The sequence below is a fragment of the Epinephelus fuscoguttatus genome, linkage group LG11, assembly GCF_011397635.1.
Source record: "Epinephelus fuscoguttatus linkage group LG11, E.fuscoguttatus.final_Chr_v1".
Lineage (NCBI taxonomy): Eukaryota > Metazoa > Chordata > Actinopteri > Perciformes > Serranidae > Epinephelus > Epinephelus fuscoguttatus.
In genome coordinates this window covers 24,734,466-24,878,644 of record NC_064762.1, presented here as the reverse complement: position 1 = coordinate 24,878,644, position 144,179 = coordinate 24,734,466, and the positions used below count along the sequence as shown (strand labels likewise).

At 41.7% G+C, this 144,179-nt stretch overlaps 5 protein-coding genes and 1 pseudogene across 11 annotated transcripts; 2 read left to right on the top strand and 4 right to left on the bottom strand.

Moving 5' to 3' along the window:
- Positions 1-29,078: 29,078 nt before the first annotated feature.
- gpr176 (G protein-coupled receptor 176) lies at positions 29,079-53,433 on the bottom strand. The gene is made up of 3 exons (XM_049589544.1): positions 52,528-53,433; positions 38,221-38,473; positions 29,079-31,025 (listed from the first exon to the last, which is right to left on the bottom strand). Exons 1-3 carry the CDS (start codon positions 52,766-52,768, stop codon positions 29,792-29,794), a joined length of 1,728 nt encoding a protein of 575 aa, XP_049445501.1. The 5' UTR covers positions 52,769-53,433; the 3' UTR covers positions 29,079-29,791.
- Positions 53,434-54,317: 884 nt separating this feature from the next.
- acot20 (acyl-CoA thioesterase 20) lies at positions 54,318-60,993 on the bottom strand. Its single transcript, XM_049589550.1, has 4 exons — positions 60,904-60,993; positions 58,346-58,912; positions 58,046-58,248; positions 54,318-56,759 (listed from the first exon to the last, which is right to left on the bottom strand). Exons 2-4 carry the CDS (start codon positions 58,800-58,802, stop codon positions 56,181-56,183), a joined length of 1,239 nt encoding a protein of 412 aa, XP_049445507.1. The 5' UTR covers positions 58,803-58,912; positions 60,904-60,993; the 3' UTR covers positions 54,318-56,180.
- Positions 60,994-64,663: 3,670 nt separating this feature from the next.
- On the top strand, positions 64,664-100,847 carry susd6 (sushi domain containing 6). Its single transcript, XM_049589551.1, has 7 exons — positions 64,664-64,919; positions 70,615-70,797; positions 94,436-94,630; positions 95,265-95,459; positions 95,582-95,720; positions 97,594-98,069; positions 98,467-100,847. The coding sequence occupies exons 2-7, from the start codon at positions 70,656-70,658 to the stop codon at positions 98,490-98,492; spliced, it is 1,173 nt and encodes a 390-aa protein (XP_049445508.1). The 5' UTR covers positions 64,664-64,919; positions 70,615-70,655; the 3' UTR covers positions 98,493-100,847.
- Positions 100,848-103,155: 2,308 nt separating this feature from the next.
- Positions 103,156-110,187, top strand: srsf5b (serine and arginine rich splicing factor 5b). Its single transcript, XM_049589561.1, has 8 exons — positions 103,156-103,312; positions 103,596-103,746; positions 105,917-105,987; positions 106,087-106,200; positions 106,589-106,661; positions 108,063-108,136; positions 108,250-108,357; positions 108,708-110,187. Exons 2-8 carry the CDS (start codon positions 103,621-103,623, stop codon positions 109,024-109,026), a joined length of 885 nt encoding a protein of 294 aa, XP_049445518.1. The 5' UTR covers positions 103,156-103,312; positions 103,596-103,620; the 3' UTR covers positions 109,027-110,187.
- A 93-nt stretch (positions 110,188-110,280) lies between these two features.
- On the bottom strand, positions 110,281-129,216 carry slc10a1 (solute carrier family 10 member 1). Of its 7 annotated transcripts, none has more exons than XM_049589556.1 (12): positions 129,194-129,216; positions 124,668-124,736; positions 124,472-124,555; positions 124,054-124,272; positions 123,699-123,893; positions 121,638-121,877; positions 121,469-121,555; positions 118,497-118,609; positions 116,339-116,540; positions 115,434-115,612; positions 115,128-115,333; positions 110,281-110,482 (listed from the first exon to the last, which is right to left on the bottom strand). In XM_049589556.1, exons 6-12 carry the CDS (start codon positions 121,842-121,844, stop codon positions 110,421-110,423), a joined length of 1,056 nt encoding a protein of 351 aa, XP_049445513.1. In that variant the 5' UTR covers positions 121,845-121,877; positions 123,699-123,893; positions 124,054-124,272; positions 124,472-124,555; positions 124,668-124,736; positions 129,194-129,216; the 3' UTR covers positions 110,281-110,420. The 7 variants fall into 7 exon arrangements, with proteins under 7 accessions (XP_049445513.1, XP_049445512.1, XP_049445509.1 ...); XM_049589555.1 differs by lacking the exon at positions 129,194-129,216 and adding an exon at positions 126,091-126,239 and having other exon boundaries at positions 124,049-124,272; XM_049589552.1 differs by lacking the exon at positions 129,194-129,216 and adding an exon at positions 126,091-126,239.
- A 12,713-nt stretch (positions 129,217-141,929) lies between these two features.
- Positions 141,930-143,916, bottom strand: LOC125897578 (voltage-dependent L-type calcium channel subunit alpha-1D-like; annotated as a pseudogene).
- Positions 143,917-144,179: the final 263 nt, after the last annotated feature.

The following is a 144,179-nucleotide window of genomic DNA, read 5'->3' as shown; positions in this document are numbered from 1 at the left end:
CATTAGAGCCTTATGTGTGTGCATGTTACAGGTAGGTATGCTGGTAGGTATGTAAATGTAATCAGTCACCAGCTGTAAATGTAGATATTCAGTCCGTGACACCAAAATCTGTGGGATAAAGTTAAGCTGCCTCATCTTAGACCTGCATTAATGGAGTTTTGGGTCATTTGGGGGGCAGCAGAAACAAGCTATGAGCACAACAGTGACATGTTAACACCTTTTAGGCTGATATATGTTTGCAACGGTTGCTGAATCACACATCTAGCAGACATGGAGCAACACTGTCATTCATTTGGAGTTTCATTTCTGGTCACCCAGAGAATTTGAGTCCAATATTTACTTTTGTTAGTTTTGATTTGATCTCTATGAATGCCTGAGAAAAGAAATTCCATCTCATTAGCTTCTAAATGCACCACTTTGTTCACAAGCTAGTCGTTTGGCTATCTGCTGTTTGCTGCTGGGCAGGTAGCTCGGTTTTTAGAGCTGATGAGAGCCATGAGCGTGCACCAAAACCATCCATCCATCCATCCATCCATCGATTTTCATCCGCTTATGCGGAGCCAGGTCATTGAGGCAGCAGACTGAGCAAAGCACCTCAGATGTCCCTCTATCCAGCAACGATTTCCAGCTCCTCATGGGGGATCTAGAGGCGATCCCAGGCCAGATGAGATATGTAATCCCTCCAGCATGTTCTGGATCTGCCCCAGGACCTACTACCAGTGGTACGTACCTGGAACACCTCTAACTGGAGGCGCCCAGGAGACATCCTGATCAGTTGCCCGAACCACCTCAACTGACCTCTTTTGATGCGAAGGAGCAGTGGCTCTACTCCGAGCTCCAGAACCAATACAGTTGGCTAAAATATGACGTACAGCTCCATAGAGCTGAAGGAAGAATCAAATGACATTTATTTATGCCATATTTCCACTGTAAGGTACGGCACCACTCGACGAGTCTCACTTTGATCCATTCTTTCCATTGGAAAAATTTGTGCATAGTACCTGGTATGTTTTTGATACCACCTCGGTCGAGGTTCAAAGCGAGCCCACCCAATACTGGAGGATGACTGGTCAGAGAATCGTCACTGGCACAATATAGGACATCTGCACAAACCCATCATTTGTAGATAGCCAAGCTACAATCAATAGAGATTTTTTTCTTTTCTTTTCTTTTTAAACTACAGCTTTCAAAACTACACTGTGGTCAATTGATGAAGTACAGATTAAGGCTGTACCCACTGGTACCATAGACATAATCATTTGATCCTTTGCCAGTATAAAAATATTGAGTGTAGCAGCTTTAAGGGATCCAACTGACTCAAAAACCAACTCAGAAAAGTAAATAAAAAGCTGGGGGCCTCAAAGGGCTTTTAAATCTATACATCATCCAACATTCTATCCTTAGACCCTCTGTTCTAAAGAAGAGTGGTTGTGTCTCATTACTCTGCAACCTGCGTCCATACCTGCATCAGTTATATTGGATGATAAGTAGGAGAGATGATAGACGAGCCCTCCCTCCCCTCCTCTTCTTCATAAACAGCTGCAGCACTCTAACCTCATGCGTGGCTTCACTACAAGAGAAAGATGACTCAGAAACACACAGCTGGTCATCGGTGGGCACACACACACACACACACACACACACACACACACACACACACACACACATGCAGATCAGACAACCTGAGCGGTGAGTTCTGTCACTACAGGTCAGTACTTGTTAACCTATTCTGAAGAAGACAGAGGTTTACTGGCATGTGAATGTATTTTCAATCACCAGGTGAGGCTCTGATTCATGTGCATTTCATCTGGTTTGTGAAAATAGTTACACTCCAGTGACAGGTGGCAACATATCCTCACACAACAGTTTGTATAGTTTCCTATGAATTAGCACCCCACGAATGATGTTACATTCTTCAGCTTAAGTTATGTAACCAACGTTAAAGTTACAGAGGTTAGCTTTAGGCCTTAAAATGACTCATACTCAAAGTGCGAACACCAGACCTCTCGGGAAAAGTCCTGGGGGAAAGTCCTATGTTTTGTGACCCATCCCCCACCCCAACCTGTTTCTTAACTGGAGTGCTCAGGAGCACTTTCTTCTTTTCTCCCATCAGTGCATTGGTCAAGTCATACATACATGGGTTATGTATTATGTACTGGCTAATCGTCCATAGCTACACAGATGATACACCGCTTTACCTGTCTTTTAAGCCCTCTGACACCAGTACTCTTCATAGTTGCCTATATGATATAAAAAACTGGATATCCCAAAACTTCTCAAGATTAAACACTGAAACGACAGAAGTTCTCATCAATGGCCCAGAACATGACTCAAGACAAATTCAGCCACTCGTCAGCCCCATCAGTCCGAACATAAAATCAGGTGTAAAAAATCTGGGTGTTTTCTGGATGGAAATTTCACCCTGGAGCAACATGTAAAGAGTGTTGTCTAGTCTTGTGTTTACCAGCTGAGAAATATCTCCAAATGTAGATCACTTCTGTCCTTAAATAACACAGAGAAAGTCATACATGCTCTTATATCTTCCTGCCATGATTACCGTAATGCCTTGTTCACCTGCCTAAACACTCAAGGTGATCTGGCACCTGAGTATAAAACTGAGCTTCTCACACTGTACCGTCCAAACAGGCCCCTCAGGTCTGCTAGTCTGGGTCTTCTATCAGTGCGCTATGTATGAATTTTGTTGCTTTACTTTTCATAGAAAATGTAGGAATGGTTCATGAGAACAGCCTGAGTAAAGATTGAAAAACTTTATTGGCGAGGTAACCGGTGATGTTAGCCCTGTGTTGACTCAAGCAGCTGGCCCGATGCAGACACACCAGGCAGATTTGTGTAGGATCCAAACACAACGTCCCTGACCTCTGTTGGTTGCAACCTGATGTAACCCCATCCCCTGTTTTTAAAGGCTGTCCAAAAAAACTCTCTGACCTTGAAGATACATATTGAAACAGTTTCTGCGCTGCAAGGTATTTTTCCTGAAACATAATCTCCCAGAGAGCCTGGTGCACACGGAGGGCGCTGTGAGGTGCTGTGTGGCACCAGTGGCACAAATGAGTCTTTGTGTTGCCTTGTGGTTCCTACATTATCTCCAGCACCGACCGCCGGAGGGTCTGCTGGGACATCCCCATGGTACACTTGACCCTACGCTGAACCCGTCTGATTTTTACCTTTCTCACAGGAGCTGCTGTTAACTACATCACAACCTTATAGTGTTCCCATGTAAGGTTTTCCAGGTTCTGTCAGGCCTGTTGGCTGCAGATTCACCTCTCCGTCCTGTGTCGGCCTCCGAGCCTTGCTGCTTTGGATCAGGAGCTGCAGGGAGTGCTCGCTGGCAGGTAAATGGCCTCAGTGTTGCTGCACGACAGTATGGCTGCTTCTGCTTCTGCCTCTGCTGCTGCTGCTCCATCTCACCCTGCCTGCCTGAGCTCAGCTTTTCCAGACGTAATTCATTCCCACTAATTAGGACGAGGGCTCTTGCCGCGAGGGAACCACTTTCACATGGGAAGCCCTTCGTTTGTTTCCACCTCGCAGACGAGTATAATCCTCTCGGCTCTTCCCTGAGGTCACCTTCACTTGGCGGATAAAAAAGTTCCCCTCACGTGAGCTCTGCTCAGCCAAATTCATATACATAAACAATCGATGGAAACACTTATGAGCTGCTCATCCTTCATTCAGCGGACATCTTTTTAAATGATCTGAGTTGACACAGTTAAACTACTATGTGGGTTATTTTCCTAAACCACACAAGCTTCAAAACAAGGTTCTATTGATCAGAACCAAACATGCTACAACCCACTGACATGCTGGCTGTGACTTTAATGACTCCTCAATTCCAAATCTATATTTTGTTTGTCATTACTGAGAGATCAAATGGATGGGCCAAGTACCTGTTTGTGGCACAGGTAACTCTTACTCCAGCTCTCGCGCAACTTAACCAGTTTGAATGTGGCCAACAACACAATGTGATCTCATCCCTGCTCAACATACTGTATTTTTGCATTTTGTTGCTCAGGCAGAAGCCCCGAGCATCAATGACACCAGGAGGATCTGTCCAAGCGCCAAACCTTTGGCATTGTATCTTGATGCAGGGGGTCTGTTGTTAGATTTAACAACAAAATAGCTCAACGTTGACTTTTAGTTTCACACAGGACACAATCATCGGTCTCCCAAGGCAAAGTCCTATGCTTGTTATTCCACCCATGGGCGAATTACGAGGCAATGAGACTCTGGGCTGACATGCAGAAACCCCCACCACCTCAGCCATATAGACATCCCTCTGTGGTATTGCGTCTCTTTGTAGTTGTTATGTGTCTCTTTGTGGTTGTTTTGCATCTCTTTGTAGACACTTTGCATGTCTTTGTAGTCATTTTGTGTCTCTTTGTGGTTGTTTTGTATCTCTTTGTAGTCACTTTACATCTCTTCGTAGTTGTTTTGTGTCTCTTTGTAGGTGTTATGTGTCTCTGTGGTTGTTTTGCATCTTTTTGTCATCATTTTGTGTCTCTGTGTAGTTGTTATGTGTCTCTGTGGTCGTTTTGCATCTTTACAGTTACTTGGCATCTCCTTCCAGTCATTATATGTCGCTTTGTAGCTGTTCTGTGTCTCTTTGTGGTTACTTTGCATCTCTTTGTAGTTACTTTGCATCTCTTTGTAGTCATTTTGTGTCTCTTTGAAGCTGTTATGTGTCTCTGTGGTCGTTTTGCATCTCTTTGTTGTTATATCGCATCTCCTTGTAGTCATTTTATGTCTCTTTGTAGTTGTTTTGTCTCTTTGTAGTTGTTCTGTGTCTCTTTGTAGTTGTTCTGCATGTCGTTTTAGTTACTGTGGATCTCTTTGTGATCATTTTGTGTCTCTTTGTATTTGGGTTGTGTCTTTTGTGGTCAATTTGTGTATCTTAGCATGTCTCTTTGAGTGACATTTTGCAGGTGAAGGTCAGAGGAGGCCCTGACACTTTGGGCCCCTGGGCCTGTGCCCAGTAGGCCCATGCAGTAATTCATCCATGCATCCACCTAAGCTGACATTTTCTTGCTCTGTAAACTGTGTCTGTTGCTCCAAACGTCTAATAATGATGTGGCTGGGTTTAGACAAGAGTTGGATTAAAGCCTAATGTGTCTTATACAGATGCTAAAGGGTGAGTTGTGCATCTGTATCTGACACTGAGGGCCACTGACCAAGCAGCATTTTTGACACCCTGGGAGCGAGACCAGGCTAAAAAATAAATCCCGTCACCCCGCAGGCTTCCCTCTTCTTTCCTTTTTTGAGTTTTTGAGTTTCCCAGATGATAAAATTGCACCGTGGTAGCAGCACCACTCAGCCCCGAGAGTGAGCCTCTGAGAGCTATTGTGCACGTTTTTTTATATGAGACTCAGTAAAGTTGGTATGTGGCACAGAGTGAAGTGACTGGATTGGAAATAACAAGAGGAACACACAGCCTGAGCCACTGTGGGGAACGGAGAATGCTGGTAAACCATGAAAATCTCCCTTTAAATTACAAGAGGCCAAAAGAACAAGGACTGGGAGCCAGCATGGGAGAAACAGAAAAAGAAAGGGAAAGTAAGAAAAAAATACAAGAGGGAGGCAGCGGTAGTAGAGAGAGACCATAAAAACTGGAATACACCCTCAGAACAGTAAATGCCTTTAATTGGGACACTCTTCTGAGCTGTTAGAAACCTATATAGCTCTACAGACTCCATAAGGTTTGAATAAAGCTCACAGAATTATATCATAGTTGTATGAAAATAGCCAAGGCTTCATCTTGCTATAATGGCTGGTATTTTTATGGTTACGATGATTTTATTACATAATAATAAACACATGTGCACGCACACATACACTCATCCTAAACAGTTACGTACAAAGAAATAGGAAGGAAGTTTACATTTTAAGGGTCCTCTAAAAGCAGACTTCTGGGTTTATGTTTCTGACACTGAACCAACGGCTTGTCAGAAGTCGTGCTTGTTTTCGTGGGACTCCCTTCCTAAAAAACAAATCCATTTGGCACCCAGGAGGTGTTTCTGGCACTGGGGTGAGACCTTATTCTACGCTAGCTGCAACTGTCCACTCTGCTCTCTGCCACAGAATAACACGTTTTCTTAAAAAAGACTTCTCTCCAAAGCAAAGCACTAATAAATCCTTCGTCAGGTTCATGCAACAACATCATAAATCAGCATCATGCAGCTTCTGAGCCAGGGTATGTACCAGAACAGTATCAGATTGTTATATTTTCATCGTCCACTTTCATGTTTGTCCTTTTCTCAACCCGTATTCAGTGACACAGTGGCTTTCTCGCATCACATTTGGCCTGCAGAATTTGTCATATTTGGCCAGTGTGTCAGATATCCTGATTGCTGGCACATAAAGACATAAAGCACAGTTTAAATACTTTTGTGAATCACCCTCTCTCTGCAATATGTAAACAGTGTTTCAATGTTTTACCCCATTTTATCCAGCAGATGGGGTCAGAACTCCAACCAAACTGATTGGAGTCTTTGATTAGGGATAATTATGATAATTATGATTATTTCGGGGATATCCTATCTCATGCAGTCATATGAATATAAGCTTGATTCTGAAAAGACCCAAAACATTGACAGGAATTTCATGCCAAATCCAACAAAGCCCACAAATCCTAATTAAAATCTGATGATGAATTCCTTTCAGCAGCACTACTTCCAACAACATTTTTGAACCAGAGCCCGTCCACAAACCTGATCAATTTACCGAGGCCTGTAAGACCAAAGCTCATCCGGTCTCTCACCGGACTCTGATGGAGTAAAGCCAGCGTCTCAGGAGAGAGGAGAATCAGTGTGTTGGTGTGCTCCCGCAGGAAAGCAGCTGATGGAAGATGAAGTCACGTAAGACAGCTACACATATACATGTGGGCCTTGACCGCATGACCAAAGTCCTGCTTTAAATTAATTACACATCCTGGCTTGGATGTGCATGGGCTTCTGTTAGTTATTGCATTTCATTAACAATGTGGTATCAGTCATTTTACAGTTGTGGCTCAAAACTGTCCTTATTGTGAGAAATGATCATTAACTCACTTTCAAACTATTCACATTGTATTCAAAATGAATATTATGTTCATAGCATTATAGCTGATTGCTTAACCCTTTATGACCTACCATAGAACAAGTCTGCCAGAGCATGTCTTTACATTTTTGGAGTAGTTTAATATGCTATATATCAATATATCCCAAATTCCAATAATATGTATGAACTTATGTCTATACTAATGAAAAAATTTAATTGCTGAAACGTGCAATAAACTACAAAAAAATGAAAAACAAACAAACAATTTTTTCTTTCTTTTTTTTTACACATATTTTTCTAAATACACACAAGAAAATCAGTTCATGCTCACAACTTGATAACTCTTATTCAAGTGAAGGAAGTGATGTGAGTACCTGCGGTCTGGATTACAATGTTTTTGTTGTGAGTGCTTTTTACTGGATTTCTACAAACCCATTAGTGCAAGGAAGCAGCGTTCTAGGACACGATGAATGCATGATATGTTCGTGTAGCTCCTCCAGTTTTCTATGCAAAAAGAATTATTGCTCTGTCTTATTTGGTTGCAGTTCTACAGGCATTTAAAAATAGATATGCAAAGGGGACATTTTGCACTTTTCCTTATTTTCTGTCATAAATAAAATGCAACAATGAATGTCAAATGTTCATATAACATGTGGCCAAAGTTTCAAGTAATGAGACAAAAATGTGTAAAAGTAATCCCTCTGAACAAAAACCTCAGGCTTCAGACTTGTGATTGTGATCAGCTTGTGACAGATTTCATAATATGGTCATCTGCTCCAGGCATGCTACCGTAAGTGTTTACATTACACGCACTGCTACATGTAGCTACATGCTAACATCGGGGAAACGTAATCATGGCCGCTGATGTTGTTAATTTCTGTTAATTTTGTTTTTTAAAATCTTTTATTGGTGATTTTTCTCGGTAAAACGTGGCACTATACTCTGTTACAGGCTTCAGTGACGGTGCAGAGACGTAGAGAGCATGGATGTATAAAGAGAACTGAATACAGCATTTGTTCCTATGGAAGTTGATTGGCTACCTGACGCCAAAAAAGTTTGACTTCCCAGGTGTAAAATTAACCAGATCCTACACATTTTGGGGCCCATAAAACAAGCGCACTAGATGCTTCCGTCAGCAGAGAAGCTAACTTCCAGTTTAGCATTCCACTAACTTAAATGAGGATAAAATAATTTGATCATGTGGATCTTCTACACTTTCTAAATGTCATTGGACCAAATGGATTACATCCTGACAGTTATACAAGTCACTTTGCAGGGGTTGTGACACTCAAAAAGTTGGAACGCAATGTGTCATGTGACAGACCTGGAGGTCGTTGGCCACTATGTCACATTGGCTTCAAATTCCTGTGCACTTCCTGGAGGCCTGGTCAAGGGCAAAGGTACACGAAGGGTCTAGATGAAGTCTTGCAGACTACTCACTTTACTGCATGACAACCACTCCCACCCACATCTCTTGTTTTCCTAACCCTAACCTTGGCGTGTCTGCAGCCACAGCTAAACTTGATACAAAGACCCTAGGAGCACTGATCAGGGGACGGGGCTTAAAGAGATAGGTGCTAAAAGTGAGACATATCAGACAGAGGGTGAATACAAGAGGAAGAAGATATACTTTATTAATCCCCGAGGGCAAATTAGATTCTTATCACTCTGTTGTCATATACTTGACATAAACTGGACTTAGGACTCTCATCTTGGCTCACCATCACGCCATGACCTTGACGGACACGCACTAGTGTCATCTATAGTGTGAGTACGTCTTGGTTGTAGATGACCAAGTGGGGACGCTGGAGGGCGCTAGGTGCTTTTCTTTTTTGCAGTGTAGTTTTGCTAAGCCACAAAGAAGACAGTTGCTAAGACGGATCAGGTTTTGGGAAAACAAAACAAAACATTTCCTGACTGTATTGGCCCGTAGCTACATCACCTAAGCGACAGCAGATGGAGTTTAAGCAAGGGACTGTTAGACTACAACTTGACCAAACAACTGAACGGTATAGGAAACATGCAACCATCTTCTACAGTGGAGTCACACGCTGTCAGGCAGCTAAATGTTTTACAACTACAGTACTTGGATGCAAATATGGAAGATGAGCTAAAGAGAACATTTGAAGAGCTACATGATGATGTCGAGTCTGCCGACCACCGCAGACACTGTCTGTCCACCACAAAAGCTTCCTTGGTATAACATTGGATATCACATCACTGGATATAACGTTAGTGGGACTAAAAATCTACAGAAGCGCGACCGCTTAATGTAACGTCACAGCACTGTGGTGAGGCCAGCAGGCCGACAGTGACTTCAGAGATGGTGAGAGACGTGTTTCATTAAGATACTCTGTTAAGAATTGTTCATATACCTCTATCTGACTTGACTATCTTTTATTGTTTAGGGCTAAAATGTTTCAATGAAATGGGAACTTGTGAAGGAATACTGCATGCTGCGAGCTGTTTTAAAACCTGGCCAAAAATAACAGAGTAACGCACCATTTGGTAACGGTAACTGAGTTACTGAATTTAAAAACTAACATGTTAGAGTATTAATTACTGCCAAAACTAACAGCATTACTGTAACGCGTTACTAATAACACGTTACTGCCCAACACTGTATACACAGGTCTGAAATACACACACATGCACAAACAGGACCTATACATGCGGTAAATGGAGAGATGTCAGAGCAATGGGGCTGCCTTGGACAGGAACCCTGAGCAGTTAGGGGTTTGGTGCTTTCAAGGGCACCTCTCCAGCTACCAATTCACACTCCATAATTGGTCCATTATGGGGACTTGAACCACTGGACTCCAACTGCCGCCCCGAAAAGGTATCCACTTTCGCTACCGAATCCCACGATTGAGCCAGGGACCTTTAGATCTTCCATCCAACGCTCTCCTAACTGAGCTATCTTGCCGCAAGTGTTGTGATACAGACAGTATGTGGAAAATAAACTGTATTTTTGTAACATTAAAGCTTGTAAACATCCCCTTTACACAGACCTGTAGGGTTAATGTGTCCAAAATGTGCTCATTAACAGTATCGCTCTTTGTTTTTTGTTTCATTTTTTAGGTTTATATTGCATTGCTGTTTTGCTGCTGACTGTTGCTTTGAATGGCTAATGCATCAAAGCACTGATTTTGCTGCTATAGTTGTCAGTACCGCTTCTTACTGCCTTGTATTTGTATTTCTCAAACAAAAGAGGGCACAGAAATTTACAGGTAATATTCTGTCTTCCACTGAAGTTTGAAGTTTTGGGGTTGCAAGCCCTGAAGTTCTTTTTGTTGTTTAATTACACCAGAAATATCACACAACATTTAGCTTTAAACAGCTGATGCTGTCACATTACGGTGCATAATGTGATACTGTGAATATTTAATGCTTGACCAATTAATCATGTTACCAACACAGCAAAGAGCCCGAGCACAGCCATCCATCAAACGCCTGTTAGTTTGTCTGCAATCATCTGACTTTTAACAGAAATCGATGGGCGTCTGTCAGCACTTCACGCCGCCGCCGCTGCTCACATTCCACGTGTAAATCTGCTTTAAATCCTCCAAAACACTGAAGCTTTGATGGCCGCTGTCATAAGCAGAGAAACACATGAAAGTGTGCCAGTGTGTGAAAGCTGTTCAGCAATGTGTGTTTAACTTGTCAGGAATGGAGAAAGTGCCTGAAGGATGGGACGGCCTGTTATCTTGACGAGTCATCACAGCCAGACGTCTCTCGCTCCAAACAACATGACCTGGGAATATCTCTGGTTTTATCTGACCCCGTTCACATTCCTCAACATTTTATAGTTTTGTTACCTCGACTCAGCACCTCTGTTACTCACTCAGTAAATCAGATGTGTGTGTGTGTGTGTGTGTGTGTGTGTGTGTGTGTGTGTTAATGTCCAGTGTTGTTAAGAGAATATCTGAATGTGGTGCATGGTTTCTTCTGTGTGCTGAGAATATGTAGAACATGTCCATGCCTCTGGAGGCTCCTGTCAATAAAGGAAAGAAAGTAAGTGGTCAAAACATGTTTCCTATGGGGCACTACTGCCCCCTATTGGCAGAGCTGGTGTGGTTTTTGCCTACAGTTGTGTGTGCAGCTGCCTTTCTTGTAAGATCTCTCTGATATTGCACTTAAAATCCTTCATTTTATACATTCTTTACAGCAGTCCAGTGCTGTATCCGTTTGTGTTTAAGGTATGCGTCAAGGTATATGCAATATGAGTGATACATAATAGAGTAGTAGTTATTTTTGATCATCCTGTTTCTGCTGAACCTCCCTGCAGGGATAATAAAGTCTACTCAGTGCCTCCTAACAGGCTGAGCTGTTCCAATATAAGTCAGGTAAATTAAATTTGAAACACGCAATCATGTCATCTAATGGATCTGCTCAAGTAGACAAATTCAGAAAATAAAATGTCACACTAGATCAGCGCCGTGTGTGCTAAATGTCTGAGGAGCGAGCTCGCAGCAGAATTAGAAATTGCAGTCATGTTCGGGACAAAATGTCAGCCGTCTGGGTCGGCAAATAATGAGAAAGTAAAAATGTTAAGCCTTTTAAATCACAGTCAGATGAAGCTGTATGGTAATTGTGAAACTGGGAGATGCAGTGATGTAACTGAAAGTTAGTTTACAGGAGTGTTTTGGACTCTTTTCAACACTTCTTAACGCTGGTATGGAACAACAGTGCATGTCTGAATTTAAGCATGTATATGAAGCATGGATAATCAGCTTTCTGGGGGTCTGAGATCAGCACGTCAAGCCACAGATCACCATTTGTGTATCAATAACTCATGTTGAATTCACAAAGAAAACGTTCATGCCTCTGGGGAGAATCCAAGAACAGAAAGTTCTTGATGAATTGAGGTCGTGTTGGATCACATTTAACAACAGCAAACTTATAGCGAAACATCTGTTTACAAACTCTCACACAGCTTGGACAGTACAATCCAAGAATCCGTCCTCTCGTGTTATGGTTTCCCTTTTTGAATGATGAATACAGAATACCTCCGCCTGCTGGTGTGGAGTTATTTCCTCTATACAGTATGTGCCCATTGCGGTGTGGTCAGTGCAACTTTTTGGCCGAGACACAGGCAACGTGAAGCAATGTAACAGTCGGCCTTTGTCGCCACTAGTTCTTTGATATCAGTTTGGTGGGTCTGAGCCTTCAGGGTTTCTTTGTTTGTTTATGATTAGCTTTTGGCTGTTGGCCTTTATTTGATAGGACAGCTTCAGCATGAAAGGGGGAGAGAGATGGGATGATGCACAGTGAAGGGCCACAGTTGGAATCAAACCTGCAGCCGCTGCAGCAAGGACATAGCCTCAGTGCATGGCATGCTCTACCAGGTGAGCTACTGTGCACCCAGAGTTTCCACGTTTTGATAAGTTTTTGCTGTTGTTAGATGCGGACGTTTTTTTTAACCTCAAGAAGTCAAGGGTCTTCTCCATTTTTTGATTCTTCATTCACCTTGGAGCTATCATGCACATAGCATCTCCTCACATGATCACAGACTTGACACTGGATAACATCATCAGACATGTTACCCAGCAATCACGACTGTACATATCTGTATGTAACAAAAAATACCAAAGGAAATTAAAAAAAAATATTGATTCAATTTAACAATTTTAATAGCTGATTTATACAAAAGCTGACTTATAGTAATAGAATGAGCATAGCATTTTGTTACAGATGTGACTATTTCACAAAAATAAATGAATAAACATGACAGAGATGGGTTTGCCTTTACAAGGGCAAACACAGCAAAATGTTTTCAGTTTAATGAGAAAGTGATTGTCACCTTGAAGCGTATTTTCAAGGTGGCTATCACTCATAAGGGCCCATTCTCCACCCAGTGCATTGTTGGAGGGTCCATTCTCTGTATAGGCCCCATTGCAATCTGCATATATATTTTTGTATAAATGATAACATGGGGGGTGATGTATTCCTTTAAAAAAACAAAAAAATAAATAAAAAAATAAAACAAGGAAACTGTATAATCATAACTTTTACATTAGTAAGAGACATGCTTCCACATCTGTCATTTTCAGGACATTTTCCAAAAGGTTTGTTCACACTCCTTCTGTTTTTCCCCTCTGTCCACACTAAGGTGTTTTTGACACTTAAATGTGTGCTTTTCAAAAGACGTCTGCAGAGTGGATGAATCTGGAAAACGCTGGCTTCACTGTATGTTTCAGTGTGAACAGGTACACCTGAGATTTTGGAAAATGGGTACAATAATGTAAACCTGACTTCTTGTCCAGTACTCATATTTTATTTTTTGTTGTTTGTCCTTTTTAAACATACAAAATGTAGATTGTAGCAGCTTTAAAGACAACAAAGACAGCAATAAAGTTTAATATGGATATGATGAGACTCTAAAATGTTCTGAGACGTTAAAGGCAACCATTTTGTACTGTCACTCTTAAATACCTGTCTACTGATATTTTCAAAGATGGCTATTTTCCCAGACCATTAAAAAAAAAATCTCTCCACACAACCTGTCTTTTATAAAATATATCTGTCCTCCACAGTCTCCCTTCATCACAAAGGCAGTAAAGTCTACAGGCTGACGTTACCTTGGGTCTGAATGCAGGTTGGAGATGTCATCACTGTTGATTCCTGTTTGATATAAAGGATGAAAGAGCTCTCTCAGAGATACTCTAGATATGCAAAACTCTTCCTTCCACTCTTCACTGACAGTAATCCCACTCTCAAAATTGTCCCTCCATCTGATGATATGACCAGTCCTGAGGATCCAAAAAGTCAGTATAAATTGTGAACGCTGAACTTAGGGTGCAGCAGATGCCTCTGTTGGTCCGTGAAGTGGTGCAGCAATACTGCAAATAATTCAGAGCAGCTGTTTTTTCTTTGTTTTCTAGTGTGTCACTTTTGATGTCACAGTCTTGCCAGAAAACAGGTTAGTAAACAGCAGAAAGCTCTCTCTCGCTCTCTCTCTCTAACTTTGGTGACGACAAAATTTTGAACGATGTTCGAGCGCCGCTTGGGTGGAGACGTACGGTAATTTGTGGCGGCCTGTCACTGTATCGTATTGGCAAAGGGGCTCAAATTAGTGCATCAACCCAGATGTTGTATTTCCATCATACTCAGCAGAACCAAGAATGAATGCTGATTGTAAACTCTCCTAATAAATAGATAAGCCAGATGTTAGTGAGTGTTAGTCCAGCAGGAAAGGGGCGTTCAAAAAAGTCATCATTTCAGTGACCTAAATCTGTTTGCTTGTGGACGAGAGGACAAAATGCAGAGGGAAATATCCATTAACAAAATGTCTGCATATGTGCAGACGAGGCCTTTGAGTTTTAAGAAATGTGGGTCAGTCTGATCTCTGAGAAAAGCTGTGATGACTGCTGTTGATTGTCACGTGACCTTAAGGAACTGCAGGGCAGATATTCTAAATTTAGCCTCAAAGGTCAGCCTCACCTGACATTAATCTGGTGACATGATTTATTATTGATTCCGTCGCCCTCTAATTAATGCATTCATCACCTGAGGTAGGCAGGTTGTCATGCAGCGAGACCTCCAGACCTCCCGTAGACTCCTGGGACGCGTTTCGCTATCATCGTTCCTTGAATCACCATCTGACACGATCGCCGCGTGACTCCCAGAGATCAGCAGATACCTCGGGCGAACACCGAACTCCCAGAGGGATGATGCTCTGTCACTTAAATGTCTCTGACAGGCCGGGAACAGTTTGGGTTAGGTCCTGCCCTGCGCTCTCTGTCTGTCTGTCTCTAACAGTTAGATATTTGGTGACAATGTGATCATCAGTATCAGCGTTACTCTTGCAAATCAAAATCTGATTTCCTGAGACTATGAGAGACTGGAAAGAAAACATCCATGCCTCCTGTATGATCTTACAGTTCACATTGTACAGATTATATAACAGGTCATTTGGTCTATTTTTGCTTTCACCATCAGCACCATTATTCTTAGAATTGGGGGAGAGGTTGCCATGGGGATGTTTGCTGGCCGCCATTCACCAGCAGAGATAATTGTTCCTCTTCACTGTCTTTCTCTCTCTATCATGTCCTCCTCCCCACACTCACTCACCACTTTACCGCCAGTCGAGGGTGTTCTTCCAAAACACACAACAAAGGGCAATTCAGTTTGAACAGCATCAGCTAATAAAAGATGAGTTTGTATGTACTTTACCTGCGCTTACTGTCATATTTGTACATTAATTTTACACCTGATATTGAAGTTGAGTGCAAAACAAGACACGACATATGTCTTAATGACGTTTCTTCAATCAAAAACTTTACTTTTAGGCAGCAAACTCCATAGTGTAAAGTGTACACACGCACATTAACGTAGCAGGAGGTGAAGTTCTTCAAAAATATTCCTGCTTGCATATCCATTAACAGAAAAAACATATTGTACCCTTGACAAAAAGCAACAACTGTAGATGTTCCCTGTGGCGGATTGGCCGTTCAAAGCAGATGTAAAGCCCTGTGCACATGGGCTGCATTTCATAGTAAATGGATTGCATTTATACAGGACCTTTATACATTCGCCCACACACACCGTAAACACACTTACTGTTGGTCGCAGAGCTGCCATGCGAGGTGCTGACCTGCTCATGGAAGGAGGTCGAGGTTCAGTGTCTTGCTCGAGGAAGCGTCATAATGCTGCTAGAAAGAGCTGAAATACAAGCCACCAGCTGTTTGATTAAAATGACCGCAAGACACTTTTACTTTGTCTCGATTTTAATGGCTCCTGTGAACAAAAGTAGTGTTGCCATGACCACCACCATGTGTCGTAACGATCTTGACCTGGTGAGCATTTGTTTTGGAGGTGAAAGAAGTAACGTATCTATTTGTGGCTATGTAAGATTAATAACTGTAATTGCCACTCCTGTCAGCTAACAAAACTGGACAATAGAAGATTGGAAAAACGTTGCCTGGTCTGATGAGTCTGGATTTCTGCTGCAACATTCAGATGGTAGGGTCAGAGTTTGGTATAAACAACGTGAAAGCATGGATCCATCCTGCCTTGTATCAACGGTTCAGGCTGCTGGTGGTGGTGGTGTAATGGTGTGGGGGATATTTTCTTGGCACACTTTGGGCCCCTTAGTACCAACTGAGCATGGTTCAAACACCACAGCCTACCTGAGTATTGTTGCTGACTGTGTCCATCCCTTTATGACCACAGTGTACCCATCTTCTGGTGGCTACTTCCAGCAGGATAACGCACCATGTCACAAAGCTCAAATCATCTCAAACTGGTTTCTTGAACATGACAATGAGTTCACTGTACTCCAATGGCCTCCACAGTCAACAGATCTCAATCCAATGTGGTTGAACGGGAGACTCACATCATGGATGTGCAGCTGACAAATCTGCAGCAACTGTGTGATGCTGTCATGTCAATATGGACCAAAATCTCTGAGGAACGTTTCCAGCACCTTGTTGAATCTATGCCACAAAGAATTAAGGCAGTTCTGAAGGTAAAAGGGGTCCCACCTGGTACTAACAAGGTGTCCCTAATAAAGTGGTCAATTAATATATATTTCTTTTTGCTGATCCTGCCCCAGTATCAGACATAACCATGAATTACAGCATCAAAAATGAATTCTCTAAGGATAAACCTCCTCATGCTTCCTTTTAACCGCCTAATGTCGTCCTCACTGTGAAACTCAGACTGAGGAAATGTAATAAGATCTTCTGTTCTCCAGGCTGTAAATCATTTCATCTGATTTTGCAGATAATCAGACCCAGGGACGGACATTAGGAATAATTACAGGCCTATAGAAATAGCCGGTCTTCTGTCTGATGGTCTCCTTTGCATGGGGAGGTTATATAGAGGCCTCAGCATTAAACTGAGGCTGGTTCATAATGAGGCCAGAACGTCCTGCAGCTGCTGTAATAGATCAGTGGAGTTTCTTTTACAATAACTGAATTGATATTGGGTTTTATTTAGTTCACTGACACCTCCACAGTTCATTCTGCTAAGTGGGAGATATTGTAGCCATGGCAAATGTCTGATAATCATATGGAGCTTTGTTCCATGTCTCTTTATTCATATTTCCTCTCTCTGCACTGTCGTCCGTCTAATAAAGGCAGAATACTAGATTATATCACCTGCAGAAAACAGAAACCAAAAATAAAAGACATGAAATATGAATTTTTCCCTTGATTTTCTCTCACATGAGAACACAGAGCATGTAATTCAGTGAGCAGATGTGTGTGCTGTAACAGAAAATACATGCTGTTTCATTTCAGTCTGTCTCATCATCGCACTTTTGGAAAGAAAATAAATCATTTTCCTTAAATGGGCCGAAAAATATGAAAAAAAAACCCCCACCAATATGGTTTAAATGGTGCAAAGAAAAGCAGAGCACAAGAATAGACACTAACATTTTTAATGTTATGTATATGATATGTAATATTCATATGTACATTTGTTGTGCATTTGTGCTGCATCCAAAACAAAAGCTGATTGTTCCTGTAACTAGAATACAGTTTTCATCACCTACCTACAGAGAGGAAGAGTTTGCCAATCGCTCTGTACAATCTTGATACTGGATCATCCGAATTGAAAAATAAAATGCACTTTCCCTTCTGAACCTTACTGCCACTGGGGAGTACTGTTGCCGTGAGGGGGGCGTACTTGGTCTGCAATTGTGGTTGAGTAGGTGGAACATGTCAGGTGGTATCCACATTAATGTCAGAACCAGGTTTCCCAGCAGAACAATGTATTGGAACAAAATAATCAAAGTTATTCACTTCACCTGTCAGTGGTCTTAATGTTTCCCAGAATTCAAAACGTTGTTGGACGAAAGTCTTTCCGATACAAAGCTCCATCTGACTGGAATAATCTTCCTCTTTTCTTGAGATCTGTCACCTCTTGCCGCTGCTTCATGACTTCCTTATATTCACATCTCAAAACAACCTGTTAATGTTTTTAAAATGTCGTACTAAAAACTGCTGTGTAACTATTCGAGGTCATGGTTTCCAATTCATATTTTCTAGTACAACAGCTGAGGGCAGTGGGTGTGGGTGGGACGGGTTATATCTCAAGGGGCTATCCTTTCAATAAATTTGCTTGAAACTCACTTGAAGTATTAAAAGAATAAAAAGCATGAACGTGTTGATTCACAGTTGCACACGTTCAGTATATCTGTCACCAGCACCAGCCTGAGGTGAATCATCGTGACAGGCTTATGTATCTGATGAAAGAGGACAGGCAGAGCTGGGTGTGGGGGAGTGCCAGCTGAGCTCCGAGGCCACGTCCAGACTATAATCTGAAGATAAGTCTAATGTGTATCTTCTTCTCTCATTTTAGGGGTTTTGTCCATATCCTGTGTCGAGCGCACGGCTGTGTGAGTGTGAAGCTTTCACAGGTGTGGTCGAGTGCCGGAGTCAAGATGACCTGACACTGACTGTGATCACACCTGTCACACACACAGTCACACCTACACATTTGCTCACACACACACAAGCAGAGGACCCATTCCATTTTTTTTAAATTCATTGACTACATACATTTGCTGTCTTTACTCATCTTTCAGAAATTCTGTCCTCCTGAGCGTAATAATAGAGCCGAGTGACGTGCTGCTGCTGCTGCTGCTGCTGAGTTTCAGGGCACTTTGACTCACTCAGACTCAGGCAGAAGTGCAAAAAAGTCTGCAGGAGCACTCGACTGTGACTCACTACATTTTCTTTTACGGGCTGTCGGACAACCTGAATCGAGCTGAAAGGAAGAGCTGTGTCTCTCTGCCCTCCGGCACTCACACAGCTTCCTTCCACCTGTCCTAAAGGGCTGTATTTATTTATCAAGGACACACAATCAGACAGATGTCTTACACCTTTATGTGTGAATATATACAGAGAGAGATAGAGAGAGAAAGCTAAAGGTTCGTGTTGTGTTGTGTTGTGTTGCAATGGTGTCCCATACTGGTTCAACATTTTACAGGGTTTCCCAAAGCCCCGCCCCTTTGTGATGGTCCAGCAAGCTGTCGCAGCAATCATGGAGCCCACATCGTAACTAACTCTCTCCCTGAAGACATATTATCATATTTTTGGAAAACTGAAACAGTGATTCCAGAGAGAAGCAGACAGAGGTTTGAGCAAAAAGCGAACTTTAATACAGCCGATCAAAAACACCCAGATGCAGCAGGTAACTGAAAGTCCGAATGAAGCAGAGCAAAAAATATACTGACAACCAACAGGAAACACACAGTTAGAGGCCGTTTACACGTTTAAACGGACATTTCACCGTCTCCGTTTTCAAAAAGATCTTCGTTTACACTTACCCGTGTATATATACACAAGAGCATGCCAAACCTGTAGGTGGCAGTGTAATGCGAGACTCAAGCCTTCCATGTATCCATTGTCACCATAGCAACATAGGTCGCACTTTTGACACAGGTGCAAGTTCCGGCGCATACTGTGACGTGGGCTGCCTATATATAAAACTCTGTTTATCTCCGTTTACCTTAGTTTACATGCAAACGCGCAACCGGAGTTTTCCAAAATCCCCACTCTGGCCGGAGTTTTTAGAAAGACTTGTTTTCAGAGGAGAAATCTCCGTTTGCGTGTAAACTAAGGGCACAAACGAAGGAGGATGTCTCCGTTTATCAAAATAACCGTGTACATGTAAATGGCCTCTCATACACAGAAAACTAATCACAAGAATGAGACACAGCTGGATCAGGAAGGCATGGGCGAAAGGAGGGAAAAGGAGACAAGGGTGGAGCAAACAAGACTAATTGTGCGTTCACACCAGACGCGAGTGAAGCGAATTGCACGCGCATGACGCGAGTAACGCGCCGCCCGTAACGCCCGAGTTTGGACGCCTGACCATTTTGTTCATTCGCGTCATTGTGTCATTTGTACGAGTAGCGGGGAAGCCGGCTGTGCTAACCGGAGCTAAGCTAGTGCTAACGTTCATAGTACGACCATTCTGCAAACTAATTAAAGACACATATTTACAGAACTTACCAAGTAGACCAGTCTCCTCGGCAACTTTCACCCAAGCCTGCTCCTTTTTGTTGCGGTCTCTGCAGAGTAGACACGTAGTATCATATAGCTCCGGGTAGCCGCACACCGCAATGATAAGTTTCTCCTTCATCTCGGCATCAACAACTGGATGTCGGGGCGTCAAGACGTCACTGACGACCATGGCGGAGATAACCACCATCGCTGCTTTGTTGTTTACCTCCTCTGGAAGTCCCAGATGCGTCGGAGGGCCAAACGCCGTTGTTTTTGGGTTCACCCTATCCTGCAGAAGTGCATCCAGCTCGGCGAGTTTCACCACCTCCTCCAGGAACTCCGTCTGGATGATAGCCGCTTTCAGCAGTACTTCAGGCTGACTGGGGCCCAGTTTGAGGACCTGTTGGCGAGGGTTGGCGTCAGGATCTCCCGGCAGGACACCAACTACAGCCGCTGCGGAGCACCTGTCCATCTGTCTCCGGTGAGTAGCAGTTTATTGTTGTTGACACACGCCAGTGACGTCGGGAGAATCTCAACACTGATTGGCTTTCGTGGCACAGCGTCACGCGAATTCGCCTCAAAAGTTCAATATTTTCAACTCAAGCGATGAGGCATTGGACGCGAAATTTCGCGTCTATCGCGCCACGCTGAACGCCTCTATCGCGTCCATCGTGTCACGCTAGACGCGTCCATCGCGCCACCCGGCGCGAATTCGCATCTAATCGCATCTTTGCATTGACTTTGTATGTAATCTTGACGCGCAAATTTGTGAATTCGCGTTTGGTGTGAACGCAGCTTCATACAGAACAGGTGTGAGGGGAAGACTCAGGGAACAGGGAAGGACTAACGAGACAGGTGTGACAGAAAACAGGTGGGAAAACACACAAAGACAGGAAGTAAAACCAGACATGACACATGAGGAGAGAACCTACAAAATAAACATGAAACAAGGAACACAAACAGAAAACTTCAAAACAAAGTCCATAGGATGACAGATTATAAACAAACCCAGGATCATGACAGTTTGAAGGATATATCCAGGATGTCAAACTGACTCAGCAGCAACAACAGGTTAAAAAGACAAAGACAGTTAGAAGCTAAAGCCGAACTATATGCTACAGATCACAGCGTAAAAGTGAACCACCACATCACTGCTGATCGACACACAAGACAATGAATATAAAGGGAAACTTTGCTGATATTGAACCAGCTGTGTGGCATCACAGTGTGTGCAGATGAACAGTGTTCACCTAGACCCAGACCGCTGCTGCCAGACGGGCAGGGATCTCCAGGAGAAGTCAAACAGCGTTCATCAGCACACACTGCGATGACACACAGCTGGTTGAATATCAGCAGAGTTTCCCTGCTTCCCTTCACTGGTTCCTGTACAGCAGGGTCGGTCTTTGTTTCACTGTTATAATCACTAAAAAGCAAAAGCAGCATGTGCATATATTCAGTAGGCTATATCTTCAGCAGCTAGCTAGCTAACCCTACGCTTTCCAGGGTTTGATTTTGGTTTTGGAACAGGGAAGAAACATATATCTTTTTCCAACCTCTCCAGGTAACGAGTATCATTAATACACAACGTGCCCCAGGCAGTATGAAAAAGGTGTGTATTTCATTTGAGTAGCCTATATGTGTACATCACTCTCCTGACATGTTCATGTTCTGTTTTGTTGTTTCAAAAGAGAAAAAAGATGTTGATACTTGAATTTGATCCGTAGCATCAAGCGTGATATTGTGAAATTACACTGAAGGTCAGTTTAATCATACTAGGAGGAAATAAAGCTGTAAAAAATAAAGCATTCAGTAAGTACTGGAGGGGAGAAGGACTCACATAACAGAGAGGGTGAGATAGTTTCTCAGAAGCTGAATTGAATCATAAGAAAGCAGACACAATGTCACGCTGATTTGAAAAGGAGTTTGAGGAGAAACTGTCTGGAATAAGATTACAGCTTTGTAATTTCCCTTCCCTCTGGGGTGCTCTTGAACTGAACTGAAACTCTTTGCTCACACTGAGTCATTGCACATTAACGCCACCTTTCTATATCATGTCCTTCGCCTCGGCTCTGTGTTTGAAGCCAGCGGTGAGGAAAAACACTGACGCTGCTATATAGAACCTGTGCTAAAGCATCTGGGTTACCTGTTGCCAAGCAACCATGCTAATTAAATCAGTCTGGGCTTCCAGTTATTACAAGTAATGACTACTAAAAATAATCAAGTTGTTAAAAACTCTTTGATGCTGCGTGTGTTTGTTAGTCCAGTAAGTGGACATGTTGTTAATGAATATATGCATAATGGCTCTCTGGCAACCGTTTAGTGATTGATTTTCTCTAATGAAAATAAGCTTTGACTGCTGCATAATAAGAGGGAGCATATTAAATTATCATTACTGTTGTGCATTAATATGAACCAGTCACATGTAATGCTGTGCTGCTGTTTTCTATCACTGTTAGCATACAGCCTTCAGCAGCTGCAGCATGGAAGCAACATTTGAATTTGTTTCAGTGAATGCATGATATACTCTTATCATGTGGGATGTGCAAATATTGTTCCTGTAAATCTGTAAAACTACTTAATTTCAAGTAGATGCTCTTAAAATTTCAGAGGGAAATATTGTACGTTTTGCTCCACTATGACTATTTGACAGCTGTAAATTTACAAATTGAGATTAAAAGGTGTAAATTTGGTGTTTTTCAACCTGGACCCTTTTTCTACTTATCTATTCTAAGTGACAAATAGGAACTACACTTTCTGAAATTGGTCTACCATTGAGTGAGAGCACTGCAGGCAGCAGCAGTGAAACAGGCTGAAATGAAAAAACTCAGGACATGTTTGTATTGTCGGTGTGCGTCCACTAAAAGTGTTTGTTTTCGCCACTGACAGGCTCAGATTGTTACTCTAAGTACCTGCCAACATTTTGGAAATGATCCCTACAGAGGTAGACCTTTTTGTAAAAGAGTAAGATCCTTTTTGATCAAGCAGAAACAGCCTTGATATTGCTATCAGCAAAGCCACCAGACTCCATTTAAATAAACAGTAATTTTAGCATCATAAAACAGACTTCATTCAAAGTCGACAGAAACAAAGTAAATCTCACAAAAACCTTTGTGGTTGATCTTTCCACTGTTCAGCAATCACAGACTGTGGTTTGGTTGAAATGAACCCATAATTCTCCCAGTTAGATGTGGAAACATGCTGACTCTATACAAGCTTCAATTACTATTTATTTAATGGAGTCTGGTGCATTTAGTGATGGTGATTTTGGGCTGTTTCTGCTTGATCAAAATGGATCTTACTCTTTGACAAAGAGGTCTATCTCTGTAAGGATCCTTTCCATAATGTTGTCAGACTTAGAGTAATAATCTGAACCTGTCAGTGGCAAAAACACTGTTAGTGAATGTAAAATGACAGTGCATATGTCCATATATTTGTTACTTTCCAGTCTGTTTCACGCTGTCGGCTTTAGCCCTCTCACTCAATTCTGGACCAACTTCAAAAATCCGTGTTCCTATTAGATGCTTAGACACAAAAACATGGGAATACAGAGTCAAGGTTGAAAAATACTATTTTGATAATTGCTGAGTCAGTTGTTCTAGCTCCACAAATCCCAGACCAAAACCATTTGCATGGCTGGATACAATTAGAGGTAAGTGAGAAAATAAGTGTCTATTGTAAATTGGGTAAACTGCCCCTTTAAACTACCCTTTGATGTCTCTTTGGTGTTATCACAGCATGTGCCCCTTCGCCTCTTCACCTGCAGACTGCCATCTGTGTCAGATCCAATGTGGCCTCTCAGTGGGCTATTTGACTCTACACACTTAACTTCACTTACGGGGACTATACCAAAGCTTTTTTTAAACATCCTCCTGAGACCCTGTGTCCTCATATAAGAATATTACATTTTGGGTTTACTGCACCTACTTCCTTCTGCTTAACTTAGATCTGTTGTCCTCGTTCACGGACACTTGTTTTGTCCCATAGTGGTAGCAAGAACACAATACACTAATCCATATAAAAACAAGATGGCAGCCATCTCTGCCAAGTCCGTTTTTATACTTATCAGGTCCTACTGATCCCAAATAGCTAGGAGAAATTAAAAATGCATACCAAACAAACGTTCAGGTCTCAGGAGGATATAAAAACAACATTTCACTCATCTTTGGTGTTTTCACTGACTAAACTTTACTGAGTGAAGTCATCTCAGCTCAAATGTGGACTGCATGGATATGCATTATGTTTTAGCATTACAAAACAGTTACAAAGAAATCCTGTGTGATGTATTTCCACAAGTTCGTCTGAAAGGGCCTGGAAAAAAAGAATATTTAATTTAACAGCTCAGTTAAAATAATGTTTTCATGAAAATTCATCAAAATAAAATATAAATATGAATTTAATCATGTTGTTATTTCAGATCAAAGGACAATGTGTTCATGTGTGTGTTTGTTGACTATTCCTTGATAACACCACTGAAGTGATGGCTTAAAACTGCACCAGTAACACAATACCAGTTTCCATGGTGGACGTGCCATGAAGATGAAGACTGGGGGGGATAAAAAAAATCGATGACGACACCAGTGACGTCATGAATAATACCACTGATGACAATTCCTGCTTAGATTACAATAAACCAAAGCTAACAACAAACAGAGACTTTGTTCTCCTGCCTCTGTTGCTCAAAAGCCCCTCATGTGCTCCATCTTACACCGACTGCAAAGAAGATTAAACTCTACTTCTACAGTCTAGATCGCAGCTGCTAGAATTTGCTCTAATTTAAAATGTTGCAACCATGATTTCTTCTAAAGAGAGCCCATTTCCAGCTAATAAAAGATTGTTTTAAAGCAACTCTGACATCCTGAATTGGACCTGTGCTGCAGAACTTTATTGTTGACATGCTGTTGGATGTCCAAAGCCAGTGGTTGTGCTGCTGACAGAATACATTAGAGCCTTTGCGTAGGCAGTAAGCCTCTGATCTCTTATTAATACGTCTAGACATTCCCTACCCCATCAGTCAGAGATCTGTGAAAACATGATGAAAACCACGGCTTTCTCTGAAAAGTCACTGGAGGAAAAAAATAACTACTTGAGTTTTACTGCTCGTGTACAGCGGTTGTGTAAGGACTCAGAGTCTTTTATACGTATGGTGCATTATATACTGCTGTAAACGTGGCACATATGTGACCATGGAGAATATAAATGTAGAACATACTGCACATTTTCATGTATGCATCAAGGTATATTTGAAAAATAATGACATTAAGATCGCAAGGTCAATATCTGTTCTGGAGCTTTCAGTCATATCACATGGTCTTCCTCAGCTCAGATGGGATTTGCCCAGTTGTCATTGAATTGTAGATGTTTAAATTTTCCCCTTTTTCTGAGATTTTTAATGATTTCTTGTACACGTTGGCTCAAAGGCTCATGTTCAAGGCTAATTTTTGCAACCTGAGGCTGTTTCCAAAGTCAAGAAGGAACTTTGAACCTCAGTAATGAAGCTCTGGTGAAAGTTCAGACAGGAAGACAATACTTTTCTCTAAGTTTCTTTCTCACAATGCCATTCACTCCTTGCACATGCACTCACTCAATATCTCTAGGTGTCATTGTCTGGGTCTGTCTGTCATCGGCTGATTCACAACCTTCTCTGTCAGCCGATCATCTTACTGCTCCTCATTTTAAATATGGTTCTTTCTTGCTGCAGTCATGCGCACCCTCCACCTACCTAGTTACAGCCTCATCAGCCATCAGCCTCAGAGTCATCAGCCACTACCACCAGCGTCTGCAAAATACTATATACTAAATATCTCCCTCTGATGTCCAAGTGCCAAAGACTTCAAGGACGTCACGGCGCCACTGGCTGTGCACATGTGAGTTGTAGACAGTGACAAAGTGTATGTCGGCTTTGTCGAGCGTACCAAGTGCAGCACAATGCTGGTATATGACGACAAAAAGATGGGGACCTCGACACTTAAGAGGCACATGACAAAGGGTTTAAACCGGGGTCGGGCTCGTAATTACAGTTAAAGGGATGGGCCGGGCCGGGCTTCGACAGAACATTCACGGGCGGGGTTGGGCTGGATGTTTTGGGCCCAATCTAAGCTCTACTGCTAAGCCATACTTTCAATTTTTCCCAGTGGCCATTTGCGGTATTACACACACACACAAAAAAAAAACAAACGATAGACTGCAGATATGGAATACCTGAAAATGCTTACCACTCTGAGCAGACTGAACTTTATCGGGGATTTCTTTATAATATTTAATATCTATGACTATAAGAAACAAAGTAGAAATAGAATGTGATGATAGAGACGTGCTTATTTTTCTTGAGAGGCCACTATGTTTGAATAGTTGTTGTATTATTGTGGAATTTTGTATTATATGTTATATTTGTTGCATTTTAAATGTGTTTTGATTGGCTGCTACCTCGGCCAGGTCTCTCTTCTAAATGAGATTTTCGATAATGAACAAAATCAGCTACTACTTTTCAAGAGTTTATCACTTAAAAACTGAGGTAATTTGTCTGTGGCAACATAAGCGAACAACCCACCAGCTGTCACATCACAGTTTCATTCAACTGGTGCTAAATCCTGATTGGTACGCAGTGCATTGGTGTAATACATGACATGGAATGACCCAAGCTGTTTTAACGCTGGCATAAAATTTAGTGTTCATGTAGAATCATATCCGTCATGATCCTTTTAGACCTAAGTGCAGCCTTTGACACTGTTGATCATGCCATTTTAATTGACCATCTTGAAACCTGGGTTGGCATCAAGGACACTGCACTTAGCGGGCTTTATTCCTACCTTTTAGATAGAACTTTTGCGGTCACCATAGGTAATTACACATCCTCAAAAACTCAGATTACCTGTGGTGCACCACAAGGTTCAATTTTAGGTCCAATTTTATTTTCTATTTATATGCTTCCGCTCGGTCAGATCATCCGCCGCCACAATGTGTCTTTCCATTGCTATGTGGACGACACACAGATATACCTCCCGCTGAGACCAGATGACCCAAGAAGCCTAGCTGCTGTGATAGACTGTCTCAACGATATCAACTGTTGGATGGCTCAAAACTTTCTTCAACTCAATAACTCCAAATCTGAAATCATACTGTTCACTCCCCCAAACTCCACCAGTCCCATTGAAAATAGCCTTGGTCCCCTGTCTGTTAACATCAAATCCGCAGCCAGAAACTTAGGAGTAATATTCGATCCAGACCTCAACTTCCAACCTCATATCAATAAAGTTGTCCAGTCCTGCTTCCATCAGTTAAGAACTATCTCCAAAATCAAAATCACTCTCCCGCCTCCAACTGGTCCAGAACGCAGCAGCTAGGCTTCTTACTGGTTTTAACAGACAGCATCACATCACCCCAATCCTGGCTTCCCTCCATTGGCTCCTTGTGCATTTTAGAATTGATTTTAAGATTTTACTGATCACTTTTAAAGCCCGTCTGGGTCTGGCCCCAAGTTACATAGCAGAAATGTTGACCCCATATGAGCCTTAGATCCTCGGGCAGGGCCCTCCTGGCCGTTCCAAAGTTGAGACTTAAATCTAGCTTTTTCCATCAGGGCCCCTCGACTTTGGAACGTCCTGCCTGAGGAGATAAGGCTTGCAGAATCAGTAACATCTTTTAAATCTCTTCTTAAAGCCCATTTTTATAGACTTGCCTTTATGTGATGTCGTCTTTTTATTTATTCTTTTTGTTTATTCTTCTTTTTATTTATTTTATTCTATTCCTTCTTAATTGTTTATTCTTTGTTATTCTATTGTCATTATGCAATGTTGTCTTTTTATCCTTCTATTCGTTTGTTTCTAGTATTTAGAAAAAATAGTTTTATTGCCTTTATTGTTCTTATCTCTTTTAACATTCTGTCTTTATCATTCTGTCTGTGTTTTGCTTAACTTTACCTCAGTGTTAGCTTAATTTTGTCCTGCTTTTGTTTGCCCTCACTGTTTTGACTCTCTGTTGCTGTAGATATCCTGCGTTTGCTTTGTTTGTCAAAGCACTTTGTAAACTTTTGTTTTTAAAGGTGCTATATAAATAAAGTTATTATTATAGTAAGACTCTGATTGAGAAAAATGAGTCAATGAAGGCCTTTCACCCTAGAAATGTCAGGTCTTTTGTGCAAATCAAAGTTCAATTATTTTTAAACTCACTCACTGTATATGTCTATGTTATATTACTGCACTGTATCTCTGTTGTCAAGGTCTTAATGGTTCTGGGCGGAAATGATTGTTTGAGTAAGCCTTGAATCAAACCAGGTGGAAAATGAGAGCCAAGGCCGGAGTATTCTTTAACACCAGAGAAATCAATGGACTTCCTGTTTTCTTTCTGTGTGACACATTGCATTAGCAACAGCACTCTGGGCTCAGTGCTGTATATGTACCATAACAGCTACTGTATCAATAACCATCCTGACACAGTCATCACCAAAGTAGACACAAGAATAAACATATTACTCATCTCTTTCCTGCTTGTAAGTAGTAGCAATGGATACTGTTTCCACTCAGGCATGGCTGCACAATTTTGCCTGATAACGGCATAGATTCAGGTTCTCTGTAGACATAGCAGGGGATTGTGGGTAGCCCCCGAAGGGAGTTACGGCTTGACAAATATTTGAAGTGCAGCCCGGCTCTGTTTACCTCAGCCAGAGCTTCAGGTTGAGGCTGCTACTATTGAATAATGCATCACAAAGGAGACAGAGCCGACAGTATCAGAGTAGGAGAAATTTAAAATTGAAAACCATGTCAGAGAGTTTCTGATGACATAAAAAAAATATGGTTGTTTCTTGTATTTGCTTCATTTTGCAGTAATTTGATTGAGCAATTGATTTTCAGGAAACCTGGGAGAAATCCATAAAACTGATCGAAGGGGGCTGCCCAACCTGGATTTTCCTCTCTTTCTTAATTGTGTTAAAACACACTGGTAATATTCTTCCTTTTTCTGTCTGTTTGATTGACATTGTGCTCCAGAAAAACAAGTCTAAACACGGTTAAACTCTGAAAATTTCACATTTTTATGACATGTATTTGCATACAGTACATCTGTATTTTTCATCTTTATCAAATCCACTCACATTTAAAGTACAAATGACAACATCTACCACATTAGAAGAAATATTCCAGAAGTCAGACAAAAAGGCCCGCAAAGGGCGAGTTAATCCCAAAAAGTGAAGTAAAACATGGTTACAAAAAACAGCCCCCCAAAGGGTTACGTAAAAGTACCGACACTGAGATGTTTTCATTTACAGAGTGCAATCACAGCATAACCATTTTACAAAATGTTAGAGGTTCAATATCCTTGCTTGATTACTTGCTATGGAAATATTATTCAGTATCAGTGCATCTTTCGGGGTAATTGGATTTGTACAGTGTGTTCATTTAACTACCAATGCCGGCTCTAATCAAAACAGGGAGACTCAAATAGCCTTCTCAATAATCATGCAGCCTTTGCAGGAGTCTTTAATCAAGGAATCAGTCCGAGTCGTGAAGTTGGACTGAGCAGACACATTTCTCACAGTATTGTAAATATTTAATATCAAATTGATTCTCATTCGGTAAGAAAACTGCAGCGCCTCAGGCATTTACTTCTGTGCAGTAAAGTAAAAAAACTGGACTTCTACAATAAGAAATTTGGAGAAAAGGGTTTAAATTAACTAAAAGAAACCAGGCGTCTCACTGAGAAGCTCCACACATCAATATCCTGCCATGGCATGCTCGACCTGCTCTGTACTGAGCCGTGTCCGGTGTCACAGATCAGAGGCCAGCAGGAGTAATTCACGGGTCCACAGTAGGGATGGTGCTGACCTTGTTGTTCCTGCTGATTCTCCGCTCAGGCCGCGGCCGTGGCAGTTTGGTCTGGATCAGCTCCTCGGGTGTGTTGCCCAGCGGAGGCAGCAGCCTCTTCTTGCTGTTCCTGGTCTCTGGTAGCCACTGAGGCGGCAGCTCAAAGGGTCCAAAACCAAACTGCGTGGAGTCCTCAGCTTCTGTAGGTGTAGCCGGTGCCACCTGAGATGAAGAGGCGTAAACACATGTGTGCACCGGAGAGGCCCGGGGTGCTATGATTGAAGGAGGGCAGTCCTTGGTGATGACCAGCCCTCCTGTCCCCTGAACAGAGTCCTTTTTGGTGACCACCTCCCCTCTGAAGCTCCCCATTCTCGATCCACCCTTGTGTTCCTCTTTAGGCCCAGAGCAGCCTCCTGATACTTGAGAAGGGATTTCATTCTCTAAGTCCTCTTCCTCTCCTTCCTCCTCAGAGGGCCTGAAGATCTGTTGCTGGCCTATGTTAAACATCTCCAGGAGCTGGCTCCCAGAACGGCCGGCTGTCTCCAGTCCCACCGGCTCCCCGATCACACCCTCTGCTCCTAACGAGGCCAGCCCCCCGGTGCTGACCACGTTACGGCGGCTGTAACGTCTGTGAATCCTGGCCAGCAGTTCCAGCCAGCTGTGACGCGCTGAGCGGTTAACAGTCAGAAACAAAAGAGGGTTTGTGAGCAGGGACACCTTTGGGAGCCAGAGTGCTGTCAGATACAGTGACACAGGGAGCTCTTTAGTGTCTGCCAGAATGGTGCGATACACCACCAATGCTCCATAGGGGGCGCTGCAGGCTGAGAAAGCCAGCACCACAGCCAGCAGAGTGGCATGCAGCTCAGCCTCTCTCTGGGACACATACGGGATGGAGATGCTGTTCTGGGGAGTCCGCAGCGCTGCGATTATGACCTTCTTCTTCTGGCTGGCACTGAGTGCTCTGCGGATCAGCAGCATGAAGAGGAAAACCAGCGCGAGGGGGAGGATCACCGTGGTGACATTGTAGATCAACACGTACACCATGTGGCCCAGGGAGCGGGCGTGGTCGTCGGAGCAGGACGAGGTGACGTACACATCCGTCACATTGGTCACAGCGAACACAGGAAGGCTCACTACCGTCGCGTGGACCCAGATGTAGATGACCAGATCGCGGGATCTTGCATCAGAGATTTTCCTCTCTAACGGGTACAGCACAGAGTAATATCTAGACACACAAAGACAAATTATTAGCAGAAAGACTCACATGTGGGCCTTTTTTAGGAAGACATTGAGCCTGAGGTATTAACATGCATCTTGAGCAATCCAATTACAAGAGTACAGCGCTACATTCAAGAGTAAAACCACCAAGACGCATTGTGCTCTGATCATTCAAACCACTTGCTGAGGTGGTCTGAGACACATTTGACTACATATCTTTTGTAGTGTAAATGCTAATGCATCCTGTTGCATGGACTATATCATCGGTGCAGGACATGATGCTTGTTTTGATGACAGCACACTAATGCTCTATCCCATTTTAGAATGAGCTTGGTAAAGTGTTGGGCAACCATCCATCATTTTGTCCTATGGAAGGAGACGTGTTGAATTCTGCTGGACCAACACAATCACTAACATGACTAGTGAGCACGCTAGCTGAGGCACATTATCAGGGGAGGCAAATCATGCAAATGTTTGGGGCGCCCCAAAAAAACGTGGAAAAAGGAGCCCTTGATGGCCACTCTCGTTGGCACATTTTACAATGACAGCTATAAACCCTCTTGAACGTCTCATAAAGGCACCCCCACTGCCCCAAAAACCTCTAAGTGGGGACCCTAAAGAGTGTGTGTAAACTGTGTGAAAGTGAAGGTGTGGCGACCGGAGCAGAGAGGAGTTAAACGTATCATTGCAGTGTGTGAACAGTTTAGAGTTTTTGTCAGTGAATAAATGCTATAACTCCTCAAGACCTGAGTCAAGCTTCCATGTCTTTGGTGAGGGGCTTTGATGAGCCTCCTTGCCTTGGGCCCCCCAGAATCTGGAGTCGCCACTGCATGCTAGCAAGCAGCTAGCAAGTGTGTGGACGTAAAAACTGTGTGACCCTCTACTGCGAGTGACAGGCAGTAACGAAATCTGACCACAAGCAGTCAGCTGGAGACGCATAATAGACACAGGCGTGAACCGCAATGTGTCTCTACTGTCCGCTTCTGTTTGGATCACAGAAACATGCTAATACCAGGTGTACAATAAACTTAAAGAAGGCTGAATTCCATTTCACTGCTTCAGTGTCAGAATCCTGGTATTGTACTTGCTGGCTCCTTGTTAACACTCCCATGGCTCACTGGGACATGTGAATACATCTGAGCTATCGTTAATATAATTAATAACGCCTGTGCTTTTCTCTCTGTGTCTGCAGTTAAAAATGCCTGTTGTCTGACTGCAGTGTTGTCTGAATGCAGTCCTGCTGACACGCCTGACTAAAATCCCTCATTAAATGACTCACATGGAAATACAAATAAACAGAGTGGAAATTAGAAGTGGATGCTCCTAAAATACCCACATCCATAACAGAAGCTACAGCATCCTGTTCTGAAAATACATTTCTGCTATTTTTAGCGGACGTGTAGTTAATCATGTAAGTTAAGTGAAATGATGACCCTCTTACCGAAAGTAGAGCTTCGAGCGGTTTTACTGGAAAGACTATTATATAAGCTGAAATGCTGACTAAAAGGAACAAAGTGCAGTAGTTTCTTTAGTCTAATCTGTAGACCCCAAATCTTTCCTGCAGCCTCTTAATATATTTTCATTGCATTACAGGGGGCTTATTAAAGCTGCGGTAGGCAGTTTTATTTTGGAATCAGTGAATAAAAATCCCATAATAAATTTTGAGCATATTGTAATTTACCAGTCTGAAAGAAAACCAGACTTCTGCACTTTCTCTTGGCTCTGTTTTCAGGCTTAGACTTTGGCCAATCACAGGTCATTTCGGAGAGAGGATGTTCCTACTGGCTGTTTCACAAATGCAGATGCACATGCACATCCCTTCAGTGAAAGTGTGATTCATTAGAGAAGAATCCTGCAGATAAAGTTGCTGTTCCAACATCGGCAATAAGTGCCTACACTGCAAGCAACCCAAAAATGGAAGACAAAAAGTGAGTCTTAAAGAAAGTCTGACGATAAACGACGAAAAAAACATGAGTCAACAGAAAATGGAGAACCATACAGGGGTGGTGAGGGGTGATGCTGAACAACTTCCTGTTTTTCTTTCCCAACTTTGATAATTTCCGATCTATCTGTGAGGTCATTAACATATATATGTATAAATTTAAGGAATAGTATCCTTACATTTAATCTGATTAATTTTTCTTGCTGTTTTGATTTTTGTTTGTTGCCTCTTTAATTATGTTTTTGGAAAAGCATCTTTGTCCCTTTACTTTTTCTTTTTAAAATAATATTTTCAAATGCATGACTGGAGACCTGACACATTTTTGGAACTGCTCCTGCACTGTAATTTGAGCATCTGTAAATAAAAGCAAATCTTTGCACAAAAAACCCCAACATATTAATGTTAGCGAAGCATTTCTGAGATGCTCTGAAAATTAGCCTTTAGCCTTATGCTAACTGTAGCCAAAGGCTCACAGCTGCAGCTTTGCAGCTTCAAGTTGACGTTTATGTAGCTAACGTTAGCTAGAGCCTGAAATCACAGTGTGTCCTCCAACTCTCCCCCCGCTGCTACAGACCACCTCGCTGTGAGAAGAGTGGGCAGCAGCTCTAGAGATGGACCCCCAGTCAGCGGCCACAGCTACATGAATCCAGCCAGCACATACTCAAGCTTTAACTCCCCAACAGATCAGCAAACTTTCTGTTGTTGCCATTACACAGATATGACCAGACGCTACCGCCAGCCACCAGCTAGCTGTAACACCCGGTACTGGGGTTTGCACAAGCAACTAAAGCTGCTGTCTGAGGGTGAGTCTCCTGAGCTGCTGCCTGTCTTCTCCAGGCGAAGCAGTCACCACCAGCAGGGAGTAAGATGGAGGAACCATGTGGTGGCTAGCTGGTTAATTTGCATCTCATTTGTGAGACATTCGTGATTCCAGATTTCTGCATTCTCCAGCTTTAATGCAATTTGACAGTGCTAGTTTGTTAGGTATTTTTTCTTGACTGAATTGGACCTCTGAAATAATGCTATAAACCAAAATAAATGGCTGCAAAATAAAGTCCTGTAAACTGGTTTAAAGAAGGACCCTGGGCGCTGTGTTCTGTGGTGTATTAACTGAAGTTGAAGATGATTTTAATGCACACCCACAAACACATCAGAAGATCTCTTCATATCCCCCTTACAGATAATAGTATGTAGATCGTCTCTCATGTTGTTGTCCTTAAATAAAAAAACAAAACAAAACAAATGGCGTGAAGGACTTGCTTATTTCCCTGGATTGCCTCCTCATCATTACACGCTGTACATATGAGTGTGTGTGTGTACATGAGCCGATAACTGCTGCAGTTCTCAGCCCTCCTGTATATACACAGCCTTGACTGCCCTCCTTGAGAATAAATAATTCATCCGTTTGATAGCATTCTGACTGTATTAGTTGCTATGGAGGCAAAATAATCTTTGTAGCAGTGAAACCAAGGCTGAGGTGAGGCTGCAACAATACACGATCTGACTCCAATCTCCATGAAAAATAAATGAAACCCACACTTAAATGTGTTACTGCTGAGGAAGTCCTGCGTGTTTTTTTTTTTATGGAGAATGAGGCTTAATGGTGTTGTAGCCTGAATATACTGCTGTAATCTAATATACAGTACGTGTTTGGCACATACATAATTTCTAGACTGATACAGTTTGAGGAAACTGCAGGATTTAATTACATGCTAATGTTATGAATTAAAGATCCAGAATGAGGGGGCTTCTGTGCTTCTAACTCACAACAGCAGGGAGTTCACATATGCTAATGTGATGGGTTAGAGCGAACTTTGTGTGTTCTCAGTTAGTGGTATCACTGCTATCAGCAGCCAGAGCTGACAGATATTAATTTAAGTGTAGCATGTGGTTAAAACAAACAATAAAACACGGAATGCTGGTCAGGGCTAATGGAATGAAGATGAGGATTGGACAGTGTGACGTACAAGTACAAGAATAGTAACTGTTATTTACAAAGATCGAGTTGACAGGGGAAAAAAAAGGGAAAGGACTTTTAAAGAACCTTAAGTTAGTATAACCGAATATAATATACATCTCCTCTATGTTTGTTGAGTTGTGTTTGTATGTACGTATATGTCAAATAAAAAATCAGTTCCAAAAAAAAACAAACAATAAACAAAAACATTTTGGTAATGCAGGGATGGTTTAAAGTAAGTTTCCTTCTAAATACTGAACATGTCCATATGTAGGCTACGCTAGGCCTATACAATATATATTATTTATCCTCCTTTGCAGAATGGACTGCTCTGGAAAAGAGGAATAGTTTACAGATGGTTGTTGGTTAGGAGGAGGAGTTGACAGCGATAGAAAGAACAACTCACTCTCCGAAAAAAACCCACATAGGTCAACTGTTTCAGCAGCTTACAACATCTACTTACATTTATTGTAAGGAGACACCCATTAATTACCTGTATTCATTTTTACAGGAGCAGAGAAGGAAGTGATGTAAGGTAGCATGAAAAGTAACGAAGTCCATGTAATATCAAAGAAGTCCCTATGGGGTGGGTGGGAATGTGTCAAACAAACAAAGGACTTTCACACAAGAGACCAGTGCTCACATCCCAAAGTCGACTTTGTTTCCTTTTAATAACGTAGCTTTGTATACAAGTATGTGTAGCATGCTATGCTAGTGACCTGAGTAACAGAAGTTCTAACTTAATGGTAAACCATAAGGTTTTTCTGAAACTTTACCCCGCAGTTTTATTGCCTAAACCTAATTGGGTAGTTTGGAGCAGAACTGGGTCCATTTCATGACATCAGGACATGTTAGAAGTTGCGCCCATGAGAACAATAATATATGTTGTTTGGGGCTGGTTATATAAGTTGTTTTGTCAGTCAGTGGAAATTGACCTGTCCTGTGGTTTAGGTATGAGGGAGCGTAGGTAGACTGTGAACTTATTTTCCCATAGTGCACTTTTAACAGCATGTCGTCAATCCAGAAGTCTGCCATTTTGGAGATACTGGACGCAACTGTTCCTTTTTAGATTTCATTTCAATTTTTTTGGCTTTTACTGCCTTTATTACAGTGCAGCTAAAGAATGACAGGAAAGGGGGAAAGAGAATGGGGATGACACGTAGCAAAGAACCACAGGTTGAAGCTGAACTCGGGCCGCTGCAAGGGACATAGCCCACATGGGGCGGACACTCTACTTGCTGAGCTAGAAGCCGCCCCTCTGTTCCTGATTATTGTTGCTCAAAAGGTCAATTTTTGCTTTGGCTGTACTTATTGGTCATACAGAGAAAAGCACTTGGAGTATGATAGACTGCCAAATGTTATTACAGCTCAGGGAGAATACTACAAAAAAACTGTCTGGGGAAAAAAGGCATTTGTGGTTAGCCAATCTAAGGGGCCATACACATGCCGCATTTTTTGCACCCTCAGATTCATTGTTTTCAATGAAGACGCATGGCAGGTATGCTCAAACGCCAGAGTGACGTCATTGCACGTCGCTGCTGTCCACCAGCACCTATTTTTCAGGGCATGACTGCTGCACCCTGAGATAAACCTGGTTAAACTTTTGGAACTCAGCGGCATGCATTGAATGTCATGTGACGACGACCAACCAATCACAGCAGACAGATAACTTTCCCTTCTTCCGTAAATATCAGTCTGTGGTCAATATGGAAAAGCTGATCATGTTAGTGCAGGGCAACGCAGAGCTTTATGTCTGTCCCATGGAGGATAGGCCCACACACTTATAAACAGCACCTGGAAGAAGATCAGCTCTGCACTCAGGATTTCAGGTAAATGTGCTATGATACGGTGCTTGTTAAAGTTGCTTAGTAACCTCAGACACAACCTTGAAAGCTGGCTAGAAAAAGGCACAAAAGTAGCACCCAGCACCGACCTCGCATTTTCCAAACAGTTAAAGACGCGGCATGTCTACGGCCCCTAAACCAGGAGTTCAGGGCAAGAATCTTGATAACATTCAGTTTTTTCGGCGCATTTTTATCCAGTAAGTAAAATATTAATAATAACAACTCTCTCAGCTATTCTGATCTCATTTCATAGGATACTAAAGTCATAGCCTACAAGACTTAAAGAGTTTGTTATTGAGTAGTGCTAGCTTGTTAGTAGTTAGCCAGCTGCAGCTAATATTTCTGTGTTGGTGCTTTGAATAACGTCTGATGTAGTTTTGACTTAATATTCTTAGGTGTAAGGCGAGAATTTAAATCTATTCAATTTAATTTAATTAGGGTTTAGTATTCTCCCATTAGAAAGCTGCAGTGTCGAGAAGGCTCTGAATACTTAGACAATATCCTTAAGAGATATAATTACAGAAAATTTAAAAGAACAGTTAAATGAATAAACAAAATATGAAAATGTGATTTTTTTTTAAAAAAAATATTTGGTTAGTGGCTAAACTGTGTTTCTAAACTTACAGCTCTCTGAGTGGGGGCTATTGAAGTAGTAACAGTGCTAGTAGAATTACTATTTCAGTTATTGATAGTAATACAAATATACTGTTTAAGAAAAGTTTAATTTGATAGAGAAAGCTACGAATAAAATGCAAGATGTTTAGTCGAGGTAAATCTATAGCTTCCAGATCCATAAGAGCATCATTAGCATTAACTTAGATTGTGAAAAGTGGTGTGTGTGTGTGTGTGTGTGTGTGTGTGGGCAGCAGCAGCCGTCTCAGGCTGCTTTTGGCTGCAGCTTTTAGCGCTGCAGGGGGCCTGGGACACGGCCGCTCAGCGTGGCGTACACATGCTCCATCAATTGCAGCCCCCCCAATTCCCTCTCATCCACGCCACAGGGTGCCGATGGAGATTGAAAAACAAAAGAAGACTTTTTTCCCTTCAACAAAACAATCTTTCAGAGTTAAGTCACAGTGTGATGTTGATGTGCAGCGTGGATGTTTGTACTTCTGTCAGGAAGAGAAAAAACTCTGCCAAGCAATGTATTGGTAAACTGATCAGAGAATCAATCCGAACCATCCACTTCTCTCAAGTGACGCTTCCAAAAAAAAAAGTGAGTGGGACGTACCCACTAGCCTTTTTCAAACACATATTTCAAAGTCAGTGGTTCTGGCTGCTGAAGTGAGCAAAAAACAAAACATGGCTCTCGTCCTACTCAGGGACAGAGTGCTCTTTATACTGGTTCTGTAAGAGGTGGATTTTAATTCCAGTTGCTAGCCACAATGATCTATGACCAAAACATGTATCATCTCCATCTACTTTACCTAAATTGGAAATGCTTTTTGTTTTCTGAACTGACCTGTCTAGTGCGATGGCACTGAAACTGAGCACAGTGACGGAGCAGAAGAGCTTGTGGAGGAACTTGATGGTCTTGCAGAGCAGCAGAGTGTGAAGCCACCAGCAGCAGCGAGGGCTGGCTCCCAGGGCCACGTCGAAGGGGACGCACAGCAGGCTGGCACAGATACCCGAGCACGCCAGGTTCTTGATAAATCGGTTGGTCACGGATTTGAAGACGTTTGTGCAGCAGGTGCACCACAACACCGTGGCATTTCCTGTGGGGAGGAGTGTTGAGTTTTAATATGTTTTTAACTTGAAACCAACTGTGAAAAAGGAGCAAAATCAGTATTGCTGCTGTAACTTTTGCCACCTTTATTCTACTGGCATTGTCTTCACCTGTCTAACTGAATATAACTAAAGGTAGAAACCCCTCAAAGTTGGAGGAAACTTCTCTGAACCCTCGTGGGAATGTAACTTTTAACTAAAATATTTATAAGGTCGAGTCTCTGGGTTTTTCTGCATCCTCTTGTCATGCTTGTTTACGTTTAGGTTTCTCTGAGCACTTCATTTTCCTCCCACAGTCCAGAATAAAAATAGTAGGGTCGTCTGGAGACTCTAAATTACCCATTGGTATGTGAGACGGGTGACAGTCTGTTTGAACTATGTGAGTTAGCACAGATGGTTAGATAATTTATCCATCATATCTACCTCACGTCCACCCAGCACAGAGACTGGGACTGAATAAAACGAGGAGTAAAAGGATTGCATGGACTGAGGAGTAAGAAGTAAAGCTTTAACCATGCCTATACATAATATAGACATTAGATCCAAGCTCTGTCACATATCAACGTTTGGTCATGGACTTTCCAAGTTCAAATACGAATAGAAAGGTACCCTGGGTGCACTGGTTATCGAAGTTCTGGGATAATGTGTCAACACAGTAACATGGTTAATATGGTTCATATTTTATCATGCTTCATAGTTTTATCATTTACTGACCATTTCCCCTTCTACTTTTCTTCAGCCTCCACTTTCACAATACAGAAAATAGCATGACACCCATTTCCTGTTTACAAATTTTTGCATCACACAGAAATAGAATCTTGGTTTATTTTTGACCAGCATTTTGGGAGAAAGAGAGACAGAGGGGGGCAGGTCTCTATCTGCTTCTACACTCTTTGCGTCATAAATGGGGAAGTACAGTCTGTAGTTCAAGTTAAAGTTCTGGAGCCAGCGAAAATCTGCCAAATGACGCATTTCGATTAGAGCTGAGAGGTGAGCAGGAAGATCTGGCCCTGGGCAAGTTGGAGGGAAGTTTAGCAAAGTTCATTTACATGTACTACCCATTTTGTTGTGATACAAAGCTTGTTAGAAATCAGTTAAGTATTAGTTTAAGGCCAAAACTGCCAAATAATTTTAAATTTTGGCACCACATAGCAAGACAACAATAATGCACGTTCACTGTTGTTTAACAATCAAAGATGCACAAATTCAGAGGAAAAGACATTTGGAAATTACAGTTTTTGCTGCTTCAGTTTTTGGAATCTGAGAAGCTCCAAACATTTGATATGTGTCTGAAGCAATTAGGTCATGTTTTACATTCAGAGGAAAATCAGATTCATCCTGTGAAACAGAGAGGGACTCTTCAAGTTGTTTATGATGCAAACTGCAGAGATCAGTGTCTTCTTGCAGGGAGAAACACGACATATTTTGGACCCATGGACATAAAATTCAGAGTCACAGTTTCAATGTGGTTTTGTTTTGGGTTTTTTTGTTAAAAAAAAAAAGAAGAAGAAGAAAAGAAGCAGAGGGACAGTGTGTACTCCTGCATCCTGCATAGACCTGATGGCACAGAGACCATCCAGGTATCTCGTCATGGAAAAGCCTTCCACTCTGTGTCACCAAGTCCCATCTATAATATGTTTTTATCAATGCAAATAAGGATTATTCTTCAAGGGGATCTACGCCAATTTACTAAATTCATAAATGTTATTCCTATGGAGTGCTAAAACTCAAATTTATGATGTCATTGAGTTCAAAGTCTGGAGCTGCTCTAAAGTGGGAAGGATGTCCTAGTTGACACTGAGAGCACCTTGGGGAGCATTCTGGGTGTATGGGAATATTTTCTGTTTCAGCACTGCGAACACTATAATAGAGTAAAGCTCATTTGGGTAGAAAAAAGGAAATGACGAGCCTGATGGGAGCCTGATTTTGGGAGGGTTCACAAGATCAGGCTCCCATACATTGTCTAGGGAGCAGCTCCAGACTTTATACTTGATGACATCACAAGTTTGAGACTTAAGGCCAAAATACAGCCCCACACTGACTTTACGCCAGTGTCCTATTTCCAGCATTAAATGCATTTTCCCCCACTCACTCTCTGCTTGTACATACCGGCTCCCATAGCAGCTCTTTTTCTCTGCTCCTATGGCAGCTTGACTCCTCTCCTCACCATGGATGCAAAGAGAACACTGTAGCTGTTGCTGTGTCTTATGTGCAACAAAGACGGGATGAAGAGAGACTCTTTGTTGAGGTCAAGAAATATCCTGAGCTAAACGACCCACAGTCCCTTCATTATAAAAACAATGGCCAAAAAGATATTGCCTGGCGAGTCATAGCTCTGGAGATCGACTCTTCAGGTGAGAAACCAAGTATAATTAGGGGTTGTCCACAAACGATTTTAAGTTAACGCAGAGGTGAAGGAAGTACAGATCTGTCAGTAAAAAAATATTGATTGCACTTTCTTCAGCAGTGGAAATAACATACTGGAATTCTTAATTTAGGTGGTGCTCCTATTTAAGTCTTAAATTGTGAAGACTGATTTGTAACAATCCAAAGAAATATTTGATTATGCGTTGCATCTTTGCACACAAATAATCAAACCAGATTTTTACCCTGAGCAGCAGATAAATGTCAGAGCTCTTCACAGGGCAGAGAAATCAATTAAACCTAAACCGCTCACAATCAGGTCAAAGCAACTGTGGCATTTATATGTTAAGATCCCTCCAGAATTCGGAGCAACGAGCCGGCAATGAATGTTAATTAGGTTTAAAAAGGTGAACCGAAATACTCCCCGTTGAGCGCTGTATGATGTCAGGTCACACAGGGATATGTGTGATACCAGCCTCTCCAAATGTAATTACCCACAGAGTGTTAGTTGTGCGCTCGTTGTCGGAGACAGAGCAAGATGTTCTCTGGCGAGGGAAACTGTGTTATTTTATCCCGAGGTTATTTGTTTCTGATGTCTGTAAATGTTCAGGACACAGTCGGTCTGAGAGAGACACACGCGCTCGCTGTCGATTCAAAGCAAAATATCTACGGCTCGCAAAGAAAAATATAAAAGCTATCAGAGCAGGGTTAAATATAAAAACAATTATTTTGGATTAGGTTGTTGAAATGTGGCCTGAGAGGTTTTAGATGGAGCTGGAGGAAGCTGTTCTGAGGGGAACATTGTGTGCTTTGCTGCTGGTGGTGTGACTGTGCAGGATTCAGAGCAGCATGCTGGAGTATTTTGGGGAAACCCTAATGTGGCTGTGATTAATGCTCAGCCTCTGCATTCTGTGAAGCTGACTCACACAGGATAATGAAATTAGCACAGATGATGCATCATTACGTAGAGGAGCAGAAAATATTTGTGCAGATTCTGACGTGTACAGACGTCATTGATATTTAAAATTCTGTTTCTTGTGGCTAATGATGAAGCTAATGATAGGCTGTCACCTCTTCAAAAGAAGGAGAGAAACAGGAATGATGCAACACACTGCAATCTAAATGGCAAATAAATTGTCCTTTGTTACTGCCTTCAAAAACAACCCATTAGTGTTCTCTGATCTGTACCGCTGTTAGATGCACAACATTATTAGCAAGGGCTGGCCTTTCAAAACTGGTAGTACGTTGTTAGGGACGTACTGTGGTCATTGTTATAAGAAAACAATACTGACTGTTGATGGGAAACGAGATGCAAACAGCAGGCATCTGTATCAAACATGTTTTGCATCCACCCTGACCTCCTTTCTACAGGTTTATACGACAAAGTCACGCTGCTTCCATCTTTACTTCTGAGCGCCAAAAGTCATAATTTGCATGGTCAATAGAGGTCCTGTAGGTAAACATCAGTCATTTCAGTCCTATTACCCCCCCTGGAATGTCAATATCAGAAGATTCTGCAAAGCCCCAGATAATGTTCAGTGCCATTGTTATGGAAATTCTTGCTTTCTACAATATCTTCGGCCCGGCAACCTGATGGCAACTGAGGTATGGTTTGGGTTAAGGACAAATTGTGGCTATGGCAAAAGATTTGTGTCACAGAAAGGCACCTAAAACACTTGTGGTCGGGAAACGATAATGGATGCCAGGGGCGTTAATATACAGTGCAGGCAGTTTGGGTGCACTGGGGTCCGTGGGGTTTGGGGGGCATTGTGAATGATTCAGATTGCCACCTTGGAACTACATCTGTGTTCAAGGAAGAACTCACATTTAATTAAAATCGCCATCATGATTGTCTGTCCTTCTTTTCTTGAATTAATCCATGAATTAACTATACACACACACACACACACACACACACACACACATATATCTAAAACTGACTTTTCCACGAATGTTGGGCCATTTTGCCGGCAAGCTGAGAGCATTTATATACACAGAGCCAGATTGGCGAGTTGATCCGAGGCGCCCAATTTTCCGCCTCGTAGGGTAGTCATATTGCTGGAACCTTTTTAGTTTAAACAGACCGAGGCAGCCTTCCGCAACAGGAGGGGCTGTTGATGACGCCACATGTGCGAGCCACTGGTGGTGGATAAACAAGAAACAGCTGATAGCAGGAATTAGCGAGCAGCTAGTAGCAAGAGGGAAACACAAACCTGACAGACACTGTAAAGATGAGCAACTGGGGAGACAAGGAATTGTGCGCCCTCCTTGTCCTCGCAAATGAAGAGGCCATAACCGTCAGATTACAGGAACGGTGAAGAACCGGCTGACTTATGAGAGAATCGCCGAAGGACTGACCAGCCACGGCTTCCCTCCCATGTCACTGTTTACGTCACACACTGAGCTACATGTTTTGTTATTCGCTCACGCCCCCCATTGCCCCGAAAAAGGCACATTCTGTATGAACAAAAGTAGGCAGGCGGCATTTTGCTGCACGCCCTGATTTTGTTTTTATACTGACAATGCTGAAAAAAGACGGATTGGGCTTTCCTGCAAATTTGTACAATTCCTGTTTAAAAAGGGCTAATGATTCCAATGATGAATCTGCCTAATATCAAGTCTCTATTTGATCATGTGGCAGGATGATACCATACAGTAGCTAGTTTAGGTGCAAAATTTGTCAAGACTGTTAAGCTGAGCAGATCTGTCGGGCGAGTAGTCATGCCTTTTAAACATAAAAGCGGCAGTAAGGATAAGAGAGACATGAACAGAAGAAAAAAGTCGCAAAGCTCCCTAAATTAGATGCCTTTAGCTTTTTATAAACAGTTGCCAGTGGTGTTTGTGTGTTTTATAACTAGTAACTAGCGAGCATAAAGACCAGTCACAATAGTGTGCACTAGGCCCATGGTAACGCCACTGATGGATACAGTATATAAACACAACTAAGAGTCTGCAGCCCAGTTACTAGAGTAAAATGTTGGCATTGCACATTCTGTAAACTGCAGATATTTCATCCCGTTCTCATTCTGAACTCGTCAAATACTGCCACTTTGTCAGTGATATGGCCATTAGATACTGACGCACAAAGGCACCTTTCGCAGCATTATGAAACGCAACGTTATGAAATGTAGCATTATGAAACGCAGTGTTATGTAACGCAGCATTATTAAACACATTGGCTGGCAGCTGTTTGTAACGCCACCGATAATAAAGTAATATAAGGAGCTGGAAAGTCCCTAGAGGCGGGTGTTTTTAAATGTGTACGTAAACGTGATTTGATTTAAATGAAAAGTGATGGATTATAGGATAAATAGGGTTCATCATCTGGGAATGTTTATACAAAATTTCATGTCACAATTGAATCAAAAAATAACTAATTTTTAATTTAATAATTTCAGACATGGCAAATTAAAACTGGATTTTTCTTTTTTATGGCATCTTCACCTTTATTTGCAAGGCAAAGTGGTAAAGGGGGAAAGAAAGAGGGATGTGACCTGCAACAAACATCCCAAGGATGGAGCCAAATCTGGGATGTTCAGTTATGTGGCATGTGCTGTTACCACTCAGCCACCAAGGCTCTCCAGTCCCTGATCATTTCCAGGGTTTACAGATCACAGGAGGTAGTAGTATACTTGAGAACAGCTGCAATGGTGTGATGTCACACCCTCCCAGTGGTTGCAGTTAAAGTGATATATACAGTGGTGGAAAAAAAGTTTTCGGACACCCCATGCATTTGTGAAATATTGCATTAAGAATCACTCTTAGGTCTTCAAGTGCAATTTCTTTTAGTACAGTCACAGCCAAAATACTAAATAAATCCTAAAAAAAGCCATTAAAAACTTAAAATTGATTGGTTCCATAAAAATACATAAGAAATTTTGAGTATTGGGTCATTTTGGTACCGGTGATGAAGGTCGTTCTTCAATTTTTGTTGCCAAGCTTCATATCTACATAAAGCCAGCACATTTGAAAGTTCTTCAGACACAAAAATGGCTAAAACAAGGAACCTAACTCAGGAAACACGCCTGAAGATAAAGATTCTCAGCCAGGGAGGGTACAGCTGCTGCCAGACAGCCAGGAAGTGCAGATGCAGTCCTTCAGCAGTTGGATACACTCTGCAGAAATACAGACGAACCAACAGCTTGGAAGACAAACCAAGATCTGGGCGTCCAAGAGTTTCTTCAGCAAGAAATGGCCGCATTCTGATCCACATGTGCAGGCAAAACCGCCGAATGACATCACAGGAGCTTCAGCAGCAGTGGTCAAACCAAACTGGTGTCCAGTGTTCCACCCGCACTGTACGTGGCCGACTTTTAGATCATGGCCTAAGGTCCTACAAGGCTATCAAGAAGCCCCTGATCAATGAGAGACAGAGGTTAGCCCGGCGTCGTTGGGCCCAGGCACACAAGAACTGGACAGCCAGGAACTGGAAGAAGATTTCGTGGTCAGATGAGTCCAGTTTCCAGCTTTATCTTCCTCCCACTAATGTGAGGGTACGCAGAAGGCCAGGCGAAGCATTATCTCCAGCATGTACAGTACCTACTGTCAAGCATGGTGGAGGCAGTATCATGGTTTGGGGATGCATGAGTGCTGCTGGTGTTGGTCATCTCACTGTCTGTGATGGCACATTGAACTCTACCAAGTATTGTACCATTCTCAAAACCCACATGCTCCCTTCTGCGCGTGCACTGTTCCGTCGAGGTAAAAACTGGATGTTTCAACAAGATAATGCCCCTTGCCAAGGCCAGTAGAACTTGGCTGCAGGAGCACAGTATCCAGGTCTTAGAGTGGCCAGCTCAATCCCCGGACATGAGCCCCATTGAAAATCTGTGGTGGATTATCAAAAGGTCTGTTTCAAAGCATAAACCAAAGAATTTAGAAGAATTAAAAGCAGTAATTCAAGAAGAATGGGACAAGATTACCCCTCAACAGTGTGAAAGGCTCGTGGGGAACATGCCAGCCAGGATTAGAGCTCTACTACGTGCCAGTGGCAGGACTACTAAATATTAATTTGATGATGTGATGGTTTATTTATTTTTTGTTCAGTTTTGAACACATTCTCTGTTATTTGTTGACTTTGATACCGACAATGTTGAGAACTGACATATTGAAACTGTCAAGAATTTAGTTTTGTTGGTTTTTCTTGTAAACAATAAACAAAAAAATATAATTTGTATTTGTTTGTATCTGTCTAATGCAGCCACACCTTTTGAAACACAAAAAATATTTTTCCACAAATATTTCATGATAATATTTGAGATTGTGTAAAATTTTAAGGGTGTCCGAAAACTTTTTTCCACCACTGTAGTATGTGGGATCACAGTTCCAACACAATATTTAGTTTGAGAAAAACACGTTCTGTTATGCACATTTAAAATCATTTCCCACCTAAACAAAAAAAACAAACACGACCAAAGAGGGCTTTCATTCATTTCTTTCAGATGCTAATTAACGAGTTTTTTTATATGTGAGTCATTTCATTGTTATTAAGTGACAAGTATAGACGAACATTACATAAGTGAGACATTAAGTGCTTATTGAGAACATCTATAATAATAAATGAATAGTGCAGCAGATTTTAAACCCAGGGTTACAGGTGCTTCACATAACTGTAACTACCTAATAAAATTGTTATCTTTACTCTTTTTTACTCTGAGCTTTTCGTCATTGTCTGTAAAATCACTTTGTCCTTTGTGCCTGAAATACTCACCTGCCACTCGAGGAACACCTTGGCAACCGTACTCACGGCAGCCAATTGGGAGAAAGAGCAAACACTAAACATGATTGCTTTTTCCTCCTCACAAATGGCAGCCCAACTACAGGTAGCAGCATCACAACCCCCCCCCCCCCAAAATACAAAATGCTTTGTTTGTCTGCTTCACACACGTGAAGGTGAGTTGTGTCGTCATCTCTGCGCTGGTGTTAATAATCTGCTGTTAGCTGTGAAGGTGTCTAAACATAGTAGCTGTACAAATTCAGAGTGTGAAACATCTTTAACACCCTTAACACCCTCTTAGTTTCATCTCTGTGGTGTTATAAGTCCTTTAGTTTCGAAGGGAGATTTATTTATGAATGGCAAACAACAAAGGAGGGTACTGTAAATCCTCACAGACGGTAATATTAGCTGGTGCCATGCACACTGTGGCACATTAATCAGATTTACAGCCAGACTCTGATCTGAGCTTTATCTGTAAAAAGCAATGACTATCTGCTAATTAATACGAACATTATACACTTGAAAGAATTATTAATTTTGGGAAAGACAGATAGATGAGGAAATCAATATGTTGCTCTTGTCTGTGCCTTAAAGGTACACTGTACAGGATTGAAAATAAAAAAAAAAAACAATGTATAGAATGAATCACAACCCTGCACATAAAATGAAATGCTACTGAGCAAACGCTGCCTCAATTTAACCACCTAAAAAAAAACCATCATCAGTTTAAGCGGACTCTATATATAGAATATTTTCACTGCTTTACCTTGCTGTCAGACTGCTCTTAACGCCAGGGAACTGAAGCTGTTATCTCAAAGCCACCAGACTCCACTGACAATAACAGTATTTTTAACTAGGACCACTGTGTTTAAATATATGATTTTTAAATGATAGAGCTGAAAACGCCAATAGAAATAAACAAATTTGACGATTTTACATATCTACACAATTGTAATCAAGTGCCAGTTGTCTGCCAGTAAATGACTGTTATTAGCACAGTGTCACAGTGCTTCAGTCTATGGACTCATACAAAGGTAATCCCTCTCAATCATCACTTATAATCCACTTCATCCTTCCAAGAAATGGCTGAAAAACTATTTTAAAGATAAGATTGGCCACATTCATAGGCGTCTCCTCGACGGTGGTGTTGTAGAATGTCTCAGTGTCCCTCAGGGTTCACTTGTTGTCTTCGATATTCATGTTGAACTACTCCCTTTCTGCTGAAGGCGGTGTATTTATCTGCAGAAACTGACTATGTCCATTTTTTTCTACAGTCTATAGCAGAGACTGCCCTCCTATTTTCTTTTTCTTATTTCTCTCTGTCTGGGATGTTCCTCAGCGCTGAGAGCATGTGAGGTCATGACTTTCTTAAAAAGAAGCGACCAGGTATCAGACTGTAAACACCATGCATCTAAAGCCCCTTTTACACTGACAGATTTTCAGCTAATGTTGGGCCGTTTTGCCGGCAAGCTGCGAGCGTTTAGACACACAGAGCCGGATTGGCGAGTTGATCCAAGGTGCCCAATTTTCCGCCAAGGAGGGTAATCATATTGGCGGAACGTTTTTGGTTTAAAAAGAACGAGGCGGCCTTCCGCCACCAGGAGGAGCTGTTGATGACTTGTGGGAGGAGCTGTTGATGACGTCGCACGTGCGAGCCACTGACAGTGGATAAACAGAAAACAGCTGATAGCAGGAATTAGCGAGCAGCTAGTAGCAAGAGGGAAACGCAAACCTGACAGACACTGTAAAGATGAGTAACTGAGGAGACAAGGAATTGTGCACCCTCCTTGTCCTCACAAACGAAGAGGCCTTTAACCAACAGATGACGGGGACGGTGAAGAACGGGCCAACTTACAAGAGAATCGCCAAAGGACTGACCAGCCGCGGCTTCCCTCCCACGTCACCGTTTACGTCACACGCTGAGCCACATGTTTTGTTACTCGCTCACGCCCCCCATTGCCCCGAAAAAGGCGCATTCTGTATAAACAAAAGTAGGCAGGCGGCATTTTGCTGCACTCCCTGATTTTGTATTTATACTGCCAATGCTGAAAGAAGACTGATTGGGCTTTCCTGTAAATTTGCACAATTCCTGTTTAAAAAGGGCTTAAGAGAAAGCTACCAATTTGTAGATACAGTGTCAAATAAAAAACAATGCAAATAAAGCCAACAAGACTGAATCTGGGATTGGATTTCACTTTCACTTTCACTGGCGATACTGTTTACAATCAGTAACCGACAATTCCTCCATAGTATACCTTTAAGTACAGAGGAGACTGTTGGCCTGTCTCAGCTCCAAGACTGGAAGCAGGGGGACACAGCTAACCTATAGCACCCAGTCAATACTCCCAAACCTCACTAATTACTTATTAAACCTTTTATCAGTACACACACAAGAAGATAAAAATAATAATATCCATAGTTAGTGTATTACCTACAGTACAGGTCTGTCAGAACGAGAAACAGCAGGAGTGATGAAACAGACGCTAAGCAACCTCCTGCTGTTGACAGAGTTAAGTGTATGCTATATCAAGAGTATTAACCCTGTTACTTTTCTGTCAGATGGCCTGTTGCAAGGAGAAAGCCATTTATGGCTTTAGAATTCTATCCAGTCTATTCTCTCTTCAAAGCCACCAAACTCCATTGACAAAAACAGTGATTTTGGCTCACTGAACACAGAGGCTACCAAAGCCTACCACTGCTTTGATCAGTTAGTTCCTTTGTGTTACTGTGCCACTTCAGTGATTCTGAACTCACCACTTTAAACACCAAAGTCACATGATAACAAATAAAAAATAAAATAAATAAAAATAACTGATCGAGGCAGCGGTAGACCAGCAGCTCCTGTGTTCTGCAATGTTAAATCACTGTTTTTCTCAATGAGGTCTGGCATTGAAGAAAGCAATATCACGGTTTCTGTTTCCCATCTGACATCTCTGTCTGAGGGAAAGGTAAAGCAGTGAAAATACTCTTAATACAGCATACACTTTTTTCGGTGGCTAAAATATGTTTTAATACTGACCCCATCGACCGCAGTACATTGCTTAGCTTTTGTGTCAGTAGTCCAGCCTGCTTCTCAATACACTGACTATACATAAGTACATCATACAATCTACCTTAAAAAAAAACTTGAACTATCCATTTAAAGGATAGTTACATTATGTAACTATTGTGGTGTAAAAGAGGGAAAACTTATAAATAATAATAATGTGAGGTTAACACCAACACAAAGTGCACATACTAACAGCACTGCCAACCATCCACATCAGTGCTACAATCTAATGAGCCCTAGTTGTTGCTGAGTCCTTTTATGTGTAGTTAATGTAACATAAGGTCACATTTTCTTTTCTCTCCTACACATCTCTGTGTGTGTCACAGACAAGGAAAATTAGCAATCACCTGTAGCCTATTATTTCTTTTTCATGCCCATGCGTCATTTATCAAAGATGCAACATGAACTGATACGACACTTGCAAGAAAATTGCTGGCATCTTTTAGTCACTCACGCAGATTTCTTTCTAGAGATGGAAAGAAATTAAACCACCCCACACATCAGGGCAACATAAATGCCTACTTGTGTGTCCCTGATAATAAGTGCTGTCTGATGACGTGTCCTGGCTTCTATCACAGTACAAAACCTTTTTAAAAATGTCTTAAAAAGCGGCTTGAGAGTCGTGAACACACATTCTCTCTGGGGTTAATTTGTGTATTCACAGTCATGCCGAAAGTTGCCTGCCGAGGAAATGACATTTTCCCCCTTTGTTTTTGCTGTACAGGTGGAATGAAACGACTCTCCAGCTTTTCAATGGGTGTTAAAATGGCGACTCTCCCTAAAATTGATTCTGCCATTTGATGCAATTCATATTTTGTGTATTCAGCGACAATACTTTTGCGTCACAGACTCTGTGTGAAAAGGGCCAACCCTTATTATTATCATTATCATTATTTCTGTTCATATTTTACATATACTTGCAGACCAAATCAGTCTGTCTGCGAGTGTTCTTCTTGATGCTACCACCTGGGGGCGCCAACGTCAGACATCTTTATATTCTACTCATGAGTTTAACATTTGCTACAAAATACTGCATTTTTTAATGCTTTATGTATTTCTTGTGCTCCAGTGGTGTGTTCAAACATTGTGGGAGCTTCTGCCTTTAAGACAGCAGCCTCTTTTAAGCCTCTTATAGTACATTTTTTGGGTGCATGTAGATGGGGCTGTTTGAAAAAACAGATGTAGCCTATGACATGTTTTCTTAGCCATAAACACACAGACATAAAAACAGCAGGCAGTTTGAGCCGTGCTGCTGAGAGTCAATTTTTGTGCGGCCATTCATGTCATGCTTCCCTGACCCTGCCACTTTGCACTGCACAGCAGGAGGTGGTACTGAGTCAGAGCACTAGCCATTTGGTCATTTTCTGCTGTTTCTGGGGTCAGTTTCGCTGTAGTCACCCTGCCATTGAGTCTGTACTTTTCCAAACAGCACTATCAATCATGGCTGAGTGTGTTTTTGTGCAGCAAGGAGACTAGGAGGATGCTACAGTAGCATTTGTGACAAATAACACATTCATACACGACACTCATTTTAAGCAGGAGGATTCTGGTTTTTTAGCTGCCAGTAAGATGGAGGGGATGTCAAATTTTGTGATGCGCTGGTGCGGTCCATCACTTCACACGGCTCCTTCCTCACTCCCATCAGCAGCAGCAGCAGCAGCAGCAGCAGCAGCAGGCTGCTCTTCTATTGGCACAAACATGGATATTTGTCACAGAGCCAGCACAGATTCAGCTTAAAGGAAGCTCAGAATGTGTACGGTATGTTGTTGCTGCTAATATTTGCCAATTTCATGGTGAAATAGGTAGCTAACACCTGTCAGGGTTACTGGCAGTGCCAGCATCTCCTTGGGCTGCCAACAAACAGTCACTGTGATACAACAAGGCACCAGACACACACTATAAGATCTGCTTAAGTCTGTGTTTGCTTCTTCTATGTTTTCTGTTTCACATCCTGTACTCACAAATCTGACCCATAGTCAGACACCTCTCAGTCTTGGGATGTCACACAGCATTTTACTCTCAAGTGCATCGTCCCCTACAGCACTTTAAGAGCATGGTTGCTGACAGTAATCTTTTCAAATGACCAAAGAACTGGCATGTGTCTTCACACTGAGTCTGAGTGGGTACAGCCTGAACCATGTAAGCATTATCAAAAAGGAGTGTTGCCACCTGTCAAAGGCAAAGTGGGGTAAAACTGAACACACCCCACCCTGCAACATCAGGAAACATACTTGCATCCTACACCACGATGTGCAGTGAAGTCTGAAAATTCTTTTTTGGAGTTGAAGTGGCTGTCGGGTTACAGTGTTTGCAATTTAACAAAGAAATAGTAACATTAGTATTGTAACACTGTAGTAAAACTCTAGGATGTGGCTACAAGAGATTAATTTCTAGCAGTATGTACTGAGCAATGGTTTAAATGGGGAATGCTAGGAAATCTGAGGAGGGAAAACAGACTGCTCTTTTTAGCACTTTGACACCATCTTATTCTTGAAATTGGTTTCTTTTTAATGTTTTTGTTCATGTTTTTAGTATCTATGTACAGTATGTGTAAGACATGTATGCATTAGGCTGTAAAGATGACTGAAAGTGAATGGAATCCAATTCTAGCTCTATTATGATTTCACATTTTGGTTTAGAAGACACCAAACTGCTTCAGATTCAAGTCTTTAAGGCTGATTTTTGGAAGAAATTTCCTCTGATATTTTAATTATTTTTGCATACATGGTGTCCCCATAAGGTTCCCTTGACCCAGATTTGGGAATCAAACTGTTAAAGCTCATGAAAAACATGAAATCATCAGTGTTTCAATGGAGTATTTGCATACAATATTTGGAGGGTTTCATGTCTGCAAGAGGTATTTTGGGGTCCATTTTTTGTCAAGCATGCACAATATGTACATTTGCATGACTTACCGAGCAGCGAACCTATGAGGATGAGAACCTGGAGGGTGGTGGTGAAGTCCCGGTAAGCTTGCTCTCGGATGAGGCGCTGCTGCTGCTGCTCACCCAGCCCGGTCCCCTCGGCAGCCGGGCTGCTGTCCCACCGGGTCGGCGGGCTGGAAGCGTTCAGGAGATCCAGCCAGAGGTTGGCTGCTGCTGCTGTGAAATTGGCTGCACCGTCTCCGACCGTCGCAGCCCGGCTCCCACTATCCATGTCGGCTCAGCCCGCGATGCTGACGCTTTTTGAAGACGGCTGGCGGGATGTCAGCAGCCAGCATTGGAGAAGCTTCTCTGTTGGGATGATGGTGATGATGCCTTAAAAATAGTGGGGATGAATAGCCTATCTAAAAAACACAGCTTGCATGCAGGGATATCAGTGAAGATGTGACACAGGCAGGTAATGCGCGCAGCTGCCAGCAGTGAGAGGATGTTTTGTCAGTGAATATGTCTGGAAAAAACATGGTGAGATGATCATACATCAAAAATAGCAGGCTGGATGACCCAGAATCCCCCAATGCGGATGCATGGCAGAAATCAGTCAGTGAAATCCGTGCGCAGTGAGGTCGGTTGGATGCGCCTCTCTGACACCAAGTGCTCCTAAAACCACAGCGGGTGGCGAAGTGTCCGCCCCGGGGAGGAAGCCTGCAGCGCCGGGAACACACTGGCATCACCTCCGGGAAAAATATTGTGTCTGTCAGGTCTGGTACTCAGGCTGCTGCCGCTGCCAATCGCACGGTCAGAGGCTGTTAATTGGTAGACTGACTGGTGTGGGGAGCCTGCGAGTGAATATCTCACAGCGTGAGGTGTAAGACTGGAGAGGAAGAGCCCCTCCTCTTCATCTAGCACCAAGAAACTCCACTGAATCTTATGAATGACAAGCAGGTGATGAAGGGGAGTGTGGCCGAATTACATACTGATCAGATGGGTAAACATCCTGTCACCCAAACACACTTAAATCTGCCATACTTTAAAAAACATAAGTTATCCTCAAACACTTGTGTATACATTTTTATAATAATAAAGCAAACTATCAATCTGTTGACAACCCCAAAAGGTTTTCAGATATTCAAAGGTAACCACAGGGTTTAACCTCAACAACAACCCTGCTGTTGTTTTGCCAAGGCTGTTCTCTCACAGGAGCTTGTGACATTCCTCTTTGGTTTGCTGAAAATACCAAAATAGGAGAACGCATGCTCCAGTAGGACAAAACAGTTTTCTGTAATTTGCTTTATGTGTTAATTAGTAACAGTGAATCTATTTGTGTTCTCTTTTGTGTGAGGCGGCGAGGGATCCCCGAGGAGGTGCTCATTTGTGGACTCACTGTGGAGAAAAGCTCAGGATCAATGCATGAATATTACTTATTCATACATTTCAATGAAAACACTGTAAAGTAAACCTCTGTGGAGAAACACTAGGAGTCCTCCTGGAAACAAAAGGAAGCAGAGGATAAAAAAAAACCTTCACTCCGAGCATTTATATTTGTTGAATGAGAGCACATTACAGATGCCTGACATTCTGTGCTTTAGTAAGATGTCATGCGTGTCCACACCAGCTTCTGTAAAGACACGCTTCACACAGGCTGAGAGAGATGTCAGTGTCAGAGACGCCCTTCTCTGATGCAGACTACATTGTTAATAAAATCCCTGAGAGGCAACCTTACATCATCAAAGTAAATCCACTTCCCTTTGAAACAGAACAACGGCCCTTCATGTAAAAAATTCCAAGGTTCTGAACTTTAACATGGGAATTAAAAACAGTAACTGTGGGATTAACGTTGATTTAATGCCTTTGTTTCACAATCTTTCATCACAGTCTGTTTCACATTATATAGTGTGTAACCAAACATGGCTCACATGATGTGTAAAGAGACATCAAAGATAAATGTAGGAAGGCTGAGCTGCCACTAGATGCCAACATTTACACAAATGAGGATTCACATTCATGGAGTTTATTTCTGGGAGACTAATGAACCTCATTGCTGTACTTAACTTTATTATAATAACACCCATTAGTGTAAGAGGAGGACTTGTTACAGTTTGAAACAATGCTGTGATGCAACTGCTGATCATCTTAGTGTAAGACTGATTCTTGTAGAACACCACAATTACTTACAGTGTTATTAAAATATCAAAAGAACAGTGAGAATAGTATTTTCTACAATCTTTTGCTCTCAAACCTTGAGCTAGATAATATGGTTGCAGAATGAGGTGTAAAACAATCATTACTGTTCAATGCAAAATGTTAACACAAAACCTCACCACTCAAAAGAAAATCCTTTTCGAACCACAAACAAAATAATCAAAGTGTTAGCGTCTACACCGATCAGCCAAAACTGTAAAACCACTGACAGGTGAAGTGAATAACATTGATCGTTTCATTACAGTGCAATGTTCTGCTGAAAAACCTTTGGTCCTAGCATTCATGTGGATGCCCCTTTACGGACTCCATCCACCTAAACATTGTTACAGACCAAGTAACCCCACTCATTGCAAAACTACCCCTGATGACAGTAGCCCCCCAGCAAGGCAATGCACCATGCCACACTGCAAAAACCTCTCAAGCATCGACCTAGCTTTCAAATTTCACAGATCCCAATATGATCACGCATCTGTGGGACAAAGTGGTGCCCAGGAGGTCCTTTGTCCATGCCTCGACAGGTCAGAGTCAAGTCCAATCTACGATCAGGCCTCTAACCTGTCGAGGCATGGAAACAGGACCTCTGTGGGTACCCTGTGTTGTCTGGCACCAAGGCGTTGTGGACAGATCCTTTGAGTCCTGTGGGTTGCAAGGTAAGGTGCCGGCATGCCCAACGGATGTTCAATTGGATTTGGATCTGGGGAATATTGGAGGCCAGGTCAAGGCCTTGAGCTTAGTCACACCTGCCGAGCCACTCCTGAGCAGTTTTTGTGGTGTGCCTGGTGCACTGTCCTGCCTGGGGGGCACACTTCAATCAGGGAATGTAGTTGAAAATAGAGGGGTGTACTTGGTCTGTCATGTCGTTTGGGTGGGTGTAGCGTGTCAAGTAGCATCTACATGAATGGCAGGAACCAAGGTTCCTCAGAAGAGCATTGCACTGTAACAAAATGATCAATGTTATTCACTTCACTTGTCAGTGGTTTTATTGTTTTGGCTGATCAGTACATACTGGAAATTAATAATCATAACACTGCGTTTGACACTGACACAAGGAGTGCTGCTGATTGTTTTCAAGGCAGACATTTTGTGGTGTCATTGTAGGAGAAGCACATGATTGCTACATTACCTTACAATGCATCAGGTCCAGGGTCCTGGTATTGAGCATGCTCGCTCAGTGCCTTGCCTTAGCTGAATACTTAAACAAAACAGAGGTGTCATTATTATCGGTGTTAGCGCCACCTGTTATTTTCCTGGTCAAAATATCTGCTGTGAATATTAAATATATCTGAATGCATAATTTTGTGTTGTGTGGCTCATTGAAGCTTAGGAGAAAAAAACTCAGTTGGAACAAAATATGCTGAATTTGTTCATGGTCCAGAAAAGTCAGAAACCCACAGCTTCAACATGAGAACACCCAGACAGCATAATTTAATATCCCTCATTCATTAGACTCTAAAGACAAGGTTAAGCACTGCTCGCTAACAATCACTCTAAGTGTCCAAGTGGTTCTTGAAGAACTCCTGGACCCTTTCCCACAGGTCCAGCTGAGCCTCAATGTGGGCTTTTGGCTCACCACCAAACACCACTTCCCTTCCAACTGCCGCATGGAACGCAGACGGACAATAAGGCATGTAAGGGACTTCCAAAAAGTGTCCGGCTTTCGGGTATGTCACCACTTCAAAAGACTCTTTGCCGTGTTTTCTCAGTGTTGCGGCAGCCTGCTCGGCATATAACGGACTGTTCCAATTGCAGTCATCTTCAGAAACAGCAAATAGGAACTGGCAGTTGGCACGTTCGATCGGAATCAATGACGCCTTGTTCTTTTCCAAGGAAGGGTCAGATATGGCATTGCGTATATTTAAAAGCCAAGAGGTTGTGATTCTGATCTTCCAGATGACAGAGGGAAGTGGAGGCATCACGATGTCTTTGTAGTGTAAAGGAATCACAGTATTTGCATTGCAGGTGTTAATACAGACAGTTGCTGAGATCCCAGAGAGGAAAGATGACATGGCCAAAGCCAAACCGCCACTGTGGGAGATTGAGATGATGCCAATCCCAGGACCTTTAACCTGCACACAGAGGTAACTGTGTTAATAATCATGTTTAAAAGATTGTAACCCACTAATATGTCCTAGGATCGATAAATAACAACCATGCCTTAATTATATCCAAAACCATTTAAAAAGGCAAAAATTCCTCGACCCGTCAGTGGCATCGTTACATGTCTTGCATTGCCTGGTCCAAAACTTAAAGATATTCAGCTTCTTATCACATAAATAAATAAATTCTCATAATAATAAGCCAGAACTGGAGAATTCTAAGAAATAATTCAGATCAATTTCCTGCCTACTGATCAACTAGATCTGGAGTTATCTTAAAGGTATACTATGCAGGATTTTGGAGCAATAGTGTATAAGCAGGAGAGACGTGTGTTTTGTATCTGCATGGCTCCAAATCATGCCAATTTTGACACATGTTGTGACCATGGAGCACCAGCGCGACTTGCAATTATTCTTAAGATATAATCTGGAGAGGTGTTAGTTTGTTTCCTGCTCACTTTAGGTAAATCCTCACATTTAACAGCACTGCGGTAACAGTTTACCTTTCTGCCAACTGCAAACAACTGCTGACTGGATGTTCCATATTCACACTAATACACTTTTTACACCACAGTGGCCTCGGTTTGGCCAGTCAGCCTCCACTATAGAGCTTTTTATTTCCATTACAACAAATGGTACAATAAGTGGTAATGGGAAAAGGGTAGAAAAACATCCACACTTCCAGCCCAAGAACAAGGAAACTATAAAACCTATAAAACCTTTATAATTTACTTGCCTGAAACAAGCAGGGTGCTTAGGAATAAAATCACCAGTGGTTCCGCTTTAATTTATTTTATTATAACAAAACTTAAACGTTATTTTAACTGTACTATATTTAACTGTATAATATAACAGTAGCTACTTTATTTAAGAGTACTGTATCTATAGTATATTTAGTAGTTTAATGTTTTTGAGACCAAATCTGGGGTTGACTTTTGTTTTTAGTTTTTAGCGCATTTACAAACAGAATCTGACAATCTGCACAGTATACCTTTAAATTTGTATAGTTTGCAAAGAAGGATCTTAATAAAGTCTTGAGTTTGCGTCACATTCACAGATTTGTGTCATCACAAGTGGCCAGCAGATGGCAACATTGACACAGTAAATACAAATATGGACCTAAATATCTAATATAATCTCACAATATTCAATCAGTACAAAATATTTACAACACACAGGGGGGATAAAATTAAGATTATATGATTATAAATGTCTATCTTATATCTATCCTTACTGTTTTAATCTTCAATACTAACCTCTGGCTGTCTCCTCAGATATGTTACAGCTTCTTCAAAGTACTCCAATTCCAACTTTTTAGGTTTTTTTGGCAAACCCTCGTAGCCAAAATAAGCCAAAGCCAGAACAACAAAACCTTTACTGGCCAAGAGGCTGGCTCTGGCCTCTGTAAGACGACCACCAAATGTGTACAAATCCACTATTCCTGGGAATGGACCCTTTCCTGGAGATGACAAGAAAATAAAAAGGGAGGGGTAAAGGTAAGTAGAGCACTGACATCTCTCTGATTTCTCAGCTATCATCAAGAGTGCACAGCTAACCTGGTGGTACGAAGAGGACTCCTCGTATTCTTCCCTCTTGCACAGGTATTCTCTTCATCCCCTCTGTCATGTAGTCTCTCTCGTTGGTTTCAGACGCTAAGACCTCACCAGTCTCTCCACACAGTGCTTCTATGTCCACCAATGTTGGGCTGACGACGTTCTTCTTCAAGAATTTACTGTGCGGCGTCTCCGGTGCCATGGACCAAAACAAACCCATGGGCTCCACACCGGTGTAACTTCCTCCCAGAGAAGGTGTGCGGCACACATCCACCTGGCCAGTTTCATCTGCTTTGTACAGGGCAGAAGCCTTGAAAATCACCCCTCTGTCATCAACTAGTTTGGACCTCAGCTGAACTTGTTTGTAAGGAGCAAGTCCCTCAACTTTTACCTGTACCATTTTATCGAAGAGACAGCGAACACTGGGGAGAATTTTCAGGCGGATCTGTGAAAAAGCCATTTCAGCTCTTCAAGATGGAGACAGTGACTCACTCTAATGGTCTTAATGTCCTTTCCCTTTACTCAAGCCTTTATTCCAATCTTGTAGGTACAGCTAAGTTGTCACTGCATCTGTTAAAGCAATGATGAATCAAATTAATATCTTTCACCACACAAAAAAACCCCCACCTCTATGTCTATAAATGTCATCTGCTTCTTTAAAACCCCTCACCAAACAGTATCAAAATAGTTTTACTGAGAAACTTTGCTGTGAATTTTCTCTAATCTTCAATAACATTCTTCAAAATAAAAATTATCCGATGTTGCACAGAGATATTTTTTGTCTGCAATTTACTGATTTATTTATACCAAGGGGTTTTACACTTTATCTTGGGACCCAAACTATATATTTTAAGTATCCTGGGCACCTAACCTCATGAATGTGTATTAGGGCTGGGCAATATATCGGTATTATATTAACATAATGATATATTAACATATGATATGATATGAGACTAGATATTGGATTGGATTTTGGATAAAGTAATATTATAAGTGTTGTGTTGTCCTGGTTTTAAAGGCTGTATTACAGACTGTTCCAGCTGTTCTATTATTTGCATTTTCCCCAATTTGTCAATATATCTATATTCCTGATGATTAATTATTAAAAAAATCTCTCTTTTGTGAAAGCACTTATAGTCAACATTACAATATCGTCGCAATTGTATCCTACTCCTCGCCTTTAGGGCCATCCACAACCTAGCTCGGTACCTCTCCCAACTCTAACACATCCACACCCCCACCTGCACTCTGAGGTCTTCCTCTTCCATCCACCTCACTGTCCCGCCAGCCTGTCTGACCACTATGGGGTCTAGAGCCTTCAGCTCTCGCCTCTGGAGCTCCCTCCCACCGGACATTCGCAACATCAACCCTCTCTCCACTTTCAAATCCCGCCTCAGAACTCACCTCTTTCAACTAGCCTGTTCAGTTTGACTATCTACCTAGCCACACATCCGCTATTTACACAGAATTTTATTAACTGTAAACTTGTTTGCTGAATATTTATTTGTTGTTATTTTATTAGTCATTTATTTATTTAATGTTACTTTATTCCTTGCCTCAACAACTTTTTTAATCTGCTGTCATTTGCTCTATCTTTGTCTGTAAGGTGACCTTGAGTGCCATGAAAAGCATCTATAAAAAATGTACTATTATCATTATCAAAAATATTGTTATTTTTGTTCTGTCCATATCATCCAGCCCTAGTGCAATTAATCACCATAATGTCAACATTAACCTGTTATCAGTTGGGACTTTAAAGAAACTTTAATTAAAATACTGACATTTATAGACCTTCAATAGATCATTTCACATGCCACCACCAACCTTGTTTTACATTTTTACAATCACACTGTGAGAAGTGCCTTGAACCTGGGCACAAAGTATTCAATCACAAGATGGAGGCACTGATCCAGCTGTTTGGTTCTGTGACTGTGAATGATATGTATATGATATATATACATGATATATTTAATATAGTCTGCATAGATGAATGCATTAACAAGGCCCTGCACAGACATTTGGGGGCAGGTAAAACGTTTTACAAGGCCATGAGTAAACTGCATGAAGACATTTATCACCTTTCACCCACATGCTTATAACTCCTTGACACAGTCACATGAGCAGCACCTGTGTGTGTAGATAAACATGTGTCAAGCTATGGCCTGTGACTGGAGATGTTTTAACTGAGAAATGCTGGGAGTCTTCATCTGAGGGAGAGCAGGTCATTCAGGGACACAGTGATGGCTAACTGGGTGAAAGGTCAAGACAACGCATTTCACTATTCTACAAATTCTACAAAAAGAACCAGTGAGGAGTAGTTAGCAACCAAAACATGAAAGCTAATTTTCCATTGTGGATGAACTCCTCTTGTGGATGTAAGTTAGCTAAATTAGCTGACAAAGTTAGCCTGTTAGCAAAATAAGTGTGCATGTCTGTGTGTTCTGGTCTGTTTACCGCCTTTGTTTTGAACCAACTGGTTTTCCGTAAAGCCTCCTAAGTCATACTGCCAATAATAATCGAAACATGGTCTCCAAACAGTCATAAAATAACCGAAAACATACCTGTACACACAAGTAGCATTGATGTGCACGAAGATATGTAAAATAAGTGTAACGTTAAATGCAGGAAGCACCCAACAGGAGGCAACCGGGCGCAACCACTTTGCCAGTGTAGGGGGGAGCCGGTTTTTGGATCAGCTTCCTTTGGTGTGTGTTTCTTTTGTAAATGTATGGCTTTGTGTACTAATCGTATGCCAAAATACTCCTTTAAAAAATTGAATTAAAATAAAAATCTGAGAAGTATGCTGTATGGCAGCGCGACGAGGACAGCATGTGTCCATCTCCCCCTGTGTGGAATGTAACTGTCCATATCTCTGACAGTTGTACCTGCCTTCTTGTACCAGCAAGAAGTTAAAGTTAGCTTCTTTAAAATATGAGATAAAAAGAAAATAAGATGTTACTTTAATACATTATAACTTTTTTTCCAAGAAATATGACTCGACTCATGAACCTTCACATGTGTGTAGGAAGCTGTAGCAGCCACTAGATGTCAGCATTAGCACAGAAAATTAACACTTAAGCAAGCTGGAAAGGTTAAGATGCCCTTCCTGTACAAGAGTAACATTTAATTTCCATCTCCTAACACGATATATGGCATTTGGGTGTAGCTATGCCCTTGTGCTATCAGCAAGAACACAGTAAGACAAGACCAGTACATGATGGGAAACTCATTTACATCACATGCTCCCCCTATGGAATAGATTATCTGATTAGCTGGACCACCTTGCTGCATATATTTTCATATTAATGAGCAAAATGGCAGGACACTGGGCTCAGCTGCTTCATGTTTATCTCAAGGGTAGGCCCTTGCATGTGTTGTCAGAGGTTTTCTACAGGACTCAATGACATGTCAAGGTGTTTAGCTGGAGTTTTATCCAATTAATCACTGGTTGGCCTGTGCCAGGACTTCAAACCATCTGGGATCCTGAAGGGAGAGGAATCTTTCATGGATCAAAATAAAAAGGGACATTAAGACAGGAGGGGGTGCAAGTAGAGACCAGGGAGGGAGCCAGCTGACACTGGAGAAAGTGAAAGTAAAAGTGGATTTAATAATAGCTATGTAAACACACTTGTAAACATCTGGCAATCGTGTTTGTGCTATTTGAATAACATGTTTGGATTCTACCTGATAGTGATCTGTGTTTGGACTTTGAGGCACTTTAAAACACATTTTTTTCTATATTTAGAGTAGCACCTCTTTAGTCATTGGTGGAGTTTGAATTTCCTTCCTATCAACAGCTGTTGCATGAAATGATTCATATGACTTGAGTTGACCTTTGCACCATTTTCCAAGTGCAATAACATCGTAACAAGCACAAAGACAGGTTATTTAGACATTTGGAGAACAGAGGAAATATTTCAAAGTAGAAGAAAAACAGGGACAAAATGTAAAATACGAATTTATTAACCATAAAAATATGAGGAATACCTCCACAAAATACTATGAGCCATTAACATAAATTCTTGTCTAAAGAATATTACAATATAAAATATTTATCTCACCTTGCTAAACCGTGAAATGAATGCAGTTTCTTAAAGGCACCTACTTTCTATGTAAAGTGAAAATGACTACGAGGATAAAGGATAGATTATTATATGATATGGATGAAATTATCCTGACATTTAACTCACACTATATCTTTCTAGTCAACATTTTTGGCTGCCCTATATATAGCCTATTTTATGGGTCCAGAAAACCAGTAACTCATTAATTTTCTTTAGAACAATTACTCCATATATGTGGAAGAGGTGACTTATACAAATACTGTGTATAGGTTTAAGCTGGGGATTTCAAAACCAAGTGACTGCCTGTTTTGATGTTTCTTTGCAGTGACGCATTATGTTTCGCAGGGTTACAGTGCAGAAGAGTGAACTGCAGTTAGGTGAGATGAGAGATCTCACTTCCTTCACCCGCTCAGTGAATGAAAGTAGAAATTCCACCCACTCATTCTCTTCTATCTTCTATGTGCAGGCACATTGTGTAAATACAGCGCAGCACTTAATGGAATATACTCATGGGCTTACCGTACAAGCAGGTTGTGTAAATACAGTGCAGTGCTGGACATCATATAGCGAAATATACTCGTACCGTACAAGCACCTTTAGATCACATGTGTGTTTATTCATGACCTGTACACCTCTCATCTAGGTGCACTTCTAATACATATGCAGGCTGTGATGATGTGCTCTCTGCAGCAGCAACAGCTATAAAGAAAACCCATCTCAGATGATCTAATCAAACAGCCTTGCAAAAGCAAAAGCAACAGCTAAGACTGTGTGAACTGATAGAGATGGCTGTGACACTGCAGTCACAGAAACGTTCGTTCAGATGGCACAGCTATAGGTACTCAGATAAGTGATGTAGATGATGCAAAAGCAGGCAATACACATCATAAAAGCTCAGGGTGCAAACATCAGTGTGTGAAAACATGAACCTATAGTCCATTCTTTAATGTCTTTTTCACCTTTACCTCTCTGGAATTGAATTTGTTTACATTGCATGTTAAATGATAATTAAATATGGTGACAAAATTATTAAAATAGCCATGTTTTGGAAGAAACTCAACCACCAAGCTGGACTCAGTGGTTGAGGGAAGTGTCAGTCTCAACCTTGAGAAACTAGGACTCACATTAAATGACTCTTCTGTTTTTGGAATTAATAAAAGCTAGACTCTAAACCCCCACTTAATTAATAACTCCATGTGAATTAAGTCATATTCACTTTATAAAAATGGTTTTATTTTTTTATTACATCTTGTAGCCAGTCATAATAGTTTGGGCCCTGATTAGGCCATTATCTGCTGCAGCTGCCTGTTCTTTTGAAGGTTTTATGTGTACTTTTTATACGTTGTTAAAACCCAATAAAAAAGTGTTAAAAAATAGCCATGTTTTTATCATATCAGCTACATTAAAATTGTCTTTGTGCAGCCAGTTCACAGGAGGTCAAAGAAAGTAACTCTAAGATTATTTGGCTGCCATTCGTGGTTCTTTGCAAATTGTTTTGCTCATATAAATGGTTGTTTGCCTCATTAAGATCTTCAAGTGGAGGTCGTTTGCCTACTTATTAAATATTCTATTATTACAGCTGAGCATATGAGCCACTCTGCGGATAATCACAACATATAATTGTACATTTCTTAATTAATCAGTCAATCAAACTTTATTTATATAGCAGTTTTCATACATAAAGAATGCAACACAAAGTGCTTCACACAATAAAACACACACACACACACACACACACACACACACACGCACACACACACACACGCAGATATAAATTCAGAGACTGTGATGCTAAAGACTAAAATTCTAACATTTCTTATAAAAACAGGAACTGACGAAACTGAGGAAACGAAGTGGGGAAACACCAGAGACCATTTTAGATCCGTCGATAAATAAGTAAATAAATACGTTTAAAAAAAAAAAATAAAAAAGTAACGAAATAGAAGAACATGTCAGCTAAAAAGACAGACTATTGAAGTAAATAAATACACAATAATCGTAAGTACAAAATTAAAAAATAAATTAATTAAACAATAATTAAATAAAAATAATTATGACATTTCCTATAATGACGCATGTACCATAATACATGCAAATTTTAGCCTCTAGTGGCGACACATAAATTTTGGCGTATTTTCCTATTTTTGTCCATTTCTTTTGTCTCCGAACCAAACTCCGTGCTTTTATTTTGAAGGCGAGCCCCACGGTTGGCTTGACAGATTAGGATCCGCCCTTCTAATGAGGTCGCCATGGAGACCGCGCGAGAGCGAGGCAGCTGGTAGAGTTCTCACAGCGAGTGTTTCCGCTCACCTAAAATAAAGAGCTGGCGAGCCGAGCGGACCGGGAACAACAGAGAGGCGCTGACGGAACTAGACGACGAGAACATTATTATTTATATATTTGGTGTTAATTCGCCATTTTCTGGTTTTGGGGAGTCTCCATTTTTCACGAGCGTTAATGCCTCGACTGTGAAGCAGTGAGAGGAGGGCTCGCCGCTGGTAACCTATACGTTGGTGAGTCTTGTCTGTTTTTCGCAAGCTAAGCACACACAGGCCACTACGAGCTTTCTTGCGCTTGTCTTTCCTCTCGTCGACGACAGCATTAAAAATATAAAAACACGTTTCTCACGCTAGCGTAACATTCACAACTGCCTCAAGGAGAGTAGTGAGTTGGCAATTTTGCGTTAAACTAACTAGCTAAAGTGTTAATCAAGCTAGCCGCGTCAGCTGACAAACGTTAATAAGCTATCTGTTAACGTTAATTTGCGCTTTTTGACAAGTCTGCTGTATTAATTTGGCTGAAATATTTTATTAGACGCCATAAATTAGCTTGACAAAGTGCTTAAAGGTACAATAAAAGCGGAAAACCGGCTGTAGTAGCTAGTTAGTCCTGTCTCTAACAGTTAACAGCTGTAGCGTTACTGTAGTGTTACATTCAAGTACAGTAAAAAAAAAACATGTCGCACTATATACAAATTATACATGGTGTTTTAACGTAAGCCTAAGTGAAACAACGATCTAACAACTGTGTGTGTAGCTACATTGTTAGAATGGGTTTGCTTTGGTTGTGTCTTTGTTTTTGTCCTGTGTGTGTGTGTGTGTGTGTGTGTGTGTGTGTGTAGTCCTGGCAGCCCACCACACTCTTTGTTTAAATAGCTCGCAGTACAGTTGCACGTGTCGAAGCGTGTGACTCTGCTTTAGAGCTGCCATAAAGGCAGTTGACCACGTTTCATGCAGTCGCAGGGATGTGTTATTGAGCTCTGAGGGTCTGCCTTGCTCGGATATCCCCAACACTGCAATTTCCCACACCCTCGCTTTATTCCAGTAAGAGTTTCTCGTTAGGTTGGCAGGGGAGGATATGACACTTAACCACAGCAAAGGGCAGAGAAGTCCAAAGGTGGGCTGTTGTATATTATCATAATGGAGACAAGGATTAAATACATTTTGAGGGTTTATGAAGTCAAGTATCTGGGACTAATGTTCCCTCTGAGCAAATAGTTTGGTGGGCTGTGTCTAATATAAGGCTAACCAATGTTTTGATCACGTTGTTGTGCACCACATGTTGTTGTGAGAGTTGAGGTGGTAGTGATCCCTACTTTACATTAAGGTTGGATTTTAGTTTACTTTTTGCACCAATGTGATGATCTAGCCCTAGATGACTGTTATTTGATGCTATATAGTCATAACATATAAAAGTACTTTTCCATAATGCTGGATTTTATCCACGTAACCCACCCCTAGAGGTGTTCTTTCTTCTCTAACAGAATTTATTGCCATTGCTGTAAATGTATTCTGCCCCCACGCATATAAAACCCACTGTCATTTAGCATTGTCCAGACAGTGGGCTACTTTGTCAAGAAGAACAGTGCTCTCCGAACAAATCTAGAAACTGACCAAACATTATGATGTTTGCACTCAGCCATCACTCCACTTTGTCCTCAGAAATTCAGCCAATAAAATTTCTGATGGCAACAGTACACAATGTTTGCTTTCATATTTAGAGATAGTTTATTTTGCTGGGCAGTTTGAGTTCTACTTTTTATGGCTTGAAACCTCAAGATGTTTGAGTTAATTTTTTCTAGGTGTCACAATCACTCATTTGACCGCCATTGTTCAGATTGACTTGTTTTGTCTTGACACATTGTACACACTCCGGTCTTTCACGCAGAAACGAGCAGAAATACAATGGGCAGCTTTAATGGTTCTCAATTTAAAACCCATTGTGTGACTGCGGTGAGATTTTTATAACTCCCGGTCCAGCATTCAGAGGCTTTTTCTGTTTGACAACATAGCTTAGAGAAAACATCTTGTGAGCAAAGATAAGAACACTGTGCTTGGCTTCAATCCCATTCTCAGATTTCCCCACCTTTCACCACTGTCAACAAAACATACGACAGTGTTTCCCTTGTTTCATCGTACCTCTCTCTCCTTATGTTCTTTCTTTACACTCTTTTTTTTCTCCATCTTTCTGTGTGTTTGTGTCCCCTTCCTTGCGGCAGTACAGAGGGATGCTCGGGCGCTGTGGGGCTTAACACTACAGAATACTTCATAACAAAGGGTCCTTTCTGTGCTGCCATGCAGAGCCCCATCTCTGGGCTCCCTCCGCTGGCCCAGGCAGGCTCTACCAGAAGCAGTAGCATTGGGGCCTATCGGGTGGAAATCTCCTCCCGGCTGTTTCTTTGGCACACTGAGTGCTCTCTGTTCCCGGACACATGCCTGTGCTGCTGCTCTCCTTGGCTCCCTTTGCATTCCAGGAGCCTCGGGCAGCTGAAAAACTGCAGTAGCAGCCTGCTGGCTGGCTGGTTGTCTCACTGGTGTCTGAAGTGGAGGGTTGCATAGTTTTTTTCCCCAGTGGAGCACCAAACAGACAGTGTATTTATGCTGGAAAAAACTCAAATTTCTTAATGAAATGGGCCAAAACACTGCTATTTTTAGCAATGTCATTTGGGCCTGCAGCTAATGATGATTCGCATTATTGATATTTTTTTTTGAGTAGGTAACATCTTCAGTTTGCATGTTTGTTTAACCAACTGTTAGAAACCCCAAAATATTAAGATTATAATGATATAAAATGGAGAAAATGGCAAATCCATTTCCTGTGTGTATGAAGCCAGGTAACTTTTGCCTTTCTTGCAACATCTGTGTGTATGGGCTGTCATGTTTCGTGTCATTGCATGTTTTTTAGTCTGTTAAATCAGCCTTAATGATTTTTGCTTTCTGCATGTATTTGTATTCCTGTCAGTAGCCCTCTGATGGTGCTTCAAGTGTGATTAGATTTATCCCATTCCAGTGACACTAATATAACTATGAGTAGTCATACTGCAATGATGGCTCTAATGTCAGCCATTAAGAATGACATTGTAATGATACTGATAGATATTTAACCTGCATTGTTTGACTGTTCTTATAGAAATGGCACTACAAGCCCTGAATTGTGATCTGTGCAAGCTGATGTTACCTGGCTGCATGCAGCTGCCAGCAGGAAGTGTTTGTTTACGTGGTTTGACACCAAATTTTGTTCCAGGAAACGCAGACGCAAAATCTCTTGAAGTTCAGAATAGCAGCACGCCCTTTAATGTGATCTGTCAAGCCTGACATCTTTGGCAGTATCTGACAGGAGGCCCACACAGTTGCAAGTTAGAAAGTTGACATCCAAACTTGAAGTATTTCTGTGCTTTTGCTGTCAAACTGCCTGATGTGTTATTAATCAGTTAAATGCTCAAGCTTACAGTCAGCGCATTAAAAGCCCTGCTAAAACTTCATTTCAGGCTCCAAGCTATGTTGTTGCAGCTAATTGGAATGCTGTATTTTGTGGGATACCTTAGCACAGAGTTAATGACTTTGTCCTTTCTCAGACACTCCTGAGTGAAAGCAATTAAGCTAATTCTGCTTAAGTTTTCACTTTGGAAACGCACGGGCCGGTCAATACTTTGCCCTTGGCTTTCTCAGGAGGTCAGCCCTGCATTATAAATGCCATCCCAAGTGGTTATTTACATCCCAAAAAGTGCCTTTGAGCCAAACATGTCATTTTTTTGTCCTGCCTGTGACTTTTGTTTGTCCTTGATATTTCTAAGATGTTCATAGTGAGGACATCATATGAGTTAGCATAGGGCCTCTCTGTAACCTAGGCCTTAACAGCAGCGCGCTGATCCCAACATGGACAAATGAGTAAGTGTCTATGGATCAAATGGCTGGCACACGTTCCCTGCATGTGGTTTTGACTGTCTGCCCTTTGGCTCAATGCAGTACCCAGACTGTCCTGCCAAATCTGGCTTACGTCACTCTCTCCCACTGGCATGCGCCACATGCAGGTATCTGTCTCCATCCTACTCTAGGGGACATTAGAAAGGTGGCAGGCAGTAGGGGGCCCTGCTGTTTGTTTGTTTGTTTGTGTGTGTGTGTGTGTGTGTGTGTGTGTGTGTGTGTTGGAAATGTTTTGCCAATAATGGTCATATAAAATGCAGCCCAGTGCAGGACACTCTGATGTGAAAGCACAGGCAGTGTGTTACAAAAACAACCACATATGTGCACGTGTGTTTACAGTTCCTTCCCTCATCACTGTAGTTCTGGCTCGTCTGTGGCAGTGCCAGTGGCCACGCAGCAGATCTGCAATCACATTCGCAGCTCTCTAAGTGCAACCATGCCATTACTGTAGCCATTAGCTCAGCAGCCTTGTGTAACTGTAATGGGCCCTCTGCCCTCTCTTGAGGATATGCTGGCTGCCAGCAAGCTAGTTCTGCACAAAATGCAACTACTGCTACATCATCCCAATCTATCTGTAGAAACACGACCAGGACTGCGTGCACCTGCATCTCATTTATGTAATGACAGTGCGCATCTCGTTGTATCTACCCCCCAATCAACCTTCAGTGCTTTAAGGAAGTTACTTAAGTTGGCATCATGGAAAGAGATATGCGAAGAGAGGATGGGGGTGTTGTTGTCTGTGTTTTTCCTCCCATTGATTTAAAGGTGTCTCACAGAAACTCTTCATCACCTCCCCTGCTTTTCTCTGCTGTCATCCAGCTGTTTTGGGAGTGCAGTGTTTGATTTATCGTTAACCTTTTAAGGTTTTTTGCAGACATTTACAACAGATACCACTTTTTGTAGGTAAAACATAGAGAAATGGAACAGCAACATTTGGTGCAAGGTACAAAACAAAAGCTTATTAGGCTGCTTTTTTTGGCCGATATAAAAAATACTTTACAATCAATGTGTTGGCCATATGAGTGGCTAAAAAGTACAGGAGACATTTCAGAAAGTAGCATCTGATGAAGTTGTCTTTACATAATGTATCCATCAAACTCTGCTGCTAATAACCGTGTGCAGCATATGGCAGAGTAGGATCACAGCTGAGCAGACGGCGGTATGGCATCTGTTTATCATTCAACTGTAAAGTACTGTACCCTCTTTTTTTGCAACACTTTAATAGCTGCATTTGAGGAATCCCTGCTACAGAGCTTTAGTGTATGTGCATTTAAGAATACATAAAAAACTAATATTGACCAGATAGCAAATGTGCTAACAACTACTGCTGCCCAAACACAAGGGAGCAGCCTGAAACTTATTGAACTTCTACTTATTTAATTATAAAGCTGCGGTAAAACGCAGGCTCCTCTCCGTACCGTCACGAGTTTTTGCAGAAGTTGCAGTTGTAATCACTGTTTTGTTTTGCGCTGACTCTCTCACACACACTTTTAGCCTCTCTCCCCCTAATGCTCCTACCTCATCAGCAGCAGGGATCTGTTTCCCTGTTACATCATCTACAGCAGAGTGTAATGGCTGGTTTATTTAGTTAGATCTTGTGTCAGAGCCAAAAGTGGGGATCGAGGGGAGATCAGAGGATCTCTCCTGCTGCTGCTGCCACTGGTGGTTTTTAAAAAAAGAGCGCTGGGAATTGCCGTCTGTCTGCCCGGGGGGTGGTTTAAATAGCAGGATGCTGTTTAAGGATCTGCGCGAGAAGAGGAAATACACAGAGTCGTTCTTGACGTTGTTATTATCAGTAAACCAACTGCTATTTGATGATGTGCAGAGAGGGCCTTTTCTCTGTCACTTTCTCTTTCCCATACAGTCATTAGAGCACTCTCACTCTATTCCCTCCTGTCTCTCTGTGTTGCTTTTGGTTACATAATCCTCGCTGAATGTTGATAGTAATCCGCGTCCTCCCTCCCCCCTCCCTCTCTATCCCTCCCTCTCTATGTGGCCTGGACAGGTTAAGCCGTAGAGGACTCTCTCTGGTCGCCGGAGGAAAAGATGTGCGATGGAATGGTAGCGTTTCAGACGAGAGCCCTGTCCTCCTCCTCCTCTTCCTCCACCTCCTCCTCTCGAGCCCACAGGCTGGCTGCCTCCGCGCTTCTCCTCCTCTTCACCCTGCTCCCTCATGGTCACGCATCAGGTAAGACGCAGACACACAAACACACACATCTTTTTTTCTCCCCCTCTCTGTCTCCGCTCCCACATGATACACATCGACTAAACCGCCATCTTCGCCCGTCTCTCGTGAATTGATTGAGCTTATTTTCCCCTCTGTCTTGCAGGTCAGTTTGATTAAATTGGCTCGCTTTACCCTTGGGTCGGTCAGGTTGCTCTGCTTCAATCCCACCCACTCTGTAAATCTATTCACTCCCCTAATGAGTCACAACCGTTTTCGTCTGCTGTATCGAGTGAAACAGAGAGATAATGTTGTCTGCGGTCACATTGCTGTCATAAGGTTTTTATCAGCCGTGACATTTAGTGTCCTCTGAGAGCTTTTAGCACAGCTAGCGAGCTTTGGTTAATGCCCCAAAATAACCTTCAGATCAGGTTATGATCTTAGGTTAGTCATTTTGAATGTAAGGTATCAGGTTTTTTGATTGTGGTCTTGTGCAGGGAAATCTGGTTCACACGTGGAGGTTAAAGTGAACATAGGTAACCACAGGACCTATAAAGCTTGTGCTCTTTTTGTTCCCTGCAAAATAATACAATGTTAATGGAATGTACTCACTGAACTCCGTCACTTGTGCCAGCTTTCCTTTCACTTTAGCCGTTCAATGTTCCAGTCCCCCTCCCCCCCCACGCAAACACACACACACACACACACACACACACACACACACGCCTTCCCACACACACACTACCCTCACATAGCCAGCTTGTGAAATGTGCCAGATGTCCTTGCCACAGAGAGGAGGCAGGCAGACTGTGTATGTGTGAATAAGGAAATGTGTGTGTGTGAGGGGAGGTTTAAGGCCCCGAGATGCTTTAAAGCTTTAATTGATTAACTTTCGTGAATGCCTTTTAAATAAATGAATCTGTGTGAGAAACAGTAACAGAAGGAATAGAGGGAGAGAGATGGGTGGATGGGCAGGGGGAGGGCACTGCTGATCCCAATGGTATCATCTCTCTCTCTGTCTTATGTAATACACATGATTCATGTGGAGCCCAGAGGGGCTGGTATCACGCTCACGTTCTGCATCCAACACACTCACACACATACACTGCCTACCAATACCAAGGAGATGTGTCCTCAAATCCCCGGCCCACGTGCTCTGTGTACTGTATTTGTGTGTGTATGTGTTATTTTTTTGTGTGTGCGCCGCATACTCGCGCTATCCGTGCATGTTATGCATTTAACGCACAGGAAAAGGCTGTACCTTAAAGTTCTGTGACTCCATGCACTAAAAGACAGACCCTCTATTGACCATGTTCGTGACAGTTGGCACATTACAAGGAACAAATGTGCACTCGAGTGCTTCTCTTCAGTTCCCATGATGCACCTGCGCCTTTAAGACTGCCAGTCAACTGATGGAAAAGGACAGATAGTTCTCTAGACTATTTTCAACTGGCTTGTTTAAAGATGATTCATGAACTGCTTGGTCTCAATCTCAATAGATGCTTTAAAAAATCCTCATGGACAACACGCCCATTCAAATGTTACATTCATGTTTTTAAACATAGTCTCTTTTCTTTTCATACAGACACTTGCATTAATTTTATGTTGTAGTTATGTTAGTTTTCAAGAATATAATGGAAAATTCTATGAGTGAGCTGACAATGATACAGGGGTTATTTTTAGTCGTTGTCATAGCAGTGTATTTGTAGCACAATTACTTCCTTATTGTACACAGGGCAGTATTCATGCTGACTCATGGTTCAACAGTTCGGGCTCTTCAATGTGGTGTTAAGCACTTGATAATTGCTCTCCTGCATTAAATGAATGCAGGATAATGCTTCTAGCTAATCTGTATTGAAGTAAACCTCCTCACTAACCTGTTAATGATGATTGAGTACAGAATTTTGTGATTTCTGATGAGGGCGTTCTCAATTCAGGCAGTGTAGCATGAATATTTAAACACACATCACAAGCCAGTTATACTGAGGAATGAAAGATTTAGAGTTGTAGCTCCATGATAACAGAAGTAACAGAATGAAATGCAAGAGGATTTTACCGATCTAAGTCCTGATCATACAAGACAAGATGACACTTTAATGCTTATTGATAAGGAAAGGGTTCTCTTCATTGCAGCAGAAGGCAGAGGACACAGCCGGGAAGTGAATATAAATCACAGCAGACACAGCAGTCACAATACCAAAACAACCAAGACAGGCATTGCAGCATTTACAGCATGGAAGTATGAAAATAAATCTATAATTAGACAAATTATCATAAAGGTGAGGCATATTTAAGGTCCTCATGTTATTAGTTCTCCTGTTCACCGTCCTGCTTCTCTCTCCTGCTCAGCATACATAATTCACATAGGTAATCCCTTAACGTGTTCCAGGGATGGAGATTGCTCTGGAAATTTACATGAATATGAAATTTCATCACTGCTGACAGGCTTATTCCAGACTCATACAAATAGCAGCGTGCAATATGAATAGAAATGGATACCAAAAAAAAGAAATACTGTACAGCATTTGCATATTAGAGCAAAATCTCTGAACATCAGAGACAACACAGAGCTGCATCAAACCTCTATTTTTAGTCCATGGAGGTTTGTGTGTCACTTTTGGTGTTTTGTGGATGTTGCTCTTTTAAGAAATTTGGCCTTCAAGTGATGTGAATTAAGACGGAGAGACAGGGTGATAGACAGTAAAGGTCGGGGCACTCTTTGCTCCCGTTTGTGGTTCTTTTAACAGTGAAAGGAAAAGCTATAAGCTTCCTCATTGGTGGCTTCGTGGTCTCTGTAGAAAGGTCACAACAACAATTTCTTGTACCTGTTAATACGTTCTTTTAGGAAGTAGTCACAAAGCCTTCTGTGGCCAGGGTATTTTTAGAACCAATCAAAGTCCAAGCTATGTCTTTTTATCTGTTGTTCGGCTGCTCATTGTAAACAGGATTACCAGTGGGGTGTCTGCTGCGCTAATGTAAATGGCTGAATCAAATTTGAGTTTGTGATTACTGCATATGATTACATTTGTGTTAATGATTCAGGACGTTTTACTAAAAGTAGCAACGTGCTAAAAAAAAAAAAAAAAAACATCTTCTGCATTCAAGCAGGGTGCCAGTAAACAAACAGAGCAACAAAGCGGCACTCTGGGTTTTGTGTATGCACAAGATAAATGGCATCAGTCTGGAGGATTTTCAGGGCACGGTGCAAATATCGCTTGTTTCAAGTCTTTTCTGAGTCTATCTGACATCCCACTAATGTTGGCTGCATGGAGCTCAGTTCCTAATATGGTGTCAGTTCTTTACAGTGAGCCTTTGTGGTTTGTTTTAGAGGAAGTGGACCCAGACAGTGAGTCAGGACTGACAGAGTAAAGATGGGAACTCTGAGTGCCAGAGGGTCTATTCACACAATCACATGGCGTGTTTTCTGCTGTATCGGTGTTGTCAGGAGGCAAAGAGACTCGGACCATCCTTGTGGGTCCACTTAAACAGATAAACGATGCTCTCTAAAAACCCATTGTCTTCTGAAGTTGAGTTAAAGCTGTACAGGAAAGTGCCAGCAAGGACCAGAAGTCTCCCACAAACAAGCCTGCTGTGTGCTCTGTGTGGCGGTGACGTTTATGTATGTTGGTGTGTGAGAACGGGAAATGGCCTTCTCCCGGCCTGGAAGAAAAGTGGAGTCATAGGGTAAAGTCAAGAGCAGGGGGAGGAGAGCAAGAGAAGCAGCAGAGAGCTGCCTCACTAATTTCCTCTGGGATTCGTGTTTGTTTTTGACAATCGATTGTTGTCCGTTCTTGGCTTGAGTTGAATACATTTTTGCTCCACCTGATGAAGGCCTATTGCACAAACAGATCCCTTTGTTTTGGCAGGTCTTGCATCACTGTGCAGGACCAACCCAAGGATGTGAGGATGTTTTTTTTCTCGAAAGTCGAGCTCAAGGAAAGAGACTCGACAACTCCCTCGTTCTTTTTAATAACAGAGTAGACTCCAGTGGCTAGCATAGCGTCATTGCTCCGACCACAGAGGAAAATATCTGAATGAGCCATGCCCTACTTCAGGCGTCTTCAAACAGCTGTAGTCTTTGAAACTTGTTGCCCTCTGAAGCCAAACAAAAGTGTGTGTGTTTGTGTCTGCATGCACATTGTTGGTTTCCAGCCCTCACAGAAAGTTTGCTAGATAGGCTGGATATACAAACAGCGCAGCCCGAGGGGGGGAAGCAATGGGTCCTGTGCAATTAACTCTTCAGAATAGTCCCCTAAAGTCCTGTTAGCATGGCAGTTTGCAGGTAGGAAGGAGTAAAGCAATACTCTGGCTACTGGCTCCTTTCTGAAATGTGAGAACAAAGAGGGCTTTTAGGGGGGTGTTGGAAGCCATGGGCCAAACCACAGCAAGCTGAATCTACGCTAGATCACCAGTCTGCAATTAGGACTGCTAACTCACTCAGTGTGTGTATGTGTGTGTCTGAGAGAGAGTATGTGGGGCACAGCACAGCCACTCTTCTATGATGTCTCTGTTCTTCTCTCCCTTTCTCTCTTTAAGGCTCCAGCCATTAGCCAGGTGAGACCAGAGCCCATTAGCAGCAGTCTGGTCGAATCCATCAGCCTTTCTCTTTCATTACCTGTGTGTTTATCACTTGAGCCATCACTCTCTGCTCTCACCCTGTGCCACTTAACAGCTCTCCCACCCAATCAAGCCCTAAAGGGAAACTTTAACCGCCTCACCAGACAAAGAAATGCCCCACAGAAACGGATAACTGCAGTGCGGACAGGCGACACAAGACCGTTTCATTCACTGTTAACAGTTGACCAGACAGTTGCATTACTTGGTGAAGATCCCAGGTGGCTAGGATTATTGTTGGCTACACAGCAGTGCCACTTCACCTGGCATCAGCGTAACCTGCTTGGACAGTGTCCACCAGTTCAGTATGGTATAGTCCAACAAATGCAAGACTTTAACCCAGGGGACTAGTGTCTGTGTATAACAAACAACAATATCGGTTGTAGCATTTGTGCCACTTTAAGTTGGGTGCATTTTAGTGACACAGCGCTGTCTTTCCAGCCTTGTTTGTGCTACTGAAAGCAGGGTGCGACACACAGCTGCCTTTCTAGCCCAATTTGTGCTGCTGAAATCCGGTTGTTTGTTAGCGATACATTGCCATCTTTCCAGCACCGTCTTTGCTACTCTAAGCTGTGTGCATTTTAGTGACACACCGCTGCCTTTCCAGCTGCGTATGTGCTACTCAAAGCAGGGTGCTTTTTTAGCAACGCACAGCTGCCTTTCTAGCCCCATTTGTGCCACTCAAAGCTGGTTGTTTGTTAGCAACACACTGCCGTCTTTCCAGCACCGTTTGTGCTACTCAAAGCAGGGGGCTTTTTAGCTACACACCGCCTCTTTTTCCAGCACTGTTTGTGCCACTCTAAGCTGTGTGCATAGTGACATCTGTAATCTTTTTCCGGCCATAATGAAATAGTTTTGTTGTTTAAACCTAACACTGCTGACCCTTTTTGCTGCCGGCCTCCTCCACATCAAGATACTCAGTGTTTCACATTTTTCTCCTGATATTTTTCAGTGTGTGTGTGTGTGTGTGTGCTGTGTGTTGGCCACCATCTTGTTATCTGTCCGCATGTGACAGGTGCTGTGTAGTAAAGGTTAATGAATGTCAAAACAGGAAGTGGTAGCACTAGCAGCACCAGACACACCAACATTCAAATCTGATAACACACAAAATAAGTTGAGATGTACGGAGCGTTTATAACCAAGCTGTTACTGGTTATTTGTTATGCTAATGCGATGGATGTGATGTTACAACATCTGCAGTTATTACTAAAAACACCATGTTACTTTGCATTGTTCAAAGCTTTGTTTTTGGGCCTCTCTCCAGAACTTGAGAATTATTTGGAAGCTACATTAACGCTGGGGAGAAGCAAGGCAGTTCGTAAATTGTTTTCCAGTGAAATGTGTGTGGTTGTCTGAAGCAGCAGGCAGTCATAATGATTTCCAAAGGGCCTCATCTGAGGGACCAGCCTGCTGAGTAGAGGACATCTCTGACTAATGAGCTGCTAAATATATCCCCCAGCCTCCTGTCTTCTGTTGCTTTTGCTTCTGTTCACTCATTCAGTCTTTTATTCATTCTTTTGCTTTAGTTTTTTCTTTGCTTACATTCTGTGTTTTTGACCATCTTTGTACTTTCTTGTTTGTGTTTTGTGTTTTTGTGGATGTGCATTGTCAAGCTGTCTCCTTAAAATCTTGCCAAAGTACATATTCATGTTAATCGCTCTCTTTTAAAAAAAAAAAAAAAAAAAACAACAACTCTGTTCTGTCTCCCATTTTCTCATTCCTCCTTCGTCTGTCTTGTCTTTTTTTCCCTCCTCTTTGATGTGTGTTTTTCAGGCCCACTGAAATGGTGTGGGCTGATTTTTTTCGTTACACCGTTAGTCAACAGCAGCATCCTGTTCAAACAAGTTCATCAGCTTACACATAAAGGCACAGAGCATCCTACACGCATGCTGAATTTGCCAATGGTTGAGACATCCACGCTGTGTCAGACTGCGAGCATCCATGTCAGAGCTCGTGACGCATGAACAGCATGAATGGTTTTCTGTGGGACAGTACGGGAGGTCAGAAGGTGATATCTCGATGACAAGTTAAAGGTTTATTCATCTATCCAGTTTGGCTTTTTACCATTTTCTCTTCATCACTGGGACATTTTTTAACTGTACACTGATTGAAAGTGAAGAACAACATCCCCAGTTTGGTTACAGACCAAAGAGATAGCAATTGTTGGCTAACCTTGGTACTGTAGCTGCGTCACAATAAAACTTTCCACAGGGCTTCAGACTAGCTTTTTACAGTGGTTTCACCTAACTTTTTCATTTAGGTGCACCTTAAATTTTGCACTGTGCCTAACATTTTAGGTGTTACCCTTCATATCAGTTATGTAGATAAAAAAAAGGAGAGACTGTATCAGGATTAGCCATCTTATCGAGGACAGGGGAGACAGGTGGTGGCACAGTTATCTCCACTGGTCATGTTGGGTCTGGGCTGGGTCTTTCAGGCCCTGTAACACGGGATTCATAGTGGACGTGGAGCGCTGCACTGATTTTTCGTGGAGTGCTTCCTTTCGGTGCCGATGTTATCAATGGGGTTATTCTCACAGGACGCGCCGTGATGCCGAGCTGTGCGGCCAACTTGCAATCTGCAGCGATAGTTTAGGCTTCTGGTCTGTTTTTTTCCGTGGGTTGTGAGTGAGAAAACACATTGATAATCTACAATGAAATATATTAAGGATATAACATATATGATATGTAATGATATGTGCACCCCAGGCTTCTAAATATTTGGAAGTTGTGTCTCAACAGAGAGCGAGAGAGTACTGACGGATGTACAGAGTAGGGGTGCTATCACACAATGAGCATGGGGTAAAATGTAACACCCCACACACAGACCTGCTATAAAATGTTTAGCCCCACTTGACAGACTGTTGGTCTCACTCTTGAGTCCTGTTCTAGCAGTTTCTGTGCTCTTAATGCGAAGCAGCAGCAGTAAATGTTTGGCTTGCATTAGCACTATCTTAAAAATGGCAATTACAACTCCAACCCACAGAAATTCTTAGGTTCGACAGCAGCTACTAAAGTACTGACAGCTGGATATAACAAGAGTTTTACTGTTTTTTTAAAACAGTGCTTAAAATGATGACCGTCAGTTTAGCACAACAACAGCTCAGTCGAGGGTGGCAGCTGTCATGTTTGGACTGAAATATCACTGGCCTTTTAGAAGAAATGCACATTGAAGTTCAGTGTGGAAATACATACGGTCATGTCCCAACATGCCACAGCTGTAGAGACAGTAGCAATGGGGCAATACTGTTCTGCATCATGCACAAACCCTCAATTTGTTGACGCAGCTTTTTACCTTTAGTCATCTGTAGCTGTCATGAAAACTTTTACAAGTTTACTTGATTAATAACTCATCCAACGTGTGAGTAGGTTAATCAAACACAGTCAGTCTTAGGCTGCAGATAAAATAAACCACTTGATGTGACAGACTTGAGCTGAGGGGAAGGGCTGGGCTGTACATGTGCTATCCTGCTGCATATGTGTTGCTTGTTGTCATGGGGTGGAGGTGGCGTACAGCTGTTTCTCTTTAGCGGACTGCATTTCAGCAGAAACGGCTTCATCACTGCTGTCTCATTTTCGGCCGTTACTGCTTCAGTACATGTTTAATGGAGATTGTAAATAAGGGGAGGAGAGGAGATGACACTTCACAACCCATGATTCTTAGCTGATCTCACTCCAGAGGGGAGTCGGAGCATAGTTTGGTTCAGAACAGCACCCCTGGAGCTGTTAGAGATTAAATGCCTTTCTTAAAGACACTTCAGTACGGAGCACAGTTGCTGACTCGTAGGCCTGACCCTGGGTCCTCACTTAAAGTATGGCCTCTCTAGTTTCTGCACCACCCTCCTGACACAGCTAGAATACAGTTAGTCTCATTTTAGCCAGCAGTATGTTGTAATTAACATTCACTGTTCTCTGTCTACCTCTCATTAGTCCCTGTTTTTTGCTTTGCTCTGTCCAGTCTCATCCCTCTAACTGTAGACAGTCCATTAGATGGAGCATTGAGATGTTTAGTGGCCAGTTGGCGTGGCTCCACTCTAATGCCCTCTGTCCTTATTACATCATCTGTAAACAGCTCTCTGCAATAAGCAGCAGCCACGAAGCAAAGGTCTTTGTACAGGCTACACAGGAGTCCATTTGGATAATTGTGTCGGGATTTATGGGAAGCGTGCATTGCTTCGTATGTCATATCTATATTTATTTGCATATGTATTTGTATAAGCCTATAGATGTATAAATTAATCTTTGAGTTTATATTTAATTTGAAAGTAATAACTAGGGATGCACCGAAATGAAAATTTGTGGCCGAAGCCAAAGCCGAATAATATTAAAAGCTTGGCCGAATACCGAGTACCGAATACCGAATATCGTTGTTTAGTTTTTCATTCGTTTTTGCAGATGAACCCCCTCCAGATTAGTGTTGTCACGGTACCAAAATTGGATCCCACTGTACGATACCAATGAAAATATCATGGTTCTGAGTAGTATCACGATACCACAGCGAAAATGAGACAGATGTGCCTTTTGTCATTTATGAAAAGATAAATTACTTTTCTATTATAGGCTACATCAATGATATTTCAATGGAATAAATTACTTATTGACTTATTCATACTTCAAAAACAGCATCAATAAGTGATTAACATAGGGGGGATCAAAATAAAATAAATAAATAAAATAAGAATCAACCAGCCACCCTCCTCCCCTTCATAAGTAAAGAACGGTGAGGTTTGTGGGCCGTGAACGGCTCGTTTCTCCTCTGACACGTCACATACCTGTGTTCGGCTGGCTCGGCTGTTCAGGTACTTCTGGGCAGTCCACACGCCGGTAAGCTGATGGCCGCCGTATTTGACAGGAATACATTACTGTCTGTGTCTCTGACCCCTGTTCAACCCACAATCGGTGGGATTCGCCTTTCGTTTCTGCTGGTGGTTGAAATCTGTAGGCTGCTAGCACAGCGTGCTGAATGATTTAAGCCTGTTTTGCTCGCTCAAAACTATTTTTAGTCGCAAATGTGCAGTGAGGGACGGATTGCCACACTACCGACTTTTTACTCCACGCGTCACGGCACGCTGTTTGATTGCGTTATCAAAACACGCCGCTATTATTCGGCCTTGCTTTTAACTTATTCCACCGAATACCAAATGTGTGGTTTTTTTGCAATATTCGGCCGAATATATTCAGTTACTGAATATTTGGTGCATCCTTAGTAATAACAAATGGACATCACAAGCTATCAGGGTCTAAAGGAATCTTTGCCAGGAAGGTCAAATAATCAATTCATAATGGGTAGTGTGAGCAACCTTCGCATTTGTGAAGCTGCAGCCTGCAAATATTTTTTTAATAGATAAATAACTGGAGATCTGGTTAATTTTCTGTTATGCTAATCCTTTCAGCTGCATAAGTCATGTTATTTTTAACAGCTTGTGTTTATGTGTGTGGGCTGGAGCCATTGTTATTAACTGTAGATGGCAGTTGGGAATGAGTCAGGCAGGATGACTTCTAAGTTACAGCCAGCGTTGTCCAAAATGTCAATTTATCGATACTTATCGAATCTGAATATTTGAAATGGTTTAACAATTATTTTCCATAGTAATAATTATACACTGGTACCAGCTGCTTTTTCTTGCTCTCTCTTATCGTCAGTGTTAGCCACAGTCATTTGGCTCATCTCTGCTTCTAACCAAGAAATAGTCGAAAAAATATCAATATTTTTCAAGGTTTTGTATTGAAATTAGAAATGCCAGTGTCATGACAACACTACATCATTAATTTCAGTACGTGTAAGTAACTATATTGTTTATTGTGCTGTGCTTCCTTTCACACTCTCAGTCACTCACTGCAAGTTACAAGGTAGTGTAGGTGATGTTGCCGTGCTTTTCTTACTGGCAGTAGGCCCATCTAGGCTTTGGATGATGGAATTTAATTTCTGTGTATCCATCCACAAACTGTTCGCAGTGCTGTGAGTCTAGTCTACAATATAAACAGTACTTTGTGTCTTCTTCGTGATGATAAACAGTATTTTGTTGGTAACTCTCACTGGACTTCCTTACTGACAAGGAAATCCCCCAAAATCAAGTAGTTCTGGCTCAAGTTAAATTTGTCTTCCAGAATTTCTGCACTTCCTCAACTTAACTTTTTACTGTACACCATGTTAGGTTTCAGTATGACAGTATATTCACAGGTATCAGTTTAAGTTCAGTTTAATCCAGCAGCAGTTTTGTCCAACTCGTCTTGACGTGGCTTGCTTGGCTTTTACTTGAGGCCAATGGATAGTTTCCCAGGAGCTTAATATTTTTTCTTGGGAATGTTTTGCTGTTCCTGCCAAATAAAGGTGGAGGCCATTGCTAATCCTGGCTTTTCTACTCTGCTCAGTTGGACTGATGTAGAGATACCAGGGAGTGGAGATATTCTCATCAAGCTTTTCTTTTGTGTCCATTCCAGATCCAAGTCCTTTAAATATTCAGCATCTAACACTCTTGCTAATGCACATTTATGTGTGAATTGAAATTGCTGGCTGCGTTCTTGTGTGGTTGTATGCTCACTACTGTGTTTATAGAAACAGCAGTTGCTCTGCAAGGAACAAACAGAGATTCAGAAAAGGATCAGGCTTTGAAATATACAGCCGATAAGATCTATCAAAAAATGCCTGGATTATACCTAAGGCAGCCTTAACAGCAACACTTAAAGTATCTGCACTTGCTTGTGACAAGTACGTCCTTTGATCAGCTTCCCTTTGTGATTGGTAGCAGTGTCAGTTTTTAGTACTCTGTGTTGTGTTTTGAGGTGACAGAAAACTGCACTAGCCTATATGGTTTTTTTTTGAACATAAGCTCCTTTCACACATGCACTGCAAAACTAGACTTATCTAGACATTACACAGAGGAGCTGTACATGAGAATACACATGTCCGAATCAGCTGAATCAGTCATTAAACAGACTTTATCCTTCCAGCTCTCTAGTGCAACACCTGTGTCCTGTCTGATTGAGCGCACGTGTGAATAGAGCAGGTAATTGTCCCTAGAATTCACAACATGTGAGTGGGTGAGTTTATGATAATCCTATCTTGTGGCCCTCTTGAAACTGGAAAAAGCAAACATGTGACAGTGAATATGAACAGTCATGTACACTAAGATGGGAACAAAAATGTCTAACTGGAGAGATCACATGATTGGGGAACCTCTGTTGATAAGGGCCAAGCTGAAATCGTCAGACAAATTAAAGAAACAGCAAGAAACTCTGTTGTTGATGACAAAATTAAGAACCAGCCACAGGACCGCAGTGCAGTCCGCATGATGTCCTGCCCCTCGACTAAACCAAGACATTGTCTAGAGTTTTTGTTAGAAGACCACTGCACGGTATGACAGCGTGTAGGAACTGAGCGGCAATTCTGGCTCCAAAAATCCAAGATAATGACGGCCAAAATGGCAAACTCGAATCTTTAAAATGGGAGCTCACAAACCAGTGGGTGACGTTCATTATTTCAATACAGTCTATGGTAAGAAACCACTGTTAACAACAAACAGCATATCACTTCTCTCAGCAGAGTGGTCTGCATGTGTTCAGAGGTTACACACTTGCTGCCATTTGTTTTTTCCCTCGGTGACTAGCAAGAGCAGTTGCTTTATCAAAGTTCATTTGGAGTGTATCAGGGTGATGATGGCTGTAACAGTGACCGCATTGTTGAATCATTGGAGTTGTAATGCAAAGTGCGGGACACCCGTTTTTTTCTCCCTGCCTCTTTGTGTCTAATATAAACCACCATAATCATACATCCTAAATCCTGCTGTAAGTCTCCCTGCTCTCTGGTGTATGACTGCTCCATTTAAAATAGCTTTCCTCCTCGCTGTTGTGTTGTCTGTAGTACAGAGTGTGCTGTGCTATTGCAGTGAACCTGTTCACCAAACAGTCTGAGCATGCAGGTTAAGATCAGTTCACCAGAACAGATACACCAGCTGCAGACTAAGCTTTGTCTCGCTGCAGTTTTAAAAAATTTCCATACTATTACAGCTCTCAATGGACCTGAGCTGCCCTCCCCTCAGTGGTACTACCAACATATCAGCGTGCCAGCCCTGGTAAGCAGGGTTGGGATTATCTCCCTGACTTTCACCTTCAACAAATGTCCCAGGCTCAGCACTCATACCTCCGCTGGCTAGCAAGCCCAGGCTGCTGAAATATGATCAGCCCACAGTTGCATTGACAGTTTTTTGGGGGGGGTTGTCTGAACACATGCACGTGTGTGTGGGAGGGGTCCCACACACTCTTTTGTTTTGCTCTGAAAGCTGAGAAGAAGGAATGTCTGCCTCCCAGCTGTCCTCAGCAGTGCGGGTGAAGAAAAGAGAAGGGGGAGCTCACTGTTCGCCTTCGCTAACATCCTCCCATCTGTTACCCGAGGGCAGTGTGTGTGTATGCTTGTATCTTTGGGGTTGGAAAGAGGGTCACACAATGGTGATACCCCCCACCTCCTGCTTTCACCCATTGTGGTCTCACATGCATATTTAACCCTTCAAATGCAAAGTTGTCTGTTGTCCTGTTCGGAGGCACGCTGCTTAAATCTGTCGCCGTGCCCCGTCCCTCAGCGAGCAGGGACAATGGGGTGTAATGGCAGCACACGTGGCTTGCTAAATGCATTGCAACAGCAGGGGAGGAACGGGTGGGGAGAGGGAGGATGTTTCTGTCTGTTCAGAGACTTCCTTCACCCTGGGTGTATGCAGCAGCGTGTGTGTTTGTTTCTGTGTGTTGCAGCTGTGAGAAAAGATGTGACAAGCGGACGGTGAAGTTCTCTGGAAAGGCTCTTTTGGGAGCCCACAGCTGCTTGACTCTCGTGTTTTCTGGCAAGCTTCCTGTTTACTGTAGAAATGACACTGTTGGCTTTGACACCAGTGTACAATACGGACACTGGTTGGCCTTTTTTAGGAGTGTGGGGTGATGATATGAGTGCCCACCGCTCCGCCTGACACTCCTACCCCTAACCATCCACACACACGCATTCTCAACACAGATAGGATGTCAGTGAGTAACACAAACCCGTTGTTTACAAAGGCGCCTTGGGACACTTGCAACCTACACTTGCATAGTGAGTAAACTGTCCGCCTGTATCTGTGTGTACTCAGGATTTTGTATAAATGTGCCGGCACCACCCTCACACTGCCTCCCTGCTCTTCATCCTCCTCCGCCTCCTCCCCCCTTCCTCCACGTTTAGGTCCCTCCACCTTCCCTCAGAAGCCCTGGAGATGGAACAACGGCGCTTTTTGAAAAAATGGGTTTCATGCTTTGAGGTTTCAGCTTTGTTCTGCATTCTTTCTGCCCTACAGTATTACAAGTCCACCTTCATAAGCTGTTTTTTTTTTCCTCCGAATTTTCTTTCCCATAACCTTTCCCCCTGTTTAACAAAATCTGCTGTTCTCTTTGAGTCAGTTCTCAGCTGTTGTGAGAGGGCAGGATATGAAAGCAGAAACGAGCTGTGTGTCAGTGTTACAGCATGACGACTTCTCACTCGCTCGCTGTCGAATATGACACTGCTAGTATCGCTCAACCTGACATTAAGCATCCTATGTTACAGTCCCGTGTCACCCACCCAGGTCAGCACGCAGCCAGTCGTGTCACCTCATACTCTGTGAAGTGTCTGTCACTGAAAGCTCATCTGTGATGTTTGTGTATATGTGAAAGAAGGAGGCTCACTCATATACACCTTGTATCACATTTTGCAGTTACACTATTACTCGCCTAATAATTTAGTGTTTATAGCTTCACTGTCAATTGGTTTAAAGCAAGATGTATGTATGATACCTGAAGTTTATTTAACTTAAACGTTCTAATTTTGTATCTCGTGATGGACCAATCTAGTCACTTTGAATTTAAGGACTTAGGAGACCTATCTCAGATGTGTCATTTTAACCAACCTACAAACACAATTCTTTGTAGTTTATGATCCAGCAGATGAAGCAAGGACATAAAGGGTTCCTCATTTTTCAGAACACAAAATGCGTGTTAAAAAGTTTGATAAGGATTGGTGGCATTAATCTTGTGAATGGTGGCGTTCAGCAGCCCATCAGTGGGTGTGTCAGCTCCCGCAGCCATCACCTCATTATGTCCTTGAGCTGTGCTCTTGTGTTGCTTCGAGCTCTGGCGCTTGTCTAGCCTTGTGGTCCTGTAGTATGTGCTACCTTGAGCTAGTAGAGTTGATGCGTCACTTATCGAGGTGTAAGTTGTACTTGCTTTGTAGTATAAATTTCCATCACTCAGTGATGCTTGGACTCATTTAAATCAATTTGCACACATGTGGTTTTTATGATATTGACAGTTCAGTTGAACTTTTCACCCCGCAGTCAGACAAGTTAATTTGCATCGCCATTGTCTCAAAAACAGATGCCTGTGCACATGTGAGTAAACACACTGCAGCGTTGTCTGCTTCCTGTTCTGACTGTAACAGCAGTGTTCAAATATCACTAATGCAACAAATATTACAAATGTATTTATTCGGGGTGCACGTTTACCTGTTTTAAGGTAAAAGTGGTTGCCACTGGGAGCAACCAAAGGCCAAGAACTGGTTGCCAAATTCTCAAATTGTTTGCTAATGACAACCTGGCAACCATTACTGTCGAGCCCTGTTAATAATAATCAGTGAATTGTTTCAGTCATTTACTGGTTCCAGCTTTTCAAATGTCATTAAACTCTTAATTAAATATATTTAGGGTTTGGCCTGTTGTTGAAATGCGTAATCCAGCAAGTAATTTAATCAATTCTGAACATACAGCAGTCTTGCAATAAATCCTGCCTTCAAGATGGTTCAGTTTTTGTTGGATCTGTTTTGGAGAAGTGTTGATTCAGTTGTTTGTTTCACTTTGGAGGCTGCCATTGGTGCTGCTGTCAAACTGTATTGCATTATACTGACAGGTGTTTATATTACTCAGTCTACACCATTTATCCCAATTATTTACTTGAATATTTAAAGTCATAAAATGATGAAAAATGCCCATTAGAAGTTTCTAGAGCCCACAGTGATGTCTTTAAATATCTTGATTCATCTGCCCAATTGTGCAAAACCCAAATATTGTCAGTTTAATATCATAAAATTGAAAATATTACATACATCAAAACTGTAGACTCAGTTGCTACTGTACTTTGTTGCATGTCACCCCCCCCCTCTTCCCACCTCCTCATTTCCTGTCCTCAGCTATACCGTGAGCTGTCCATTAAAGACAAAAAATCCCAAAAAAGTAATACAGAATAAAAAGATATTTGAGCAACTACTATCCACCGATGGCGTGAATGAGCCCACCTTTCTCCAACACTACCCCGCCATGGGCTCTGCTGCACTGTACTGCGCTCTAATAACAACAGCTTGGCTAAAAATCCCGTGGATTATCAGGGGAGACGGGGGAACGTGGCAAAAAACAAAAACACCCGTAGCTCAAAAATGACAGCGACATCATCAAAAACAACACAGGACTTGGCAAGGGGCCAGCAAAGGAACAAAAACATATTTACCAGGCCAAAGAGAGCATCATCATCCTCTTGGTCTTTACCCTAATCCAGCACACAACCCCCCCCTGTAGCATACATTCACACACACAAATTCCCCTGCTCCTTGATACACTTGAACAGACACACACACTGGAATACACACCCTGTTTTTTTATGGCCTATTGTTCTATGGAGCAGCCAAACAGCTGGCTGCAGAAGTCATCAGTATCTGATCTGCTTTAGAGCGCTCCCAGCTTGTAATAGAGGATAATTAGAATTTTAATTTGCCTGAGCAAAGAGGGGCTAAAACCCTTGTCTCCCCTTCTCCGCCACCCGTGTTTTCCTCAATCCACCCCCCTCGCAGCTCTGCGATGGCGAGTGCCATCGGTAACAGATGGGGAAAGGAAGATATTCACAGCCAGGCGGGCACTTCAGAGCGAGGCAGGGGATTTTAACGCCCCCCATGGCCTGAGTCTCCTCTAGCACGGCCTTAAGGCACTGGATGTTGAGATTAGCGATCAGCGTCATCGGCGCTCCATCCTGGCCCAGTCCTCCCACTGCATGAAGTGCTCCTCCAACCTTTTAGCAATTAAGCTCTGTGATCAGCTTACAGTTGTGTGCCCAGACGATTTCTAATAGTTTAACCTTTTTATATGTCCACTTTATTTAACTCAGTATGGCAAATGCCACAGCTCAGGCTCTGTTCAAGTCATCAGTGGACATTGGAAGCAGCATGCAATGATCCCTCTCACATCTCTAAACAGAAACGTACTTGTCATTTCTGTAATTTCTGAAATTATGCAAGAATGTTTTTCCTTCTCTCCTCTTCCACCAGCTCTCACGAGGCACTTGTGACTCTGTTTTAGTCGTTATTGTTTTTTGACATTTCTCAAGAACCTTTTCTCTTGAGCAAACTCTTAACATCAGACCAGTGGGAGAACAGCTTGTGTTTAACTGTGACTCATTCCCTTCCTCATAAGCACAAAACATGGCGTGCTGAAATCCACTCTGGCATTGCTTAGTGCTTTAATCAGTTTTTTTCCCTGTGTGTGTGTTTTCAAAGCCAATATTCAATCTGGACTGAGAGGGCGATGGAAAAGGGAGAGACAGCAAGGTTATTAATCTTAACCACTCTACCATCTCTGGATACTGAACCAGCTTTCATTCTTTCCTTCAGCAGAGTCTCTTCGTTTGTACTAGCCCAACCCACAGTGTGGTATGTACTGTAGCTGTCGGCTGCCTCCTCTTCCCATTGTTGCCGCACAGAGCCTCTCCCTCACACACAGAACTATCGGTCGACCTGCCACGACATGTCTCCTTTTAGCTTGTAATTGCTCAGGGCCACAGTGCTCCATGATGCTGACGTTTCTTCCCCTCCCCCCTCTCTTTCTGCCCGTGTATCCAATGATGACTACCTTTTCCCTGTCAGTAGTTTTCCCTTTTTTTTTCTGTGAGTTTCTCGATTACTCTTTCTGCTACTTTCTAACCTCACCTCTCTGTTTCCTGGTAATTTGTAAAAGTAGTGTCAGGGTTTTGATGTTGAATATATTTATATATTTGTCTAACATTTCCTGTTCTGACTTCTTCTGACAGGTATAATCTCAGGGGAGAGTGATTTTAAGAGAAAATTCTTCACTGCTCCAACTTTAAGAAGCACTTTTTTGACATTTCTTTATCTTTCTGTATTTTGTCTTCATCTCCTTTTTAAGCTGACACAGGTATGAGTTGCTCTATTCTCAGGGGATGTAGTGTGCAAGGCAAGTGTGTGTGCATTAATGTGTATCTAGTCTATATTTGGGCTCTTTGTTGTAAGCTGCTACTAATATGCAATATACAGTTGAGGGCTAGCAGTTATTCTGCTGACTAGTTTCTTGGCATAGGTTAATCATTTTGTCTATTAAATGCTAAAAAATAATGCCCAGCATAGCCTCTCAGAGTCCAAGGTGATGTATTAAATTGCATTTTCATATTTGGTACAATTGATTCGCAACGTGTCTGAGTACAATTTCTTCCCCACCACTCAGCTTTCACATAAGTAATGTTGTCCCGTCCCCAAGTACACTTGGGTCATCATCTACTTGACATTTTTGTCGTGCTACTGTGTAGAAAAGGGTGTTTTAAGATGGCACTGCTGCTCCAGGGGCCCATCGTCAATGGCGACAGGCGGAGCAACGAGGCAAAGCTCTGCTTATTTTTGCACGCTGAGCTCTCTGCCTCCCGCCAGAGCTCCTACTCTTGGTCGAAGGTGGCAGCAAAGCCAGATCTGGGTCTTTCCACGGCAGGCTGCACTGCTGTCTGACGTAGAGGCATCTGTGTTAAATTGAGGTTGTTTTATAACCAGTTAAAAAATCCTAGCAGTTCACTTCCTTGTTTTGGTACAGTTTGTCTCCATACCTGATGCTCCACTGGAGCACACATAAACAGTGCTTTAGACCATCTTTTTAAGTGGACTAGAGTATGGATCAGCATACCATGCCCAGGTATGGTACACAGTGTTCACACTAATCTAACAAACTGGAATTAAGGGCCAAGTCCACTGTGATCCAGGCCTGGTACCCTGATGTGAAAGCCCCCTGAGTTTACTAACATGTTGCACAAAGGAGAGCAGCAAGTTCTCACATATGAAAAGCTCTAGTCAGACAATGTTTGCCAGTTTTGCCTGGAAGATGACTGAAATGAATAATTGATTCGCAAAATGCTTGCTGATTACGTTTCTGTTGATTGAGGCACTGGGTAATTGCTCCAATACAGTGAAGCATGACATTAGGACCTGCATAGTAACATAACCTAGAGATGCACAGAAATATATTAGAGTCCTACCTATCATTGTTATTATCACTGCTGCGAGTTTGAAATGGATACTACAGTTTTCTGGTAATACAGTCCCATTTGAGAACTTATGTTGGTCTAAAAGCCTCATGTTGAAGATACAATGTCCCTAGTTTATGTTGCATTGCACAATCTTGGAGTAAAAATATCATACTGGTACATTTTGTTCTTGCATGTATTGTAGTTATGTACATGGCAGGTAAAGGCTTGTAGCAGATATTCCTTTAATGCCATCTAACCACTAATACTTGTGCAAGTGTGGTAGATGCAGACGACACTTGGATGGTGAAACTGGCTGGCTTGTGCAGGCAGCTCAAGGTTTTCCTGGCATGTGAGGGAGAGCCTGGTTTGTTGTGTCTCTGAGAGGACTGCAAGTTTCAAAATGGACATTTTACTGGCTTCATGGTTCGTTTAGACTGACCTGACTTCAATGACCTCTGTGACCTGATCTCTCTGTAAGAATTAACCCTCGAGTGGGCTAAGCTTCTCACTGTAACCAGTCTTAATGCTAATGCAGGGAGGTTCCTTGGAGATTTAACAACAATATAAACAACAGTGGATGTGCTTAAAGCTACAAGAAAAACTTGCTAGTCCTATTCTGTATTTAGCTTGTCCCTCTTTGAGTTAAAGCCAAATTATGTTGTATGTTCGTCATACTGGAGCTCATTCCCTGGTCTCTTCAATGTTTCCCTTCTCATTATTTTTTTATTAAGCAGTTAGTGTTTACTTGGATCTGTTCCTTGCATGTTGTACCCACATGCAAGGTGTTTGGTATTTAAGACTCCTACTGTATATCTTTTTAATATGAAAAAGAATGAAAGCACTAGGTATGCACATGCCTTTATTCCAGAGACAATTCTGCAGATAACAAAGCTATTCAGAGTCAGATAATGAATGCTGTTAATGCTCATCTGTCTTCTGCAGCTGCATTGACTGCCTCCAGTGCACCACAAAAGATCATAACAGTGGCTTTTGGCCAGAGGCTATTGTCCTAAACTGCCCCCTAAGGCCTTTTTGTCCCCTGCTGCCCCCCATCCCGGGGTCATCAATTCATCATCTTTACCACCTCCATTAACACCATCTCCTCCTCAGAGGGCCTTTAGTCGCCCTGAAGCAGCTCAGCGAAACAACTGCTCAGGTCACGGTGTCAAATGGCATCCTGAAACGTGGGTGTGCAGATAGAGTTTCTACATGTGAGAGAAGGAGCATGGATGTGTTTGAGTGGGAGAGATTAATACTGCGTTAATACACAAACTGTGTGTGTGTGTCGCATCATATTAAACAAACATTCAGCTTGTGTTTGAGACATTAAACCAGACTGTAAGCAATATCAGTGTGGTACCTTAGCCTGTGTATTTTGCTCTCTACATACCACAGCTAAGCCACTAAATTACACAAATTGTAATTATTTACAGAGCTGTTGCATCATTATTTTAATCAGAATACAATAGCTGTTATACTGTTGTTTGAAAATGGGTGACTTAATGTGTGTTTTAATGTCAGGGGAAGTTTATTCATTCTCCGCTTAATCATGCAAATGCTAGCCGAAACTGACACGATAAGTTGATGAACTGATTAGTTGATCAACAAAACATTAATCTTGCAGCTATTATAATAATTGTTTGTTTGTGTAAGTAATTTAAAAAGCAACAATACATTGTGTATGTTGAGCTATAGAGACAGAGCAATTATAAATATATGAACAGAAGCTTTCAATTACCCATGTCTATTATTGTCTGTATTCAAACACTTTCAAGACCTAGATTTTTTTTATCCCATCAAATTCACAAACATTTAAGTAGGTATGCACCTGATTATCAGTCGAACATTGGTATCAGCCGATATTCACTTTGTTGACTACCATCAGTTTGCTGGCATATAAGATTACCTTCACCACTGGCAGTGGCCTATGATTTTCTGTTGTGTCACATCAATTTTGTGAAGCTAAAAAGCAGGGCTCGAAACTAACGAACTCTCACAATCCCTGGGACAATAGAAATCATGTCTTAGACAAACGGAGATCTTCCCTTGGACACTGTTGGGATGCAAGGACAGAGTAAACTCACTAGTAACATGCCAGGGGACACACCCTATTGTTTCCCTGATAGTGCTACGTTGTGAACAACAAATCTGTGTTGACACTGGCAGGAGGAGTGCTAGTTAGCATTAGCTGTTAGCAGCCAGAGCTAACTGCTGACGGAGTTGCATTGAGTTGCGCTATGATGCATTCAGGCTTGTAAAATGTAGGTTTTGGTGAGGAACTTGAATAAATACAGCTGTTTGAGGGAGAGATCTGTTGATGTTTTCACAGCAATATGAATATATAATATACTAAAATATAATATATATATAGTAAAAAGGCTTTTGAAGCAGCTCTCTATTTTTGGAAATGGTTATTATGTGAAAGACGGTTGTATTAAAGGCTGTTTCATTAATGTGTATGATTGAATTTGTGCTCATTCAGAGACAGTTTAATGAAGGGCTGACTGACTTTAATACGCTTCAGTTGGTTTTTTTCTATGGTTGTTTCTTTGTTTCCCCAGCACAAAAGGGGGAATAAATAACAAAGACAAAATAAGTAACAACAAAAACAGCAGCACATTGCCCAGCCCTAATAAATCAATGAATCAAAAACATAATCAGCAGATCATTTAATAATGAAAACAACAGGCTGGAGCCGACCTCTGTTGTAGTTAGTAGTAGTTGTATCATGACTTTGATTTTATAATACGGCAGTGCTAGCTCTTCTGGAGCACACACACCAAATCTGTCCCCAGCTAAATTCAATAACACACCCTTTGGTATCACACGACTTAGTCCTGGGAGTGTCTTTGTTTGTGGGTGTTGAATGCGTCTGTGTATGTGTGTGTGTATGTATGTGTGTGCGTGGGTGAGTAGGCGCTTGCACATTTGAGTGTTTGCTTTTAATCTTGTGCTGCCAGCTTAGAGCGACGTTTCTTCCCGGAGATTAGAGGATGTTAGAGGCACTGCTGTGGAAATAGTCTCTCTTTCAATCTCTAAACACACACAGAGGCAAGACAAAGTGGCTGTTTGCGATGTTGGTGTGTTTGTTTACGTCAACCGAGTGATAAGTCCCCGCAATAGACCATGGCTAATATGATTTTATAAATACTCAGACCAAGGATTAAATAATGAGCCATATGGTCATTAGTGTTTATGGCGTTATTAATGTTCTCCCTCGTGGGGGTGTTTTAAATGTACTTATGTCTGGGCCTTGTTACTGAGAGAAGTCACTGCACATTGTATAATTCCATTTAATAACTCAATCAGATAAGATGCGGAAATAAAACACTGAGAATCCTTTGCTTATTATGACAGACTTAATTTATGTATCATTGCCCAGACGGGTTTACGGTGTTGAGAGTCAGTACATGGAAAAATGTCCACTGAAGCCCAGATTCGAACCACTTCACAGATGATCCAGCTCAGCGGTAATAAAACTGGTATGTCTGTTGGCCATTCTTGAAGATCAGTAATACTGAGAGTAAAGTTGGCCTCCTGCTGTCCTGTCTCAGTTTACACAGGTGTTGCAATGTTATGTCAGACCTGCTGGATTTAGACGCTCTGCTCTCGCCAGATTGCAGCTCCAAATGCGTGCGTATTAACGTGAGCCTGTGTGTGTGGACAGTGTTTGGAGCCGTGGGAGGGCAGAACGCATTCAGATAATTTACTCTCACACTGCGATGAAACACACACCGAGACACAAGGAGCTGGCGTGACACTGCAACATCATAGATGGAGCGTGGGAAGGTGGATCAAAGCACAATTAACTTTAGGTTTTCTGCCTCGTCCCTGTCTTTATTGGCTGGCTTAGAGCTGCAAGTCTGTCATTAGAGCCAAGCAAATGAGCCTTGCCGAAGATCTCGTCTTACAGATAGACCCAGTGCTGGCCTGGGATGGAGACAGTTTAATGAGCAGGAGATAATCGAGAGAAATCAGATCTATATGAAGCTCCTTGTGACATTTTAATCCACTGTGGGCACTTAAAATATTCTCTGTACTGCACACTATGGCTGTCTCCAACTAACTTGTCATGTTGATACAGTGCTTCTCCCTCGCCTGTGTAAAATGCAGCCTAGTTTCAAGTAACAATACCTCTGAGTTTTAATTATCAGCTCCAACCTGTCAACTTGACAGAGTTTCCCTGTGAAAAGTTGTTTGACCCGGTGGCAGCTGCCTGCAGAGGAGACCAGCAGATAGTTTGTGTCAGCGCAATGATAGAACAGCAGCACCACATTTATGTAAGGCTTAAATTATCAAGGTTGTCTATGAGATTATGATGGAGCCAGTTATAATGAGCACCATTAGTGATCTTAAATACTCTGTTTGTTTGACATAATATTGGAACATTATTCGTCAAAGAACCACATGTGAGACAACTTGTCCTCGTTCCCCAGCAGGCCTGTAATACTTTAAATCCCTGCATAAATTGAAAATTAAGATGTAATATCCTGTCCACAGGCAGTTTCTAACTCTACTAAGTTAACTTACATGCCTCATAATTACCTTGTTACCTTACATTATTAAAATATGTTTCAGGATCCTAACTTGGCTGCGTGCCTGAAGCTAGTAGCTCCTCACTTACAGAGTACACGATCATAAGTCCAGCCTGGAGGAACGAGCTTCTTATCTTACATTTGTCCGGTTCAGAAAGCAAAACCTGAAGGGCCTCTGTCGTTTACGCCTTCAAGCAGCCAGCTCATTCTTATTCTCTCCACTTGTTTCTGTGTCCTCAGGTTGTGCGCGGCCACCCGGCGTGCAGCACGGAGACTTGCTGAACCAGACCGAAGCTAACCGGGGCTCTTTCCCCCCGGGCACCCTGCTGACTTATGGCTGCGAGCCCGGTTACACTGCAGATGGAACCACCACCATCATTTGCACCAGCTCTGGAACCTGGTCCCATCAACCTCCACGCTGCATCAGAAGCAGCGGTGAGCATATACGTAAATATATACATACGACAAAGCACATAAAACGATAACATAATAATAAGTTGTTTATGGTCTGTTCTGCAGCTTTTTAAAGGAACACTTCACTCACAAAAATTATGATTTGTGTATGAATTACTCACCCTATGTTATGTTAAATTTTAAACTGATATACAGGTGATCATTTTGTGGGTGACATGTTCCTTTTAAAAAGGTCATTCCTGGCTGAGTATGCTCACGTGCAGGCCTAATTCGCCTGTCCATAGAAAACCCTTATTATAACCGAAATAATGAATTGTCACGGCTGCTTGTTACTGCAAACATTTCATGGTCAAGTTAATGAAATGATGAACGGTACGATTGTATTCTCACTTCCTCAAAAGTCAGCTTTGTAAACATCTGAGGTCGAGTGTGTGCATCAAACCTGAAATATCACACAGTTCAATATCCCACAGTATCATAACACTAATAGTGAGGACTGTCCTTCAGAGCTAGCAGGGAGCGCTGGGGAATCTCACCCAGAATATGAGCATTTAAACCACAGGAATCAAACCTGACCACAGGTAGAAATAACCCATTCTGGGTGCACAACAACAGACAGCATTGTTAAAATCTGTTTCCTCTGTTTTCCTCTCAGTGTGTTCGCCCCCCACTGAGCCAGAGAACGGGGGCTACCGCTGTCACCCGTCTCCCTGCCACCGCCTCACCCAGAAAACTGTCATTGAGTACTTCTGTGACGAGGGCTACGCTCTAAAGGGAGACTACAAGTTCCTCACCTGCCAGAACGGCGAGTGGGACGGTCCCATGCAAGTTAGCTGCCGACTCACACAAGGTCTGTCACCTCCGCTAACTATTACCTTTCATGTGAGCACACACAACGTCCTGCAGGAAATGTGAATCGAAATCTGTGAACCGCATTCTCACGTCCTCTCTGTCTCGTCTTGTGCCCCTCAGACAAGGAGCCGAGCTCTCCGCTGGGTATACCCGCTCTGTCTATTGTGGCGTCCACAGCCAGTTCTGTGGCGCTCATCCTGCTGTTAGTGGTGCTGTTTGTTCTCGTACAGCCAAAACTCAAGTCCTTCCATCACAGCAGGTAAGACACACACACACATCACTGTATTCTCACCCCCAAATAAAGCCAAATCCTTAACATCACTATATCTGGACTCACTCTACATACTCACTGGTATGAAAAGTGTTGACACAGTTGGTCTCCATCTCATGCCAGCTCTGTTTTTGTCATAGTTGCCATGCAAATCATAGATTAATAGTCACACAGTAACTCCACCCAGCACGTCCTTACACAATCATGTGCTCACTGTACGTCAGCAATACACATCAGACTAGATATCATCTTAGATTTTGGATATGATTATATTTTAAGTGTTCTCTTTTCCTGGTGTTAAAGGCTACATTACAGCTTGAGCTTATCAGACTGTTCTAGCTGTTCTATTATTTACCTTCGCCTGCTTAGTCATTGTATCCACATTACAAGGGCTGGGTGTTGGTACGCGATACCTGAAACGTGTCGACCAAAATAACCCAGCACCAAGTCGTATCAATACTTCTTCAGTCAAACAGTACCTGCATTTGATCCTTTTTGTACCCAGATATACAAAAGAAGACAATATGTATGGATTTTCTCACAGCCAGTCACCACAAGTGTGTTAATGCGACATGGAGCATGGTGCATTTAGGGAGTTGGCAGTTCAGTGTGCCAAGATGCCACCAACAGGTTTGACAGTATGTCTATTCTACATGATTATCTGGTGGCATTTTACACAGCCTAATGCCTCCATTGACATGATTATAATTGAGTGAAATAGAACTAATAAAAGGGTATTAAATGAAGTACTCTGCTGGTTTCTGTATCACTCTAAGGGTGCTGGTATTGGTACTGGTGTTGTGATATTTTTTAACGATATCCAGCCCCATGCATCGCTGATGATGCTTTATTAAACTCTCATTGTGTTCATATTTTGTTAAAGCACGATAAGTCAACCCCACAACATCATCAGAAAATTGATATGGAGGTGTTTCGACAAAGATATTGTGATTTTTGATTTTCTTAACACTGCCCTAATTTAAAGTGTTAAAAGCTTTGAGGTTGCATGAAATACAAGCTGTTAAATGGCAGAAATAATGGAGATATCCTGCCTGTAACACATCTCTGATCCTCTGACTTCTTGTGTTGCTAGCCTTAATAAACTCCATTGTAAAGTTGCGCCAAAGGAAGTTGACCCTTTCCCTGATCACATAAAATATTTCTATGCTTTTTAATGTCCAATTTCCCCCTTAGTTTTTAACATAAAGAGAATGTATGTGCCCCACTTGACCCAGAACCCTCAGTCTCTATGTCACTCTCTGTGCTCTGTTTCTTGAACATGTTGAAAAGGATTTTTTTTCCTGCCGTTTCCTTCTCACACAACCTGTTGTTGCAGGAAACTCTTGAAAGCTTAGTTCTGTTTGTCCTGGAAGAACACTGCCCCTTTATGTCTGGAGCTGTAAAACCACCTCCCAGCATGTCATAAAGTGACACATCAGATTTTGCATTCATTCTTCCTGTGGACACACCTAGCATTCAGTTTTGGTTGAAACTAGTTACATAAATGAGTTGGAAGCACAAAACCTGTCAACTAGTTTATCCAGTTGGCATTTCTTAAATACTTGAGAAATGAAAGTAAAAGTATAAAAAGCAGTCAGTCGCTGCCTGAGAGATAAAAAAGGGCAGAATGATTTGATCTAATGCTCATTGGCACTCTTGTTGATTGTGTTGTGGGCCTGAGGGCTTAGTGCAGCCTGCTATAAAGAGATTGTACAGTCAACACTAATCACCTCCTTTCAGAGGTTCGACTGTGGCACGCAACACACATGACTGCATCAACCTGAGCCTTCAGTCGTGATTCACCTCATCCACACCTGTCTTCCTGCCTGTCTCACTCTGTCTTTGTCTCTGTGTCCATCAGGAGGGAGCAGGGAGTCTCAGGCCAGTCCAGCTCCATCATGGTCGAGGGCGTCCAGGTGACACTGCCCTCCTATGAAGAGGCAGTATATGGAAGCGGTGGGCCCTGTGGAGCGTCTGGTCCTCCTCCTTCTCCACCACCTCCTCCGGCTCCTCCAGAGACTCGAGTCCCGATCGTGCTGTCTGAGGGGCTTCCTCAGGGAGCCACGGGAGGCCAAGGCCCCAGCAGATCCCGCCACCACAGAGACTTAGACTTCTGTCTCCCATCCACGTCCTCCTCATCGTCCTTCTCCTCCCGCCGTCACGCAGAGACGGTGCTGGTTCATCAGGCCCCTTCTTCGTCCTCCTCTTCTTCATCGTCATGGGCTAGAGAGCACCCTGGGGGTGCATGTGCAGGCCCCCTACCTCTGCGTAGAGACTCTGAGAGTAGCGACCAGCACAGTCTGCTTTCTGTCACCTCTGCGGATGATTTCTCTGATGGTAAAAGGAAACTCTGTTATTCTACATATCTGCCGACATATACAGTGAGCAGTGAGAACATATCTGCAGATTTATACATCTAGCTCTGATAACATCACATACAAAGTCCTTCATGCCATGACTAGTGAGGAAACCTGTCTAGAGTTGTTTCAGTGACCAGCAGAGTCAATACTTTTTAATAGAAATGTCAAAGGCATGGTGTATCTTGAGAATGTGTTTAGGGACAGAATATGACAATAGGCCCAGACAGTGACGTCTAATGACGCAAATGCACATGAAATCCAGTTACACTGAAATATCTTTGGTGATGTAATGGATTGCATGACTGTGCGATGCGTAAACAGCTGATTCCGGAGCCACTTCTCCTTCCTAATATGTCCGCTCTGTTCCCCTGCAGATATTCCCCTGCTGAAGGAAGCATGAAGTCTCCCAGCCCGCTATCAGCATCAGCAGCAGAGCCCTTATTTCCCTATCTCTCACTGCTGACCAGGACTGACTGTGGCTGTCAACCCACTTCTCCTCCCAACTCCCCTCAGCAGCCAGCAGAGAAAAGACTAGAACTACGCCCCCATTCCCCCCACGCAACCCTCTTCTGCCATTGCTACCCATGCAGAGCAAAGCCAATACTCGCAATGACGGAGCACCTCCGGACCCAGCTGCTGGATCAAAGACAAGCCGGACAAACAAAGTGGTGCCAGCTCAACATAAACCCTGTAGATCCTATGTATATGTAAAACATACATACTGAGTCAAGGTTGTGTACTATAGGCTACGTATCACCATACACTTGCCTCCTCCCAGGTGTAGATCTCTATATAAACACTGCTCACAGACTTCATCGGAGACGGCTATAGCAATCGAGACACGTTGACTCTGTCTGGGATTACTGCGGATAGAAAAAAAAAAAACTTGCGATGTTCGCTGCTGACGCCGTGGCGCTCAGAATCAGAATCGTCTTCCCGCTGTACTTGAAAAGTTGTGAGTGATGGCTGGGTTTCTTTTTTTTTGTGGCCCCGCTTTGTGAATGCTGCATGTTGTTTTTAGTTATTGCTGTCACAGCACGGTGGCCCACTCTGAATGAAGCATGAAGCCTCCTCTGTCTCTCTCTCTCTCTCCGTCTCTAGCTTTCTGTGAATGCGGGTGGCGTCTAGCATATGGATTAGCGGGACCGAGAAGCACTTCACAGAAGCTAAAAGCAGGGTGCAGCGTTTTACGAAGCACCATATCACAACTATAAAAAGACCCGCTCCTTTCTTTTCTGTCGCCAGCTGCACCCAGTATCTGAAAGGTGCTCCTTCTGTCGCACGAGTGGGATCGATTGGTGTGTTTGGTTCCAGGGCTGTACTATACATCTTCCTCGTATAAGGAGAGACGGACATGATGTGATTGACATTGACATGGTGACTGGGCTTAACTTTAAAAGGTTGTTTGTGTTTAATTTTCCTTCCCACTGTATTTATTGTGTGCAGCGAAGTTTGGATTTGAGTTGCTGAATCTGAGTGTGTGTGCGTGTGTGTGTGTGCGCATCTTTGTGTGTCAGCCAGGCAGGAGAGGACATGTCCAAATGAGGACAGGCCTCGATTCAGCCATTTCCTGATTTGCCTCTCCTCAGATCAGAGCCTGGCTTCACAATGTCCCCTGTCTCTCACCATAAGAAAAAATCCCCCCCGGCATTGAATAAGTCACATGAACAAACCAGCGTCACTTCAGGCAACGAGTCGGCTACACAATGTGTCTATTATTCATCCGCTCTCCAGCTAGATTATTTATCATTTTCTGCTGAATGGCTGGAAAACACAAGTCCCCTCAGAGGAACTGGCCCTCGCCCACCTCAACACTGAACCCAAGACTCTCCACTCGTGTGCATTATTGACACAACTGCAGCTGGTTGCAGTGAGACGCTCAAGTTTTGTGATATAGCACCCCCACCCTCCACCACCAACCTCCTAATGCCAAGTGGAAACTTAAGAGAATCATGTTATTTTGTTAGAAATCATCCTCTGTTTTCATCGCCAGTTGAAAAGCTTCGGTGGGTTGAGCTGGTCGCCCTGGAAACGGCATGACTCTGAAGGATCCTGAGAATTGCTTTTCAAGCTTAACTGCTCCGAACAAACCCATTAGAGTTTCTATTCCCATTTTATTTGGCATTTGTGGCTGTCTGTCGTTGTCAACGGCTACATTATTAATGCAAACAGAATGTTGCCTTAGACTTGTACATTTTCTTTTCTTTTGTTTTTTGTATAATCTTAAGCCTCCGCGTTGGTTGCTTTACAATACTGCAACGTATTCTGTTTTCCCGATGGCCTTACTCTGTTCTTTTCTATTCTATGCATAAAACTGTCTTTGTGTATTTATCGATGAGTTTACTTTTGTTGTGGACACGACTTAACGAATGTCCATCCTTCTCGGTCCTCCCCTAGCTTTTACAGCTACTGTGATGATGGTGACGATGACGATGAACCTATAAGCACCTATATTTCACTATTCCTTTGCTTCTCCTTTGCTACAAGGCATTAAAATATTATGGGATTGAAAAGAGAAAAAAAAAAGAAATTAACTTTGCATTCAGAAGCACTGTTGTACGGTGTTGGCGTCCCTGAGAATAACAGGTTAAAAAAGTACACATCTTGATTCTTAGTTTCAACGCTCTCAGCTTTGGTTTCTCCTCTGTACATGGCAGTGGGTGTGAAGATAGTAATTTAATATTTGTATAAAGTTTAATTTAATTTTACAGTGTGTATATAACTTTCTAATTAAAGCTTTCTTTTGAATGTGGAAGATGATGTGTCATTATTTGAAGCCGTGTCTGTGTTGCTGTGTAGTTCATGATCAAACTGACACTACACACTTTTCCAACACATTTCCAGTAACTGTTGACCATGGCAGTGTGTATCTGCTCGTAATAGTCAAAAGAAAATTATTCCATTTTCCTTTGGATAAGGTCCCGGAAGATTTGAAACTTCACTGGAAATCCTGCTCCTGTTTAATATCCGCCTGAATGAATGCACTGGCCTGCTGCCTGGCAGTGTGCAGCCAGTGATCAATGTAATATCTTAAAACTACTCCCAACTGTCCCTCAGGTACATGCTAGTACATTAGTCACATTATAGTACCTCAATGATACTGTGTTATCACTATAAAACCTCGTAGCTCTCCATCTGCTCCATCACTTTAAGGTCAATCATTAACCAGTGTACAGTGAGAGTACATGTACTCTCAGTCAAAGGTCGTCAGAGTTTATTAGTCTTTAAAACTGCTTCCTGAATCATACTACTGTGTTTGATTAGACTGCAGAGTGACTGGCCTGGGGAGCTGAGAAAACATCTAGTATCTTCTTAAAACCAATTTTGTAAGCTTGCAGTTATGAAACAAAAATATTTCTGGATGAACTTGTGGTTTATTATAATGTCTTTTGTCCTGCTGTTATGTTTTTGCAGCTGAGTCCTATAAAGGCTACTGAGCAGTGTGTGCAGTGTGATGTGATGTTTATAATGCTGTGTCTGAGTGACACCTAGTGGGCAAAGTCAGGAACTGCACTCATTTTTTCCCCCAGTTTCTGGATAGATAGATAGATAGATAGATAGATAGATAGATAGATAGATAGATAGATAGATAGATAGTACTTGATCCCAACTGGAATCAGCAGCAAGTCATCAAAAATAGTATGTGGACATTAGAAATATAAAATATATACAAAAATAAGTAGTAGAAAGTATAAAGTTCATTTTTTAAAACTACAAACATACATAGACAACAAACAAAACACATGAGTAAAAAAAAAATACAAGCAGATAGAAATATACAGTAATTACATTTTAGTTTTATAATATCAGAGTTTGTGTTATATGCATCATATTATAATCATTTATTCTGGTGTAAAGGTCTTCATTAAACATTAGATAAGATGGTGCTATATTGTTGAAATTCATTAATAAAGTGTAGGTTTGCATCATGAATATAGAATTTTTCAAAAATAATATAAAGTTGTATGATGTACAAGTTATTTACAATTTTGTCTGGACTGAAATAGAGCATTAGAGCAAACAAATTTATTTTAACATTAATTTTCTATTTCTTTTATTTTTATTTCTTTTACATCAATCCAAAACATTCTGGTGAATACACAGTGAGAAAAAAAGAAATACTTTCCTTTTCCAGTCCACAGAAATCACACGTATAATCAATATTCAGCTTGAATCTTTTTAACACAAACTTTACCAGGTAAATCCTATATAACATCTTGAAATATACTTTCCTTAACTTGTTATTGATGTAATATTGATTACAAATATACCATGTTTTCTCCCTCTGTACATCATAAAATAAAGAAGACCAAAAAACGTGACACATTTGGAAGGTAGTATTCGGTGGGTGAGTGATGTCATGCTCGGAAACCCTCCAGCCGCACTTCGGCTATTTCCGTGTTCTGCAGTGTCACCTTCAGTCAGGTGAGCACCAGAACATTGTGTTTGTTAGTTACAGGAAATATCTATCAGAGATGGAGGACCCTGTGGGGGAAATGAAGGAGATTGTAGGAGGGTGTTTTTTTTTCTTGCAATGCAAAAAACCCTTTATTTACAATTTTCCATATCAATCCATCATTTTATTTGTCACATGAAATCATACACGGTACAACTCCAGTGAAATACTATACTGTCCCTTTTGCCTCCTTTATTACTGTCTTCCTTTCTTACATTATAGGTCTGCTGCTTTACAAGCACCCATGTCTCCAGGCTGCAGCCCTGGTGTATTTCACCACAGCAGATAACAGACAGCCAGGCATCATCAGACTAACTCGCAAATGCATCTGCCAGAGGAAACACAACATGAGCTCGCAGTGGTCTGGTTCCTGGACTACATGACAGACGCTTTTAATTAAAATATATTAAAATATAAATAAAGGTCGAGGTCCTTATACTGTAGTAGCTAAGTATGTCCAGCAGGGGACGGTGATGTTGCACTAAAGACACCGGCTGCCGTTAATCATCAAAGAAGAAACATAAACTATATAAAGGATACATTTTTAGATTGTGTATTATTTATAACATAATTAAACAAATATGAATTTTTTTTTTATACAGGCTATTATAAAAACGAAAAGGGAAGTAGTAGAGGGGCCCTCCATCGTACGTCACGTGGGTGTTTCTCGTGCCCCCTCCCTGAACAGCGGAGACTCCATTTTGTTTGATTTCTGCGGTCACAGTCGACAACCTGCACGGAAACACCACCAGGACCACTTAAAGGTACGTGTACAGCGATTTAAATGCACCTAACATCACCGTACAGCTTTCGTTTTGTTGGCAATAACCGCTATCTGTCGTGTTTCGGTGTCGGTAGCTTTAATTAGTGCGAAACATGGCTCGATAAAATCGGTTGCTAGGCCCCACAGTTGTCCGGCTAGCTTGCTAAATAAAAATGATACAGGTCAAGTAACGTAATGGCTTCATTTATGAATACGCAGCCGTTAATTGTAATTCCCCGTGTTAGCTAAATCTGTGAGGGTAACGTGTGCACGCCTGTATGCAGGGAACTGATACCGGCGACACCAACAATGAGTGGATGTCGTATCTTCATCGGTCGTCTGAGCCCTTCGGCCAGAGAGAAGGATGTGGAGAGGTTCTTCAAAGGATACGGCCGCATCCGAGACATCGACCTCAAGAGAGGTTTCGGCTTTGTGGTGAGTCACACGGCTTTAATATGCCGAGAGTTACTCCCAAATCTACTCTCTAATATATGGCGATATATGCTTGACTTAACAGCAACAGGATATTGTGTGTATCTGAGTCCAGCTCTGTTCATTTTGGTGCAGGCTTAACCTTCAGTTAATATCAAACCATTGCAACAGAGTCAGTTTAATGGCCAAGTAGATTTTCACAAATAAGGAATCTTACTTCTCCTTTTTGGTGCATGCAATACATATTCAAAGAGGAAATTAAATTAAAGGCAAAACTCTGCTTTAGTTAAAAAGCAGAAATGCAGAATAGGAAAATTATAATCAAAATGAAAAAGATACTATAACCAGAGTGTCTACAGGTCCTTTAAAAAAAAAAAATCTCACAAATATTTTAAGTTTAGTGTTAAACTATAAGGCATTTAAAGTCATTAATAAGTGTTCAGTTTGAATTTGTGAGGTCCTAATTACAACAAACATGATATCTAATTTCATTTATCCATTTTGTAATATTTTTTGTGAAAAAGTGATGCATTTCTTTTCCAAAAAAATAGGTATTTTAATTGGTAATTCAATAAAGATATACAAAACATTATAGTGAGGCGCCATGGTGGTGTAGTGGTAAGCATTGTGTCCTCACAGCGAGACAGCAGGGGGTTCGAACCCAGGTTGGGGGAGCCCTACTGTGTGGAGTTTGCATGTTCTCCCTGTGTCAGCGTGGGTTTTCTCCAGGTACTCCAGCTTCCTCCCACAGTCCAAAGACATGCAGGTTAACTGGTGACTCTAAATTGGCCGTAGGTGTGAATGGTTGTCTGTCTCTATGTGTCAGCCCTGTGATAGTCTGGTGACCTGTCCAGGGGCAGCTGGGATAGACTATAGCCCCCCTGTGACCCCTAACAGGATAAGCGGTTATGGAAAATGAATGAATAAAAGAGTATTGATAAACAAACACAGAACCAGTAAAGACAAAAAACAACCTCACCCACCCATCAACCCAGGAACAAACAAGAAAGCCAGACCAGTCACGGGAAATCTAGTAGACAACAAAGAAAATGATAAAAAGGAAAAATAACCACAAATTAATTAACGTGTGAGACATAAGTAGGGGACTGTAGCATGTCTCAGTACAATATTTCAGCTTCCATATTTGCCAGGTGGCAAAGAAATGTGCACTTTATCCTTAAATAAAACATATTTAACACATTTATAACTGTTTTCAATTGTGTATAATCACCTGAAACTTAAATTGCACTGCTCATATTGACCTTTTGCATTTTTGCGTCAGCCACCGCAGTTGTCCTACATACTTAACACACAAGAGAAGATCTAGTTCTGCAGCCTCACAGCTAGGTGCCACTAAATTCTTCACACTGGACCTTTAAGTCGTTAAAAAAAAGATCATATTGCCGAAACTTATATTCATTAAAGAAAAATGATCTAATGAAAAAGATTAATCCAATTCAACTAATTCAATCTGATGAATCACTTAATTCAAGTTGAGGATTTTGTTCAAGGATTTTTATTTTTAGGGTGATGTAATAAAATATGATGACAGACAATGATGAAAGCCTTGTTCAACAACCCGAAATAAAAACTTTGAATATTTAAAAAAAAAAAAAAAAAAAAAATACAACACACATTTGCTACAGCCCCATTTAGATCCTTTTCCTTATTTGACATGTCATTATGGAATATCTAAGTTTTACTTTAACCCTAATTCACGCTTGATAACCAGTAAAGACAAAGTTGAAAATACTGGATTTCAGAAAACAAGTTAAATCTCATATGGATAAATATTCAGATCCGTTGCTATGGTAGTCACACACAAGTTGAGCTCAAGCACATCCTGTTTGTATCAGTTTTCTTGTGTTGAGTCTAGAACTATTAATGCATATATACTAACCTTCTGATAAATGCTGTTGTGGCACAGTGATGCACGCAGCGCCTGAAGGAGCTTCTCACAGCTGTGTGAAATTAAGGTGGATAAACAAGTGTAGGTACAGAATGAAAGTGGGTCAGAGCAAATTTTTTCTTGGTGTGTGCATTTTGAATTTAAGGGAAGAAAGGCTGTACTGCCATGTGTAAAGTAGTTAGGTGTGTTTCTCCTTATACAGAACACGGGTTAAAATGATACAGACGGTACTAAGTGATGTTGTAAATGTTCTGTTTGTTGCAGGAGTTTGACGACCCCAGAGATGCTGAAGATGCTGTTTATGAGCTCGATGGCAAAGAGTTGTGCAATGAAAGGTAGGACAGTGTGCTAAATGTGACGTGAATTAGAAATGCGTCTGTCTTTTCCTCTGCATGTTTCCATGGTAATAGTTTTTTTCTCTCCTGTAATTTCAGGGTGACCATTGAGCATGCCCGTGTACGTCTGCGAGGCGGCCGTGGCAGAGGAGGCGGCGGTGCAGGAGGACGTTTCTCTGATCGATATGGCCGAGGCTCCCAGAACAGTCGGAGGTAACGGTCTCACACCACCCGCGGTTTTTGTAACAGCAGGTCACCTGCTTTATGATGGCAGATATGCTCTACTTAATGTCATTCAAATGAGGGAGGACTGCATGTAAAATAATTCGCACCAGTTGTGTTAGAAGTCATAAAAGCTACTGTCCACGTTCCTTCATTTACTGTAGGTGAACCTGTTTAATCAGACTGTAATAAATGACCCACAGACTGGACACATCTTACTTAAAATGCACTGTGTTTAATGCATTTTAAAGATTCATGACATGAGTTAGCCTTGCTACTGATAAACAGCTAATGAGCTCTCTGTGCTGCAGTCTGTGTCTCAGTGCCACAGTGTTGTTCTTTAATTGATTTAGTCTTTATTTTTGTGTGTTTGTTTCAGCCGAAACCCTCCTCCAATGCGCACAGAGAACCGCCTGATTGTGGAGAACTTGTCCTCTCGTGTCAGCTGGCAGGTTAGTATTGCCGCATGTTCCTTATACACAGCAAGTCTCTACAAGCTGCAACACCACAAATGTTATCACCTCCAGCAGTTGCCTCCAACAATACACACATACAGATGTAGAATTTCCATGCTGCTAAAGAACATAGAACATCTGGAATCAAATTAATACTTTATTATTATAATGTTTAAACAATCTGTGTTATTGTGATAAGGCTCAAATTGTTCTTAATGATTGAGCACTCTATTAAATCTGCATCTCATGCAGTTAAGTAATGAATCAAAGACTAGTAACAACAAGAAAAGCACTTAATTTGTTCCTTTATTCAAATTTTAACCAATTCTTCACCCCTTTATTTGCCAGCCTGACTGTTGAGTCATGTGGAAGAGCTCGCTTATGGTGGAGTTAACCCCTTCTGGGTCCTTCTGTCTGGGTTGAGCCTGTGGTGTCAGCCAGTCTGTCCTACTCCTAGTTGACGCCTGCTGGTCATGTGAGCGCTCGCTCCACACTAGAGGCGCTGGCGGCCCCTTCACTCGCTCGCAACGCCCCCTGTCGAAGGCAGGGGGGCGCCTGGTGTGTGGCTGAGAGCGAGAGAGAGGAAACAGAGAGTTGGCAGAGAGAAAGGAGAGGAAAGAGCGAGAGTCGATGGTGATGGTGGTGGCGTATTGATCGAAGGTTCGTTTATTTGAGGGGCTTCGGTCGATCGATATCCCCCCCTCCCTTCCCCCCTCTGGTGTTCCCGCACATCGCGAGCGAGAGAGAGAGTGTGAATTCCTCCCAGGTGTCCATGGATATAATCTGCTGTTATCCCGAGGTTATGGTGGGCTCGGAGAGCCTGCGGCCCACCACAAAGGGTTTCGCTCTCAGGTAGTAGTTTCCTCTCTTCCACCCTGTTCACTCTCTTTACTGAGGCAGGGTGCCGAGACAGGGGCGGTCCCGGCGTGGAGCCCTGTGCCCTCCTTGCTAGGGAAAACGGGGCTCTTGGTGCCAAAGGCTGCCCAAGTGGCGCCACTGCAGTTCAGTTCATGCAGATGGTGTTCATGTCTCTGTAGCTGTAATGAGTCCAAGAATCTCAAAGCTTTTACAAATACTTGGGACTGTTTACTAATAAGGCTTGACAAAATTGGGTGATACCTAAATTGGCACACTTTATGTCTTTACTAAGGTTTTATATGTATCTTTTTTTTTTTTTTTTTTTTTTTTTTAATGAAACACACTTAAAAAAAAAACAAACCCACTGATTGAACAGCCTCTGAGGTTCTTGGACTCATCCTCCTTATCTGCAGTAGCCTGTGTAGTCCTCTCAGACAATCTAACCATCTCTCTTTTTGGGTAAATCAGTCCTGTTTAATGTCTCAGGCTGTGCTTGTGTCCCGAGCCTCTCCATAAGTTGACTGATGTTTACATGTGTAGGACCTGAAAGATTTCATGAGACAAGCTGGAGAGGTGACATTTGCCGACGCACATCGGCCCAAACTCAACGAAGGGTAGGAGCGTTATCTCTGTTACTCCTAACTGCCTAATAAATATCACAGAATGAGTCGTGTGTGTCATATCAAATATCTAAAACTGAAACTAAAATCTCGTGATGTTTTTACAGGGTTGTTGAGTTTGCCTCTGGCAGTGATCTGAAAAACGCCATGGAGAAACTGTCTGGAAAGGAAATCAATGGCAGGAAAATCAAGCTCATTGAGGCAGCCAGGAAGAGGTGAGAGATGATGACTTCCATTTTCCACTCATGTTTTCTTTTTAGTCACAATAGGAAGTATCCAAGATTACTCCATCTATCACTAACGGATTAATGCTCAGCCTGCATTCAAGAACAGAGCTCAAGGCAAAAGAACATACTTAACTAAATTTATCCCTCTAAATGGATTCAGTAGAGCTGGGCTGAGCTGTCAGGACGTGGCATATAGTTGTAACTCTGCTGCTGAGAAGCACAGAGAGTTTGTAAATGTGAAATCTGTCCAGGTCAGAAGAACATCTCTTTTTTTTTTTTATTTTGGGGTGAACTGTCCCTTTAATGTTCTTCTTCTTCCTCTCTTTTCTCCTTCCCAGGTCGAGAAGTCGTTCCCGGTCTGAGAGCTCTTCTCGCTCACGGTCCCGTTCCCGCGGTCGCTCCCCATCCCGCTCCCCCAGACGCTCCCGCAGCCCCGCCCACAAAACACACAACCGCTCACGCTCCCACAGCGGCTCCCCCGCCGGCGGCGCCTCCTCCCCAACCCCCAAATCAAAAGAGCCCGCCAAACGTTCTTCCAAGACAAGCAAATCCGCTACCCCGCCCTCCCCTCCACCGGCACAGAGAGCCTCCGTCTCCCGCTCCCGCTCTCGTTCACGCTCCCGCTCTCGCTCCCCTTCCACTGACAGTCAGCGCTAAACGCTGCGTTTAGGTGTAAAGGGAATCAACAGTAGACACAACTTGATTCAGCCGTAGAATCAGCGTGGAGGAGTTGGCACACTGGAGCTCCCATGATCCCCCTTCTGAGAGAGACGAGAGCTTCCCTCGAGTACAGTTTTGTCATAACTTTCAAATTCCTCACATAAAATCACCGACCCATCGTCAGACAGGAGCGAAGATACTCAAATATTTTATTGTCATTATAGGAAGTTTAACACTTGTTACACAGTGAAGCTGTTTTTGTACCTGTCGTTACCCATCCAGTCTGAACCCATATCTATGTCGACACCCTCCGAATTAATTCATCCAATCAGGCTGCAACTCCCCTGCTGCTGCACCATCGTCATCTCTTCTCACAAAATCTCTAAAATGCCCAGCGTCATCATTTCACTGTCATCTCGACACTTTGAAAAACTTTAAAGAGGGAATCTGTCTTTTTTGTCGGCAGCACAAGGATGCTTTTGATAAGTAGTGTGACCACTTCCTTTATTTTTGTTTTGCGATGCGTTTGCGTGTTTTTGCTCGTCAGTCCTGATCACTCGTTGTCCAGATCTTTCACCTCTTCTTCCCTTGTTTTCTGACCGACTGTATCCACCACAGCCGGTGTGTTTGATATATATACCTGAGGATGCTTGCATGTGTTTTTGGTTTGATTGGATTTTTTTTTTTTTACTTTAAAAAGTGTTTTACTAAAGCTCAATACCACCATCGTTCCAGCAGGAAAACAGCTGTACAGTAAATTAACTATGTCCTGGATCTTTTTTCGCAGTCGACTCACTTGTGTTTTGTCGGGATTCTTTGAGGATAAGGTCAACACTTTAAAATGGTGTTGCTCCCAGAATGCAGTTTGCTCTAGCATTGTAATTATTGTTTTTATTTTTTGGTTTAAGGTTTTTGTGTACAGCATTGCAGACTTTTGTTTGACATCAGTGTATAATGTGATTCCACGAATGCTTGTTGGTACTGTGACTGATGTTACTGTGGTTTAAATGAACGTGTAGACAAGAGTTTGGAAAAACAAACGAAAAAAAAAGCAACATTTTTGTATGTAAGGATTTTATTTTCAGTGAAAAATATGATGGACGTTTGTATGGTGTAGGAAGACGGTGGACTTAATAAAACAGTTTTAACTAAATCATTCATCTCGTGTTTATGTGGCTTTTATTTTAAAAATGAAAAATACAAAGTTGTCAATTTACAATTCAGTGCAAACATAAATATTCGCTTTCTTAAAAATGATTTGGCACAAAATGGCTTCTCTGCAGTTATACATCATGTGTTAAAAAAGAAGTGCAGGTTTCCTTCAGTCTCCATCAAGCTGGAGGCTCCGGTCAGCAAGAGTTCACATTATTAGAAACAATAAAGCTCCATCATCATACCGTGCCCTCAGAGGCCTCTTTTGACTTCTCTTCAGTGGTTGCAGGCTGGTATGTCACTGTGGGTCAGACAGACAAGCAGATTGTAAATGGAAAACATTCATGATATGGAGCTTAAACTAAAGCAACATCATTAATTTCGCATTCAAAACACATGAAAATGCACATTCATCAAATTTCTTAGCCTGGTTTCTGTAACTGGTAAGAACCTGGACTCAACTCAAGTTTGGTAGTGCCTTACTCAGGGTGTCTGCAGGTCCTTGAAACGTCTTGAAATGTCTTAAATTCAGGCCTTGAAAGTCATTAAATAGTCTTAAAATTGAATTTGTGAGGTCTTGATTTCCACAAACATTTTACATAATTTAATTTTCTGATCTTATATATCTATACAACAGTTAGTTCCGGCCCTGCAATCTGAACCGTGATGATATTGGAGTACAACATCACGGTTATTTCACTGTATATGTATCACTCCGCCTCACAGCTGATTGCAGTCAACAATCAAATCAAAACTGACGGTTAGTGTCAGTTAGGTCAGCAGTTGCGCTGCATCCCTGGAAAAGTATTTAAACAAACTTCCACCAGATGCAAATGCCCTTTATCTGAAGCCCAGGATGACAGCAGCTCACACAGTCAATATCTGGTACACTAAAGCTGCGCTGGGAATAAACTCACTCGCACAGATGCTGCCGAAGATGTGTAAAGAGGCGGGGACAACAGCTATCTGCACCAATCACAGCCTCAGGGCGACTGCCATACAGAAGCTGTCAGATGCGGGTCTTGAAGCGAGGGAGATCATGACAGTGAGTGGGCACAGGTATGATGTTGTTTTAACGCAGCCTATGTGTAAATATAGCCTTCTAATTAGTCGGGCCCTAAAATATACCTTTTGTCTTGCAGGTCTGAGAGCTCGTTATAAAGCTACTGGAAGCCATCCATGGAGAGCAGAAAACGATGGAGCAACATACTGTCAGATCAGAAGGCAGAGTCGGCTGTGCCAGTGAAGCGACAGTCCACCATGCAGTCACCACAGACTTATTTCACCGGCTGCACAATTAATGGAAACGTGCAGATAAATGTGTATAAAGAGTAAGTGCCTGGCGCACCATGTCGTTACATAGCAACGGTGACAGCGGAGTTCTGAGGGAACTATTTTTGTTGGCGGAAGACACAAAAAATGCTTAAATGATCTATTTTGTCCTCATTAGCCTTGCTTATTTAACTGCTGAACTGTTGTATAAAAGTAATATCACACTCGAGCTCATGATGTTATACTCGTATATCACGTATACGAGTATACATATACGTATGTCACGGCTGTAATTTGGTGACCAAATCACAGCCATGACGATATATGAGTAGGCTGTAACATCATGAGCTCGAGTGTGATATTGCTTAAATATGTTTATTTTATTTTATTTTTCAAAAAGAGTGTAGCTCTTCTGTGTGAAAATCCACATTTTTAAATCTACAGCTGAACCTAATATTGTCTTAATTTATATATAAGACCAGCTCTGTACGGCACTATGTATATAAACCTTAGCTGTAATGCTTGAATAAGAATCAGACTTAAATATGGTGAAAAATAAGCATTAAATTTAAGTGTGTGATACCTGTAGACACTTTATAATACTGTCTTTTTTCTTTATATGCTTGAATAAGAAAAAGATTTGTTAAAAAAATCTGGTTTTAAATTATATAAAAAAGGTCTTAAAAAGCATTAAATCTAAGTGACTGATAAATGTAGACACTCTATGCACTCTGCACTACATCGTCTTGCAGTATTCACTTTCATAAAGATTATTTTTGGCGCTACTGTGGCTTTATTGACCATGTTGACCATGTAGACAGACAGGAAACAGGGAGACATAGGTATGACATGTAACAGAGGTCACAGCCAGAATCAAACAGAATGTTGTTGGTATACAGTAACACACCGTCTTAATGGCCCAGCTGTTAAAAACATCTATCAGAATCACAATAATCCAGATGTGGAAATCCCGTATTTTCCTACCCAGGATCAGATAACCTATCGTGTATATTTGTGTTTTTTCAAAACAACATAGCACTTTAAATGGGACTATGTATGACAATCTAGGCTGTGTAAAGAACAACAGGCAGAACATCCAGTGTGGGGTGACTTTAAGTGGCCGGAGGCATTAAGTTTTTGGGTTACCCATCCGTCCATTCGTCTGTCCATCACATTCTTGTTTACGTGATATCTCAAGAAGGCCTTGTGGGAGTTTCCTTAGATTTGGCACAAACGTCCACTTTGAGTCGAGAATGAAATGATTAGATTCTGGTGGTCAGGTCGAAGGTCACTATGACCTCAAAAAATATGTATGCCATAACTCAGGAATATATACACTAATTATGACAAAATTTTACACAAATGTCTAAGAGGATGAAACAATGTACTGATATAACTGACATTTTATATCCAAAAGGTCAAAGGTCAGCTTCACTGTGACATCATAATGTTCTGCAAAAACACTAGTCTAGACATTATTCAACATCATATATCAGGAACAGAAGCGGAGACATTTGGTCAGATACTGAACTGGTGACATGGACACAGACATGGATGTAAACTGTAACTTTACTGGTTTACTTTACTATACTGAGAGGCTCAACAGGAAGCCAAATATAAGCTTTATCACTGTAACAGTTAAACAAATCAGGTCTAAATTTAAATAAATATACATATATTTGACTCATTTAAATGTTTTATGATAATTTCTTGCTGAAATTCAGCTTGAATCCAGCCTTCTGCTGGGGTCAGGATAGTCTTGATTCTGGGGATCAAAGGTATCCCAATCCTACTGAAAAATTTTGAACAACACATGCTGGAGTTTGATCCAGATCAAAACCACATCCGGATAACGTGATCGAACCTAATTTCTGAATCATTTTCATTTGCGATCATTTTGAGCATCTTCCTTGTCGGTATGTTTCTTAGTTGAGTGACATTCACATGCAAATGAAGACCAGAGGAGCCCCCTGACACTTTGGGCCCCTGGGCCTGTGCCCAATAGGCCCGTTCAGTGACCTATCCATGGATCCAATCCGACAGCAGATATCCGATCAGATTACTTCTGATCAACTGGGCCGAGGCTACCAGGACGCCCTAATAATCTTAATATCTACTTTATTCATTGGCATCAAAATGCTGTACAGACATTCGTGGTCCCCAGAGAATGAATTGTAAAATCTATGATACCTTGACTCTTAATCTAATCTAATTACAATTTTTTGTTATGTTAGATGAGACTTGTTTCTCCCAATATTCACTATGGAAATGAACTATTAGCTTATACTGCTAACACACCAATATTTCATGCTTTAAAGCTAAAATCCTATTCATATATCCTACCTGTCTATACTCCTGGATACTTAATTTTCTTACACAATGAGGAGCAGCAGGTATGTGCACCTCTGATGATACAGTGGTGTAAATACATCCAGTCTGTGTTACTCACTCAGGTAAATGACCTCTGTTCACAGAACTAGTCCAGCAATGATTACATGACTCAGTCTATAAAACACAAGATAAGATAAATCTGTACTTTGAGGGAAATTGCTGCTCAGTGGTTATAATACAAATTGGTCAGAGTGCAAATATAAAGAGTGAAAATATAAAAGTCAAAGATAACAATAAGGTGCAAAGTTAAAGTATATATGATGCCAGAATTATCTGGATCATAAGAATATACACAGGTGGTGTCAAGGTGTCAGAAAATGAAAGATGCCTCTCAAAATTTCTCTGAATTCTTTGACTTTGTCAGATCAAGACCCCAAAATTCAATTTTAAATAATTCAAAGGCCAAGCTCTCTGGGTTGGGAGTGAGTTACTGCTCCAAGCAAGGGAGTTCAAGTACCTTGGGGTCTTGTTCACGAGTGAGGGTAGAATGGAGTGTGAGACGGATCGGCTCTTTGGTGTGGCATTTACTGGTCCATCTACATCCCAACTCTGACCTATGGTCATGAGCTCTGGGTAGTGACCGAAAGAATGAGATTGTGGATACAAGTGGCTGGGCTCAGCCTTAGAGATAATGTGAGGAGCTCGGACATCCTGAGGGAGCTCGGAGTAGAGCCGCTGCTCCTTCACGTCAAAAGGGGTCAGTTGAGGTGGTTCAGGCATCTGATCAGGATGCCTCCTGAGCGCCTCCTGTTAAGCCTGATTTATGGTCCTGCGTTAAATCAACGACGTCGCTACGTCGTAGGGTACGGGGCTACGCAGAAGGCTCGCCGTAGCCCCCGGCGTAGCCTGACGTGCACCTCCCCAAAAATGTAACTACACGTCGAGGTGATGCAGACCCAGCGCAGACCGACAGGGCTGTGATTGGTTTGCTTGGTAGCAACACATTTCCGGTTCCGTATTTCCAGATCGCGCCATTCCCGCCATCTTTAAACATCTTCTGTTGCGATGTAGATGTTGCAGTATTAAGGCCCATTTATGCTCAACGTTCAATACGGATACGGATATACAGATGGAGCCGTCCGTCCGTGCTCCGTTCATTTCTCTGTGACTGGAAAAGCCGGAAGCGAATCAACTAGAGACGACGATAACCATTCAGGAAAGGAACGCAGCCTCCTCCTCCTCCTGCAACCTCACTGTTACAAACACAACATCAGTGTTTGTGTGGTCTTGTGTTTTCTCTCCATGTCTGCATTAACCCTTTAAATACCTGACATCAGCCTCACCTTTCTCTTTCTGTTTGCGTGCGAACCTGTGGTGACCCCAGAACAACGTAATGAGCAGCACCGCCTCCATCAGCTGGAATATCACATACACCATAGGGAACAGGAACAGAGGGCCAGTCAGCTCCGGGGGAAAGGCCAGTTTCAGGATAGTGAAGCACAGCTGGCTGTTCTGACAGCCTGTTTCCATAGCAACAGTCCTCCGCTCCCTGTGGGTCGAGAGGTGGCAGATTCATTCATAAGTCGACATGACTGAGACTACCTGTCACAACATCCACCAAAGCTCAAATGTTTAAGCAGATGACTCACGGTTGGCTGAGTCTGAAGAGCGAGGAGATGACGTATCCGAAGACGTAGCCTGTGAAGGGCATGAGAGCAGCGATGGCCATGAGGGGAGGAGACAGCACTGTGAGAAGAGTGTCTCCGATGGCAAAGCTAGCGACGGCGGCGATCACCACCATAAAGATACCCAGGAAAATGAGGCCTGCCTGAAACACAGCAGGACAGGACACAAATCAGATTTGTCTTTTATTTGACAGACTGAGTGAAAACATGAGGCAGCTTTCCTAGCCTGAAGGCCCAGGTGAGCCCAATCAAGGCAACGACCCTCCCATGTCAGCCAGCTGCCCGATGAGGTCGACTGGAACATCCTCCTAAACAGTGCGAGGGGCGTCACAACCTTTCAGTAACCATTCAGCTCATCATCCCAAACTTAATCAGGGTCATCTATAGTATCAAAAATGCATCATTTACCTCTGTTTGACTAACATTTGCTCAAAACCAGCTCCAAGCTGTTTAAGGAAATTACTGAGCCTGGTTTGAAAATAAAATGTCACATTTGTAACCCGTTTTTCAAGACATGTGTTTTCATTGGGAGCAAATGGATGTGGGACTGAGGCCAGTCTCAAGTCCTAAAATTTAAGTTTTGAGTCCCGAACAAGTCTTAATGTCTTTACTAAATGTAATGCCATTTTAACAACAGAGTTATGAAAGCCAAAGGTCAAAGGTCAAAGTTGACCAACACTTCAAAACTTAAAAATATTCAGTTAACAATGATATATAACTGAGAAGATTAGAAAAGAAGAAACTGGAACCTGCAACTTTTTGGAATAAATCAATCATCAAAACTGCTGCTAATTTTTTTTTATTTTATTTTTACCAACCATTAATGAACCATTAATCTGACCCTGTGACCTTCCTGTATACGCACTCACCTTTGTGACAGTCTTGGCTAACTGCGGCCTGTAGTGGTTGATGAGGATGCCGGCACCGCAGGGTATGAGGATCAGAGCCAGCGATATGATGATGTCAACGTAGGGCACTGCGTTATGCAGGTCGAAGCCCTGACAGTAGAGGTAGAGCAGCAGAGGCATCATGCCCAGGGCCAGCAGCGTAGAGCAGGACGTCATCACGAGGCTGAGGGGAAACACATAAGGGTGATAGCTTGTTAATCCCAGCCTCGTGTGAACATATCTATGTGGCTGGTGATGGAGACGACAGGTAAACAACTGCCACTGGGCCAGAGATGGTCATTAAACAGAGTTAGTGAAGTCACTGGGTGATCACATGGACAGCAAAGCTGTTCATGGTCCCCAGAGCATGATTTGTTGTTATTTTGGTGACCTATTACCTTTAGTTTAGGTACGCCACATGAGTTTAAATGTCTCCTTGATCAACATTCTGGTCTGTAATGGGGAAAATGACTGTATGTAGAAAAAGACAAGGTACATTTAACAGCTGACCCAGAGCTTTTGAGAGGTATAGCCAATATCCAAGGTCAAGAATGAACTTTGAGCCTCAGATTTTACGCCAAAATGGAAGAAAAGTCTGTCACAAATTTGACTACTTACAACTTGACAAAATCAAAAAAAAAAGTGACTTTAGCTATACTTCAGCCTATTGACTTGAAAATACTTGATACCTTCCCCCAAGCCCACAGATTACAAGTATGTTAAATAAAAAGTGTGCCACAATTCCATTAATTTCCCTTCCTACCTGAATCAGCAAACGTTAACATTATTAATTCCCAGCAAGTTGACATTTAATGAAATTGAAAATTACAGAAGGAAACAACTTCCAAAAACACTTACTTTAACAAATGAGTACAAATTTAAAAAAAAACATTCATGACATTTGTGAATTTAATATATGCTTTTATTAAAACGGCATTACACTTGTGAAGAGCACATTATGACTTGTTTAGGACTCAAAATTCAAAGTTGACATCTTGGTACTTTCCTGTCTTGACTTGGGACTTTAGTGCAAACACTTGAGACGTACCTGTGACTTGAAAAGCAATGACTTGGTCTCATCATACAAAAGCTCTACATTAGATTACGGTTAGATTGTTTTCTGGTGTTAGAAGGTTTATCTGACTTATTATACTGCCTCTTTATATGACAGCAGCAGCTTTTTAACACTGACTGTATAACAACGTGGACGTAGAGCTTTCCACACATGCATACTAGTATTTTGATTTGTCAGTAGCTACTATGACTCATTGGTTTGTGGACTCTGGTTTTGATACCTCGAGTTCGGCATTTTGATGGTCACCATCTTGGGTTTTTTTTAGAGGCAGAAGTGATCATATTTGGGTGAGAGGCTGGAGCTGTGGAAAAGCTACAGGTGGATCTGACTGGACACTATCTGCAGACAGTCTGTCACTCAAAGTGGCCATGCCCTTTATTATGCATAACTTTAAGTCTTACTATAAGGTAAACGGGTGAGTTGCATAAAAGTTCATCCTCTGTAAAGCTGTTATGAGCAGGGAAATTAGCTACAGAGAACAAAACAGTTTTTTGAACCATGTTTATTTCTGTTATTAAGTCTCTCTGTATGGCTGCAAAATTTAAGTGTTACATTGTGTTCTCTCACTGGGACTGTAATTTTGGCAACTAGAGGAGATAAGTTGGACCAATATTTTATTTACTCTGTGCAGTTTCCTGTTTGGTCATAGATCTTTAGAGGACACAAGCATTATCATTTCCACAGGCACCACATTACATATAAATCTCAGACCTGTGACAATAAGCACCAGCTCAGTCTTACTGGTTACAGAGGACAATGGATTAATAGTGGATCACTTTAAATTGTTTTAAACACTGTGTTAATTGTGTTATATCCTAAGAGGCTCCTAAAAGAAGCATCATGTACACTGCTTTGTTTTATCCCTGAGGTATCTGTGCTGTTAGGTGATTTTACTGCAATCATTTTAACCATTTCTGATCTAGAAGTTTCAGCTACCACCAACGTCTGAAGCTCCTGTGTTCATTTTTTACCCTAATCAACCCCATTTTTGGAGTCTAGCATAAATACATCACATCAAACAGGTTGTGTGTGTGTGTGTGTGTGTGTGTGTGTGTGTGTGTGTACCTGAGGTTCATGTCTCCCTTTAGAGCAAGGGACAGGAGGTTGGAGAGGCTTCCTCCAGGACAGCAGCCACAGATCAGAACCACCACAGCCAACATATCAGCCAGCTGGAACACCTACACACAACATGAAACCATAATGAATTCATACAGTGTCTGTTTGTACAAAACCCAAAACCAGTGAAGTTGGCACGTTATGTAAATCGTAGATAAAAACAGAATACAATGATTTGCAAATCCTTTTCAACTTATATTCAATTGAATACACTGCAAAGACAAGATGTTTAATGTTCAAACTGAGAAACTTTATTTTTTTTTTTTGCAAATAATCATGAACTTAGAATTTAAAGGCAGCAACACATTGCAAAAAAGTTGGCACAGGGGCCTTTTTACCACTGTGTTACATCGCCTTTCCTTTTAACGACACTCAGTAAACGTTTGGGAACTGAGGAGACCAATTTTTGAAGCTTTTCAGGTGGAACTCTTTCCCATTCTTGCTTGATGTACAGCTTAAGTTGTTCAACAGTCCGGGGTCTCCGTTGTCGTATTTTACGCTTCATAATGTGCCACACATTTTCAATGGGAGACAGGTCTGGACTACAGGCAGGCCAGTCTAGTACCCGCACTCTTTTACTATGGAGCCATGCTGTTGTAACATGTGCAGAATGTGGCTTGGCACTGTCTCGCTGAAATAAGCAGGGGCGTCCATGAAAAAGACATTGCTTGGATGGCAACATATGTTGCTCCAAAACCTGTATGTACCTTTCAGCATTAATGGTGCCTTCACATATGTGTAAGTTGCCCATGCCTTGGGCACTAATACATGGCTTTTGAACTTTGCGCCTATAACAGTCCGGATGGCTCTTTTCCTCTTTGGTCCGAGGACACGACGTCCACAGTTTCCAAAACAATTTGAAATGTGGACTCGTCAGACCACAGAACACTTTTCCACTTTGCATCAGTCCATCTTAGATGAGCTCGGGCCCAGCGAAGCCGGGCGGCGCGTTTCTGGGTGCTGTTGATAAATGGCTTTCGCTTTACATTGTAGAGTTTTAACTTGCACTTGCAGATGTAGCGACGAACTGTAGTTACTGACAGTGGTTTTCTGAAGTGTTCCTGAGCCCATGTGGTGATGTCCTTTACACACTGATGTCGGTTTTTGATGCAGTACCGCCTGAGGGATCGAAGGTCACGGGCATTCAATGTTGGTTTTCGGCCTTGTCGCTTACGTGCAGTGATTTCTCCAGATTCTCTGAACCTTTTGACGATATTACGGACCATAGATGATGAAATCCCTAAATTTCTTGCAATAGCTCGTTGAGGAATGTTGTTCTTAAACTGTTCGACAATCAGCTCACGCATTTGTTCACTAAGTGGTGACCCTCGACCCATCCTTGTTTGTGAATGACTGAGCATTTCAGGGAAGCTGCTTTTATACCCAATCATGGCACCCACCTGTTCCCAATTAGCCCGTTCACCTGTGGGATGTTCCAAATAAGTGTTTGATGAGCATTCCTCAACTTTCTCAGTCTTTTTTGCCACTTGTGCCAGCTTTTTTGAAACATGTTGCAGGCATCAAATTCCAAATGAGCTAATATTTGCAAAAAATTACAAAGTTTACCTGTTCGAACATTAAGTAACTTGTCTTTGCAGTGTATTCAATTGAATATAGGTTGAAAAGGATTTGCAAATCATTGTATTCTGTTTTTATTTACGGTTTACACAACGTGCCAACTTCACTGGTTTTGGGTTTTGTACGTCTGACTCATGGATGGATTACTGAACGAGCCTATCGAGCACAGGCAAAATGTCGTGAGCACAAAGAGACACAAGATAACCTCCACACAGGCAAAACATCAATTAAGAGACAGAAAACTAGGAAAAGAGACAAAACAACATAAGAAGCACAATCTCAAAGTCTACGTCTATGTAGGCAACACATTCTCATTTCAAAATACATTTACATTTTCACAGGAAATGTACAGTTTCTGCTTGTTACATGCATACAGTCTTTTTTAAAATAAACTTACAATGTACGTAAAATACTTAGTTTTTAGGCTTATTTTCTTAAGTCTAGGCGACAAAAGCACACGACTAGATTCAGAAAAAAAAATATCATGGCTTTCCCTAAGTACAGATGTCACTAATGCAATGTAACATATGTCATGTGTCATACATCCTTACTGTAGCATGCTATACATACGAGCACACTAGGCTGACATTAAAATAAATGCACTGACTTTTAGTTTCACACCAGAAACAAACAGTGGACTCCCAGGTGAAAGTCCAAAGTTTGTTTGACCCATCCACCTCTCCTCCCACCTTCCTTATATGGACTTTCTCACTCTTTTTACTACAGTAGTTGCTGGTGGCGTTACAAACTGCTGCTTCCTGGTGTGTATCATACTGTATCAAAGGCTGCGTCTGTGCCAAATGCTGACATTCACTAACAAAAGCTGAGCTGAGCTGATAAAGTTAGCTGACGAGTTTGAGAACGGGCTGATGTAGGAGCGGTGAAAGGGCCATTTGCATATCTGTGCCCAGGGGGCCCATTTTCTCATAATCCGGCCCTGGTCTGATTGTGTTGCCGATGTCTATTACTGACGACACTGTCTTGATCTCTAAATATAATACATTTATAATAACAGAAAACAAAGAAAACACACACATCTCTATATCTGAGAGGCTGGATAAACACATCATTTATTACCAGCGTACAGTAGTTGTCAATGAACTGAGTAGTCGACTAATCAGCACTACTTTACCTTCCTATTTATCCATTTGAAAACCATATTAAATCAAAAACCACAACTAAATCTGGTGAATACTCAAATATCTTATACGCAAGCAGAACAAAAGCATTAATATTCTTTAAATCGGTATAATGGGGTGCATTCTTTCGGACGGCAGGAGGCCTCACATGCTTCCTGTACTGTAAAATAAAGTGTTTATGATCTTATAAACAGGAGCACCAACCTTAGCCAGGCAGAAAGCTGTCAGAGGCATGACTCCATACTGAGCCAACAGTGCTATGGCCACCCCCTTTGGTTTCACTATGTGATGCTGCAAAGAAAGAAAAAGAGCTCAACATGATGGTTTCTATCTTTTATAAAGACAGGTAATGTATTTGGACATGTGTGGACACCTTGATCTTGGAAACCTCCATGGTGCATCCCATTGAAACCATGGTGATCAACATACAGATTATCATAAGGATGTTGATGGCTTTGTTCATCTCTGGCGACATGACATCCACAAAAACTGAGCTGGTGTTAGCGGCCGTCATGTTGAGCTCGAAGCTTTGATTCTGATCAGAGAACAGATCGGCTGTTTGGTCTGGGGTGTCCTCCATGTTGGGGCCGCACAAGAGGTACTGAGTCGGGATCTTAAAACACAAGATAGAAGTAAGACAATAGATCAGTGGTGGTGGCCACAGACAGTTGCTCTCTCCTTATGATGCGGTCTAGCCACTTGGTCGAAGATAATAAAGCGTGTGATGGTATCTTGCATGCAAAGAAAGAGCTGGGTCAAAAAGTCTTGTTGTCCCCCAATAACAACACCTGGGTGAGCTTGCAGCAGATGCATTCTTCCTCTGCTTACCTACATAGAACTGCTCACAACAAGGTCTGTGGATTATTCTGAGTAACCAGGTCATGATTTCTAGAAAGAGACATTGCTGTTGAGTTCTTCAAATGTACTTTTTTGGCTCTTTTGGCACCACAACCCGAGTGCCATCTAGTTCCATTATATTCAAAACAAAGGAGACATCTCTACGGCTGATACCTCCAACACATGTAATTTTAATGTTGTAATGAACCGTCCCTTTAAGAGGTCATGTATATAAAAGCAAAGCAACGCACTGTCCTCTGAAGACATATTAAGACACTCTCTGAACAGGCAGAAAGGTCGCTGTGAGTGCTTATATGCCCATAAACAATGACAGTGTATCCTTTCAGTTCATAGTTCACATTATATGGCCCTGAGAATTTTTAACTTTAATAGTCCATATGGCTGCACACACTGAAACACCATCACTTCATATGGACAATAAAGACATCTTCAAACATCCTGTATTTCCAAATTGCATTATTTTTTTGGTTTAAATACCATGGAAATGTAAGAAAAATACCCTGAAAGTAGGAGAGATATCTTGGTAGATATGTGTGACTCCTTGGTATGTTTGTTTACACACATGATTCGTGCACTGTCAGTGTGTGTTCTCACATGTACTTGCCCAGTGTCAGCTGGGATAGGCTCCAGCCCCCCCGGGACCCCTAACAGGATAAGAGGTTACGGAAAATGAATGTAACTTGTCCTAATAAGACATATTTCATATCATTACAACTGTATTTGTCTATATTATCATTCATTATCTGTACTTGTGGTTTCCAACAGGAATTATAGTTGTTGACAAATGCATTAATAAATGCTTATATCTACTCATAAGTATGTCATAGTGTGTTACAAACCAGTTATTTAAAGTTTATATGCTGCTTATAAATGCTGAAAATAGAGGGAGTTAAAGTGTTGTTGGCAACTTATTATTACTCTGAGGAATGCAATACAGAGAAACTGTAAACAAACAGTGGCTGACAATCAAAAGTAATCATGAAATCAAGAAAGCAATTGTATATGTCTAATTAGAATGACCATGACAAGCCATTTCCACATACATGAGTCTTTTCCAAGAAAACAAAAGTCAATCATTTCTCACCTGTTCTTGGTTTTGTATTTTTAATTTTAGCAACTGAACCAAAAATACATTTTCTGCAGGAAACCACTAAATTCCTGCTGATATGTTACCAACTGAGGAAGAACACACGTAATTTTCTCTCTCTTTAAACCTCACTTTCCTTTCACCTTCGATGCCGACTGAACCTTCATCTCCAGAGTTTACAACCACATCCTCCCTGCTGACATGCTCACATGCTGCGTGCAGACAGATTACCTTCACAGGATTTCTATTTTACACCCATAGAAAGAAACGCATGTCTCAAGAAAATAAGCACCACAGAGCTTTAATAATGTGTCACTGGACCACACACCGACTCTGGACTGTTCTGCAGGTGAGAATTGCACACCTGTTCTTGGAGTACAAAAGAGAAGAAAAATCAAGTGGATTCCCCAGAAACAAACACTGGCCCCTGTGTGAAGTGTAAAGCTGACAGGCATGTTTGCAGCTATATTTCATATATTGTGTTGTTACCTGTTGGGCCAGAGGTTCCTGTACTCCTCTCTCCTCTCCTCTCTGAAATAAAATCCACTCCTCATGTGTTAACAGTCTCTTTTCTGTCAGTCAGGAATGAACGATGAAGACCACTGATGGAAGAGAGGTGCCATCTAGTGCTGCAGATTGAGAGATACATGAGAGGCAGCTGGAGAACTCCTCAGATCTGATTAACTAAAGTGTGAAAACAAAAATAAAACATATCACTGACAAATACATCTGATATAAAGAGCCCAAAATGTGTCCTTGTGTTTTAGGACACAATTTTGCTCTGTGGGCTTAGAACATATTTGTCTGTTAAGATATGGAAATGTAAATATTAGGTACACCTTACTAGTACCAAGTGGGGCCCCTTTTGCCTTCAGAACTGCCTTAATTCTTGGTAGCATCGATTCAACAAGGTGCTGGAAACATTCCTCAGGAATTTTGGTCCATATTGACATGATAGCATCACACAGGTGCTGCAGATTTGTCAGCTGCAACATCCATGATGTGAATCTCCCGTTCCACCACATCCCAAAGGTGCTTGAGATCTGGTGACTGTGGAGGTCTGCTGATGTGTGATATAAACCAAAATTACAAAATTACTGACTCATAAAGAACAGCTACAGTGTGGAACCTTATGTGAAGTACAATTTAAATGACTTAAACAAAATGCATACACACACATACAGTTGAAAGAAATCAACGAATAAAATACATTTAAAACTACAGACAGGGAGAAAGAAGAAGAACTACGATCAAAAACTTACTATGCATTTCATTTAAAACTTGGTGCTCTCCTGCCATCTGCTGGGCATATGGAGGAAGGCCCATGGGTTGTTTGTGAAATAGGCCTATTATACAGAGGCAGGGAAGTTAGAAAGCACTACATCACATACATCACAGTGCTGAGGCTATAGACGCTCTAACTTCTGTTTCCATTGTGCAAACAGTAAGTATTATTACCTTCTTCTGTCTTCCTCTTTCTGCTCTCTCTCTCTCTCTGCCTGCTGTCCTCTCTGGGTGGAGTCCATCCTATCATATTGATAGGAACATAACAGATCTACATGAGTGACAGCCCTGCCACCATCAACAAAAGGTCATGGCGACAGCCTACTTTTATGTAAAGGGAGGATGTGCAGACAAATAAAAAGGTTGTCAATATAAAGGGCGGATATCCTGTCTTATACCATGGTCTGGGTGAATACAGATGACAGGCTCTAAATTATTGCGCTGGCTCAACTGCTAGTTTGTAACCATAGCAGTGGAGACTCAGAGCAGAGGCAACGGATTACAACAGCTATCATGAGTGATTTTATCGTTTCATTTATTTATTTATTGTATTATTTATTTTGATGACTGGGATGCATTAGAAGAGAGGATAGAGAATGAAAAGAAAAGGGAGAAACGGCACAGAAGAATTAAATAATTTAGAAGATGAGAAGGATGAGCCCAACACCAAGAAAACAACGGAATGGGCAGTTCAAATGCCACTCTGATGGACATACCCATATCACTTTCAAATTTCACTATTAATGGTAATGTAGCATTTCATTTTAAATAGGATACAATTATTAATTTGTTAATGTGTTTATATGATATAATCTCAACTACTATATGCTTATGAATTATTTGTTGCAATTAAAAACGATTTTGACTACTATTTGGATGTTGATTATTTGAAACAAATTTTCTTGGGCCTAGCCTATAGCCTAAATGAGCGCCAATGAATCATGAAAGTAATATTTCAAGATTTTTTTTTTTTTTTGCACATCATCCTCTGACCACCAGAGTCTGTAACACACAAGCGGTAAGAAGTGCACTGGCTTTCTTAAATAATCATCTTCTGAATAATATCACGCAAGGTTTAGCCATCATCTCACTTCCCTTCACTGATCAGAGTCACTATGCTCTCTATGCTGCGGCCACAGCGGGTGTCCATGGCAACGCCTGTCCGCTCAGCTGTGGCTTGTGAAAAACTCTTGATTTTAACTGTAAAACACATTAAAGCATAAAAAATTGATTTAATATTCATTTATTTGGTAAGTGAGCATGGTATAAGCGGTTAATGCCCTTCGAGGTGTCCATTGTCAGGAATTAACCGTCGGACGGTTCACGCCCCCGCGTCGTCCATTAATTCCTGATAATGGACACCTCGTCGGGCATTAACCCTTACTTACTTCAGAGACTTCAGATTCTCACTATTTATGACATTAATATTTTTCAAATATGTGTTTTTATGCCGAAAATACTTTCAAGTGAGGGGAATATTCCTTGACTTTTAGTGTTTTAATGGTGCAAAAAATAAACTATACATTGTTGCATCTGACTGCATCACTTTTAGCTAAAACGCTGATATTACATCATCACAATCGGATAAACATCTCACCTTCACGTTTCGTTTCAAAGAGCTGTGTTGTAGTAAAGTGTTGGTGCTGGTACCTACGCCTTCTCTTCATGATGGGGGTTAAACGGGAGAAGCTTTAAATGCACACCCCTGACACGCCTGATGTTATTTAAAGAGGCGCCTTCCCTGATGTCTCGTGCCGTCAGCTGTGCCACCGGCGCCTAGCAACGGTTGCTATGCTGCAGTCGCAATCTCGTTGCAAAATTGTTTTTGTTCGGGGGGGCAGGTCTTAGCGATGACGTCACGTTGTAGAACGCTTTGGCCTGAAATTCTCTTTGTGACATCACGATACATCCATCCAGATTTACTAAATAACCCCTATCAGGCTCTCAGCCTATCCCGAACTCTCAGACTCATTTTGAAGGTTTTGGAAAAGCATCCAGGACACAGTACGCAGGACTGTACAGGAAGCTTCAGCAACGATCGTCGGATAAAATGGAAAGTTCACAGAGACAGGAGATCCAACGGACTGTTGTGAATAACTTCCATTATTTGATGGAGAGATTCAACAATCGGTTATCAGCTAGTCAGTTGAAACTGTTACACAGTGACGAAGCTGATAACCCGACAAAAGTTATGCTGGCAGAGATGATTTTGGATCTTGTAGCACGGGTGTCAAGATCCATTTTGGAAGATCTGACATGTGTGGATATAGACACACATGACACGCATGTCAGGCCTAATCTCCAAAACACCATCCGTGAGAGTTTTCGTGACTATTTGGGCACTGGCAGGAGCTCTAAATACCTGTCCAGATTATTGTCCAAAGAGGTCACCCAAATTGTGAACTCTCTCCTCTCCGCCAGCAGGGACACTGTGATGCCGGTGTCTATTGCACATATCACCCCACCTCACCGAATTGATGTCATGGTCAGGCTTATCTGCACTATGACAAAAGAGTTGGAGGACGAGATGACGCCGAGCTCACATAATCAAGGCAACACCCTGGACAGCTTCATCCACATCACTGAAGCAGAAGACAAGTCAGATCAGTCAGGAACAAGATCTAAGACAGCAGGAACCAATGGGAACATTGTGAAAGGACCAGAGGAGAGCAATGGGACTCAAACACCCAACAATGTCCAGGACGTATTAACCAACGAGTTAAGCAACATTGCAGTCCCTTTCATCAATGATATTCCCAGGTGTGACTGTGACCTGCTGCTTTCTAACACCACTCAGGAGAGTGAAGGTGTTAGAAATTACATCAGAATGTTTCGTCGACGGGCAACTGTAAATCCACAACGGTATGCTCCAAAGCACATGAGGGAAGTGACTGGCAAGTTAAAAACCTTTTTTGCCAAACAGTTTGCCAAGCTGTCGCTATGTCATATTGTAAGACAGCTAAGGGCTGCAATCTCCCCAGAATGTTTGCAGTGCTTTGCTGATGATATTGACTCCCTGCTTGAGGGCGGTGAGAATAATCAAGGTGGACATGCTGTGGATTCTGTGTGTCCTAGTTTACAGGACATCATCGACGGTAAAGTCCTGGCATTCTCAGGAGAACTTAATGATATCCTCTACAGTTACATTTCAGATGGACTGTTTTCTGAGAATCATCCAGCAGCATTTGCAAGGGAGGGGTCCTCGCCACATAATGATATCCATAAAGTCATTAATGACAAACTGTGGTGTTTCCACGGGCTTCTGAGATGGTGGCTGACCAGTCAGGCTGGCATCCAATGTGAAAGGGTGACACTGGCTTTGAAGGAGTCTGCAATTGTGTTAACTGAAACACACATAGACTTCGTTATTGAGGGGACAAACTTTGAACCTCTGAAGGATTCAACACCTACCGCAACTGTGGAGGATCCAGCACCTGTGCAGGAAACAACACCTGTACAAGCTCCAGCAAGCTTCAGAGTACTTGTCGAGAAGCTCGTTTCGCGAACCTTAAAGAAACAAGAGGTGAGCACTCTACGCAAAAAGCCAACTATCATCGTTGACTGCGTGCTTGAAAGAACATGGGCCAAAGTCAAAGAAGAGGATTTCGAAATCAACACGGAAACTCTTAAATGCCTCGACAAAGCTATATTCAAACAACTGTGCAAAAGCTGGGGGAATCCAGAAAGAGTGCTGGCTGCAATGACTGAAGAGGACCCAGAAGTTTATGACCACATTGCAAACGCCTTCAAACGTCACCTTAAAGATCCACCAAAGAAGCGTAACACCATTTGCAGGTTCTTCTCATGTGTGGGCAGAGTTATATCCAAGCCATTTACTGCCCCGTTCAGACGAAGAGTCAGTCCCCGTTAAATCAAGATCCTGCCTCCCATTCAGGTTACCTCCGGGTGACCCGGACATAACCTGGATGTGGGGCAGGACTTGAGCTCTCAGGACGACCTTAGCAGTCAACAACGCAAACTCACAGGCGAGGGTTTGATTTCCGGTCCTGAGCCTTTGTGAGTTTGTCTGCTGTCTACCTAAGTAGGCAACACACAAACTCTTTGTGTTGCCTACTTAGGTAGTACGGGTTTTCTCCGGGTACTCCGGTTTTCCCGATCTCTTACAAAAGCCAATTGGTCAAAGCTTTTGTGAATAAAATTCAAAGAGACTTATGTGTGATTTTGCAACAGTGTTTTTTTAATGTGAAAACTTTAAGTGTGTTTTTCTGATGATACCTTTTGTAGAGTGGTTCTTTTTTAGATTCCTAAAAATATTTGGATGGTGTATTTATCTTAAAATTAATCTTACAAAGAAGAAACAATTTTGCAGTTCATGTGACCATGAAAGTGCACAAGAACACCATTTAACAGAGGAAAATGTTACGCCCTTGTTTTGCCAAACAAACTCACTGGGGCGGCGAACATGCAACAAATTTCAACACGTTAGTAAATGTAACACTTGTGAGAATACGTGTACTTGGTCTTGCTACTGAAACAGTGTGACCAATCAGTGTGATGGAGCAGCTCCGTCACAGATTTACACCAAGCAGCAACCTCTAGGAATAAAAACACAGATGTCCCAAAAACTGCAGTTCTTTGCTCTTAATAGCTACTTTTAACATTCATGACAACTGTACTGGGGTGATTTTTTTTTATATAACTCACCTGTTTACATTTTATTAAAGCTTAAACGTACTTACAGTTGAGGGTGTGACTGGTTTGAGTGATCGGCTGTCTGCGAGGCACCGCTACAGTCTATGAGTCAAATCCAACCCTCCCTTCGTCACTGATCATGCCACTTGTTTAAATATGGTCACTTTTGGCTCCAAAACACCAAGATGGCAATGGCCGGAATACCAACCTGAAGGTTTTAAAATGGCAGTCAAACATCACAGTAGCTACCTCCATTATTTTATACAGTCCATTCTTTATTCATTTACCTAATTTTGAATTAAAGCTCCTGTGTGCTGGATTTAGTGGCATCTCACAGTTAAGGTACAGAACTTCAACTTCTCCAGTGTGCCAGGCATGTATGAGCCAACTGCGATGACTGTCGTGAAGACACAAATGGCCACATCAGGAGCCGTGTTTGGTTTGTCTGTTCCGGGCTACTGCTACTACAGAAACAACATGGCAGACTCTGTGAGAGAGGACCTGTTCTGAATGTAGATATAAACGGCTCACTCTATGGTAATGAAAACACAATAATTCAGATTTTCAGGTGATTATACATTGATGAAAACCTGTTATGATTATTATATTTTTACTATTATATATTATATATTTTCCCCTATATATTATATATATTCTGCCCTATAATCCTAAATGCTGGACCTTTAAGGAGTTTTGCCTGTGAGGATATTTTTCCATTCAGGTATAGACATTTATTGTGTTGGTCAACAACAATGACATATTTTGTGGCCGGAGCCAAACTGGTTGCTGAATGTAAAAAGCACCATGACATTTATATTTCTCAACCAATTGATCTATGTGTAGTAGAAAAAATAGTAATAATAATCACTGCTGCTCATTGCTCAGAGTGTGTGTCAGACTGACATGAACTGAATTACTGACGTGACAAAAAAATAAATCATAAGAATTGTAAAAACTCACATTTGTCAAGCACGAATTCAGCTTATTGTCTTTACTCAATAGTGTTGGAGACATCCCCATATAATACAACTTAATATGTAAGTACAACTTATCAACATGCTAGCACACTGACTAGCTAATGGTGTCTGCTTATAAACACTGTGACCATAACAAAGTACATTAACTTTACCACTGCTCACTTTAAAAAAGAACACCACAAGAAAACACGTTCCTAGTTTATCCTAACGTATAGCCTATAATGTGTGTTTAGATCATTCCCATCTGCATCTAGGCAGGGAAAATGAAAGGCTTGCTAACATTAGCGATGTAGCTAACGTGGTTAGCGCACAAACTATGGCTGATTGCTGACAGCTAGAAACAAACATTATGATCCACTGTATGTTTGATAATCTAAACTAAGAACACATTTTCTTGTGGTGTCCTTTCTAAAATGAGCAGTGGTGAAAGTTACTATGGTCTATGAAGATCAAGGAGTTAATAAGCAGACAGCGTTAACGTTAGCTAGGTAGCTGAAGAATGTTGTCTAATGTTACTTCCACAATAAATACTGCCGCCACTAGGTGTATGTAAATATTGCCCAAGAGTACCTTGCTGCAGTCAAGATGGCCGACAAGGTGCCGCCATACATCCAATCCATGCTGGAAGTCACAACCGGAAGTTGGTTAATCGCCGCTCGATCCCGGAAATATGACCGAGCTAAAACAAAAATAAAAGCTTAAAAAACACGTACGTTTACACATAACATAATTTTATGCATTTTGTGCAGTTACATGTTTATCGTAACGGTATTTGTGACTAGTTAATTGTCTCGCCACAACTTTATAGGCTACTGTAAAACTCAGAAGTTGGTTAAAAGCCTACAATAATATCGCTAAGTTATAATGCTAACGTTTCATGGATTTAACTTTAATATTACGTTATGAATACGAATGTAAATATTATGTTTGTGTGGTGGTGGCCACACACACACACACACACACACACACACACACACACACACACACACACACATTCACAATAGGACTGAAGAATAACTAAAGTTAAATAAACTGAATTCTCAGATTAAATAAACTGAGAATTAATAAAAAATGAGAATTTACACAACCAAATAAACAGCATTTTCAGATTAGGCTGCAGTTGCAACATGCACACATGGTCACAACAAATGTCATACTTACTTTCACATTAGCATATGGTTAATATTAATTTATGTTAACAGTAAAAAAGAAGGCACTGTAAATCATTGGTGGTACAGTGTAAGGGTTGTACTGCCCAGACATTATGCATTAATCATATGATCCTTCCTTTATCTCCTGGATCACAGATTACCTGAGAGGAAGCACACAGTATGTCAGGTTGGGGAACTGTGCTTCTGGGACATTAATGAGCAGCACGGGGGCTCCACAGGAGACTGTCCTGGCTCCATTCCTGTTCACACTGTACACAGCAGACTTCAGATACAATTCTGAGTCCTGCCACATCCAGAAATACTCGGACGACACTGCTATTGTGGCATGTATCAGGAATGGGCAGGAATCTGAATACAGGGAACTGATAAAAGCCTTCAGTGACTGGAGTCACAAGAACTGTCTCCTACTGAACACCTCAAAGATCAAGGAAATGATTATAGATTTCTGCGGGTCCAAGCCCCCTCTTCAGCCAGTGAATACCTGTGGGATGGACATCAAGGTGGTGCCAAGTCATAAGTATCTAGGTGTACACCTGGATAATAATTTGGACTGGTCCCTACACATAGACGCTCTCTACAAAAAGGGGCAGAGCCACCTCTTTTTCTTAAGGAAGCTCAGATCTCTTGACATCTGTAGTAAGATGCTGCAGATGTTTTATCAGTCTGTGGTGGCAAGTGTGTTGTTTTATGCTGCAGTCTGCTGGGGAGGAAGGAAAATTGTTGTAGATTCATGGTGTATTAATCTGCCTCTGCTACAAATATCATTCAAACACTGTGCAGACACAGCTCCCACACCCCGCTTTGTTCAAAGGCACAGAACAGCAGCTTAGAGAAATGACTTCAATCCTGCTGGTTGTATTTTCATCCACCAGGGATCTTCAGGGATGAGCGGGACATCATGGGCAACACAATGGCACCAGACATTTGTTACTGCAACAGAACAGGTATTTCCTGGGTCTAGAGATGTGTTCATTATCCAGTTTAGCTATTAAATGAATGCAATAATTATATTTTCCTATTGTCAGTCTTCTGTTAATTCTATTTTATTTCTGGAATCCAATAAAACACAATATTACACTATCATACTGGCAATAATAACTTCACTTGGAGTTCTCTTTTGTAAACAACATCTTTACTGAGTTCAATCATGTCACAGCAGCTCAAGCTGTACAGATAGGAAGGAGAAAGTGACAGTAGGATACTTATAAAATTAAGCTAAAAATCAGAACATTTGTATATACATATCAGAATCAAAGATATACAAATATAACAAATATAAAATATAAAATATTAAGTATTAAATGGGCAGGGCTATACACACAAGACTACTTACAGTATATACACCTTTCATTTGTACATATATATGGGAGAGATATGGATATATGTGCAGGATAACTGTGTACAGAGTTGTACAATACACACATGGTGTGTAACATTAAGAATAAAAATACTAAGCAATGTACATACTAATATGTAAGCAATGTAAACTATGTTTACATTTACGGATTGCACAGAATATTAGCAGCGAGATTTTACAGTGCGATACACAGTGGAATAAATATTGCATAGAGATAAAAAAACAGTGTAAACATACAGTATTGCACGAGGTAGGGAAGTAGAGTTATACAACAGACATAACAGTGCTACATTAAGTCGTGCACATGTGTAGAAATGTTTACAGGCTGCAAGTATACCTGATGAAGGTCGTTCAGACTGAAACGTCGTTTATTCAATAAATCAAGACAAAGCGAGACAGTGTGCGGGAGTCTCCCTAATTGTTCTTCGAGTTGAATTTTCCTCCGACGCACCTGTCACACACTCAGGTGTGCACAGATTTTTTTTTTTTTGATGTTTTGATGAACATACCCTTGAAATGCACTGCATTTGCCTCATGATTCGCCAAGTGCCTCTGGATGACACTTTTGTTTTTGGTAGTGAATCTGAGGCAGAGAGGACACGCAAACACAGATGGCGACACGGTTGTGCACTTCAGCCTGTCGCCTTTTTCAATTATAGAAGGGTGCATCTGGAAGAAAAGAATATATCAGAATCAGAATCAGAATCAGAAATACTTTACTGATCCCCGGGGGGAAATTGTTAGTGTTACAGTTGCTCCTATTCAACAAAGACTGTAGTATAATATATAACATATAGAAATATAAAATGTACAACAATATGTACAATACAATAGAATATATGCAACAATATATACAGCAGTGGCACACATACTAGTGTAAAAAAAAAACCAAAGTGTCGTTGCCATGGTGACATGATTGAAGGATGGATGAGGATGAGGAGGGATGTACACAGTCATAATAATGGCATGTGAAAACTCCTTTGGCAAATAACACGGCCTGAGTCCAACAGCCAACAGTTCTATGGGCGCGCAACAGATATGTTCCTTGATGGTAATAATAATGTGACCAGGATCACACGAACTATATATATATATATACAGTATATATACTGTTATATATCTTACCGTCATACATATATATATATATATATATATATATATATATATATATTTATACACACACATACATATACATGTAAGAAATAAATATGCGCGCGTGTGTGTATAGGGTAATACACACACCAAAAACGCTGAAAAAATTGCCATACGACTTTGCCAAATCCATTAGCGTACTTTCTTTGGCTAAGCTAACATTAGCCCAGACCATCAAGTCAAGCGGAGAAACAGTCTTCACGAGACATGACGCTCTAATTCTTCGATGCATCGCATTTGTAAATAGCACGAATTACATCTTAGAAACCATACCACACTCGTTGGATGATAATTAAAAGACTATTTTTCTTACCGTTCTCTCGTTCTCTGAACACAACCCGCTAATCAGTATGGCCGTGGAATAAGCAAAAAATTACACGAAGAAGAAACTTACGCTTGGGACTTTCCAACTTTCCGGTATAGACTAGATATATGGCGGCGCCCTAGTCGGCCATCTTGACTGCAGTTGGGTCCCTCTCAAATATTGACCTAAATATCATTTCATGCTGTAACTGTAGGGCTCTATGAATTAATATAGATTTTTTGTTTGCTCCAGTTTCTTGCAACCATAAAGGTCTTCGTTTAGCTACAAACGCTGTCCTCTGCAACGGTTTTCTATAAAAATGAAGGATATATTTTTCCTGTTCTGACACCCATTGGCACAATGTTATCTTAGCTGTTTCTCTCCAGTGTCCACTGTTTGTCAGCCACAGCACAACTGCTGTGATGAAACTTAAAACTGGTCTATAGACTCTTTTTGTATTCAAACAGGGATGACATGTTTTGTGGACGGAGCCGAATCAACCTGATCTCACAGAAATACATGAAATGACCACGACCTCTTAACACCGCATTCTGTGGTGGCAGCACGTAATGGGTTGAAATTACGTGCCGGTACCACGGAAACAATGCCAATGTAAAGTCAATTAGGATCCTTTTTCGTGGTGTCCAAACTGATTCCCTGATTCAATAACGTCCTGTATACACACAAAACACGAAAGTGTTCTTGATTTTAAAACGGCAAATATATTCCTCTGTTATAATTTCCCACCAATAATAATAATAATAATAATAATAATAACATGATAGTTAGGCTGTACTAGCCTCTTGCACTCCACCCCCATTCTGTAGCAAAAACGCCTAAAATGACATACCCAAATTAAAATGACTGTAGCATCTGAACTGCTCTGACTACATGCATGCATGAGGTCTTGCCAGAAAGAAAACTCCCTAAAGTTTCTTGTGAAAGTGTCAGAAACACTCTAGGTGATACAGAGACACAGTAATGGGCCTCTGAAGTCAGTAAAAAGAAACAAGAAAGATAGATTACATTGCATGAGGAGATAACATCACCAGGACTGCCTTCTTCCACCTCAAGAACATCGCCCGTCTCCGCCCCTCACTTACCTTCTCTGCTGCTGAAACCCTCATCCATGCATTCATCTAACATACATCCAGAACTCCGCCGCCCGCCTGCTCACCCACACCCGCTCCCGAAACCACATCACCCCCGTACTCCAAAACCTGCACTGGCTCCCCATCACACACTGTATACAGTTCAAAATCCTCCTCCCTTCCGCAACCTCCGCTCAACTGAAGGTAATCTCCTCTCCCCACCTACACGGACCAAGCACCGAACCTGGGGGGACAGAGCCTTTTCCGTCACTGCCCCCTCCCTCTGGAACTCACTCCCCAAATCCATCAGAGACTGCACTGACCTCCAAACCTTCAAAACCAACATCAGAACCTACCTTTTTGAATTAGCTTTTAATGTTTGATTATGTGTGTCTAGTTTTAATGCTGTCTTAGAGTTTCTTTTATTTTGTTTTTATGACTTTTGATGCATTTGTAATTTTTATCATTGTAAAGTGTCTTTGAACACCTGTAAAAGCGCTTAACAAATTAAATGTATTATTATTATAAAGTGCTGACTGCAAACCTGAATTATTCTAAAGTGCTGTGTGCTGGATTGCAAGGTCCATGATACTGATTGCACATATCAATCAATCAATCAATCTTTATTTATAAAGCACTTTTCATACATAAATGTAGCACAAAGTGCTTTACAAGGCTAAAGAAATGAAGTTTGTGAGGCTCACTTTGAACCTTGCATGACTGACCAAACGGTACAGCCATACTGCCTCTTTACTTAATCAGTTTTCCATGAATTCTACAGTTCACACAAATCTCCATATTCTACAGTCATCCATGAGAGAGAGGGAATAATGACCTGCACTGGGTGCATCACACTGGAACCAAGCCAATCAGCTTTAGGTGAATTGTGGGAGAACATAAGACATTTAAATCTGAGCAATAAAAAAAAATAATAACTAATGATTCACTTTGGACCTGATTGGCTTGGATTGAGAAAACAAAATGTTTTAATAAGGATTTTACAGGAATGAGTAGGAAATTCTCTCCGTGGGTCCAGCTGTGACGTACCCAATGCAGTTATCTATGGTGCAATGAATAATTCTACACAAGAGTCCTAATGAGATTTCATTTGGCAGCAACAGAGAAAACATGTGACAGATGATGCCATACCAACAAGAGTTGACTGCCCTAATCCCCCACCATCAACTGGTGGTGGGGGGCGTGTTCTACAAAACAAAGAAAACACTGGTAGGTAAAATTGACTGCTTAGTTTCAGCAACATCCAATTCATGCAACATCTTTCAACCATACTATTACACCTATGTATATGTAGTATGTTTAAGGTATGTTATTTTTAAGGAGAGGTCAGAACATCAGCAAGAGAAAAACAAGTAGAAGAGAATAAGGTGGTACAAGTATACAAGGACCCAGTAGCTGAGGTAAGGTGAAAAATAGTAGTTGAAGTAAGTTGTAACAAGTCCTTTTGTAATTCATGTTGCAAAAAATGACAGACTCATAATGATAATTACAGATAATGAATATAAATTATAATATTAAAATTAAGATTCTCGGGGCGCTGGTGGCTTAGTGGTAGAGCAGGTGCCCCATGTACAAGGCTGTTGCTGCAGCGGCCCGGGTTCGACTCCAGCCTGTGGCCCCTTGCTGCATGTCACTCCCTCTCTCTCTCTCTCTCTCCCCTTTCACGCTTACCTGTCCTATCAAATAAAGACTAAAAATGCCCCAAAAAATATCTTTAAAAAAAAAAATTAAGATTCTGATTTGTTATTCCATGTACATATATAAACTATATACAGCTTCAGGAAGAACTCCAACTGGAATGGTTGAAAAGACTGCAGCTTGAGCAGCAACTTGAGAGGGGGCGTGAAGAGAAAATAAGGATGAAAGCTCAGCTTCAGAGAGAAAAGACCAGCGAGAAGATGCAGAGAAAGGGTATTGGTAGCTCAAGTTAAAGAACTGAAAGCCAAGTATGCATTCAATATAGCTGAGGTGTAACTACAGGGTTCCTACACATTTTCCTTTTCAGTATTCCAAACTTTCCCAGATTCAAATTTCAAAACTTCTCTGTAGATTTCTCAGATCATATATGACATCTGAGTACAAATAACCGAATGATTTTATGGAAATAAATTGTATTAAAATGACACATTATATAAATAACATATTGCCTATATTTTTTTTAATATCTTCTATTCCTTTCTCTTCTTTGGTTTGATTTTAAACATAATACAGCAATACTCTAATAACACATTTTTCCATAGTCTATTTTCTTTCATCCATACTTATCCAGATCTTGGAATTACAAATTTGATGCTTTTCCATTCTGCTTAGGAACCCTGTACTGTGTGTATGTATGTATGTATGTATGTATGTATGTATGTATGTATGTATGTATGTGTGTGTGCTTTTATCTTATCCTCCTTCCCTTTAGAATAAAGTCTTTTTTTATTCTCTCAAGACTTAGAGCTGAGGAGAAAAAGAAAAAACTCAGACGCCCTGACAATGCTGCCTCCTGAGACTGCAGAGTTTTTACTACATCAAGTCAAAATGGTCACCCAAAAACAGAGAGCAAGACGATTCCCAAGGTCAATAAAAAACCTTAGTCTGCAGATTCTGCACCACAGCCCAAATGCCTACAGGACGCTGAGGAAGCATTTTATTCTTCCGTCCCCATCAACTCTTCAACGCTTCATCAACACCAATCTGGGACATTTTCATGTAAGAGCAGTTTCAGAATCTCACACATCATGTCATAGTGGTCTTTTAACACCTTTGTACAGAGGGCATCAAATTGGGGCATCCAGATGGTGGACACAATGCATGTCAGGAATAGTTACATAACACATTGCAATATTAGACTTTCTGCACCATTACCATGTTTCTGATATAGTTATCAGCTGACATATAAAATGTATCCTTACTGAATTTAACTTCTTTTTTTTTAGATCTATTCCACTAACAGGCTACTGCTCCTCTGTTTTACAGCCAGGTTTCCTTGATCCCATACTTAAACAGATGGAACAGCTGGCAAAAACAATGAAGCCATGTGAGCTGGCAGTTTCATTAGTTTTTGATGAGATGGCCATTAAAAAACATCTGGATTTAAATGTGACATTGGACAGGATAGATGGCCTCACGCCTAAAGGCCAAGTGGCTAACCAAGTTATGGTGGTGATGGCTCAAGGTGTGGCCTCAAAATGGAAGCAAGTGAGTTTACGTTTATTAGTTTTTTAGTTAGTTGAGCAAATCAATATTACAGTTACAGGATATAGTTTTGTTGGTCCTATGATGGGAATGATACATATGATTTGCACGGTGTAAAATTAACTTATTGACTAATCTGTCAATGGCTGTTAAACTCATAAAATTTAACTGCCAAAAATGTTTTTTAACGGGCACACGTCTTATTGAAAAGAGTGTCCAAAAAGAAAAACCTTATTCAGTAACCTGTATCACCACTTACACTCCTCAGGCCCACATGTTTAAGTATTCTATCCTCAAATATTGGCATATTCTGACCACAGATCCAGCTCTCACCCAGCATTTTAAAGATCCACAATTTTTTGTCTATAAAAGAGGACCTAACCTACAAAACAAATTGGTTAGAGCCAGTATACTACCAAGTCCCAGACAGACCCTCCTGGCTCCCCTTAAACAAGGAAATTACCCTTGTGGTAACTGTGCTCAGTGCCACAATACATGGAAAACTAATACTTTTACACATCCCAGAACAGGGAAAACATTTCCAGTAAGAGGAGTTATCACATGTTGATAAAATCTACATTGGTAAAACCATTCGTCCTCTCAAACAAAGGATTAGTGAACACAAAAGTTCAATAAGACGAAATGATGTTAATTACCCTGTAGCCTGTCATTTTAATAATCACTCTCATCCCATCTCCTCCCTTAGGTTCCAGGGAATAGAGCAAATCACTCTTCAGAGAGGGGGTGATGTTGACAGGCGACTATGTCAGAGAGAGCTTTATTGGATCCACACCTTAGAAACTTTACAACCACTAGGTCTCAATGAGGAATTTGACATGAGCGTTGTACTTTAAACATATCACAATAGATTTTATGCTCTACTATGCTTTATGATGGCCACTACATGATGTTTGCATAGATTTTGTTGCTTTTCTCTATTGTGTTTTTGTACTGTACTTGTTTTCAGTAGACACTTGTGCCCGAGGCTATTAGAATAACTTTATCTAGGACTACAATTCCCTTTTTATTGGGACTAGAATTCCCATCCCTAGCCTTTGCCATGTTTGACACAGGTGTCTGGCATTTTGCAATCAAGTAATGTTACTGCCTGAACCCTTATGTACAGCTGCATTCACTTGTCTTGTCTTGAGCTCAAGCACCTCTTTAAGTGTTTTGCCTACAGATGAGCGGTGGCTTTTTTCACACATAAAACACACATAAAAAACCTATGATGATATCCAATTATTTACCTGGCACTTATGGGTAGCCTTTATGTATCTGATAAACTCAACCTTTTACAACTATGGTGTCTGGAGTTAATTTTACACCCTGACGGTCTGATATTATTGGAATGATTATTTTGTCTTCAGGACAAATGACAGAAAACACATTTTCATCTGCTCACTGCAGACCATAGGATATTTCCTGGCCAAAGATAGTGTCCCTGCACAAGAGACAGCAGACAGACTGTCAGATGCTGTAAGGCGCCTAAGCAAGATTGGTTTCACAGTAAGTCTGAATAAAATCCAGTTAAATATGTACTGTGTTAATACTCAAATGAAATTGAGGTTGTGTTAACATGTACACTGTCTATCTCTCACAACAGGTTATTTCTGTGGTCTGTGACCAATCATCTTCAAACATCAAGACACTTAAGCTGTTAGGAGCCAGCCTAGACATAATGGACAGTACAGATGTGGCACACTGCATATTAGTGGATGGGCAGAAAATTCCTCTGATTTTTGATGTGCCTCATCTTGTCAAGTCTGTCTGTAACAACCTTAAAAAGCATGGCCTGGAGGTTAGTTTCATTATAAAAACTCATTTGCCATACTTGATGTCTTCATCTGGTCCAATCTCTCTGTAAACACATGAACAGTCTCAGACCACATGTTTCACATCACCTATCTTCTTATACCACAGGTAGGAGAGAAACATGCCCAGTGGAAACACTTGGAAATGTTTTATGAACTGGACACACAAAACTCCATCCGCATGGCTCCAAAGATCACTGCAAAGCATGTTACTCTGCCACCTTTTATGAACATGCGAGTTCGACTTGCAACTCAAGTGTTCAGTCACACTGTGGCAGCTGGTGAGCAACTATTCTTTTTTGATTTTTATTTTACAAAGATTAATGGAACTTAAAAAATGTACAAAACATTGAGTCAAGATGAGAATTTTTTGCATACATTTTTCACAATTCAATCTTTTTTTTTATCAAATTATTTTGCCTGTGAAGCAAGTATTCTTACATTTTAAATGATGGCTCCTCACCCTTGTAAAAATAATCGTCCAATCATATAGGGATGAAGACACTGATAGACCTAAAAAGGCTGCCATGTGAGGTGCGTGCTACAGCAGACTTCTTTGTGGAAATGAACAGGCTGTTTGACATGCTTAATTCAAGGTATTAATGTTAATGACTCCCATTTGAAATGCCTACGGATCATCATAGTTTTTTGTTTTTTTTGCATTGATTCGGAAAATCAGTGTAGGTGAAATTTTGATTATCAAGATTCACTATCAAACCTTTACTTCTCAGAAGCTGTTCTGACATAAATCTATGGCGCCGGCCTCTGGGACCAAGAAGTGGTGAACAGATGAAGATCCTCATGGACAGTCTTCAATGGATCTCATCTTGGACCTTCAGGTTGGTTAGAAAATACAGCATATGATGTGGTTTAAAAAAAATAAATAAATAAAAAAAAAAAAAAAGGAAATGGACCACTATTCTTCAACATTGTAGAGCTGACAATGGGTCTCCTTTGCTTGGCAATGCACAGAGCAGACCTAACCATAGTCACTTGAACCCCACAACGTCATCTACCTCACAGGTGGGTATCAACAAAAACTTGCCTGTGTATTAAGAGTGTCAAGGAGTAATAATACAATAAGAACAATCATCAATTGGTGTAACTCATGCCAATTAATATGATACATGAAGCATGTTACAGACAATGAAAACCTCAGAGAGGAGATGGCGGTGATGGAGGTGATGACTGCAGAGACAGTGATGCCAGACTGCATCCAGGAAGAGGTCTTAACCTACAGCTCTGGCTGGCTCATCAGACAGGTGAAGGTGGACCCAATGATCTACTCCTGCAGCAGATGTGAAGAGTTGCTGGTTCATGTCAACCACGCTGACCACAGCTATGCTGCAGCTATTGGCAACTCCAGTACCTTCCTGAAAAGGAAAAGATACACCTTTGAAGCAAATTTAATTCCAGGATACCATCACAAAGTTGGAGGCCAAGTTATCAGAGGCACTGAAAGTGACCTGGAGAGAGGGCAGCCTCTGCAAGACTCTGAGGCAGCAAGTGGAAGACTCCGAGGTATTCTCCACCCTTATTGCAGCTCACCCAGAACATGCCTTCAGTCTGCAAGAAAAATTTTTAAAGAAATACATTATGTGCAGAATTGGAGCAGAACTGAGGCATGCAAACAGAAAAATCCAAGAAGACCGCACCAGTGCAAGGAGGAAATTGAAATCATTCACAAGTTGAGTTAGTTGTTCTAAGTAGTTAAACTACATCTTAGAATGTAAGAAAGTCTCTATGCGGTAGTTGTAGATGGGACCTAGGTTCTCTCTGTTGGAAAGTCAAAACACTGAACAGGCAAATCAATCAACTCTGACTCAAAATAGGTGATATTTCTTTATTTTTGGTTACTGAAAATGGTGACAATAGAGAATTTTTCATTCAGACAAAGAAAAGGTGAATGATGATCAAACATTAAGTAAATCCAGAGTCCTGCCAAACTCACGTGGGCCATCCTTCAAAGGTGGACACAATAAAGAGAGCCATCATGGCCATGAGGACGTTGTCAAAGTTCAAGTAACTGTTGTACCAGACCCTCTCCTTCACCATGGGCAGCTCAGTGTCTCCGTTGTTGTAGAGAATGTAGGTACCTCTGTGATTTATAGGTGGAAGTTTAACCACATATATGCACAAGAAGACAATTAGAGACACTCATGCAGGCCAATGTCTGAAGCTGGAAACTGTGAAGACATAAAAGAACTTACTTGCACTCCTCTGGGCTGGACTTTGCCTCATCTGTGCATCGATAAATTTTCTCCTGTGTAAGAAAACAACAGAGAAAATCAGAGGTGTGTTTAGTTTGAGACCCTCTACTTCTGTACAACTAATTATTGTTTTACACCAGAAGAGCCGGCTGATTGGTGAGCCGAAAGAAACGCAAGCTGACTATATTTTGTAACCATGCTACACTCTTTCCCTCTCACCATCTCTTCACTGTACCTTAAAGAGCTGCACTCCGATACAAGCAAACATGAACTGCAGCAGCGTGGTGACGATCATGATGTTGCCCTGGACCACGTGCTGCAAAGGACACAGTTATACACTGTTTAGTAGGAGCACACAGTACTGTATCAGAAGCAAAGGCGCACGCATGTACAAATTCAGGACACATTCACATGGAGAACTACACACACACATACAGTAGATAAACACTGCTCCATGTTGTACTATTGTCATTCTGACCTTCAGTCCCTTGGCTCTGTTGATGGCCCTGAGCGGATGGAGGACTCTCAAAACACGGAGAATCTTCACCACTGAGATGGCAGAAGATCTATGGAAGACAAAAAGAAAAAAAAAACAATTTCAACTGCAATATCTGCACTTGTTTCATATATTAAAATTCAGCTCAGAGGTGGTCCTGAATGCTGGAGATCACAGCTCATCACAGGACATGATGCTAACACTTCGGACAAAACCAGACAAGTTCATTTGAATGCACTGACTTGGTATTTACCAAAATAACAAGATTAAACCTTTCCCAGCACTGGTGAAAATGTAAGACAGTGGATCGTCATGAAACAAGCCTACAAGTCTAAATCCAGTAGCCCCTGGAGGCTACAATGATGACTGCATCACATAAAACAAAAATGCTGGACGGAGCTAACATTATATTGATAATTTGCTATTATTAGAGCCTTACCAGAAGTGTGGCTACTAGAGAGGCCATAGTTCATCTCTCAGAGCATCAATATGATACCAAATTTCACAAAAAAAAGAATTATGAGATGTGCAAAGTTGATATTGTGGCTTGAGTGCAGTGCTAGAGGAAAGCTCAAGTTGATCTTCTAGACAGAATGGATGTGGCCAGTAAATTTTACTGCAACATTTATGATGACATGTAGTGTACTAGAGGCCAATATGACCTGGTGGTGTTGCCAGATGAAACATCAGAGGGTGATCAAATGAATTAAAATCACCCCCAATGAATATCCATGCCAAAGTGATGCAAATCTGAACAATACGTGTCAAGTTATGTAGTTTTAGAAGTGTAGATCAGATGATCCAACCAACAGAATAACTGACTCAACCATCCGTCCAGCTCCACAATTAAAAAAAAAAAAAAAAAAAAAATTAATTTAATGATACGTACTGAATGCCGAAGGAGACCAGAGACACACCAACAACCAGCAGGTCTGATAGGTTGAAGTAGTTTCTGCAGAAAGCTCCTTAATGAAGAAATGCTCCGAACGCTGTCATCTGGACAGAAGAGAGAACACAGTCAGGACTCAAGAAGACGTCATCATCATAAACACGAGCACTTATAGTACAGTGGGACAGCTTCAAGTCAGGCTGAAATGGGATTTAGATGACTGTTTAGTAAAACTATTTACAGCATCAGTTTTCAAAAGAATATTGTGTGTGTAACCAAAGATTTTTGCTGAATTTTGTATTTTCTACTTGACTTGAAGGTCAGAGTTGATTGCATTTTGCATTTCATGAGTGTTCATAACAACAATTCA

Bases quoted from the DNA above. Each gene is read 5' to 3' on its own strand.
- gpr176 (XM_049589544.1), bottom strand. From the start codon at position 52,768: ATGGATAGTGGGAGCCGGGCTGCGACGGTCGGAGACGGTGCAGCCAAT. The intron at 38,474-52,527 runs GTAAGTCATGCA...TCCTCCCCACAG, and splicing joins CCTCATAGGTTCGCTGCTCG to GAAATGCCACGGTGTTGTGG. The intron at 31,026-38,220 runs GTCAGTTCAGAA...TTGTGTGTCTAG, and splicing joins AGTGCCATCGCACTAGACAG to ATATTACTCTGTGCTGTACC.
- acot20 (XM_049589550.1), bottom strand. From the start codon at position 58,802: ATGGCTTTTTCACAGATCCGCCTGAAAATTCTCCCCAGTGTTCGCTGT. The intron at 58,249-58,345 runs GTTAGCTGTGCA...TGTCATCTCCAG, and splicing joins AGTCCTCTTCGTACCACCAG to GAAAGGGTCCATTCCCAGGA. The intron at 56,760-58,045 runs GTTAGTATTGAA...CTCTGTGTGCAG, and splicing joins ATCTGAGGAGACAGCCAGAG to GTTAAAGGTCCTGGGATTGG.
- susd6 (XM_049589551.1), top strand. From the start codon at position 70,656: ATGTGCGATGGAATGGTAGCGTTTCAGACGAGAGCCCTGTCCTCCTCC. The intron at 95,460-95,581 runs GTCTGTCACCTC...TGTGCCCCTCAG, and splicing joins TAGCTGCCGACTCACACAAG to ACAAGGAGCCGAGCTCTCCG. The intron at 95,721-97,593 runs GTAAGACACACA...TGTGTCCATCAG, and splicing joins AAGTCCTTCCATCACAGCAG to GAGGGAGCAGGGAGTCTCAG.
- srsf5b (XM_049589561.1), top strand. From the start codon at position 103,621: ATGAGTGGATGTCGTATCTTCATCGGTCGTCTGAGCCCTTCGGCCAGA. The intron at 106,201-106,588 runs GTAACGGTCTCA...TGTTTGTTTCAG, and splicing joins GGCTCCCAGAACAGTCGGAG to CCGAAACCCTCCTCCAATGC. The intron at 106,662-108,062 runs GTTAGTATTGCC...TTACATGTGTAG, and splicing joins CCTCTCGTGTCAGCTGGCAG to GACCTGAAAGATTTCATGAG.
- slc10a1 (XM_049589556.1), bottom strand. From the start codon at position 121,844: ATGGAGGACACCCCAGACCAAACAGCCGATCTGTTCTCTGATCAGAAT. The intron at 121,556-121,637 runs GTGTCCACACAT...CTTTCTTTGCAG, and splicing joins TGGAGGTTTCCAAGATCAAG to CATCACATAGTGAAACCAAA. The intron at 115,613-116,338 runs GTGAGTGCGTAT...GCTGTGTTTCAG, and splicing joins TAGCCAAGACTGTCACAAAG to GCAGGCCTCATTTTCCTGGG.